The 102,046-nt window shown below is 59.6% G+C and overlaps 2 protein-coding genes across 2 annotated transcripts; one reads left to right on the top strand and one right to left on the bottom strand.

The window, feature by feature from the left end:
* Nucleotides 1-16,703: 16,703 nt before the first annotated feature.
* MAP1S (microtubule associated protein 1S) lies at nucleotides 16,704-38,922 on the bottom strand (the record flags this gene model as incomplete). Its single annotated transcript, XM_080715428.1, has 14 exons — nucleotides 16,704-16,859; nucleotides 17,197-17,432; nucleotides 20,162-22,427; nucleotides 22,811-22,951; nucleotides 23,948-24,030; nucleotides 24,909-25,010; nucleotides 26,692-26,939; nucleotides 29,554-29,653; nucleotides 29,747-29,804; nucleotides 33,402-33,800; nucleotides 34,070-34,209; nucleotides 35,341-35,410; nucleotides 38,564-38,642; nucleotides 38,777-38,922. The coding sequence occupies 14 exons, from the start codon at nucleotides 38,920-38,922 to the stop codon at nucleotides 16,704-16,706; spliced, it is 4,224 nt and encodes a 1,407-aa protein (XP_080571554.1).
* UNC13A (unc-13 homolog A) lies at nucleotides 38,921-97,934 on the top strand (the record flags this gene model as incomplete). Its single annotated transcript, XM_080715427.1, has 42 exons — nucleotides 38,921-38,942; nucleotides 46,852-46,881; nucleotides 47,328-47,427; nucleotides 48,289-48,406; nucleotides 49,481-49,604; nucleotides 50,052-50,125; nucleotides 50,526-50,580; nucleotides 51,740-51,772; nucleotides 53,842-54,049; nucleotides 57,291-57,815; nucleotides 58,260-58,368; nucleotides 60,274-60,320; nucleotides 61,271-61,349; nucleotides 61,793-61,864; nucleotides 62,034-62,253; nucleotides 64,005-64,232; nucleotides 64,819-64,960; nucleotides 65,079-65,248; nucleotides 66,852-66,967; nucleotides 68,323-68,486; nucleotides 68,745-68,895; nucleotides 69,836-69,904; nucleotides 70,106-70,195; nucleotides 71,588-71,722; nucleotides 73,568-73,701; nucleotides 75,413-75,498; nucleotides 75,628-75,754; nucleotides 78,073-78,169; nucleotides 78,497-78,640; nucleotides 79,853-79,936; nucleotides 80,826-80,903; nucleotides 81,050-81,138; nucleotides 81,503-81,655; nucleotides 84,732-84,855; nucleotides 87,849-87,887; nucleotides 89,203-89,232; nucleotides 90,360-90,416; nucleotides 90,740-90,820; nucleotides 91,328-91,475; nucleotides 95,885-95,977; nucleotides 96,869-97,028; nucleotides 97,634-97,934. 42 exons carry the CDS (start codon nucleotides 38,921-38,923, stop codon nucleotides 97,932-97,934), a joined length of 5,106 nt encoding a protein of 1,701 aa, XP_080571553.1.
* Between the last annotated feature and the right edge of the window lie 4,112 nt (nucleotides 97,935-102,046).

Raw genomic sequence — 102,046 nt, 5'->3', positions numbered from 1 at the left:
AAAAAAAAAAAAGAAGTTTACCAGGCAAATAACTATGGTATTGTTTTAGCAAACGCACCCATCGCTGTGTGGGGAGCACTGCTGGAGGGACCAGCTCAGGGCAGGTGGGCTGCTAGAGCGTGGCGTGGTATGGGAGCACCCCCGGGAGGAGAGCCCCCAAATTTCAGTTCTTAGTTTCTGGTCTCTTAAAGCTGGTCGTTACTGAGGATAGGAGACCCGCTAGCCTCCCATTAGCCTCCCATGGTGGCTTACGTATAAAGTACAATTCTTTTTTTTTTTTTTCTTCTTTTTTGATAAGGATTGAATCCAAGGGCATTCCGCCTCCAAGCTACACCCTCAGCTTTATTGTCTATTTTTTTGTGGCACTTGAAACTGAACCCAGGCGTATTCTACCTCTGCGTTACCACCCCAGCCCTATTTTTGTTTTTATTTTGAAATAGGGTCTCACTGGGTTGATGAGAGTCTCACTACTTGCTGCAGTTGTCCTCAAATCTGCGATCCTCCTGTCTCAGCCTCCCAAGCACTGGGATTAAAAGTACACGCCACCACGCCTGGCTTGAAACAGGGCCTCACCAAGTTGTTGAGGCTGGCCTTGAACCCCTGATCCTCTGGTCTCAGCCTCCTAAGATGGAGGAGGGTCCTGTGCATGGGCACTTCCCGAGGATGACGGGAGCCCCCGGCCCGGCCCCTTGCAGCCCCTCAGCTCCCTCTTGTCCCGTGGCTCAACCACTGGGGTCCCTTCCTGCCCCACATGGCCACACGCCCAGCGGGCCCCCGTGCGGCCCGAGCCCGGCCATACCCACAGGCCCAGGCTTCAAGGCCCATGGCGGGTCACACCACACCACCCATCCTAGCCGAGGAAAAGGAGGCACCAAGTCTGCTCTGCCCCAGCCCTCGGTGGCTCCAGAACCTCCAGGTGGGCTCCCTCCAGGCCTCCATCCCCAACCTGCGCGCTGAGCCGTCCTGGGGGCCAGGCCGGGTCAGCTGCAGGCCCGGGGAGCGACACCTGCAGCCGGGCCCCCAAGCCCAGCCCAAGCAGGTCCCGTTTCTGTTCCCCACGGCCCCCGAGGGCCGAGGGCCGGCCAGGGCCCACACTCACCGGCGGGGCGGCTGAGGGCAGGCGCGGGGAGCTGGGGCCCTCCACTTCCGCCAGCCCCAGGGCAGGAGGTGTGTGGGGACAGGAAGCTCCCCGCCCGCCCTCACCCAACCGCCACCTCCCTGCCCTCACAGGCACCCCTGGGACCTCGCTAACCACAGGGAGGCCCCTGGGTGGGTAAACTGAGGCACCCGCGCCTGCAGCCCCCGCCTGGGGCTACGATCACTGAACACATAATAATCGTGACCACAACCGGCAAATATTAGCACCGCCGGGCCCCCACCCTTGCCCAAATTCCACTTCCCGCAGCCCAGAGGGAGGCCGAAAATGGCCGCTTCAAAGAGGGGAAATCAAGGCTCGAAAGGAGACAGGCACTTTTGCCGCCCGAGGGCACCTCCTCCATGGAAAAGAAACTTAAAATTATGTATGTAGCCGGGGTGGTGGCGCGCGCTTGTAATCCCAGCACTCGGGAGGCTGAGATAGGAGGATCGCGGTTCACAGACAGCCTCAGCTACTTAGTGAGGCCCTCTGCAACTCAGTGAGACCCTGTTTCAAAATAAAGAATAAAACACAGGGCTGAGGGTGTAGCTTGGAGGTAGAGTGCCCCTGAGTTCCATCCCCAGTACTGCAAAAAAAAAAATTATGTCTGTGGCCAGGTATGGTGGCACACACTTGTAATCCAGGACTTCGGAGGCTGAGACAGGAAGATGGCAGTGTCAAAGCCAGTCTTTGCAATTTAGAGAGGCCCTGAGTAATTTAATAAGACCCTGTTTCTATGCCGGGCGTGGTGGCGCACGCTTGTCATCCCCGCGCTTGGGAGGCGGAGACAGGAGGATCGCGCAGGTTCGAAGCCAGCCGCGCGCGCTGGCTTAGGAGACCCCGTTTCCAAATAAAAATGTAAAAATAGGTCTGGGAGTGTAGCCCGGAGGGAGAAGGGCGTCCAGGAACCCCAGTACCACCAAAAAAAAGAGAAGTGAATAGCCATACATGGGGTACAAACTTGGAATCTCAGTACTTAAGAGGGTGAGACAGGATTACAGGTTGACAGCAGCCTCAGCAGTTAAGAAAGACTCTTAGTAATTTAGTTACATCCTGTTTCAAAATAAAAAATAAAATAAGTCAGGCGTGGTGGCACACACTTGTAATCCCAGTACTTGGGAGGCTGAGGCAGGAGAATCACAGTTTTTGGGTTTTTTTCTTTCATTACTGGGGATGGAACCCAGGGCCATTCTACCGCTGAGCTACACCCCCAGCCCTTTGTTTTATTCTTTACTTTGAAACAGAGTTTCGTTGATTTGCAGAGGGCCTCACTAAGTAGCTGAGGCTGTCCTCGAACCTCGATCCTCCTGTCTTGGCCTCCCAGATGCTGGGATTACAAGCGTGCGCCACCATGACGGGCCAGGATCACAGGCTTGGAAGCCAGACTCTGCAGCTTAGTGATAACCTCAGGAATTTAGTGAGACCCTGTTTCAAAAGATAAAGAATAAAAAAAAAAAAAATCGGGCTGGGGGTGTATAGCTCAGAGGTAGTATGCCCCTGGGTTCAATCCCCAGCACCACAAAAAATAGAAATAAATAAATAAATAATAAATTGAAAAATAAAAAAGTTGGGGATATATAGGTTGGAAGTAGAATACTCCTCTGGGTTCAATCCCTGATACCAAAACCAAAAACCAACCAACCAGGCAACCCCTCTCCACTAGCCCCCCCCCAAAATATTGTGCGCCCGCACCTTTTCTGCACCTCCTCCAGACGAGAAGCTGGCGTTGCTGGCACCCAAGGCTCCTGGCCTCCGCGGTGCCAGAGCAAAGCCCAGGCGTGCACAGACACTCGCCCAGAGAAACAGCATTTGCCAGCAGACACCACCTGCCCCCAGCCCCCCTCCCTAGCACCGATCCCCCCAAACCTGGAGCTCAGATGTGTCAGCCACCCAGGAGCACGAAAAAGAGAGTCACGGCGGAGAGGTTAGGACCGGCCTGGGCACCGGCGGGCGGTGCCAGGTCCCCAGCCTCTGACCTTGTGCTGGGTGACCTTGGGCTGCCCGACCTCTCAGAGCCCGCGGGGCTCTGAGACAGGACCCAACCCTGTGTGTCCCCCCCGGACCCAGGCTCGTGCACCGTAGGGCCGCCTTGGGCTTTTCCCTTCTGCTTGGCCCCCTTCTGCTTTCCCTTCTTCAACGGCCACCTCTCCTCCGTCCCCTCCTGGCCCCGCCACCAGGACCGCGGCCACGTCTGCCTCGAGTCCTACAATGGTGCCCACGTGCGATGTCTCACCTCAGCCAGAGCCCCGACGGGGAAACTGAGGAACGCATCCCAGGTTCCTAGCACACACAGGGACTCAGTCCCCTTGCGGGCATCGGAGCCGGCCCCAGGGAATTGTCCAGCCTTCTCCACTGCGGGCCCCTCCCCCTGTGTCTTCGTCGGGTGTGCACCTATTGAGCGCCAACTGTGAGCCTGGCTTTGCCAGGCCGCAGGAGCCTCCGTAGCCCGTGGCCCGGGCCAGCTCCCCTCTCTCCCTCCCCTGCCCGGTTAGTCGTGACCCCATTTAAGAAGCAGCAATATAATAATTAACATCCTAATAATCACATCTGTGTTTACGGCTCTCCTCCTCCTCCCACAGGATCCTCTGATCTGGGGGGGGGGGGCAGCAGCCCATTTTGCAGAACAAGGCCAGACACAGGAAGCAGAGCCTCCCATGGCTGGGGGAGAGGGTCGGGGGGCTCTCAGCCCTGTACTGGCCCCTACCCCGGGCCGGGACAGAGGACAGATAGGCCTGTCACCTTGCTCCTGCTCCCACCCCACCCAGAAACTGGCTTGCCCCTGGCGTGGGTGATGGTATTTGGGTCAGGGTGTGCCCAGGGAGCATCTCTGGTGAGCTGGGTGGCCGGGCCCCTGCTCTGACCACAGTGTTTTACTGTCTCTGGGACAGTCCCGGCCCGGGGCCTCATCCCTTCCGGCAATCCTAGACATCAACCCATTTGACAGTGTAGTAAATTGAGGCTCAGAGCCAGGCACACTGAGGGGGCTGCAAACCCCGTCGCCCTCTTGCCCCCAAACCACTGGCGTTTGCAGCAGAACAGAGTGGTATATTGGCGAAAGGAAGGGGTGGCGGGCTCAGAATAGGCAGGAGGTGGGGCCCGGGGCCCCCAGCCTCAGTTTTCAAGAGGAAACCGAGCCTAGGTGAGGTGCCGTCCCCGCCCAAGGTCACCGTGAGGCAGGTGGACTGCAGGCTGCCTCCTGGTCCCCAGTGCATCTGGGCCAGGGGACTCCAGGGATCCCGGCAGATGGAGGGGCTGCCCACCCCCAGCCTCCTCCACACCGCTCCCAGCCAGCCTCTGGCAAGATCCGAATTTACCTCGATTTATTTTCATCCCTAGGAACAGATGCTGGGTGCCCCCCCACACACACCAAGAGAGGGACCCCCAAGTCCAGGCCCCAGGCCTTCCCAGGCCCAGCCAGCCAGTCCCTGCCAGGGGACCCCACCTGACGTCCTCCAGGGAATTCCAACCTTGAGATCCCAACAGAGGGTGCCATGGAAAGACCCCCGCCCACCTTTGAGTCGGGGTGCTGAGGCAGGCCATTCTGGAGGAAGGGACCGGGACCCCATCTCCCGGCTGCCAGGCCTGAGTGGGGGCTCACAGAGGAGAGAAGGGGGAGCGGCTGCTGGCCCAGCCCCCGGGGGTCTGTAGGACAGAGCTGTGAAGACGGCGCAGGGAGGCGTTCTCCACCGTGCCTGCCCAGGCTTGCGGGCGGGAAGGAAAGCACCTTTGCAGACCCCCAACCCAGACCGGGATCCGGGCTTAGAATAAAGGGATTTGGGGAGGGGTCTCGCGACGGAGCCACCCCTCCCCGCACGCTCTAGATGAAGGCTCGGAGACAGGGATGCTGGGGAGGGGTCCTCATCTCCACCAGGGCACCCCATCGCCACCGCGGGGAGGCCCGGGGCGCCCACCGCGCAGCCCCCACCCCCACTGGCTGCCCCCCCCCGCTCCCTGGCCCACCGAGGCCGCCAGGGCCGGGGCTGCAGGGAGCGTGGGGCGGCCGAGGCGATCCCAGAGAGCCCACTCACCTCCCGAGCCCGCCGAGCCCCGCGCCCGCCGCCACCTGCGGCTCGCTGGTCGCTGACACCCGAGCCCGCCCCGCCCTCCCTCCGCGGCTGCGGCGCGGCGGATGGCCCCGCCCCGGGGCGTGGCCTGGGGGGAGCCCCGCCCCCGGCAGCGCCCGCAGGCAAGGGCGGGCTCCAAGTCTGCGAGGCCCACGATTGGACCATTTTGGCGGCCGGCTCCGCCAGCGCGGTGCGCTGATTGGCCGAGCAGCGAACAGGCCCTTTTTTCTCTCCCTTCTACACACTACCACCCGCAGTTCATTTGCATAATTTAAAGAGACAGACACACGCAGCTCTGTCCACTGGAGACCCATGGAAGGTTATTCTAATGTTTATTTTATTTTTTGTGGTGCTGGGGACTGAACCCAGTGACAATCAACGTCTGGCCTACACCATCTGCCCTATATCTTAAAATTTTGACATATATACACTACATATAGAGTATATAATAGCATATAGATATATATTTTTAATTTTGCAATAGGTTTCACCAAGTATCTGAAGGCCTCACTGAGTAGCTGAGGAGGGCCTCGAACCTGTGATATTACTGTCTGGGTCTGCCCAGTACTGGGAATACAGGCATCTACTACCACCCCTGGCTATTTTATTTTACGTATTTTGTATATATTATTTATTTGATTGAACCCAGGGACATTCTAACTCTGAACTCTGATCTACATCCCCAGCCCTAGTTGTGTGTGTGTGTGTGTGTGTGTGTGTTACTGGGGATTGAACCCAGGGGCATTCTATCTCTGAGTTGCACTCAGCCCTTTTTTTTTTGTTGTTTGTTTGTTTGAAACAGGGTCTCAGCCGGGCGTGGTGGCGCACACATGTAATCCCAGCATTCGGGAGTCTGAGACCGGAGGATCGTGGTTCGAGGACAGCCTCAGCTATTTAGTGAGGCCCTCTGCAACTCAGTGAGACCCAGTTTCAAAATAATGAATAAAAAAATAGGGCAGGGGTATAGCTCGGAGGTTGAATGCCCCTGGGTTTCATCCCCAGACCGGCAAAAAAAAAAAAAAAAAAAAAAAAGAAATAAAAAGAAAGAAAGAAAGAAAGGAAGGAAGAAAGAAAGAAAGAAAGAAAGAAGGTCTCTTGGTGGTGCGCACTTGTCATCCCAGCATGTGGGAGGCTGAGACAGGAGAATCGCAGGTTGGCCGGTTGGAGGACGGACACAGCAAGTAGTGAGACTCTCATCAACCTAGCAAGACCCTACTTCCAAATAAATAAAATCAGGCTGGAAGTATAGATCACAGGTAGAATGCCTCTGGGTTCAATACCCAGTGTCACCAAAAAAAAAAAAAAAAAAAAAAAAAAAAAAAAGAAAGAAAAAGAAAAAAGAAACAGGGTCTCAGCAGGTTCTGACAGCCCCCTGTGTTGTGAGGCTGTCTGTCCTCCAGCCTGCCAAGTGCTGGGATCACCCAGCTGGGACTACCTCTGAGCTACACCCCAGCACTATTTTATTTTTTATTTGGAACATTTGTGTGTATGTGTGGGGGGGTGGGTCTAGGGATGGAACCCAGAGGCATTCGACCTCCGAGCTACAGCCCCTGCCCTATTTTTTTATTCTTTATTTTGAAACAGGGTCTCACTGAGTTGCAGAGGGCCTCACTAAGTAGCTGAGGCTGTCTCCGCACCATAATCCTCTGGTCTCAGCCTCCCGAATGCTGGGATTATAGGTTCTCACTAAGTTGCTGAGGCTGGCCGTGAGTCTGTGACCTGCCTGTCTCAGCCTCCCAGGTATTGGGATGATAAGCGTGCGCCACCCCGCCCAGATCACCCTGGCATTTATTAAGAGCCCACCTGTGCCAGGTGCGGAGATGGCCCATGGGGTGCCCTCTGCAGGGCAAGGAGTGGAGCAGAATTACCATTTTACAGATGGGGGAAAAGGCTCAGAAAGGGGAGGACGTGCTAGGAGGCCACACAGCGGCTTTGTGGCCTCCAGCCCTCCTGACATAGGCCGCCTGCCTTGGGACCACCCCGAGAGGCGCCTCATAAAAGGAGACACACACGACCTGCTGATCGCCCACTGGGGTTCGTGCTCAAGGCCCAAAGCCTGGCTGAGCTCCTGCCCTGAGGCCTGTTGATCCGACCCGCAGCTCAGTGAGGGGCCAGGAGCCTGGCGCAGAGGCCGGAGTCCCCGGCACCCACCTCCCCGTCCTCAGCGACGCCTGGTCCTGCAGACTCTGTGTCTTTGAAACACCCCCAGTGCCCACTTTTCATTTCCCAGCACCCAGATCGAAGGCAAGTCACCTCCAGCCGATTCCTCCACCTCCGTCCCAGACAGTCCCAGACCCAGAGACTAGAGTGGCAGGATCCTCGAGTGGGTGGAGTAGGGAGCCCCCTACCGCACCCCAGCTCCCGTCCCTGGCGTCTCCACGGGGGCGCGCGTGTCAAGACCCGTGAGCCAGTGTCGAGGCATCCTGTTCACCAAAGCTCACGCAGTAGTCACTTTTCCTCCGTTTCCCCCCACGTCCATATGGGCCCAGGGCCCCTCTGGCGTGAGTCTCCGTGGCTGCGCGGCTCCCAGCTCATCCCCGCTCCTGATCTTGGCAGCTTCGGGCGTCGGGCAGGTGTTCTCTTCCTGTTCCTCCACTGGGACTGGTCCAGTTTTTATTTCATGTATCTTTGTGGCATTGAGGATGGAACCCAGGGGCATCCTACCCTTAAACTACACCCCTGTCCCTTTTTAGTTTATTTTTTAATTTTTAATTTTTGCGGTACTGGGGGTGGAACCCAGGGGCTTTCTACCTCCGGGCTATACTCCCAGACCCATTTTATATCTTATTTGGAAACAGGGTCTCACTAAGTTGCTGAGAGCCTCACTCAGTAGCCGAGGCTGGCTTTGAACCTGTGCGATCCTCCTGTCTCAGCCTCCCAAGCGCGGGGATTACAAGCGTGCGCCACCACGCCCGGCCCCCAGCCCTTCTTATTTTGAAAGAGGATCTCACTATGTTGCTGAGGCTGGCTCATTCTCCTGTCTCATCTTCTCAAGTACTGGGATTAAAGGCATGTGCCACCATGCTGGGCCTCAGTGAGAATTAATAGAGAATTGTTAAGTTTTGTTTTCTGTCGCTATAACAGAACACCGGGGACGGAGTGCTTCATAAAGAACAGAGGTCTAGCCGGGCGTGGGGTCTAGCCGGGGATGACACGCTTGTCATCCCAGGATTCGGGAGGCTGAGACAGGAGGATCGCTGTTCACCGACAGCCTCAGCTACTTAGCGAGGTCCTTTGCAACTCAGTGAGACCCTGCTTCGAAATTAAAAAGACTGAAAAATGGGGCTGGGGGTGTAGCTCGGAGGTACAATGCCCTTGGGTTCTATCCTCAGTACCGCAAAAAGAAAAAAAAAAAGAGGTTTGCAGGTTCGAGGCCAGGCTTGGTGACTTACTGAGGCTCTCAACAAACTAAAGAGGTAGGCCCCAGGTTCCCTCCCCGATAACACAGACACATGCACGCACACGCACACGCGCACGCACGCGCGGCTTCTGGAGCTGACTCCTCCCACTGAGGCGCGGCCCCGCCCACCGGGCCCGGGCCCGCCCACTCTGGTCCCCGGAGTTCAGGTCCTCCCAGCAGCTGCGCGGCCGCACGCCGCCGCCTCCCGAGCTCCGAGGTCCCCGGGCCCGGCGCCGCTTCTGCCTCCTCCCACCGCAGCGGGAGAACCGGGGTGCTGCGGTTTGGGGGAGGGCTGGGGCCGCGGAGGAGCAGAGGGCGGGTGCTGGCCGGGGCTCCGTGGGCAGCGGCCTTCTGCTCCGGGGTCTCGGTGCTGCGCCAGCAGTCAGGGTATTTTTAGCGCACTGCGTGCTAGCAGGGGAGGGAGGCCGCGCAGGGGGGGGAGAGGGGGAGAGAAGGCCGGGCGGGGTGGGGGGGAGGGGAGGAGGGACCAGGAGGAGGAGGAGGAGGAGGAGGAGGAGGAGGAGGAGGAGGAGGAGGAGGAACCAGGAGGAGGAGGAGGAGGAGGAGGAGGAGGAGGAGGAGGAGGAGGAGGGACCAGGAGGAGGAGGGACCAGGAGGAGGAGGAGGAGGAGGAGGAGGAGGAGGAGGAGGAGGAGGGACCAGGAGGAGGAGGAGGAGGAGGAGGAGGAGGAGGAACCAGGAGGAGGAGGAGGAGGAGGAGGAGGAGGAGGAGGAGGAGGAACCAGGAGGAGGAGGAGGAGGAGGAGGAGGAGGGACCAGGAGGAGGAGGAGGAGGAGGAGGAACGAGACCAGAGCTGGTGGTAAACAGTGGCGGCCAAATCCAGCTCCGGGGCTTTTTTATGGGACTGGAGATTAAACCAAGGGGTCATCTACCTTCAAGCCACACTCCGGAACCTAATATTATTTTTTGCAGTACTGTGGATGGAACCCAGGGGCATTCTACCTCCGAGCCACACCCCCAGCTCTATGTTTCATTCTTTATTTGGAAACAGGGTCTCACTTAATTGCAGAGGGCCTCACTAAGTAGCTGAGGCTGGATATGAACCCTGATCCTTTTGTCTCAGCCTCCCAAGTACTCGGATTTCGGGTGTCTGCCACCATACCCGGATTTATTTTTTTATTTTGAAACAGGGTCTTGCTAAGTTGCTGAGGCTAGCCTCAAACCTACAATTCTCCTGTGTCAGCCTCTCAAGGACTGGGATTTCAGGCTTGTGCCACCATGCCCGGCTCACTGTCTCTTTTTTGTAAATAAAGTTTTATTAGAATGCAGCCTGGACCATCCGTCAGCTCCAACAGTGGGGTTCAGTGATCTCAGCAGACTCTCAATAGAGCGGGTGTGGTGGGCACGCTTGTAATCCCAGCATTCGGGAGGCTGAGACTGGAGGATCGCGGTTCGCGGACAGCCTCAACTACTTAGTGAGGCCCTCTGCAACTCAGTGAGACCCAGTTTCAAAATGAAGAAAAAACAACAGGGCAGGGGGTGTAGCTCAGAGGTCAAATGCACCTGGGTTCCATCCCCAGACCCGTTAAAAACAAAAACAAAAACAAAAAAAACAAAAAAAACCCCCGACTCATTATCAAAAAGGGCTGCCATTAGCCGGGCGTGGTGGCACACGCTTGTAATCCCTGCGCTTGGGAGGCTGAGACAGGAGGATCACACGGGTTCGAAGCCAGCCTCAGCTACTTAGTGAGGCTCTCAGCAACTTAGCGAGACCCTGTTTCCAAATAATATATATATTTTAAAAGAAAGGTCTGGGAGTACAGCCCGGAGGTAGAAAGCCTCTGGGTTCCACCCCTAGTACCCCCCCCCAAAAAAAAAGGGCTGCCATCTGGCTCTTAGGAAAAGGTTACCAACTATGTCTGGGTGAAAGGTCTCTTCAGAGCAAGTTACTAGCAGTTCCCAGAGGTTTCCCTTCTAGTTCTACACAGCAGAGGAAATGCTCCTGGTCGGAGGCTCGGAAGGGTCAGGTGACCTGCTATGCTCCTTGAAGTAAGAGGGGAAGGTGAGTGGGAGCTCCCAGAAGCCCTTGGGAGCTGGAGCAGGCCACCTGACCCCTCCCCGCCCTTCAAGACCTGTCATGCGGTCAGTCCTGAGTGGGTGACAGGGACAGGGAATGTCAGGGCCCTGAGGGCAGGGTCATCGCGGCCAAACATGGAGCGCAAGAGCCCGGCCGGCCGTACAGCCGGAGTTAAGATGCAGCCAAGTATGCGCAGCTGCTTCTAGCAACGCAAAGTCCATCGGTAAGGAAAACCTAGTGACGGGCTTGGTGGCACACGCCACTGAAAGAAAGAAAGAAGGACTACCAGGACTTGAGAGGCTGAGACAGGAGGACGGTAGGTGGAGGCCAGCCTCGGAACTTAGCAAGACCCTGTTTCAAAATAATAAGTAGGAGCCGGGCGTGGTGGCGCACGCTTGTCATCCCCGCGCTTGGGAGGCGGAGACAGGAGGATCGCGCAGGTTCGAAGCCAGCGCGCTGGCTTAGGAGACCCTGTTTCCAAATAAAAATATAAAATAGGTCGGGGAGTGTAGCCCGGAGGTAGAAGGGCTTCCAGGAACCCCAGTACCACTAAAGAAAGAAAGAAAGAAAGAAAGAAAGAAAGAAAGAAAGAAAGAAAGAAAGAAAGAAAGAAAGAAAGAAAGAAGTAAGCAAGCATTCGGGAGGCTGAAACTGGAGGATCATGGTTCGCGGACAGCCTCAGCTACTTAGTGAGGCTCTCTGCGACTTAGTGAGACTCTGTTTCAAAATAAAGAATAAAAAATAGGGCAGGAGGTATAGCTCGGAGGTGGAATACCCCAGGGTTCCATCCTTAGTACTGCAAACAAAAAGTAAAAAATAGGCCAGGCTTCATGGCACAGGAGGTTTGAGACAGCCTCAGCAAGTAGCCAGGCTCTTCAATCTAGTGAGACCCTGTTTCAAATAAAAAAAAAAAAGACAAGGCTGGTGTATGGCCCCGAGGTAGAACGCCCCTGGGTTTAATCTCCAGTACCACAAAACAAAACAAAAAACCCATCAAAGCGTTAAAAAAAAAAAGGTAAACGTCAGATCCCCTTTCCCTGGGCTTATTCTAACTTATTCGGTTGATTCCCCCCCTTTTCTCTGACGTGTGTGTATGTTTTACCGGGGATGGGACCCTGGGGCATTCTACCTCCAGGCAACACCCCAGCCCTATTTTTATTCTTTATTTTGAAACATGGTCTAAGTTGGGAAGGCCTAAGTAGCTGAGGCTGGCGGCAAACCTGGGATCCTCCTGTCTCAGCCTCCCAAGTTCTGGGGATTACAAGCGTGTGCCACCACGCCTGGCTGGTCTTTTTTGTTGTTGTTGTGCAGAACTGGGGAGGGAACCCAGGGGCATTCGACCCCCAAGCTATACCCCCAGCCCTACTTTTTCTTTATTTTGAAACAGGGTCTCACTGAGTTGTAAAGGGCCTCACTAAATAGCCAAGGCTGTGCGCGAACTAGACCTCTAACCCTATTTTATTCTTTATTTTGAAACAGAGCCACTAAGTTATGGAGGGCCTCACAAACTGCTGAGGCCCTTCTCAAACCCGCAACCCTCCTGTCTCAGCCTCCCCAAGTACTGAGATTACAGATGTGTGGTATGCGGCAAGTTACACCAATTTAAACAATAAAAACACAGCTAAAGCTGGGTGTCGTGGTGTGTGACTGTAATCCCTGTACTTGAGAGGCAAAGACAGGAGGATTGCAGGTTCAAGGTCAGCCTCACGAGTAGTGGGTAAGACTCTAATCAACCTAGCGAAACCCTGTTTCCAAGTAAGAAATAAAATAGGAGTCAGACTTGGTGGCGCACGCTTGTAATCCCAGCATTCGGGAGGCTGAGACTGAGCCGGGCGTGGTGCGCACGCTTGTCATTCCCGCGCTTGGGAGGCGGAGACAGGAGGATTGCGCAGGTTCCAAGCCAGCTGCGCGTGCTGGCTTAGGAGACCCTGTTTCCAAATAAAATGTAAAAATAGGTCTGGGAGTGTAGCCCGGAGGTAGAAGGGCTTCCAGGAACCCCAGTACCACCACCACCAAAAAAAAGAGGCTGAGACTGGAGGATCGCGGTTCGAGGACAGCCTCGGCTACTTAGTGAGGCCCTTTGCAACTCAGTGAGACCCTGTTTCAAAATAAAGAATAAAAAATAGGGCAGAGGGTATAGCTCGAAGGTAGAATGTCTCTGGGCTCCATCCCCAGTACCGGAAAAAGACCAGCCAGGTGTGGTAGCCCACGTTTGGAATCCCAGAACTTGGGAGGCTGACACAGGAGGATCCCAGGTTTGTGGCCAGCCTCAGCTACTTAGGCCTTCCCCAACTTAGACCGTGTTTCAAAATAAAGAATAAAAATAGGGCTGGGGTGTTGCTTGGAGGTAGAATGCCCCAGGGTTCCATCCCAGTAAAATACACACACACACACACACACACACACATACACGCACACGCCGCAGTCAGGAGGTGTGCACGGGTCGGAGGCACAGGGCGGAGGCTGGCGGGGAGAGGCTGCCCGGCAGGAGGGGCGTTTCCCTTTACACAGCGCAGGTGGGGGCCTCGAGGAGACACCCCACTCCTTTCTTCATGCCCAAATAAGCCCTAGAAGGATGCGAGTAAACACTAGAGTTATAAACAGAACAATAAAAAGCAAACGTGGGAATCGATGCCATGCGAGGCAGGTGCGGAGCCCGGCCGCGTGCCAGGCCGCGCCCCGGCCCCACGAGGAGAACCGTGGGGCTGAATGCGGTGTGCGAACCATAAATACAGAATACAGCAAAACCCTCTATAAAGGAAATTGAAAGGTACATTTGGAAAACATTTGCCACATAAAAGTTTATTATTTGTCATTGAGAAGGAGAATTATGTATGAGTGAGGGAGAGGCAAACCCAGGAGGCAAGATGGAGCCAGCCAAGCAGGCGCAGAACGGCAGCGCCTGTGACCCCAGCCGTTTAGGAGGCTGAGGAAGGAGGATCACAGGATTGAGGCCAGCCCGGGCAATTTAGCAAGACCCTGTCTCGAGATAAAAAATAAAGAGGGCCAGGGTAATGTGAAACGCAGAGGTAGGACGCCTCTGGACCAGAAAGAAAAGCGAGCCAGGCATGGCGGCGCACATCTGTGATCCCAGTATGTGAGAGGCTGAAGCGGAAGGATTGCAGGTTTGAGGCCAGCCTCGGCAGCTTAACAGGACCCTCTGCTTAGTGAGACCCTGTTTCAAAATAAAAAATAAAAAGGGTTTGGTGTCAGGTGTGGTGGTGCATGCCTGTAATCCCAGTACTTAGGAGGCAGAGGCAGGACGATCATAGGTTCAAGGCCATCCTTGGCCGTGTAGTGAGACCCTCTGCAACTTAGTGAGACCCTGTTTCAAAATAAAAAAGGTTGGGAGCCAGGCATGGTGAGGCACGATTGTAATCCCAGCATTCGGGAGGCTGAGACAGGAGGATCGCAGCTGTGGATAGCCTCAGCTACTTACTGAGGCCCTCTGCAACTTAGTGAGACCCTGTTTCAAAATAAGGAATAAGAAATCCGGCTGGGGGTGTAGCTCGGATGTAGAACGCCCCTGTGTTCCAACCCCAGTACCACCAAGGGGAAAAAAAAAAAAAAAAGAATGAAAGAAATAAGGCTGGGCCGGGCGTGGTGGCGCACGCTTGTAATCCTAGCTTTCGGGAGGCTGAGACTGGAGAATCGTGGTTTGCGGGCGGCCAGCCTCGGTACTTAGTGAGGCCCTCCACAACTCCGTGAGGCCCTGTTTCCAAATAAAAAATAAAGAAAAAGGGCTGAGGGTGTAGCTCAGAGGTAGAATGCCCCTGGGTTCCATCCCCAGCACCACAAAAATTAAATAAATAAATAAAAATTAAAAAAAGTTAGACAGCCTGGCATGGTGGTACACGCCTGTGATCCCAGTACCTGGGAGGCTAAGACGGGGGAACTGCAGGTTCGAAGCAGCTTAGTGAGGCTCTCTGCGACTTAATAAGACCCTGTTTCCAAATAAAATGTAGGTCTGGGGGTGTAGCCCAGAGGTAGAAGGCCACTGGGTTCCATCCCCAGCAACACACATACCCACACGGGCCGGAGGGGTAGCTCAGAGGTAGAATATCCCTGGGTTCAATCCTAGCACAAGAGATACCACCTGACTGACCAGTTCACATAAGCAAGCTCTGCGTGATGGGGCAGCCTTGGTTACCTGCCGGCCCGGCCAGGGCTCCAGCCCATGGCTGCCTGGCCGCAGTCCCCGTCCAGCGGGGGCTGGTGTGCCGCAGCCTTTCCCCCGGGTCCTTTCTCCCAGGACCTCTGTCCCGAAGCTCCTGCTGGGGGGCGTGGAGTGGCCTTGGGTGGCAGCGACAGGGCGCCTGTGGCTCTGCACCCCCCAGGTGGCTGCGCTGGTGTCCCCGGCAGCCTCCCGTCTGCTGGGACCGCCCCGTCTGCTCGTCCCCACTGGAGGCCCCGCCCTGGCACAGAGAGCCCTGCCAGGAAGGGTCTTATTAAATTGCCCAAGGAGGCAGCGCATGGAGAAGGGGCCAGAGGCCCGAGCGAGGGCGCGGGGCCTCCCCCTGCCGCGGGTGGACACACAGGGCGGCTGTCTGCAGCGTGGACGGAGCCCGCACGGACCAAGTGTGTCGATGGGTCAGCTTGGACTCTCCGCCTCTGGAACCACCCAGCCTGCTGGACACCCACTGATCCCGTCAGACCACCTGTACCCACATGGTCCCAGGGACTGAATCTAAGTGAACCCTCGGCACTAGGTTTTAACTATTTTTGAAACAATCTCACTAGGGTGATGAGTCTCACCATTTGCTGAGGTTGTCCTTGAACCGACAACCCTGCTGTCTCAGCCCCCCCCCCAGTACTGGGATTACAGGCCTGCCCAGCTCGCCTGGCATGTGCTTAAGCTTTCTACAGCCCCAAAAGGCCCCGGCACCTCCCGCTGCCCGCGCTGGGAGCTCGGCTAGCATCCTGGTGGAAACGAGGGGGGGCTTGGGGGAGGGGCTCCGCCCTCAGGAGGGACCGAGGACAGACCTGGAACACGTGGGACTGGCTCCACAAACGTGGGCGCTGGCGCAGGCCCCCCCCCCATCCCTGGGCCCCGCCCCCACCTGGTGATGCGACCTGTCGTCACAAAGCACACAGCTGCGTGGTTGGGGGTTTTGCTGTCTGTCGCTCTGGGGCTGGAACCCTGGGCCTCCGCCATCTTCTCTGGGGCTAGAACCCTGGGCCTCCACCATCTTCTCCCGTGCCCCTTCTGTCTCTTCCAAGTCTGCTTGTCCCTGGACTCTGAGCCGACTGGGACAGTCATGAGATCCTCTCGGTTGCAGGTGCCGAGACTTCTCCGCAAGCTGTGCTCACGCTCACAGGGATGGGCCAGGGCCTGGGGTGTTGTGGGGTCAGTGGCTGGTCCAGCACTGACCACATCTTACCTAACATCAAAATCCACGCTCCTGTGTGTGAGGGGCCAGCGAGCCTCTCCTGAGCCCTGCGGCTTCAAGGGAGGGCGGGTGGAGGAGTGTGTATATGCGGGGCCCAGCCAGCCTCTCCTGAGCCCTGCGGCTTCAGGGCTGAGGTGTATGTGGGGACTGAACCCAGGAGTGTTTTACCTCTAAGCCACACCCCAACTCTATTTGTGTGTATGTGTGTGTGGGGGGGTACTAGGGGTAGAACGCAGGGGCCTTCTACCTCTGTGATATACATCTCAGCCCTATTTTTTTTTTTTTTAATTTGAAAACAGGGTCTCACTCAGTTGCTGAGGCTGGGACCTACAGTCCCCCTCATCTCAGCCTCCTAGGTGGTGGGCTCAGGCCCCTCTCTAAAGCTCTGTTGATGGGACTTTCTGGACATGCACCAGTCACAAAGCTCGGAGCAGAGGCTGGCCTCCCATCTCACCCGGCCGTCGCCTCCGGGCTGGCCGCTGGGAGGGACGCGAGCCATGGTCACTAACCGAGTGCGCCTGCTCTGGGGCTGGGCCGCGTGTGCCCGGGGCCGCTGCAGGGGCAGGGGCTCCTGGGCAGCCCGAGGGCAGGCTGCTGCGGTGGGCGGGCAGAGGCAGGCGGGCATGGGGCTTCTCTGTGCAGGTGGCCGGGCAAAGGTGAGTGTGAGCCGAGGGGCTAGAACTCCACTTTGCAGGCCGGGAAGGCCTCGTCCTGCATGGACACCATGCTGTCACTGCCCAACACGGTGATGCCCAGCGCCGGGTGCCGCGCGTGCGTCTCCTCATACCACTTGTGCATGGCTGCCGAGTCGAAGGTGGGGATCAGGGTCACCTGTGGAGGGGCGATGGCTGTGGTGAGGGGCGCCGCTGCCCTGCAGGCTCACCAGGAGCTCCTGTTTCTTTGTGTGTGTGTGTGTGTTTTTTTTTTTTTTCCCCCACTCCACCCGGGGGTCTTCACCTCCGGGAGCTGCCTGCAGCAGGGTGTTGGGAGACGGCACGGCCTCGCCGGCACCATCACTCCGGTTTCCTGGGCCCAAGCCTGGGGACCTTGCAGGCCGACCCTGCGGTTAGCCCCCTTGGGGAGCAAACGGCAGTGCCGCTGGCCTGAGCCCCGCTGCGCCCGGGGCTGGCCACATCACTGTCCCCAGGCCGGCTCTGGCAGCACGCACCTGGAGGTCACGGTCCCACTGCTGCTTGCCAGCCAGCAGCGCGTCCAGCACGGCCCGCATGCCCTCCTCCTTGCGCTGGTCCTGGCCGCTGATGACGTAGCAGAGGGCGCGCACGCGCCGGAAGAACTCCTCGTCCACCAAGCAGGCGCTGCTCCCGCTGGGCAGGTAGGCCAGGTCCAGGTAGACCGGGGCGCTGGGCGGTGCGGCTGCGGCCCCGGGCCGGCTGTTGGCTGGGCCTGTGGGCAGGGGCGCAGGTTGGTGCAGAGCTCGCCAGCAGCCGGGGAGGAAGCCCGCCCGTTCCCCACGACCTCCGCCTGGAGAGCGGCACACCAGGCCCGGTGCTGCAGAACCAAACCACAGCACCTCTGCCCTGAGCCTGGTGCCCCCAACTTTGATGCTGGGAGTCCCGCCCGTTTCCTGGGCAGAGAGAGCCACGGAGGCAGAGACCAGGCGGGGTGCAGCTGGGGGGCAGAGGCAGGAGAGCGCGCAGGGTTGCCGAGCTACGGCCGAGGCGAAACCCACACAACTCTGGTTTTATTTTGGTGGTACTAGGGTTGAACCCTGGAGCATTCTATCTCCAAGCTACACCCCCAGCCTCAGTTTTTATTCTTTATTTTGAAACAGGGCCTCACGAAGTTGCTGAGGAAACTCCCTCCAACCTGCGATCCTCCTGTCCCAGCCTCCCAGGCACGGCAATTACAGGTGGCCCATGCCTGACTGCCGCCAGGCACCATTTGAGTAATGTCTAGGTGACTTGGGACACTTGATACGAGGCAGGTGCCTGTGGAGTTGCTGCACTGCCCTGCCGAGACTGACACGTCTAGGCCTCTAGCCCCCGCTGTCCAGGAGGCCGACCAGACTCGCCTGAGCCCAGTTTGGAGCCAGCTTGGGGAGCATAAGACTCTGCCTCTAAAACGTCTGTAGGGCCGGGCGTGGTGGTGCACGCTTGTCATCCCCGCGCTTGGGAGGCGGAGACAGGAGGATCGGGCAGGTTCGAAGCCAGCCCCGTGCGCTGGCTTAGGAGACCCTGTTTCCAAATAAAAATGTAAAAATAGGTCTGGGAGTGTAGCCCGGAGGTTGAAAGGCTTCCAGGAACCCCAGTACCACACACACAAAAAAAATAAATAAAATAAATAAAACGTCTGTAGGGCGCCAGGTGTGGTGACACAGGTTTAAAATCCCAGCGTTTGAGAGGCAGAAACTGGAGGATCAGAATTTGCAGACAGCCTCAGCTACTTAGGGAGGCCCTTCACAACTCAGTGGGACCCTGTTTTAAAAAAATAGAGACTTGCCGGGCATGGTGGCGCACGCTTGTAATCCCCGCGCTTGGGAGGCTGAGACAGGAGGATGGCGCAGGTTCAAAGCCAGCCTCAGCTACTTAGTGAGGCTCTCAGCAACTTAGTGAGACCCTGTTTTCAAATAAAATATAAAAAAAGGTCTGGGAGTATAGCCCGGAGGTAGAAAGCCTCTGGGTTCCACCCCTAGTACCACAAAAAATATAAATAAATAAATAAGTAAACAAATAAATAAATAAATAAATAGAGACTAGCCGGGCGTGGTGGCGCACGCTTGTAATCCCATCACTTGGGAGGCGGAGACAGGAGGATTGCGCAGGTTCGAAGCCAGCTTTGCTGGCTTCTAAGAGACCCTGTTTCCAAATAAAAATATAAAAAATAGGTCTGGGAGTGTAGCCTGGAGGTAGTAGGGTTTCCAGGAACCCCAGTACCACACACACACACACACACACACACACACACACACACACACACACACACACACAACCGGTCTGTATAGCTGGGCATGACACGCTTGTAATCCCAGCATTTGGGAGGCTGAGTCAGGAGAATCTCGGGTTTATGGCCAGCCTCAGCTACTTAGTGAAGCCTTTTGCAACTTAATGAGACCCTGTTTCATAATAAAAAAAATAGGGCTGGAGGTGCAGCTTGGGGGTAGAATGTCCCCGAGTTCAACCACCAGTACTGCAAAGTAAAGATGATTTACCCAAGCGGCTGGCGCAGTGGCAGAGAACCTGCCTGTCATGGGGAAGCCCAGAGTTCCACTGCATGGCCAGCACCGCACAAACAGAATTAAAAAAAAGAGCTGAGGGCGGTGGCGCGCGCTCGTCATCCCAGCGTTCAGGAGGCTGAGACCGGAGGATCGCGGTTCACAGACAGCCTCAGCCGCTTAGTGAGGCCCTCTGCAACTCAGTGAGACCCTGCTTCAAAAAAAAAGAAAAAGAAAAAGACTAAAAAGCAGGGCTGGAGGTGTAGCTGGGAGATAGAATGCCCCTGGGTTCCATCCCTAGTACCTCAAAAAAAAAAAAAGTTCTGCCCCGGCATTTCTGAGTTAAGCACAAGGCCGGCCAGCCGAGGCCGTCCTTCTCAAGCACTGCCTACGGAGCCATGGGCGCCACCCTGCGTACACTCCAGACGCCTTTTGTACTTTTAATCTTAAGACATAGGGTCTCCCCAAGTTACCCCAGGCTGGCCTCAAACTTGGGATCCTCCTGCCTCAGTCTCCCAAACTGCTGTTGTTGCTGGCCTGTGGGACCCGCGCTTCCTGCGCCCGCAGGACTTGGCGGGTGATGGGCGTGAGCACTGCAAAACGCTTCAACAAGGAGACCAGGGTAGAAACCGAGCCCAGAGGGCGGCGGGCATGGTGGAGCCACGCAGCAAGTAGGACCAGGCCTTTTACTTTTTGGTGCTGGAGACGGAAACCTGGGGCATTCATTTTACCTCTGAGGTACACCTTACCCGTTCTCTTTTTATTTCTAAACAGGGTCTCGTTAGATTGCTGAGAGTCTTAATACTTGCCGAGGCTGTCCTCAGACCTGCGATCCTCCTGTCCCAGCCTCCCAAATCCTTGGATTACAAGCGTGGGCCTGCACCACTGGCTAGGACAAGTTCTAGCCCTGCTAGCAGCCTGGGCCCCGTAACCTAGCACAGGGTCCCGGCTGGGCACTCACCTGCTAGGCTTCGTGTGGCCGCCTTGGGGACGGAGGGCTTCCGGGCCAGGGGCGCTCGGCCTCCCTTGTCGCTGGGCTGGCTGCGGGCACTGAGTGGCCGGCTGGTCCGGTCAGCACTGGCCGGGGCCTTGGTTTTGGCAGTAGCCGCTGCTGCAGGGGCCTTGGGAGCCACCGAGCCGGAGCTGGGGCGGGCCAGGGGCTTCCGGCCACGGCCTGGGTTGTCCGTCTGCCGGGCTGACTTGGGGGGCAGCGTGTCGGGGTCCACCATGCAGATGCTGGGGGGGTCGGGCCGAGGCGGAGGGATTCTCAGGGGCTCGGGCAGTGGGTCCCGGTGAGGGAGCCCAAAGCCCACGGTGTCGTCGTCTGAGTCCGCGACGCCCGGGATGGCGGGCAGCGGGTCGGAGTCGGACAGCGTGGGCAGGGACTCGCTGACCGACGTGGGCGGCGTCTCCTCGGCCCCCGGCGCCCCCGCGCGCTCCTGCGACCGGGCGCTGCTGTCGTTGGAGCTGCCGGGGGAGGCGGGGGCCAGCGCGGCCGCCGGCGCCTTGCGGTGCTCGAACTCGCAGGGCGACACCAGGCACAGGTCCACGTCGTGCGGGGAGGCGGAGCGGCGCGCGCGGGGCCCGCGCAGGGGCAGGCTCAGCCCGGCGTCGCCGGCCGGCGGCGGCAGCACCTGCTCGAAGGACACGGACAGCGACTCGTCCACTTCGGTGGAGTGCGGGGAGCCCACCTCGGCGGGCAGCGAGGGCGTGGTCAGCGTGGGCGTGGTGGCCGTGGGCGACGCGTCGGGGCCCGTCTCGCCCCGCAGCGGGCTCAGGGACAGCCGCCCGCTGCCGTCGGGGCTGCGGCGCCCGGCGGGCGAGGGCGTGCGGGGCCGCGGCAGCTCCAGCGCCAGCGCCGCCTCGGTGACCGGGCTCAGCCCCAGCTCCACGCTGCTCCCGGGGCTGGCCAGGGCGGCCGGCGGGGGGGCCCCGGGCTCCGCACCCCCGACGGCGGGGGCGCCGCGGGGCCCGTTCTGCGCCGGCTGCGGGGCGCCGGCCGCTCTGCGGGGCTTGGGCGCCGTCGGGGCCCCGGCTTTCTTGAGACCCGGGGCCGCGGGGGCCGCTCGGCGCGCTTCCCGGGGCTGGGCGCGGGGGGCGCTCGCCCTGGCCTCCTTCTCGTCTTTCTCTGGCCTGCGCGGGGCCTCGGCCCGGGCCAGCTCCCTCCGCGGCCCCGCGCGCTCCGGGCCGGGCCTCGCGGGCGCCGCCGGCCGGCCCTCCCCCTTCCAGCTGTCCCGGGAGCCCAGGCTCTCTCTGCTTTCGGCGCGGCGGGGCCCGTCCAGGTCCTGGGGGGTCACCACGGGCTCCCGCAGGAAGCCCAGGTGCTGCAGGCGGAGCAGGCCGTCCAGGAGGCGCGCGGGCGGCGTGCAGCCCGGGAAGAGCACGCGCACCACCTTGTCGCTGGGGCCGGCGGGGTGCCACACCAGCAGCACGCACAGGGAGGCGGCGGCAGCGGCGGGGGCGGCGGCCGGCGGGTGCAGCACGTACATGTCCAGGCGGCCCACGCCCATCTTCTCCAGGAGCACGGTGGGCTTGGCGGGCAGCGCCCCGCGGCTCAGGGGCAGCGGCGCGATGCCCAGCTGCGCCAGGAGGCGCTGCGCCAGCTCCGCCTCGTCCTGGCCGCGCACCAGCCGGGACGCGGCCTGGCGGGCGTTGAGGAACACGACCCCCAGGCTGGGGGAGATGAGGCGCCGCAGCCGGTCGCCCCAGGACCCGCCGCCCGCCGCCACCTCCTCGCGCTCCGCCACCTTGCGCCGCAGCAGGCTGTTGAGGCCCGGGAGGCTGTCGGCGCCCGCGTGGGTCACCAGCACGGCGTCCACGCGGTCCAGGTGGCGCACCAGCTTCCAGAAGGTGGACTTGGGGTTGGAGCCGCCATTGACCAGCACGGTGAAGCCGCTGACCGCAAAGAAGGCGGCGTCCCCGAGGCCCCCGGGGAACACGTAGCAGCAGGGCCGCGGCAGCCTGAGGAAGCCCCCGGAGGACGGCGGCTCCAGCAGCTCGAAGGGGGACGGCGGCTCCAGGGACTCGGCCACATACTCCAGGAACTCCCGCAGGCCCTCGGAGGCCGGCACCTGGGCCGGCGGGTTCAGCCGCAGCCGCAGCCGCAGTGGCCCCTGTAGGCCAGACACCGCTGGCGCCAGCTGGGCCCAGTCTCCAAAGGCTGGGCAGGTGACCGTGAGCGTGGGGGGCTCTGCAGCCGGAGGTGCAGAGGCCAGAGCCTCATGGATCTGCAGGTGGGGTTGGAAGGGCCGCCTGGAGCCGGGCCACCGCCAGCCCTGGGGAAAGGGGGCGACCTGCCCCTTACCTGCCCCGGCTCCCCCAGGCCACCCAGACCTCCCCAAGGCTGGGGCCAGGCCTCACCTCCAGCCTCCCTTCCTCCCTGTCCCTGTGCGCTGGCAGGCCGGCCCTCTAGGCCAGTCCACCACACCTTTCTGACCGTCTTGCTAGAAGTTGGTGCCCAGGGTTTCTGCCCACTGGCCCCACCCACACTCAGCTCCAGAAAGGACCCTGTCTGTCTCCATCTAACGGGCCCCTGGTCAGGCTCCGGGAGGACTGAGCTCCAGGCCACCAGGTGGGCTCCTGAGGAGGGTGCCGGGCAGGGGCAGCTTACCTCCTTGTCTCCCAGGACCTGGAGGAAGTGGTGGGGCGAGAAGCCCCCCGTCTGCAGCAGCAGCTCCCCGGTCTCCTCCAGGCAGGGTCCCGCCAGCACCAGCAGCTTGTGAGGCGCGGGGTCCAGGAGGAGATTCCGGAGCTGTGGACAGTAAAGATCTTTTTTCTGCACCTCGGGGTGGCGCCCAGCCCTGAATCGGAGAGCAGACTCCTGCTCAAACTACAAAGCTGGGCTTCAATGCCCCTCCTCCTGGAAGCCCTCCGGCCTTTCCTGGGCTGTCTCCCAAGCCTCCTTTTCCTCCAGCCCAACCATGAGATGACACATGAGAGCTCTCAGTGCCCGCCCTGTCTCCTGGGTAGGACAGTCCCTTGAGGGACCCAAGGGGCACATCTGTATGTGTGTGGGGTGGTGCAGTGGAACCCAGGGGCGTTCTACCTCCGAGCTACACCAGCCCAGCTTTTTATTCTTTATTTTGAAACAGGGTCTCACTGAGTTGCAAAGCTACTAAGTAGCTGAGGCTGGCCACAAACTGTGATCCTCCATCTCAGCTTCCCAAATGCCGGGATTACGAGCTTGCCCACCACGGCGGCAGAAGGGCGCACCTTTGGTTGAAGGAATGGACGCGTAAGGGGATCCTAGTGTGTGCACCGGGTCCCGTCCCGTTTGCTCTGCTGGCATACGCATAACTGGCATATGGATAACTTGGGAGTATTACTAGGTCAATTCAGACAGTGCCAGGACACAGCCGGGGAACCCGGAGGGCGAGAACATCCCGGCTGCGCACTCGTGTGCGGCCCGGCCTCCTGAGCGCCGGCCTCCTCACCCACCCTGTAGAGCAGTGCGTGGAGTGGGAACCATGGAAAAGAGGGGGGGGTCTCTGGAGAAGAGGGCTCCTGTTTTCTTTTCTGGTACTGAGCTTTGAACCCAGGGAAGTTCTATGTCTGAGTCACACCCTCAGCCCTGTTTTTAAGTTTGAAACGGGGTCTCTAGGTTGCTGAGAGACCTGCTACATTGTCCAGGCTCTTCTCCAACCTGCGACCCTCCCGTCTCGGCCTCCCAAGTACTGGGGTTACAGGTGTGCGCTACGGGCTCCCTCGGAGACAGGCCCGGGGCGAGGACGGGATGGCGCAGCCCTACCTCATCACACAGGGACTTGTCGGATGGGTTCAGGAGGACCAGCGTCTCCAGGGTGTCTCCACGGTGGTGCAGGCTCCGCTGGCCTGTGGGGACAGGCCAGGCCAGGACTCAGGGTCCGCTGTCCTGGACTCAAGTCTCAGCTCCCTGTGTGACCCTTGGGACTCCCCGGGGCCCACCCAGGGGTCACTAGGGTGAATAGGAAGGTGGTACAACCACACAGGCACCCTAACTCGCCCTGGGACCCTGCAGTGAAAACAGGCTTGGTGGCTGTGCCTGCTGCAGGCGCCCTGGGGGCGGGGGCCATCAGACAAGGAGGCGGAGCCCAGAGGAGAGAGCCAGGGCCAGGGCATGGCGTTACTTCTGGGATCCCATCGCTAGAGCACCCAGCTGAGCTCTGAACACAGAGGCTGGCCTGGAGAGGGGAAGTGGCCTCCACATACTGCCAGCCCCTCCCCGCCCTAGAGGCTAGGAAGTCACCACCAGCCCGGACAATGAGACAGGAGACAAGGACACTTCCTTCCTCTCAGGCAGCAGCCAGAAGGTGACTCAACAGGCCGGCAGGGGCAGGAGGGACACACGAGCGCCCCCCCCCCCAGCAGCCCAGCAGGCCCCCAAGGCTCCCTGGGAGCTTCTGGCTGGACACGCCCTCCCCCATCGAGGTCCTTAGTTCCCCGCCAGAGCGCCCACTGTACGCAGGGCTCTGCAGGCCTCACAGACCTGCTCAGCGACCCGGCCCCACCTCCTTCCAGACAACCCCAGCACACCAGCCCCTGGGACTAACACACCGGCTCCCACCCGCAGGCGGCTGAGGACTGAGGGCGCATCCCTGGACCAGGCTCTCCGCTCTGCTCGTGGCCGGCCTGGACGTTGCCGGCCCCTCACGGCTGCGCCACCCCCACGCCCTGCGCACAGCAGGCGGCTGCCCCGTGGACATGCGGGGGGGGGGGGACCCCAGCCTCACCTTTCACAATGCTGGAGAAGGTGGCTGAGTGGCGAGACACAAACACCTTGAGCTGCTCATCCAGGCTGCAGACTCCAGGATCCACATCCCAGGACCGGATGCCTGAGTGAGGAGGGCGGCCAGGGCTTCAATCCTTTCAGCAACTAGCACCCGGCAGGCGGGGCCCCTGGCACCTTCCCCGCCTGGGGCGTCAGGACCACCTCCCACCTGCAGATCTCAGGGCAGCAGACAGCACCGTACAGACTCGGTATCTGTGCAAGGGCCCCTCCTGGAGAGTCTTCTCCCTTCTCCCCAACCGCCCCTCCCCCCCTGCTCCTCCGCCCTACCAGGCACAGTCAGTCCACTCTGGCCTCTTGGCCAGCTGTTCCCTGCCTGGAATCCCATCCCCCTGGCCCGCCACCTGTTTCTACAGTCCGGGGCCCTTTCCCAAGTCCACCCTTCGGGTGCCAAGACCGGCTGTCCCCTCTGCATCCTCTGCGCACTCCTGGTACCAAAGGGACTTAAAACGTGGCCACCTCCTTCTGCACTCGGGGAGGCCCCGCTGCACAGAGAGCCCCGTGAGCCACTTGCCAAACCCACTCAGGGTTCCTGTGGCACCCAGCAGGTGCTCAGGGTACATTCTCTTAAAGCACACCAAGCGAGGTGTTTGCTGAGGTCCCCTCGGGCAGAGGGGCGGGGTCTGCATCGCCCCATGCTCTCCAGACCCACAGGCGGGCCACACCCATCGGCCCCGCCAGTGCCAAGCGGCTGCAGGTGAACCTCGCAGGTGCACGGGTGAGTCACCTTCCCCGATGCCAAATCCCCCGGAGCAGGCCGCACCCGCCCACACCCCAATTAGCTTCTCCTTTTGCAGAGAAAGTGGGCCCTGGGGGGTCCGCGGCAGGGCTTCCCCAGGTCCACCCCGCCCCTCCAGGACGACCAGCCAGGCTGCTAAGAAACAGATCCCGGGGTGCACGGTCAGCCAGGCTGCTAAGAACTAGATCCCGGGGTGCACGGCAGCCAGGCTGCTAAGAAGCAGATCCCGGGGTGCACGGCCAGCCAGGCTGCTAAGAAGCAGATCCCGGGGTGCACGGCCAGCCAGGCTGCTAAGAAGCAGATCCCGGGGTGCACGGCCAGCCAGGCTGCTAAGAAGCAGATCCCGGGGTGCACGGCCAGCCAGGCTGCTAAGAAGCAGATCCCGGGGTGCACGGCCAGCCAGGCTGCTAAGAACTAGATCCCGGGGTGCACGGCAGCCAGGCTGCTAAGAAGCAGATCCCGGGGTGCACGGCCAGCCAGGCTGCTAAGAAGCAGATCCCGGGGTGCACGGCCAGCCAGGCTGCTAAGAAGCAGATCCCGGGGTGCACGGCCAGCCAGGCTGCTAAGAAGCAGATCCCGGGGTGCACGGCCAGCCAGGCTGCTAAGAAGCAGATCCCGGGGTGCACGGCCAGCCAGGCTGCTAAGAACTAGATCCCGGGGTGCACGGCCAGCCAGGCTGCTGAGAACCAGATCCCGGGGTGCACGGCCAGCCAGGCTGCTAAGAACTAGATCCCGGGGTGCACGGCAGCCAGGCTGCTAAGAACTAGATCCCGGGGTGCACGGCAGCCAGGCTGCTAAGAAGCAGATCCCGGGGTGCACGGAACTCGGGCCGGGGCTGCGGGCTGGAGGCGCTCGCAGCCCAAGCCCGGGGCGCAGGCCGAGGCCCCGCGGGTCCGCACCAGGGCGGGGCGGCCGGCGCGCTCCCCCGCGGAGGGGCGAGGAGGACCCCGGCCGCCGCCCCCGCCCCCGGCCGCCCCCGGCCGCCGACCTCGCTCCAGCTCCTCCAGGACGTAGGCCAGCAGCCCCGGGCAGCCACACTCGCCGCCCACCACCAGCAGCAGCGAGCTCGGGGCCAAGGCCGCCATCTTCGCGCCGCCCCGACGCCCCGCGCGCGCCCGCAGGCCCCGCCCCTTAAAGGGGCCGCACCGGAAGGGCGGGAGACCCCGGCCGGAAGCCCCCTCCCCTCCTCGTCCGCCTTCCCCCGGCTCGGGGAAATGGCGGTGAGCCGGGGTGGAGCTGTAGGGGGGGTTGGAGGCTTCGGGGACGCTCCTCCCAAGTGATCATTCATTCATTCATTCATTCATTCGGCAAGGTTTCAGGGAGACTGAGGCCGGAGGATGGCGAGTGGGAGGGCAGCCTGGGCGCGCAGCCAGACCTGCACTGAAAATAACTGAGCTGAGACCGGAGGATCGCAGGGTGAGGCCAGCCTCAGCCGCTGAGCCGGGCCCGGTGTCAGATTTTAAAAAGGGGCCGCGGGGTAGCTAAGAGGCAGCCTCGGGGTCGGGTCCCGCGCACCCCTCACTGCCGCGCTCTGGGTGCCCGCCCATCACCAAAGACGGCAGCTTGTCTTCCCCGCGCCCGGGAGGCCGAGACAGGAGGATCGCACGGGTTCGAAGCCAGCCTCAGCTACTCGGTGAGGCTCTCAGCAGCTTAGTGAGACCCTGTTTCCAAGTAAAGTATAAAATAGGTCTGGGAGTATAGCCCGGAGGTAGAAAAGCCCCTGGGTTCCACCCCCAGCACTGCACATTTTATATTTTATTTTATTTTATTTTATTTTATTTTGCGGGTCTGGGGATGGAACCCAGAGCCATTTGACCTCCAAGCTACACCCCCTGCCCGTTTTTTATTCTTTTATTTTGAAACAGGGTCTCACTGAGTTGCAGAGGGCCTCACTAAGTAGCTGAGGCTGTCCGTGAACCGCGCTCCTCCGGCCTCAGCCTCCCAAATGCTGGGATAACAAGTGCGTGCCACCCCACGCCCAGCTACTGCAAAAATAAAGTAAAAAGGGACAGGGGTGTAGCTTAAAGGTAGGATGCTTCCGGCCCTCCTGACATAGGCCGCCTGCCTTGGGACCACCCCGAGAGGCGCCCCATTAAAGGAGACGCACACACGACCTGCTGATCACCCACTGGGGTTCGTGCTCAAGGCCCAAAGCCTGGCTGAGCTCCTGCCCTGAGGCCTGTTGATCCGACCCGCAGCTCAGTGAGGGGCCAGGAGCCTGGCGCAGAGGCCGGAGTCCCCGGCACCCACCTCCCCGTCCTCAGCGACGCCTGGTCCTGCAGACTCTGTGTCTTTGAAACACCCCCAGTGCCCACTTTTCATTTCCCAGCACCCAGATCGAAGGCAGGTCACCTCCAGCCGATTCCTCCACCTCCGTCCCAGACAGTCCCAGACCCAGAGACTAGAGTGGCAGGATCCTCGAGTGGGTGGAGTAGGGGAGCCCCCTGCCGCACCCCAGCTCCCGTCCCTGGCGTCTCCACGGGGGCGCGCGTGTCAAGACCCGTGAGCCAGTGTCCAGGCGTCCCGTTCACCAAAGCTCACGCAGTAGTCACATTTCCTCCGTTTCCCCCCACGTCCATTTGGGCCCAGGGCCCCTCTGGCGCGGGTCTCCGTGGCTGCGCGGCTCCCAGCTCATCCCCGCTCCTGATCTTGGCAGCTTCGGCGTCGGGCAGGTGTTCTCTTCCTGTTCCTCCACTGGGACTGGTCCAGTTTTTATTTCATGTATTTTTGTGGCATTGAGGATAGAACCCAGGTGCCAAGAGCCTCACTAAGTAGCTGAGGCTGGCTTCGAACCCGTGTGATCCTCCTGTCTCTGCCTCCCAAGCGTGGGGATTATAAGCGTGCGCCACCACGCCCGGCTCTGTTCTTTGTGTTTTTAATGATTGCCATTCTAGTTGGAGTTAGGTGAAATCTCAGGGTGGTTTTGTTGGGGTGCCAAAGATGTTGGGGTGAGTTCTCGGCTCAGGAACTCGGGGTCTGCAGGGTCCTTGGCTAGCGTGACGGAAAAGAATTTCTGCACACACCAGTTAGAGACATGGACAGAGGTTTATTGGGGAAAAGGGGAGGAAATACACATTCAGGAGAGAATGCGGGCCCCTCAAGATGAGGAAGGCATTTTGGGGAGTTCAGGGTTCTCTTCTTATAGGGGACTTTCGTGAGGGGTGGGCTGGAGAAGGTATGTGAGGATGAGCTCGGTCCGGTGGTCCCAAGGCAGTTTATGGTGGGCAGGTGTCTGGCAGCCCCAGGGTGGATGAGCTCAGTCCAGGAGTCCCAGGCGCTCCCTGATGGCCTGTGGTCTGGTCAGCCTGAGGGTGGATGATCTTGGGTTGATTGGGGTCCTCATTAGTTGATTGACAGATAAGCTGGGATATCCTAAATTATAGGTTTTCTCGGAAATATTGTTAACTCGAGGATCTACAGGTTTCCCAGGAATTTATGGTAGAGTCAGGCCTGGAAAAGAGAACTGGTCTGTGGACTAGAGGCAGAAGCACTTCAGCTCCAGGTTCTTCTATCAAAGTTATATTTTTACTTTTCCTTCCTGTCTGTCTCCTTTCCACCTACTTATCCCTTCTATCCTAATCAGTCTGGATTTGCACGCTGGTTCTAGATGCAGGCAAGTGTTTGAGACGTAGGAGCGGTGCGGTGGAGCCATCCTGCGCCTGCTGTGTTCAAGCCTCGTACCTGCTGAGCTCACCGGGCGCCCAAAGCTCTGAGGTGGGCGCGCTTACCTCAGAGGAAACTGAGGCCTGGGGAGAAGTCACCAGGCCACGCGCACAGAAGGCTTGAGCGTGCCAGGGACGGGCGGGAGGGTGTGTGGCTCCTCCCGTCACCCCCCTCCGGAGACTCTCACTCGGGCCCCTGTATCTCGGGGCCACTATCTGAAAAGTCATTTTGCCTGCGACTTCGGAGAGCTGTCCAGACCCAGCGAAGCCTGGGCGTGAGCGCCCCGTCTGTGGGCCACACAGCAAATCAGGACAGAAACAGGAAAGGGCCGGGAGCAGAATCAGGGAGCCGACTCAGGCCGCTGCTGTCTTGTCCCGCACCTCTCTGCTCTGGCTGCCCGCCCTCGGGGGGGCCTCCGGGACTGGGACTTCCTCTTCGCTGAGCCCCGCAGCAGGAGGAGGGCTGGGAGTGGCCTGCAGGCCTGGCCGGCCCAAGGCAGGGTCCTCCAGTGCGTCCTGGCCCCCTGGCACTGGGGATTGCTCACGCCCAGAAGCTTCTGACTGGACTCCGGGCTCTTCCGTCTGCCCAGGGTGTGTGTGGTGATTATTGATATTTTATTATTATTATTATTATTATTATTATTATTATTATTATTATTTTGCCATACTGGGGATTGAACCCAGGGGCATCCTACCTCTGAACTACACCCCTAGTCCTGTTTTTTTTATTTTTTACTTAGAAACAGGGTCTCACTAAGTTGCAGAGGGCCTCACTGAGTAGCTGAGGCCGTCCATGAACTGCAATCCTCTGGTCTCAGCCTCCCAAGTACTGGGATGACAAGCGTGCATTTCAAAATAACCTGAGAACTGGTTTCAAAATAAAGAATAAAAAAATAGGGCAGGGGGTGGAGGTCAGATTTAGGATGACCCCTGGGTTCCATCCCCAGTACTGCAAAAATCAAGGCTGGGGGCTGAGGTGGAGCTGAAGGTAGGGTTCCTCTGGGTTCAATCCCAGGTACAAAAAGAAAGGAAGCAGGCAAACACATCTTCAGTACAGACTCATTTTTTTCCCAAATATTCTTTCATCTGGCTTTGTTGAACGTGCAGATGTGAATAACCGCGGCCAGCTGTTTGTAGACCGCCCTCCGTTACGTCTTTCAGGTTCACCCGCATTGTAGCTGACAGTGCCCCATTCTTTTTCACGGCCAAGTAATATTTCACTTTTTGGATAGACCACGCTCCATTCATCCGTTCATCCAACATGCGTGTCCTAGAAACACATACACCCCCTCCATGACTGGGCCAAGCCGCCCTCCTGAGTCTCCAGGTCTCGCTCCGGCGCCTGGCGCAGCTCGGGGCTGGCTCCCACTTAGGCTTTTGCACCCGAGACAGGCCGTAGATCTCACGGACTCGCAGGGCGCCGGGAGGGGGCCCGGGCCAGGGGCTGGGGTTGAGGACTTCTGCCGGCCTTCCTGGGTCCAAAGCTCAGCTCGGCCCTCGCCAACCCTGTGCCCTCGGGCAAGCGGCACGGCGTTTCTGCCCTCAGTTTCCCTTTCTGTAAAACCTAGGACAGGGATTAAACACGTGGACTTTTGCAGCGGGGCTGGGCGGCAGCCCGGTGCTGCCGCCTGCTGGCCACTCTGGGAACTGGGGCCGAGCTTCCTCCCGCGCGCCCAGAGCCCCGCCGCCGCCTTTGGTCTGGACCCATTCTGCCCTTCCACTTCTGAAGTTCCCTCCTCCGACCCAGTCTCCTTTCTTTATTTTAATTTAAAAAAATTTTTTTGAGGGTCTGATGATGGAACCCAGGGGCATTCAACCTCAGAGCTGTACTCTCTGCCCTATTTTTTATTCTTTATTTTGAAACTGAGTCTCACTAAGTTGCAGAGGGCCTCACCAAGTAGCTGAGGCTGTCCGCGAACCGCGAGCCTCCGGTCTCAGCCTCCCGAATGTTGGGATTACAAGCGTGCGCCACCACGCCCGGCTTATTTTTTCTTTCTTATTTTCGCAGTGGGTGCTGGAGATTGAATCCAGGGCCGTTCTATCTCCCAGCTACATCTCCAGCCCTACTATTAAATTTTTTATTTGCAAAAACGGGTTCTTGCTGGGTTGCCGAGGCTAACCTCCAGCCTGTGATCCTCCTGTCTCCGCCTCCCAAGCGCGGGGATTACAAGCGTGCGCCTTTACATCGGGCCTTTTGATTCTTTATTTTGAAACAGGGTCTCGCTGAGTTGCAGAGGGCCCCACTAAGTAGCTGAGGCTGGCCGCGAACCGCGATCCTCCTGCCTCGGCCTCCCGAATGCTGGGATGGCGTGCAGCTGACCTTCTTAATTATCGACCCTCACCAGGTCGATTCCATCCCTTCCTTACCCCACATCTCTCTCTCTCTGACTCCAGGAAGAACCTCAGACCTTGGGCACAGCCTGGGCATGGGTACAGACCCAAGCTGTGTTTGTTGATGGATGACAGATTACACAGATGTCCGGATCACAGAAATGGTATTAGAAGACCCTGCCCAGGCTCATATCGCATCCCGGCCCTGCCCTCCGCCCCTTAGTCAGTTCCAGCCGGGCGTGGTGGGGCACGCTAGACATTGCACAACTTGGGGGGACTGAGGCAGAAAGATCACAGGTTCAAAGCCAGCTAAGAGCCGGGTGTGGGGCGCACGCTCGTCATCCCCGCGCTTGGGAGGCGGAGACAGGAGGATCGCGCGGGTTCGAAGCCAGCCGCGCGCGCTGGCTTAGGAGACCCTGTTTCCAATAAAAATGTAAAAATAGGTCTGGGAGTGTAGCCCGGAGGTAGAAGGGCTTCCAGGAATCCCAGTACTACCAAAATAATAATAATAATGATAATAAAAAATAGGGCTGGGGTTTACCTTGGAGGTAGAATGCCCCTGGGTTCCATCCCCAGACCTGCAAAAAGGAAAATAAATAAAAAGTAAAAATAACCGGGCATGGTGGCGCACGCTTGTTATCCCCGCGCTTGGGAGGCTGAGACAGGAGGATCACGCAGGTTCGAAGCCAGCCTCGGCTACTTGGTGAGGCTCTCAGCAACTTAGTGAGACCCTGTTTCCAAATAAAATATAAGTCTGGGAGTATAGCCCAGAGGTAGAAAGCCTCTGGATTCCACCCCCAGTACTGTAAATAAATAAATTAATTAATTAATTAAATAGGGCCTTATTATTATTATTATTATTATTATTATTATTATTTTGTGGGTCTTGGGATGGAACCCAGGAGCATTTGACCTCCGAGCTACACCCCCTACCCTATTTTTTATTCTTTATTTTGAAACCAGGTCTCGCTGAGTTGCAGTGGTCTCACTAAGTAGCTGAGGCTGGCCGCGAACCGCCGTCCTCCGGGCTCAGCCTCCGCGCGCGGGGATCCCAAGCGCGCCCTCCCCTGGCTGGCTTCCTCAACGCCGAGGCCCTGCGGGCTCAGTGCGACCTCGGGAGCACCGGGTCGGCGGAGAGCAGGGCCCGCAAGGCGCTGGGTTTGGGCTGGGGCGCAGGGCCCGCAGGACTCATGCCCTGCCCTGCGGTGCTGAGCCCCCCTGTCCCCCCTCTCTATCTCCTCCATCGCGCTCCTCGTTACTCCATCTCAGTGACGCTTAGAGCCTTCCCTGGCCCCCCAGAGCCCCTCCCCATTTCCCTAACAGCTAGCTAGCTAGCTATACTGAGGGTTTTTTTTGTTTTTTTTTTTGTTTTTTTTTGGTGGTACTGGGGGTGGAACCCAGAGGCTTTCTACCTCCGGGCTATACTCCCAGACCTATTTATATTGTATTTGGAAACAGGGTCTCACTAAGTTGCCGAGGGCCTCACTAAGTAGCCGAGGCTGGCTTTGAACCCGTGCGATCCTCCTGTCTCCGCCTCCCAAGCGCGGGATGACAAGCGTGCGCCACCACGCCCGGCTGCAGCCCTATTTTTTAGTCTTTATTTTGAAACAGGGTCTCGCTAGATTGCAGAGGACCTTGCTAAGTTGCCGAGGCTGGCCTCGAACCTGAGATCCTCCTGTCTCAGCCTCCGGAGTCCTGGGCTGACAGGCGTCCCGTCTTTCCCGCCCGTGGGCCGAGCGGAGCCCACTGAGCTCCCGCCGCCTGGGCCTCCGCAGGCTCTGCCGCCCTGCTCCTCGGCGCCCGCCATGGGACCCTCCTCCTCCTCGTCCTCTGCCGCTTCTGTCTCGCCTCCCACGCCGGGACCAGGCTGCTCCGTGGAATCTGGTGAGGGCTGGCTTCCCGACATCCAGATGGCGCCAACAGATGTTTGCAGAACTCGCTGATGGACGGCGCCTCGTCCTCCCCCCGCGGGGCTGGGCAGCGCGGGACTGGGGAGGGCCGGGCTGGCCGGGTCGGGGTCGGGGTCGGGGTCGGGGTCGGGGTCGGGCAGCCTCCCGCCCTTGGCCCGCAGGCCGCCGAGCTCCCGAGGGAGAGAGAGTCTTTTCTGCGAATGTAAGCGGGAGTGCACTTTTTCTGTGCGTGTGTCGTATGGTCCTAGGGACGGAACTCAGGAGAATTCTAACTCTGAACTACATCCTCAGCCCTATTTCAAGTTTTATTTTGAAACGGGGTCTTGCTAAGTTGCTGAAGGCCTCACGATGTTGTCGAGGGTCTCGCCAAGTGGCTGAGGCTGGCCTCAAACCTGCGATCCTCCTCTCACAGCCTCGCAGGTGCCGGGATCTACGGGCCTGGGCCTCGTGACCCAGCACTGACACTTCTCTCTTGATGGCTTCTCTTGGTGGACTTCCCAGGACAGCGGAGAGAGGAGAGCGGCAGGCAGGGGACAGCGAAGGCCCAGGCTGGAAGGTTGGGCGGGGAGAGGGCCGGGAGGAGGGAGGCCGAGGAAGAGTCGCCTGCGGGGACAGACGGCTCGCGACAGACAGACTGCGGCAGAGGACGCACCAGGGTCTAAACATTAATTGGGTCCAAGGGTTTAGCGGAGAATGTTGATACATTCTTTTTAAGACTAAGAACAGGGTAAGGATGCTTGTGGACATGGAGACTGGCTCTGTGTGTGTGTGTGTGTGTGTGTGTGTGTGTGTGTGTGTGTGTGTGGTACTGGGCATGGAACCCAGGGGCATTCTACCTCCGAGCTGCACCCCCAGCCCTATTTTTTATTTATTTTTATTTTTTATTTTTTATTTATTTTTTGGTGGTACTGGGGTTCCTGGAAGCCCTTCTTCCTCCGGGCTACACTTCCAGACCTATTTTATATTTTATTTGGAAACAGGGTCTCCTAAACCAGCGCGCGCGGCTGGCTTCGAACCTGCGCGATCCTCCTGTCTCCGCCTCCCAAGCGCGGGGATTACAAGTGTGCGCCACCACGCCCGGCTTCATTCTTTATTTTGAAACAGGGTCTCACTGAGTTGCAGAGGGCCTTACTAAGTAGCTGAGGCTGGCCTCAAACCGCAGTCCTCCTGTCTCAGCCTCCCGAATGCTGGGATTGCAAGTGTGCGCCACCACGCCCGGCTCCCACTTTTTATTTTGAAACAAGTTCTCACTAAGCTACTGAGGGTATTGCTAAGTTGCGGGGGCTGGCCTCAAACCTGCAATCCTCCCATCTCAGTCTTTTGAGTAGCTGGGAATACAGGCATGCCACATTATGCTGGGCTCCACTGGGGAACCTTCTACAAAATACCTGACCAAGAGCCGGGCGTGGCGGCGCGCGCTTGTAATCCCAGCATTCGGGAGGCTGAGACAGGAGGACCGCGGTTCGAGGCCAGCCTCAGCTACTTAGTGAGGCCCTCCGCAACTCAGTGAGACCCTGTTTCAAAATAAAAATAGGGCTGGGGTATAAGATTGTTCCTGGCTTCAACCTCCCAGTAAAGAACCAAATTAAACCAAACCTGACCCAGAATTCTGAGAAACATCAAAGTCATAGAAAATATAGAAAGACAAAGAAATTGTCACACATCAGAGGAGACCAAGGTGAAACCCCAGGGGACCTTTGTGGAAAATTCAGTGGGGGGCGAGTGAGGCCACACCGCGTTTCCTCGTGGGCGCCGCCGCCATGTGGGCGCCGTTGGCAGGAGCAGACGCCAGGGCCGGCTGGATCTTTGGCGAATCTGCGCCACCAGGACTGTTCCGTACATCTAAAACTCTTCACAGAAACCTCCTTTAGAAAACGTAGGCCTGCCGGGCGTGGTGGCGCACGCTTGTCATCCCTGCGCTTGGGAGGCAGAGACAGGAGGATCGCGCAGGTTCGAAGCCAGCTGCACACGCTGGCTTAGGAGACCCTGTTTCCGAATAAAAATGTAAAAATAGGTCTGGGAGTGTAGCCCGGAGGTAGAAGGGCTTCCAGGAACCCCAGTACCACCAAAAAAAAAAAAAAAAAAAAAAAAACCAGCCGGGCGTGGTGGCGCACGCTTGTCATCCCCGCGCTTGGGAGACTGAGACAGGAGGATCGCGCAGGTTCGAAGCCAGCCTCAGCTGGCTTAAGAGACCCTGTTTCCAAATAAAATATAAACTAGGTCTGGGAGTGTAGCCCGGAGGTAGAAGGGCTTCCAGGAACCCCAGTACCACCAAAAAAAGAAAAAGAAAAAGAAAAAAAAAGAAAACTAAGGGATTCTTTTCAGCAAAGGATGCAAAACATAGCAAAGGCCAACCACAAAATCAGAGCGTTTTGCACACAGGGAATCACCAAAGGGCCCGTAACTCTCACGGATAAGAACGCGACAGACAGACGGGAAAGGGGACAGTCCGACTTCAGAAACGGGCGGAGCCCTCAACGTGCTTCTCATCCGAAGGAGAAACCAACAAACGCGGAAAAAGCTCAAGCGTAGCCGGGCGCGGTGGCGCACGCTTGTCATCCCGCGCTTGGGGGGCTGAGACTGGAGGATCGCGCGGGTTCGAAGCCAGCCTCAGCTACTGAGTGAGGCTCTCGGCAACTTAGTGAGACCTTCCAAATAAAATATAAAATGGGTTTGGGAGTATAGCCCGGAGGTAGAAAGCCACTGGGTTCACCCCAGTACCAAAAATAAAATAAACAAAAAGTATTAGGGCTGGGGGGGGGTGTAGATTGGAGGTGGGATGCCCCTCAGTTCAATCCCCAGTACTGTAAAAAAATAAAAATAAAAATAAAAATCAGAGCCTTTTATCATATACAAAACCAACAAGAGATTCATAACTCTCACGGATAAGAAGACGCACAGGCAGGAAAAGGGGACAGTCCAACTTGAGAATTGGACGAAGGACCCCAACATGCGTTTCACCTGAAGAAGAAACCAATAACCACATAAAAAGTTAAAGCACAGTCAGACACGGTGGCGCACGCTTGTAATCGCCTATTACTACTCTACATCACACGTAATCAACTTATCTGAACTTATCCTATCCTCTATCTTAGCTACTAAATATTAGACTTACTGTGTCTACTTCTAAAATTAACTGCTTGGGAGGCGGAGACGGGAGGCTCGCAGTTCGAGGACAGCCTCAGCTACTTAGTGAGGCCCTCTGCAACTCAGTGAGACCCTGTTTCAAAATAAAGAATGAAAAGTAGGGCTGGGGGTGCAGCTCAGAGGTAGAATGCCACTGGGTTCCATCCCCAGCACTGCAAAAAAAAAAAAATTATTTTGTTTGTGTGGACATGGTGGGGTGCCGGGGCCCAGCCTCGGCCAGTCCAGGGGTCTTGAGGGAGGCGTAGTGTCAGCGAAATCGAAGAATGACAGACGCCGTGCTTAGTAGCAGGGGGAGGAATCTCTGCCTGAGCCCTAGAATAGACTTTGTTTATACAAGGATCTGACAAGTTACAGCAAGCCACAGCATACGTATTTTGCCTTTCATTTAGTTTTTCAGAACCACATTACACGTACATTGTTTTTCATTTCATTTTTCATTAACCTGAATTCCGCGTAGCAGGCGCCCCTCGAAGCCACCTGTTTTTCCTGTTTTTTGTTTTTCATTAATTTGTAGTGAATTGACCCATAAGACCCATTACTACTCTATATCACAATAATCAACTTATCTGAACTTATCCTATCCTCTATCTTAGCTACTAAATATTAGACCTACTGTATCTACTTCTAAAATTAACTGCTAATTTTATCTGCTATTTTAGCCACTGGGTATTCTATTAGCTAATTTTGACCCGAACACCAAACCCCCACTAAACTTATTCTATTTTTCTAGCATACAATACCTACACCTAATTTTCTATAATACCTATTAAGTTGTTCATCAATAGAATTATTTTGTCTTTATTTATTTATTTTTTTGGTGGTACTGGGGTTCCTGGAAGCCCTTCTACCTCTGGGCTACACTACCAGACCTATTTTTACATTTTTATTTGGAAACAGGGTCTCCTAAGCCAGTGTGTGCGGCTGGCTTCGAACCTGCGCGATCCTCCTGTCTCTGCCTCCCAAGCGCGGGGATGACAAGCGTGCGCCACCACGCCCGGCCTTAATTGCCATTTTTAAAGCAGGGGGAGATGCACCGAGAGTGTAAAACATCAGGCCTCAAGATCCCTAGGTTCCCGGCGTGGAACCATACAATAGCTCCCGTTACGTCATCCAGAGGGTCCTTATCATCCCCTCTCTACAGGAAGCCTGAGGCACCGAAGGGCCAGTGACCCGCACCAGCCAACTCTGTGGATTCAAATGGAGTGAGGTTTCTGTTTAATTTTGTTTTCTTGCGCTGGGGGTTGAACCCAGGGGCATTCCACCTCGGAGCTACACCACCAGCCCTATTTTATTTTTATTTTGAAACAGTCTCTCTAGGTTGATGAGAGCCTCTCTTTGCTGAGGCTGGCCTCCAACCTGTGATCTTCCTGTCTCAGCCTCCCAAGTACTGGGATGGCTCAGAGCTGGGTTTTTTACCCTCACAGCTCTCACTCACAACCAACTCTTGGCACACCTGCATCCATGAAGCACTTTTTTTTTTTTGCGGGTCTGGCGATGGAACCCAGGGACATGCGACCTCTGAGCTACACCCCCTGCCATAGTTTTTATTCTTTATCTTGAAACCAGGTCTCACTGAGTTGCAGAGGGCCTCACTAAGTAGCCGAGGCTGTCTGCCAACAGCGATCCTCCGGTCTCAGCCTCCCGAATCCTGGGATGGCGAGCGTGCGCCCCCACGCCCGGCTGCACTTTTTATGCGTGCAGGGCCTGGAGCCCCGGGGGCTCAGCCTCTGGTGCGGATCCAGGCATGGGAGGTGCGTGTGGAGAGGGTTTCTGGACGGTGTAGATGTGTGCAGAGCGGCCAGGACCCCACTAGAAGCAGGGATGGGCTGAGGACGTCCGCGGAGGTGGGGCAGAGGCTCAGATCCAGGGCATCGGCGGCGGTCTCCGTCCTGGAGGAGGAGTCGTGGGGACCGGGCGCTGCTGCACGGGTAGGAGTTCGGGCGGCGCGGGCTCTTTAACGCCCCCCCGGCGCGCGCCCCCGCCCCATCAGGCGCCCCGGGCTCCGCCCGCGCGGCCGCGTCACGCCGCGTCGGGAGCTGTCCGCGCCCCCGGTGCTGAACCAAGATGGCAGGCGGCGGCCGGGGCCGGCGTGAGCGGCGCTGAGCCCCGGGATGCCCCGAGCCCGCGGCCGCTGAGCCCGACCCGGCGGCCCGGCCGCGCCGGAGCCATGTCTCTGCTGTGCGTTGGAGGTAGGGGCGCGGCGGCGGGGGTCGCGGCCCCCCACAGGGCGGGCGCCTGCGCGGCGTGGGGCGCCGGCTCCGGGGGTCGCGTGGCCGCGGCGGGGGCCTGGGGCTGCGCTCGGAGCGGTCCAGCCCGGGGCGTCTGTGGGCCGGGCTGCTGGGGTCCGTCCGCGGCCGGGTGGGGTACCCGGGGCGTCCTGCGGGTCCCGGAGGGCCGGGGGCTCTGCAGGGTCTCTGGTCCCGCAGCCCGGGCGGGACGCGGACCTGCGGGCGCTGGAGGGGCGTGCGCGGCGGCCCCCTCCCCGGCGCCGAGGCTGGGCGGGGGGCTCGGCCATCTGCCCTGGGCGAGCTCGGGGAACACCCCAGCCCTGGAAGCCGGGGGGGGGGGGGGGCCCGGGGGCCCTTCCGAGGTCCGCAGAGGGCCAGGGCCGGGGTCCGCGGACCTGCTGCAGCTGACCCGCTGGCCTCCCAAGTGGGGGCTGGTGGACAGCCCGGGGCCTGCCCCCCCCCCGCCCCCTCGGGGCTCCCCCTCCGGCCTCCGTCCCGCCGGCGCCCCGCACGCCCACCCGCCTGCCCCGCGGTCCCCCCGCCTCACCCACTCTGGGCTGGGAGGGGAAGGAGACGTAGGGGGGGGAGCTATTTTGGGGCTCGAACGCCATCTGCGCCGAGGCCCACGCCCAGGCCCCCGCTCTGCGTTGGGGGCGGAGGGAGAGGAGCGCGGGAGGGCGTGACCCCCACACCTTTGGGGGGGGCGCGGACCCGCCCGGGCCTCCCAGCACCCCTGCGGAGAACGCAGGCTTCGGGAGACCCCGGGCGGCGGGGCTGGAGCAGGACTGGGGCTCGAGGCCCCCGGAGGCTCCACAGACCCAGGGGCCGCCCCCTGCCCCCGCCCGCCGGCAGAGGCCGGGCCGGGGGAGCGGGCGTGTCCGCCGCCCGAGAAGCCCGGAGACCGCGGGCGGCCAGGCGGGCCGCGTGTGCGCGCGCGTCCGAGGCGCGGGACTCCGGCGCGGGCGGCCCCGGGGGGCAGCCCCGCCCGCCGCCCCTCCCCCGCGCCCCTCCCCCGCTCCATTCACAAACCCGGCCCCGCCCGCGCTCCCGCCGTGCGCAAATCGGGGCGGGCGGGCGGCGCGGACGCGGGCGTTCTTAAAGGGACAGCGGCCTGCGCTTTCCGCGCTCGCTCGGTTCGGGGGGGGGACGGGGGCGGATGGGGGAGGGTTTCTAAGGTCGAAGGTGGGGTTCTCCGAGCCCAGGGAGTTGGCGGAGAAGCCTGCGACCTCACCGGCCCGGCCCGGGCAGGCGGGGGCGAAGGTCCAGGCGGCCCCACCCCCGGCCCGGCCCCTTCCTCCGGTGAGGACCTCGCCCCGGCCTCCCCCACCTCACGCCCCCCACCCGGCCGCCTCCGGACGGTCTGCTCGCGTGTGGGAATCTCACCCTGACTCTGACGCAAGCAGGAGGCTCGGCCGCGGGGGCGGTGTGCAGGGGGCGGAGGGAGGAGAGGCTTCCAGAAGGGAGCTGGGGTTCTGTGGGCTTCCTAGGGAGGGGCGCCAGCAGAGTGGGGGGGTCAGTCGCTGGGGGCGAGAGAGGAGGGCATGGGGGGGCGTAAGGAGAGAGGCTCGCGCCGGAGGTGGGGTGGGGCCAGGAGGAGGGGGCTTAGAGGGAAGGGAAGCCAGGCTGGGGGTGCCCCGGGGTCGAGAAAACACCTGCACCCCCACCCAGGGCCACCTGCACTCACGCCCCGCCGCCTCCCGCGCGAAAAGTCAGGCTGCGATCCACTAAGACTCCATTAGGACCGGGGGTGGGGCGTGAGCCCGCGTGAGCGCACACACGTGTACACGGCGTTTCCGGTCTGCTGCCCTGAGCGGGGCGCCCAAAATACAGGGTGTGTACAGATTCCTCCCCACGTGCCCCCAGGAAGTTGACATGCCTAAGGCTCGGAGAAAACACTCGGACATCCATAAGCAATATATATATACCCCACAAATAATGCCTGCCTGGACACCCCAAGCAGTCATTTTGAACAGGCCAACGCCAGTCCACACAGAGGTACATTTATGTGTATAGGTGCACAGGAGAGAGACAGACAGACAGACAGACACTAGGGGTGGAACCCAGGGGCATTCTACCTCTGAGCTACACCCCCAGCCCCATTTTTATTCTTTATTTTTTATTTTTTTGGTGGTACTGGGGTTCCTGGAAGCCCTTCTACCTCCGGGCTACACTCCCAGACCTATTTTATATTTTATTTGGAAACAGGGTCTCCTAAGCCAGTCGAACCAGCGTGATCCTCCTGTCTCTGCCTCCCAAGCGGGGGAAGGGGGATTACAAGCGTAGTTGTGGAGGGCCTCACTAAGTTCCCGAGGCTGGCCATGAACCTGCGATCTTCCTATTTCAGCCTCCCAAGTACTGGGATGACACACATGTGCCACCAGGCCTGGCTGTTGTTTGTTTGTTTGTTTTTGAAGCAGGTTCTTAACTCTATCGCTGGGGGTCTCACTAAGTTGCTGAGGCTGGCCTCAAACCTGTGATCCTCCTGTCTCAGCCTCCCAGGTACTGGCATTCCAGGTGTGTGCCACCATACCTGGCAGGTACCTAATTCTTTCCCCACAAGCTCAAACATGCCAGCATGACCCACTCCTGGCACACACATGAAGACCATCACCCGCACAAAAACAGAGGCAGGGATGGATCTTCTGTGTATGCATGCATGCACGCGTGTGCACGTGTGCGTGCGCGCACACACACACACACACACACACACACACACACACAATCTCCCTGCACATGCCCAGGAAAGCACAGGCCACTGTGAGCCCCCGGCCGACAGATGGAAGGGCACCCTGGACGGACCTTGACTCTGCCCGCTCCGTGTTCTGCTGCGTGTGCAGCCTCCCTCCCCCCTTAATCTACTCGCGAGGTCCTGGCAGGGGGGCTGGGCCTGTGAGGGGCAAACCACCTGGTCCCTTCGTGCAGTCACTCATGCATTGACTCCCTACGCCATACGCATTAATTGAGCTCCTACTGTATGACAGGTGCTGTTTGCTCCTGGCTCTGGGCCCTGGCCACACTCCCAATGGTGGAAGGGTGAGAGGGCAGGGAGGGGCTGTCCGGGGCCTTTCCCCTGGGGGCCCGCCTGGACCCCTCCCACTTCGCCTGGGGGTCAGAAGATGTGGGCTAGGATGGGCAGAAGAAGGCGGTGCTCCAGGTGGAGGACGGAGCACACGCGGCATCGGCGCCAGACCTCCCTGGGTGCCTTGTGGCGTTTGCACGGGACACTGGGTGTTTTCAAGGCCCCGTGGGCACCGGGTGAGCGAGGAGGCTCAGCTCGCCGACTCAGTGGTGCAAGGGTGGACCTGCCCCATGGTGAATCACGCGCCAGCAGCGCGCTCCGTTCACATAGCCTCTGGCAGCCAACGCCGTGCTGAGGAATTGGCCCAGTGTTCTCGTGAATCCTCGGAGGAAAACGGGGCCCAGAGAGGTCCATCAGCGTGCCTGGGGTCCCAAAGCCAGGGGCAGGGCCAACGGGCCCCGTGGCCTACGCGGGGAGGGAAGAGGGTCAAGCCTCTGCCCAGGCCCCGGGGCCTGGGGGAGAGCCACGGTCCTTCCAGAGGGTGAGGCCGCCCTGCCGCTTTCTGTTTTCCTTTTTGTAGTGCTGGGGATGGAACCCAGGGCTACACCCCTGGGCCGATTTTTTTATTCTTTATTTGGAAACAGGGTCTCACTAAGTTGCGGAGGGCCTCACTAAGTAGCCGAGGCCTGACGCGAACCCGGATCCTCCTGTCTCAGCCTCCCAAGCGCTGCCACTTTCTTCCTACCGCAGCCCCACAGCAAGGCTGCTTGGCCCCCTCTTGGTACTCACCCTGGCTGCTCCCCACCTCCTTTCCCGGGAAGCCTTCGCACATCTCTCTCCCGCCAGCCGAGCCCGTCGAGGTCATGCCGAGCCCAGCACTCGATCCCTGAGTCCACCGCCACCTGATAGTTCCACACCCCCTCCACTCCGTGGCCTGCACATCTGTAAAATGGGCGTGCTCACGGCTCCAGCACCGCCCGGGTGTGTCAAAGCCCAGTGAGAGGAGGCACGCGTTGCTCTTTGGTGTGAGGCCTGGCCCGCGGGATGGCTCAAAGTATGAGCCAGAGATGAACAAATCAATGATGGTGTTTTTATTAATGGAGACTAAACGCTTTCCGGGAGGAGGCCTGGGAGTGTGGGAGGTTTCCCAAGAGCTCGCTGCTTGCTCAGGCCCGAGGGGGGCTGCCTGGGGGGGGGGTCTTTGGGGCCAGGAGCGGGAGGGAGGGCGCAAGTCCAAGTCCGTGGACGGGGTCCGTGGTTCAGCACCACGGACAGCGCCCCAGCCCTTGTCCTCTGGAGAAAATGCCGGCCACAGAGCCACGGTTTAATGAGCAGCTACTGCTGTGTGCACCGGGCCTAATCCTAAGTGGTCCTTGGCGAAGGACACAAACAGGAACCCTTGATCCTTGTTCTTGGAGTGTTTGTTTCTTACACAATCTTATTTCCTCCAAAAGAGAAAGAAAGAGTCCTGGCCCATTTTCTCCCGAGTGTAAAAGCGGCGGGGTCAACGTCCTTTTCCATAAAGCTCATCCGTCTCCCGCTGGAACGTCTGCCAGCAGCATCACACATGAAACTCTCAGATATCCTAGGTCTATTTTTGGCTTCCCGAGCTTCCCCTCCCCCCGCCAGGCGGCGGGGTTTGACTGTGGCCCTGCGGTCTGTGTTCGGACACCCAGTGAGCACGCGGGGTGGGGCTTCGGACTCGGCCGATGCGCGGCCTCTCCCCGTCCTTGGTCCTCGCAGACCTCGGCCCTTGCCCCCGCGGGTCCTGGGCCCAGCTCCGACCTTCCCCTGCATTAGGACTCAGCGTCTCAGAGCCCTGCACCTGAGCTGGGGCAGTCCCGGAACCCAGCCAAGGAATAAAAATAGTCATGGTGCTAGTAACGATAATCGTGTTCCTGGTACCTGATAGAGAGCGCAGACAGGTGAGGGGGGCAGGGGACGGAGCGGGGGGCGGGCAGAGCCGAAGACAAGCAGAACTAGCCGCCCTGCCCTCCCCATTTTCCCGGGGCAGCGCCGGTGGGGGTCCGCGGATGGACCCCACTCCGGCCTCCCCAGGTCTGGGCCCCCACCGGGACGGACCTCAGCATCCGTATCCGTCAGTCCCCGCGGGTGGGGCTCAGAGCCCCCGAGGCCGAGCAGCCCCTGGCCGCGACTCGCCGTCCCCACGGCCCGCGGCGCCGCTCCCGCCCCCCCGCCCGGCGCCCGCGTTATAAATAGCGCGGCGGTGACTCGGCCGCGGGAGGCTGCGCTCCGCCCGCTGACCCTCCGCTGCCGGGCGGGCGCGGGCAGGTGCGGGGCGCCACGACGCGGGCGGGGCCCCGAGGAGCCCCGAGGGACTGTCTGAGCCCCCCCCTCCCCGCCTGCGAGACACCGCGCCTTCCTTCCTCCAAGCCCCGCCCCGACCACCACCCTCGGAGCTCCCACCCCACCACCCATCAGAGCCCCGCCCCCACCCCCGAGTCCCGCCCCGACCACCACCCTCGGAGCTCCCACCTCGACCACTACCCCTCAGGCCCCGCCCCCGACCACCCCTGGCCCCACCAGCACCTTTAGAGCCCCATCCTGACCACCACCCCGGAGAGCCCCGCCCCGACCACCACCCTCGGAGCTCCCACCCTGACCACCTCTCAGAGCCCGGACCCCCGACCACTTTTCCCTTCGAGACCCGCCCCCCCACCCCTCAGAGCCCCGCCCCCACACCACCCCTCAGAGTCCCATCTCGCCCCACCCCTCAAAGCCCCGCCCACACCCAGAGCCACGCCCACACCAATCCTCAAAGCCCCACCCCTCAGAGCCCCGCCCACACACCACCCCTCAGAGCCCCGCCCCACACCAATCGTCAAAGCCCCACCCCGCCCCACCCCTCAAAGCCCCGCCCACACCCCTCAGAGACCCGCCCACACACCACCCCTCAGAGCCCCCCCTCGACGACCCTCCCCTCTAGGCCCTGCCCCCTCCCCAATCTCTGCTAAGGGGCGCTCGGGACACGCCTCGCCCTGGGCCCTTCCCCTCTCCTTTTCCCTCAGACCGCCTCCCACCCGAGTCTCCCCTTTTCTCCCTGAACCCCCGATGGTGAACAGACATCGGCGTCCGGGTAGGGACACTGCAGCGGCCGAAGGTTGGGCCCCCCAGGACCCGCCCGAGCCCCCCGACCCTGGCCCTCCAGTGCAGGAGGCAGCTGCGCCAGGGGCTGGGGCCTGGGGAGCAGGACGCAGAGGCAGCCTAAAAGAGGGGCGAGAGAGGGCGCCGTGGCGCAGGCTTGTAACCCCAGCACTGGGGAGGCTGAGGCCGGGATCGCGGTTCGCGGACAGCCTCAGCTCCTTAGTGAGCCCCTCCGCAACTCAGTGAGACCCGGTTTCAAAAGAAGGAATAAAAAATTGTGCAGGGGGTGTAGATCGGAGGTAAAATGCCTCTGGGTTCCATCCCAGACCCGCAAAAAATAAAATAAAATAAAATAAAATAAAAATAAAAATAAAAGAGGTGAGGAAGATGGAGAGGAGGGGAGGGGAGAAGGAACGAGACAGACAGACAGACAGACAGACCGACCCAGGGCCAGAGCTAGGAAAACAGAGGAAGAGAAAGATGGGGTGGGGATGTCTCTAGTCCAGAGTCACAGCGCCCAACTGTGAGCCCCGCTCTGCCCGGCTGGGCCGGAGCCGGAGCCCAGCGGAGGGGCACGGTGCCCGGTGCCCAGGACTTTGCCTTTGAAGTCGGGTTCCTGGGGCAGGAAGTTGGCGTCGAGGGGGAAAGGCGCCCACGTGCTCCTGTGTGCCGAGGGCGCACGGTGTCTGCGGACCCGGTAGAGCCGGCCACGTACACTGCATGCTTCGTTCAGGTGTTTGGGGTACAGAAATCCTGGATGGGAACAAAGATTCGGACCCGGGCGAGCCACAGGCTGCAGCCTCGGCTAGACGCAGTTCTGCGGCGGGGGATTCGCCCTGCTCTGGCTGTGGCCGCCCTTCCCGGATGCTGCGACCCGAGGGTCCAGGAGGGCGGCCGGGCTGCGGTCTGCACGGGGAGCTGTGCAGCACCGCGCTGAGACTGTGCGGCCATCGCCAGGGCCACGCTGGAGGCCGGGGCGGGGGAGGCCGACTGCACACACTGCTTCTTGGTGGCTTTGGTTTCTGTCTAGGGTGAGGGAGTTTCCTGCGTCTAGAAATGGTTTGAGGAGAGAAGAGAAGCCGTAGTGGAGAAGCAGGGAGGAGGGTGTGGGTCGCCTGCAGCTGGTCCAGGCTGGGCCGAGGCCGGCGCTGTGGGTCCGGCGCCCGACGCTGGTGGGCCCTGGCCTGTGGCGGGGCGGTGCCGCGCACCAGCCAGTTGGTCGGGCCTGTCTGTGTCACCAGAATGAGACGCATCCGGGGGCCCAGCTGCCGTCTGGCCTGTTCTGTTCCGTCACCCAGCACCCCGCCTTGAGTCTTGGACCCCAAACCCTAGAATCGTTGAGTAGGACAGACGGAGCGGGGCATCTGGGGAGAGGTCTGGCTGGCCCGAGAGGACGGTGGGCTCCCTGGAGGTCTCCCCAGCCTCCCTCTGGGCGATCCTGGAGGGCTTCCTGCGGGAGGCGCTGCCGCTACCTTCCTTTACATTCTATCACTGCAAAAAGTACAGTTTGTGGGGATGGAGAGATGGATGGGACTGAGGGCTCCTGGGGCCACGCTTCCTCCCGCCCTGGGTCGGCCTGCGCTCAGCCGCCTGGTGACACCTCTCTCTCTCTCTCTCTCTCTCTCTCTCTCTCTCTCTCTCTCTCTCCTTCTCTCTCTCCTCTCTCTCTGTCTTGGGCTCCTCTTGACCTGTCTCTCCTCTCCTCGTCTCTCCCTGTCTCCCCTTCCTATCCGTCTCTCTCCGCAGTCAAAAAAGCCCAGTTTGACGGTGCGCAGGGTAAGTGCCCTCTCTTCCTGTCCTGTCCTGTGTCCTCCCTGTCCCTTGGGGGAAACCGAGGCCCACACGGGCGCTGGGGACGGACTCCCCTCGCCCCCCGCCATCGCTGACCTGGCCCCGACCGTGCTCCCAGGACCCCGCGGGCAGACGGGGCTCAGCTGCGGAGGGGAAACTGAGGTGCAGGGAGCGGAGCGAGCTCCTCGCAGCCCCTCTGGCCCCCTTTCTGGGCGTCTGGGCCTTCCCTGTTTTGGCTTCTCTGCTTTGCTGGGGGCAGCAGCAGGAGGTGGGGCATCCCAGCGTCCACGCCTACTGCCCCAGCCTCCCTCCCGGTCACCTCCCTTGCACGCCGGGGTCCTGGGGCCAGGCAGCAGGGTGGACTGGCCACGTGGAGCTGGGCAAGGGGACAGCCCTGGAGCCCAGCCCTGACCCTGCCGTCGCTGCCACAGAGAAATTCAACACGTACGTGACGCTGAAGGTTCAGAATGTGAAGAGCACCACGGTGGCCGTGCGGGGCAACCAGCCGAGCTGGGAGCAAGACTTCATGTTGTGAGTCCCCTCGCCAGCCCCCGCCGTGGCGGCCCCACCTCCTAAGATCTGTTCACCAGCCAGCCAGGCGGGTATTTTAAAACTGCCTATCACATAGTGTCACCCACAGGTCCCAAACTAGTCTACAGCGTGGTGAACTGGGAATAAAGGCCACGCTCCCCGCCAGGGTCCCTGGGCAGCCCCTCCCTCTGCCCTCCCCTCCCCCGCCCGCCCCAGGACCCTTGCACACGCTCTTCTCTCTCCCAAGCAGCGGCCTGTCTTTCCATCTCAGTTCCTGTCACTTCCCCGGGAGGCTGTTCCTAAGCTCTGGCCCCTGGCTGCAATCTTCGGGGCCTTGCGCCTCTGTCCCGGGCCTCCCCAACAATGGATATTTTAGCCATTGCTATGATTGTGCACACCTCTGGGCACAGCTGAACCCATGAGGACTCAGCACCTGCTTTCCTGAAGTCGGCCGTGCCCCCGCCCCGGGAGGGGGCGCTATTGTAACCCCTACTTTACGGATGATGGGATGGAGCCCCCAGAGGGAAGGTCGTGGCGTCCCAGCTGGGTGCTGGCCCCAGGCGGAGCCCGGGCAGAGCCGGTGGGACCTCAGAGGAGCAGAGGCTCCGGAGCCGAGGTGGGGCGGGGAGGGAGGCGGAGCCTGCGAACTCCAGTATGCAGGTCGGTCTCCGCTCTTCCTCCACCTTGGGCCTCAGTTTCCCCTCTGTAAATGAGAACCACTGTGTTGCCGCCGCAGCTAGGAGCTGCCCAGCCTGGCTGTGGGTCACAGTACGCTGTGCGTCCTCAGGACAGTGAGCTGACCTCTCTGAGCCCCGAGTCCGCCCCTTCTGCCCCCTCGACGCCCCATCTCCTCTTCCACAGTGAGATTAACCGCCTGGACTTGGGGCTGACCGTGGAGGTGTGGAACAAGGGCCTCATCTGGGACACGATGGTGGGTACCGTGTGGATCCCGCTGCGGACCATCCGGCAATGCAATGAGGTGAGTGTCGGGCGGGCTGAGGTGGGGCCGGAGGCCTGCCTGGGGAGCCCAGGTTGACTCTCCATCCCTGTGCCGACATGGACATCTGCGCTCTCTGACAGTCTCAAAGCCCCCGGGGCCTAAGCTCCTTTCACCTTGCTGCTCTGCCTTTCTCCCCATGTGGGGTTCACCTCACGGCCCAGCATGGCAGCTTGAGGCTCACCATTGCATCTGCACTCCAGCCAGGGGGGAGGCAGTAAAGGAGAGGGCCTAACCTGGAAGTTGTCCTAATACCTTACTCACATCCCGTTGGCCAAAACTAAGCCAGGTGGCTCCGCCTTGCTGCAAGGGGCTCTGGGAAGTGTAGTCTTAAAGCTAGGCACCCTGAGACCAGCTAAAAAAATAGATTGCTAGGAGCTGGGAGCGGTGGCACACGCTTGTATTCCCACTGAGAGGCTGAGACAGAAGGATCGCAGGTTCGCGGCCAGCCTCAGCTACTTAGTGAGGCCCTCTGCAACTTAGTGAGATCCTGTTTGCAAATAAAGAATAAAAAATAGGGCTGGGGTATAGCTCAGAGGTAGAACGCCCCTGGGTTCCATCCCCAGTATTGCAAAAAATAAAAATAGTCCAAAACCTTCCTTGGTACCTCCTGAGTGTGAGGAGACGGCTCCCCGGGGCAGCAGACAGGGAGAGGGAGGCACTGGGGTTCAGAGTGGACCACACCTATGCGGGCTCACCCCCCAGTGGGGTGCAGGCGCAGCCCTGGGGACACTTCCCCCTTGCCTGGCGAAGGATCCGGGCTTCTGTCTGATGTCAAAGCCCCCAGGCGCCTCGTGGGTGGGAGGAACACAGGCCTGAGCCCAGGCCCCCAGGCCCTTCTCTCTGGGCCTTTTGCCCCGGCCTCCGCCTCGTGACCCACGGTGTGGCCGTTTCTGAGCCTCAGCTTCCCCCTGTGGAGCGGGGACATGGCTCTCGCTCCCCAGGTCAGGGTCACATGGGGCCAGGGGGCCTCTCCAGGCCTGCAGAGGGTCCCGCTGGCCAGCGCGGGGCAGGCACAGGGCACCCGCTAAGCCGAGCCTCCTGCCTCAACCCCAGGAGGGCCCCGGGGAGTGGCTGACGCTGGACTCCCAGGTGATCCTGGCGGACAGTGAGATCTGCGGCACCAAGGACCCCACCTTCCACCGCATCCTGCTGGACACGCGCTTTGAGCTGCCCCTGGGTGAGTGGCCGGCCGCCCCTGGACTGACCACGGCAACCGGAGAATGGCCGGGGCCAGCGGCCTTTGCCCTTGGTGCCGCGGCTGGGGTCCCTTCTCTGGAGGCGGGACAGGGTTCGCTGAGGTGCACCCCTTCTGCACACCCAGCGCGACTCCATCCCTGCGGTCAGCCCCAGCTCAGGCCCGGGGTCACAGCGCTCTCTGGGTGTGGGTTCAGGCTGTGGGGCAGAGCTGAGGCTGCCAGGAGATGGGCGGAGACGGGGAGACCTGATGGAGCCGGCCGAGCTTCCTGGAGGCTCCCCGGGGCGCTTCCAGGGTCCCCAGCCTCAGGCCGCTCCAGACCTTTCCAAAGACCCCCAGAATCCAGGGCCAGCCCGGGGCTCAGCAGACCCCAGGGGAGGCCGAGGGGCCCCAGGGGCTCCGGGGCCACAGCCGGGTCTCTGCTTGCAGACATTCCTGAGGAAGAGGCACGCTACTGGGCCAAGAAGCTGGAGCAGCTGAACGCCATGCGGGACCAGGACGAGGTAGCCCCCGCGGCCTCCGCGCCCCCCCCCCCCGCAGGCTCTGTCCCCCCAGCGGGTTCGTCCTACTGTGTAACCTGCCACTCCCGGGGGCCCTGGGGGTCAGCTGGAAGCAGCCTCAGGGTCCAGGACACAGCAGGGCAAGGACAGGGTCACCTCGGGGACCCCAGCGGCCCTGGCCCTGGCGGCTCGAACCCCCTCCCCACCAGCACCCATCTCAGCCCTCTGCGGAGGCTCCCCGCCTCCTCTTCGGCCTCCTCCCTCGGCCTCCCTTCCTCCCTCTGATCTGTCTGCGGGGGATTGTTGCGTCCTGTCTTTCTGGGGGAGAGGGCAGGAGGCAGGGGGCTCGGGGCCCAGGACCGAGGGTCGTCCGGCCCCCAACACGCCGTCTCCTCCCCCTCAGTATTCATTCCACGAGGAGCAGGACAAGCCGCTGCCCGTGCCCAGCAGCCAGTGCTGTAAGTGACCCGCCTTTCTCCTGGCCTCAGCCTCGATCCCACCCCGGCCGCCCAGACCCCCGGCCTGGGACCCCCAGCCCCTCAGAGCAGCAAGTCCTAACAGAGCCGAGTCCCCACAGGGTGGCCAGCGACAGGACCAAGGCCCGAGTCCTGCCTCGCCCCGTGGCCGCGCGTCTCCAGGGCCGGGGTTTCAGTCTCTGTAGCTCTTCAGCGCCCCTCTCTGCGGCGGGGCATCTGAGGCCTCCCACTCTCAGGCTCTGGGGAGGATCCATACAAAACCAACCCCAAGCCCAACAAACAGACAAAACGAACCCACTGTCCCTGGACCAGGACCTCCGATGCGCTCAGCAGACTCTGCGGGGGCCACGCTGCCCGGCAGCCCGGGGCCAGATGGCGCGGTGGGCATCTCTACTCCAGCTGGCCTCCCTGGTCTCCGATGCTCAGATGTGCCCCAACCGGGTCCCCATGGGCCTCTCCCTGCAGGGACCTCGGGCGGGTCACACGCGCCCCCTGCACTCCTCAACCCTCTGCTCCTCCCCCGGCTCCCCACCCCCTCTTACCCCCTTCCAGTCGCCCCCATAACCTCGTCTCCCCAGCCCCCCGTGTGCGCAGGACAGAGGGGACGCGCCTGGAGGGCGAGGTTGGCAGGACAGTTTCATCAGCAGCGTGGGGCAGAGGAGCGAGGGCCCAGGCCAGGGGTTTGTCCGGGATGCCGAGTGCCAGCGAGAGGGCGAAGGCAGCCCTCCCCTGGCGCTGCCGCTCGGACGGAGGCTGTGAGGCCCTGGGTTGCTCACTCACCCTCTCTGAGGCCGCTTCTTCTTTGTTTCACTTCTTAATAAAAACAAGCAAAATGATGGAAGCCCCTCGACAGGGCCTCTTCAAAGCCCCGGACCCGGGGTTGCCATCTCCTTATCTATGCGCTGGGGGAAGGGGAGGAGAGGGGGACCGTGGCCCCAGACTTCAGAGTCTGAAAGCCCTGATCCCCGAATGTCCCTTCTTTTCTAAGCCAGGGTGGTGAGTCAGAAGCACGGTCCCCGGCGCCTGAAGGGGTCCCAGGCCCAGGGCGGGGGCAGGCGAGGGCGTTCAGGAGGCCGGGGTCCCCTGTCCGTGCCCGCCCTCTGTCTGCTTCCTCGGTCATCTCTGCCCCTTCTCTTTGTAGGCAACTGGAATTATTTTGGCTGGGGTGAACAGCGTAAGTAACCCTCTTGACCTCCTGGAAGACCCCCAGGTGACCCCAAGCCCCCCACCACCACCCAGGAGCCGCAGCTGGCACGTTGGGAGCAGAGGAGCAGACAGACCCTCTTGGGGGCCCTCCATCAGCGGCCGCCTTGGGTCCCGCTCTGCCTGGCGGGGAGCCCGCGAGCTGTTGGGGGGCCTTGGGCAGGAGGCCAGACCCTTAGCGGACCCTATTCCTGCTTCCTGTGTGTAATTTCCTGTCTCCCTTCCTCCTCTATCCCCTCGTCTTCTTCCTCCTCCTGGAACCCTGGGGCACATCTCTCCAGGGATTTCAGTTCCAAAGTGGCCCCCACTTTCTCCCACGGCCCCCCAAGGAAGGAGGTGACCACCTGCCAACCCCACATTGGACACCCACCTCTCCTACGAAGCCACCTTCTCCCTGCCAACCTCCCTAGAGACCTCAGACCCTCTGGTCTGCACAAAGGTCTCCCCACCCTGCCCCGCTCCTGGGGACTAGTGCACACTTGCCAACACTTAGATCTAGGGCACTTTCTCATGAGCCCCTCGGTGAGACCCCACCCTGGCCCCGGGGGGCGCTCAGGACAGCCTGAGAAGTCGTGAGACTCAGCCAACTACCAAGACCTTGGCGAAAACTGGGGAGCTTGGAGACAGAATGCCCCTGAGGCCATTCTCCAGTACCACAAAAAACAAACAAAGCTGTCTGGACCAAGTGTGGAGGGTCCACCCGTGATCCTAGTACCTGGGAGGCTGAGACAGGAGGATCCCAGGTTCAAGGGCTCAGTGAGACCTTGTTTCAAAATAAAAAGTAAAAGCCAGTCATGATACTGCACGCTTGTAAGTCCAGTACCTGGGAGGCTGAGATAGAAGGATCGCAGGTTTGGAGCCAGCCTCAGCTACTTAGCGAGGCCCTCTGCAACTCAGTGAGACCCTGTTTCAAAATAAAGAATAAAAAAACAGGGCTGGGGGTATATCTCGGAGGGAGAATGCCCCTGGGTTCAATCCCCAATGCAGTCAATTAAGCAACCAATCAATGAATAAATGTCAAATAAGCAAAAATACTTAGTTATAAACAAAAATATAAATCAAGCCAGGCGTGGTGGCGCACGTTTATAATCTCAGCATTCCGGAGGCTTAGACAGGAGGATCGTGATTTGCAGACAGCCTCAGTTACTTAGTGAGGCCCTCTGCAACTCAGTGAGCCGCTGTTCCAAAATAAAGAATAAGCCGGGCGTGGTGGCGCACGCTTGTAATTCCCGTGCTTGGGAGGCGGAGACAGGAGGGTTGCATAGTTTCGAAGCCAGCCGTTCTGGCCTAAGAGACCCTGTTTCCAAATAAAAATATAAAAAAGAATAGGTCTGGGAGTGTAGCCCAGAAGGGCTTCCAGGAACCCCAGTACCATCAAAAAAAAAAAAAAAAAAAAAAAAAAGAATAAACCGGGTGTGATTTCGCATGCTTGTAATCCCTGTGCTTGGGAGGCGGAGTTCAAAGCCAGCCGCGCTGGCCTAAGAGACCCTATTTCCATAAAAAGTATAAAATAGGTCTGGGAGTGTAGCCCAGAGGTAGAAGGGTTTCCAGGATCCCCAGTACCACCAAAATAAAAATAAAATAAAATAAAGAATAAAAAAAATAGGGCTGGGGGTGTCGCTCAGAGGTAGAATGTCCCTGGGTTCAATTCCCAGCACCACACACACACACACACGCACATGCACACGCATGCACGCACTCTTGGGTTAGCAGCCAATGAAGACTCCCTGAAAGCCGGGCGTGGCAGTGCACACTTGTAATCCCAGCATTTGGGAGGCTGAGACAGGAGGATCACGGTTAGAGGACAGCCTCAGCTATTTATTGAGGCCCTTTGCAATTTAGTGAGACCCCGTTTCAAAATAAAGACTAAAAAATAGGGCTTGTGGTGTAGCTCGGAGACAGAATGCCCCTGGGTTCCATCTCTAGTGACACACACACACACACACACACACACACACACACACACACACACGTTCCCCTGATTGTGGGAAGGGGCACTGACCTTTCTGTGTGCCTTCTCTCCTCCCCCTCCCCCTTCAGATGACGACCCGGACAGCGCCGTGGACGACCGGGACAGTGACTACCGCAGTGAGACCAGTAACAGCATCCCGCCGCCCTACTACACCACGTCGCAGCCCAACGCCTCCGTGCACCAGTACTCCGTCCGCCCGCCGCCTCTGGGCTCCCGGGAGTCCTACAGCGACTCCATGCACAGTTACGAGGAATTCTCGGAGACCCGGGTGATCAGGTAGCTTGCGAGGGCGTCCTGCTCCGGCCTTGGGTGTGGAGAGAGAGGGGCAGGGCTGGAGGGAGCCAGGGTGCAGCCGAACAGGTCTGCAGAGCAGAGCAGACACTGGTGGGCAGCCAAGCCCTCCATTTACCCCAAAGAGTGTCTGTCAGAGAATCCCATGAACAGCCGGGCGTGGTGGTGCACGCCTGTAATTGCAGTACTAGGGAGGTGAGACGGAGGATCGCAGGGTCACAGTCGTCCTCAGCAACTTAGAAGCAGAAGCCGGGCGTGGTGGCGCACGCTTGTCATCCCCGCGCTTGGGAGGCGGAGACAGGAGGATCACGCAGGTTCAAAGCCAGCCCCGCTGGCTTAAGAGACCCTGTTTCCAAATAAAAATATAAAATAGGTCTGGGAGTGTAGCCTGGAGTTAGAAGGGCTTCCAGGAACCCCAGTACCACCAAAACAAAATAAAGAATAAAAAATAATAGGGCTGGGGGTGTAGCTCGGAGGTAGAATGCCCCTGGGTTCCATCCCCAGTACCGAAAAAAAAAAGCCCCCCCAAAATCCTGTAACCTTCCTGTCTCAGCCTCCGAACTGCCGGAATCACAGGCGTGGCCACCATGCCCGGCTCTGGTATCTTTTAATTAGTTAATTAATTTATTTATTTTTGTGGGTCTGAGGATGGAACCCAGGGGCACTCTACCTCCAAGCTACATCCCCAGCCCTATTTTTTATCCTTTATTTTGAAACAGGGTCTCACTGAGTTGCGGAGGGCCTCACTAGGTAGCCGAGGCTGTCCGCGAACCGCGATCCTCCCGTCTCAGCCTCCCCAGTGCTGGGATGAGGAGCTGCGCCGCCAGGCCCGGCTCTGGTAAGATCTTTGAAGTTTCGTTCATTGTGCACTAACACTGCCTAGACTTATGCAATTATTTGAATAAAGTTTTGGTGCCTCAGAAGCAGCCAGAGGGAAAGTGAGACGTTAAACATTAATAAGAGTTCAGGGAAGAAGGAGCCTTGTCTTAGAGGAAACAGCCAGATAGTGCCGGGTGATCTTCTCATTTTCCCGGCAGAGGGCCCAGAAGTCTTTGCCTGGAAATAGTTTTCTTAGAGAGAAAACGGATCCTCTGTGCCTAACCCCCCCCCCCCCAAGGGGTGAGACTGGGAGGCGCAGGGCAGATGGTCCCCATCCTACGGGTGGGGAGACTGAGGCTGGGGCAGGAGTGAGTTGCTCAGGCCGAGCTGGGGTGGGGCGGCCTGCGGGCCTCCCCCCCAGCCGGGGCTCAGAGCTGGGCTGTGCCTTATGGCGCCGGGGGCTTTCTGGAGGAAAGGGACCCGGCAAGCAGCGTGGCTGACGGCCGCTGTGCGTGTGCAAAAAGGCCTGTGCGTGGCGGGTTAAGGGCAGTGGGAGGAGATGTCTGCGGGACATCTGCCCCCAGTGTCAGAGCCTGGGACGGGGAAGTCATGGCCACCACCGGGTCGCACCCTCCGTGTGCAAAGAGGAAGCCACGCCTGTAAAAATCAGTTCGTGCTGGACTCCAAACCCTGGGCTGTCCGCCTCTGCGGAACCACAGAATGTGCTGGGGTGGACTTTGGAGTGTCCACCGGCAGAGGGCGCCCTCGCCCTTCACCTTGGGCTAATCCTCGGAGCGCTTCTCCCACCCGCCCGGAAAAGTAACTAGCCAGGCGTGGAGGTGCGCGCCTGTCGTCCTTGGGAGCCCGAGACAGGAGGATCACAGGTTTGAGGCCAGCCTCCGCAATTTAGAGAGGTCCTCAGCAACTCAGCAAGACCCTGTTTCAAAATAAACAAGAAAATAGGGATAGGGGTGGGGGGCTGAGACAGGAGGATTGCTGGTTTGAAGCTAGCCTGGGCAACTTAGGGAAGCACCGTCCGAAAGTTAGTGAGACCCTGTTTCCAAATAATAAAACTGGGCTGGGGAATTAGCTCAAAGGTAGAATGCCCCGGGTTCAATCCCCAGTGCCGCGCACGCGCACACACACACACACACACACACACACACACACACGCGCGCGCGCGCGCGCGGATGGGCTGTAGCTCAGGGACACAAATGCCTCTAGGTTCAATCCCAAGAAAGGGAGGAGGGAGGAGGGAGGGGGAGGAGGAGGAGGGAGGGGGGAGGAAGAGGAGGGAGGGGGGAGGAGGGAGGGGAGGAGGGAGGTCACTATCATCAGAGGCTGAAGGTGCAGTGGTTAGCGCTTGCCTAGTGCGTGCGAGACCCGGGTTCCATCCCCAGTGCCCCTCTCTCCGAATGTAACGGTGCTATCGCTTTAACGTATCGTCTGCCCCTCTGCCCCGACCATAAGAGCAGTAAGGTGGGTCTTAGTCAAGTTCAATACCACACCCGCACGGAAGCGGCCCGCGTGGCCCCGCCCACACCAGCGTGGCCCCGCCCACTGCCCACACCGTCATTTTTATTTCTCTTTCTTCCTTCCTTCCTTTCTCTTAAGGAACAGGGAATTGAATACAAGAGCATTCTCCCTCCGAGCTGCACCCCCAGCCCTATTCTTTATTTTGAAACAGGGTCTCACTAAGTTGCTGAGGCGTCAGTAAACTGCGACCCTCCTGTCTCAGCCTCCCAAATGCTGGGACTGCGAGCGTGCGCCACCACGCCCGGCTGCCCACACCCTCTTGACCGACCCCCAACCCACACCAGCTCGGGCATGCCCACCCCTCAGCCCTCTTGGCCACGCCCAACCCCCTACCTACACCTGCTTGTTCCTACGCAGCGTCTTGCCCTCACTGGTTTGGCCACGCCCACCACGCCCAGCCCACCATGCCCACGCCCACCATACCCGGCTTGGCCACACCCGACGCTCCATCCACACCAGCTCGGTCGTGCTCAACGTCCCACCCACTCTGGTTTGACCCTTCCCACTCTAGCGTGGCCACGCCCAACACAGCTCACAAGACCTGGCCCCGCCCGTGCCCCGCCCACGTCGGCTTGGCTACTCCCAACGCCCCGCCCCAGACACTTGGCCACGCCCAACGAACCCCCATAGCTGCTGAGCCCTGCCCAAGGCTCTGCCCGCATCAACCTGGCCACGCCCAACGCCCCGCCCGCAACTCTTTAGCCCCGCCCACATCGACCTGCCACGCCCTCTCCCTGCCTGCTGGGTTCCCTGTGTCCGCACAGTCAGGGCTCAGTCCACGCTGAGAAGGGCCGGGGCGATGCTCCCGCGTGACCGGCTGGGTCCAGCGGCCATGGCCCTGCCGCTCCAGCCGGCCCCTCTGTCCCCGCAGCCCCACCGGCAGCTACGCGTCTTCGGGGGAGCTGAGCCAGGGCAGCTCGCAGCTGAGCGAGGACTTGGACCGCGACGAGCAGAGCCTGCGGGGCTCGGAGCTGGAGGACGAGCGCGACCGGGACTCCTACCACTCCTGCCACAGCTCCGTGAGCTACCACAAAGACTCCCCGCGCTGGGACCAGGACGAGGAGGAGCTGGACGAGGACCTGGACGAGGACCTGGAGGACCTGGAGGACGAGGAGCTGCCCGAGGAGGACGAGGAGGAGGAGGACGAGGAGCTGGAGGAGGAGGAGGACGTGCCGGACGACCTGGCCAGCTACGCCCAGCGAGAGGAGGTGGCCGTGACCGAGTCCAGGGACTTCAAGCGCATCAGCCACCCGCCCGCCGCCCCCGAGGAGGACAAGGCCCCGGCCCTGCCCGCCGAGGCCCCCGACGTGGCCAAGGCGGCCCCCAAGCCCGCAGCTGAGGAGGGGCCTGAAGCCGAGCGGGCGCCTGAACCCGAGCCCCCCCAGGCTGAAGAAAGGTAGCAGGGCGCGCTGAGGGTCAGCGGGGCTGGCGCGGGGCCTCGGTCAGTGGGAGCTTTAAGGCGTCACTGGGGACTGGACCCGAGTTGTCGCGGGGCTGTGGCTTATTGAGGAGTTGGAGGCGACAGGGAATTGAGGAGTTCGGGGGAGGGGGGTCATGGGGTCATGAAGGACCTTGAGTGTTTGTTGGGGTGGACAGGCCACACAAGGGGCAAATGGGGTGACCAAGGCTCAGCAAGTGGGGACAGTGGGCAGGTCTCCAGTGCTGCCCGAGGTCAGTGAGGTGTGTGGGAGGGGCGAGGGCACCGAGGCTGATCTGCGGGCACTGTGTGCCATGGCGTCTCTAAGGGCCAGCGAGGCCGCCAGGACATGGCATCACTTGGAGGGCAGTCTGCGGGTCACGGGGCCCTGGCCCTGGTGGCTCATGACTTTCCCTGCCTCAGTTTCAGGACAGGAGAGGATGAGGAAGGCCAGGAGGGGCAGGACTCCATGTCCAGGGCCAAGGCCAACTGGCTGCGAGCCTTCAACAAGGTGCGGATACAGCTGCAGGAGGTGAGTGAGGGGGGCCCCGCCCGCCCACAGCTGCTGGGCTAGGAGGGGCGCCCATACCAGGGTAGACACGCCCAGCGCCCCGCCCACGCCAGCATAGACACGCCCAGCGCCCCGCCCATACCAGTGTAGACACGCCCATCGCCCCGCCCACACCAGCATAGACACGCCCATCGCCCCGCCCATACCAGTGTAGACACGCCCAGCGCCCCCGCCCACACCATCGTAGACACGCCCAGCGCCCCGCCCATGCCAGCATAGACACGCCCAGCGCCCCGCCCATACCAGTGTAGACACGCCCAGCGCCCCGCCCACACCAGCATAGACACGCCCATCGCCCCGCCCATACCAGTGTAGACACGCCCAGCGCCCCCGCCCACACCATCGTAGACACGCCCAGCGCCCCGCCCATGCCAGCATAGACACGCCCAGCGCCCCGCCCATACCAGTGTAGACACGCCCAGCGCCCCGCCCACACCATCGTAGACACGCCCAGCGCCCCGCCCACACCAGCATAGACACGCCCGACGCCCCGCCCACACCAGCGCAGACACGCCCAGCGCCCCGCCCACACAAGCTTAGACTCGCCCAGAGCCCCACCCACAGCAGAGCAGACACGCCTAGCCTAATGCACCACTCACAGCGCTTAGACAACCCGACGCCCCGCCCACACCAGCTTAGACACACCCAAACCCCACCCACCCACGCTTAGACACGCCCAACGCCCCGCCCACACCAGCGCGGACACGCCCAAACGCCCCGCCCACACCAGCTTGGACACACCCCAAGCCCCACCCATACCCACTTAGACACATCCAGTGCCCACCCACATTCAGTTGGCCACGCCCAGCACCTCCCACCCGAGGCTTGGCCACTCCCTACACCCCCGCCCGTGCCATCTGGACACCCCCGGGGACCCGCCCGCGCCATCGGCCTTACCCAGCACCACACCAGCCTGGCTCTGCCCAAGAACTCACCAAGCCTGCTGCCACGTCCACACACGCGTTCACACTGGCATGAGGCCCCCCCCTGCCCGCGCCTCACCCCCCGGCTCCCCCCCCAGGCCCACACCCAGGCCGCCCAGCTCGTGCCCCGCCCACTGAACTGATGGTGCGACCAGTAAATACGCAGCGCGCCTCTGGGCTCACAGGAGGCCGCGAAGCCCCCCAGAGGTGACCTGGGGGCCTCCCCGGGGAGGCCACACAGCGCCATTAGTGAGCTGGAGCCGGGCCTGGTGGCGCACGCCTGCGATCCAGTACTTGGGGGCCTGACACGGGAGGGAGGATCGCAGGTTCAAGGACAGCCTCAGCAAGTAGTGAGCCTTGTCGACCCAGGGAGACCCTGTTTCAAAATAAGAATAAAATGGGGCTAGGGTGTAGCTCGGAGGTAGAACGCCCCTGGGTTCCAAACCCAGTGCCAACAGCAACAAAAAGATGAGTGATATTCCAGCTGGGGGTGCCGCTCCGTGGTTAGCACTTGCCTAGGATGTGCGAGGCCCTTGGCTCTATCCCCAGCATGGCAAAAAGAACAAAAACAAAAAAATCGGTGATATTCAAAATACTCCAACAGCTTTTCGGGTGAGCCCTTCTCCTCTGAGACCCCAGAGCCCCGGGATTACAAAGGACAAACTCTTGTTAGAAAGGATGCTAGCACACCTCCAGGTTCGATGGAGGAGATCTGATTGAGGCAGGTGACAGAGAGAAGCTCCTATCCCCCCTGACCCATTTTACAGATGGGCACACTGAGGCCCAGAGAAATTCAGGGAACTCTAAAGTCTCATACCTGGGAGCGGGACCTGGGTTTCCTGACTCCCAGACCAAAGGAGAGGAAGGAGTGTACGTGCAGCCTGCCCTGGGGAGGGGAGAGACAGCCACACCGACAATGTCTGTCTGTCTGTCTGTCCTGCAGGCCCGGGGAGAAGGGGAGATGTCCAAATCCCTGTGGTTCAAAGGCGGGTGAGTAATGGCTCCGCGGGCTGTGGTTGGAGGTTCTGGAGCCAGAGCTGAAGGCCGGTGTGTCCCTGAGGCTCGGCCTAGCCAGGGGAGTAATAGTTCAATTCAGAGGTGACACAGACAGCACGTGGGCAAATACCGTGGCCAATCCCAGTGACGCTGGAGGCTGAGACAGGAGGATGGCAGATTAAGAGGCCAGCCTCGGCGACAGTCAGACGCTGGGCGACTTAGCAAACCCTGTTTCAAAAAGAAAAAGAAAAGAAAAAGCGAAAGGGCTAAGAGTGTGACTTGGAAGTTGAATACCTCTGGTTTCGATCCTAGGTGCCAAAGACACAAAATAAATTAAAAAACCTATAGGCTTTTAGCCGGGCGTGGTGGCGCGCGCTTGTCATCCCCGCGCTTGGGAGGCTGAGACAGGAGGATCGTGCAGGTTCGAAGCCAGCCTCCGCTGGCTTAAGAGACCCTGTTTTTAAATAAAAGTATAAAAACTAGGTCTGGGAGTGTCGCCCGGAGGTAGAAGGCCCCTGAGTTCTACCCCCAGTACTACCAAAACCAAAAACAAACAGAAACAAAACAAAACAAAAACACCTGTAGGCGTTTATTCTCCCGGGCTCTGGAGGCTGCAGTCTGAATTCCACAGGGGACCATCCTCTTTTGCCTCTTCTGGTTTCTGGTGTTGCTGCTGCCCCTTGGCTGCTGGGTTCGTAAACGCTCCAGCCCCTGGACTCTCCCCCTGCGTGGAGTGTCTCATAAGGACCCCAGGAGCCTGGGGTGGGCCCGCCTAGCCCACCAGCACCTCCTTACATCTGTAACACCCTGGATCCAGTAGATCCCGGCCGCCGCACTGGGGTCGGGGCCTCAGCAGACCCTTTTGCAGGACACAGTTGAACCCTCGGCCCGAGGGAGGTGGAGGGCCCCGCCCCGGCCCCAGGTGACACCCGCGTGTCTTACAGCCCTGGGGGCGGCCTCATCATCATCGACAGCATGCCTGACATCCGCAAGAGGAAGCCTATCCCCCTCGTGAGCGACCTGGTAAGCGTCACCAGCGCTCCTGCAGCCTGACGGCCTGGGCTGGGCTGCCGGGCGGGGGGCTCCAGGACTAACAGAGTCTGGTTTCTATCCCACGTGCTTCGTGGATACTCCAGGCGATGGTGAGTGACGGAGACCTGGGCCCCCTCCCCTCACTCCAATGGGAAGGCTTCCCACTGCCCCCCCACCGCGGGCTCTGGGGGCCGGGCCATGCCCCGTGGCTCACAGGTGGGGACCACCTCCCACCTACCTGGGTTCCCGGTGTGGCGGAAGGTCTTGCTCTGGGCTAGGACCCTGTCCATCCCATGGGGTCACCTTGCAGGGGCCCTGCTAACCCAGAGCTCTGGTCACTTCTAATTCCCTGCTGCTGCTGCTGCGACCTGCTTCCTGGTGGCCCCCGATCTGCGGTTGACCTTTGGACTCCGTGTGTGACCTTCCTGTTCCAGTCTCTGGTCCAGTCCAGAAAAGCAGGCATCACCTCGGCCTTGGCCTCCAGCACGTTGAACAACGAGGAGCTGGTGTGTGGGGGGCACCCCCCACTTGAGTTAGGTGGACCGGCCGGGGAGGGGGCTTCCCAGGCCCCCCAGGGTGCGGGCTTGGCCCCATAGGGCAGGAAGGGCCGGGGACTGAACGCAGACGGGACAGTGCCCCAGGTGAGGACCGCGTGCCCCTTGCCGCTTCCTGCAGAAAAACCACGTTTACAAGAAGACCCTGCAAGCCTTAATCTACCCCATCTCGTGCACGACGCCGCACAACTTCGAGGTGTGGACAGCCACCACGCCCACCTACTGCTACGAGTGCGAGGGGCTGCTGTGGGGCATCGCGCGGCAGGGCATGCGCTGCACCGAGTGCGGCGTCAAGTGCCACGAGAAGTGCCAGGACCTGCTCAACGCCGACTGCCTGCAGAGTGAGTGCGCGCCCCGCGGCGCCGTGGGCGGGGCTCCACGAGGGAGGGAGCTGAGGCCGGACGCCATTGGGCTGGGCTGCCCGAGGGGCGGGGCGGGGGCGGGGCTCCACAAGCCGGGTGGGTGTGAGGGGACTGAGGTGGGACGCCATTGGGCTGGGCTGCCCGAGGGCGGGGCGGGGGCGGGGCTCCACAAGCCAGGTGGGTGTGAGGGGACTGGATGGGACGCCATTGGGCTGGGCTGCCCGAGGGGCGGGGCGGGGCGGGGCTCCACCTGACGGGTGGGTGTGAGGGGACTGAGGCGGGACGCCATTGGGCTGGGCTGCCCGAGGGGCGGGGCGGGGCGGGGCTCCACCTGACGGGTGGGTGTGAGGGGACTGAGGAGGAGCATCATTGGGCTGGGCTGCCCGAGGGGCGGGGCGGTGGGCGGGGCTCCGTGAGGTGGACAAGGCTGAGGAGGGAGGCGGCGGGATTGGGCAGATCCAGAGGGTGGAGGGTGGGGCTCAGCAGGTGAAGGTGGAGATGGCTGAAGAGAATCGCCATTAGGCTGGTTGTCCAAAGGGGCGGAGCGGTGGGCAGGGCTTTGTTGGGGACAGTTGAAGCAGGGAGGGCTGTGGAGGGACGCCGTTGAGCTGGGTTGACCCAGGGGGCGGGGTCTCTGTGAGGCGGGAACGATTGCCATTGGGCCGCAGAGGTGTTGGGCGGTGGGCGGGGCTTCTCGTGGGGCAAAGTTGAGGCAGGGCTGGAGGAGCAGCCTGGAGGACTGTGGAAGGCCGGCCAGGAGGGGAGGGTTAGGGCTGATGGAACTTGGATTTTAGGGGTTGAGATAGGGATTAAGAGTTGAGCGCCGGGCGTGGTGGGCACGCTTGTAACCCCAGCATTCGGGAGGCTGAGACAGAGGACTGCGGTTCGCGGCCAGCCTCAGCTACTTAGTGAGACCCTGTTTCAAGTTAAAGGCTACAAAATGGGCAGGGGGTGTAGCTTGGAGATCGAATGCCCCTGGGTTCCAGCCCCAGACCCGCAACAACAACAACAAAAACGTTGAGAGAGGGCTAGGTGGGATAGATCGCGCACGGGCGACTTAATGAGAAGAGGCGTTTTTCCCTGGAGAAAAAGAGGGTTCGCGTTAGGGTCCCTGACAGAAGGGAGGGGTGCTCAGACTGGGAAGTTCAGAGTGCGAGAGGACCGTGGGGGAGGCAGCTTGGAAGGAGGCAGGGACCAGAGTGGGTGTGGCTTGGCGGGGGCGTGGCTCCGAGAAGGGCGGGGACTCCAGCGAGCTAAAGAAGGGGAGGGGACTCCAAGTGGGCGGGCACTATAAGGGGCGTGGTTAAATTGTGGGGACTCAGAGGCGTGGCCCAGGCTGAGAGGGGCCTCATGAGTGGGCGGGGCCAAGGGGAGCGCTCGGGTTTTGGTCTGGCGTGGGCGGGGCTCCGGCGGGCGGGGCTTAGGTGGGCGGGGCTTAGGTGGGCGGGGCTCCGATGCGAGGGCTGCATGGTTCATAGAAGGGGAGGACTCAGTGGGCATGGTTGGTTAATCGGTGGTGACTCAGGGTGCGGCCTGGAGGGGCGGGCTCAGAGGGGGCGCTCAGGGAAAGGTGGGAGCTGAGGGGTGGAGCCCCGGGTGCGGGATTCGGAGGGCGTATCGAGAGCGGGTTTCTGGGGTCCCTCGCCGGTGCCCGGGGGCGGCCGCACCCTGGGAGCTCCGGGGCAGGGCCGGTGACCGCCGCGTGTGCGCATGCGCGCCTGCGTCCGCAGGGGCTGCGGAGAAGAGCTCCAAGCACGGGGCGGAGGACCGCACGCAGAACATCATCATGGTGCTCAAGGACCGCATGAAGATCCGGGAGCGCAACAAGCCCGAGATCTTCGAGCTCATCCAGGAGATCTTCGCCGTCACCAAGACGGCGCACACGCAGCAGATGAAGGCGGTCAAGCAGAGCGTGCTGGACGGCACGTCCAAGTGGTCGGCCAAGATCAGCATCACCGGTGAGTGCGGCGTGCGGGGCAGCACGCGCCGCCTCCCCTCGGTTGCACCTGTGAGGCTGTGCCTGGCACAGCGCGCTCGGCGAACGAGGACCCCTCCCCACGGCGAGGGGTCCAGAGCACTGGGTTCACAGCCCCGGTGGGGCCGGGTGTGGTGGGGCGCCTCTCATCTGGGGACTCGGGAGACTGAAACAGGAGGATCACAAGTTTGAGGACAGCCTTAGCAACTTTGCAAGACCTTGCTTCAAAATAAAACGATAAAACAGAACTGGGGGTGTCGCTCAGAGGTCGCATGCCCCTTGGTTCAGTCCTCTGTGCCCCCGTGAGGGGGGGCGGGGAAGTGAGCCTTCAGGGAAGGCCTCTGCGGAGGCTCCAGGAAGCACAGCAGAGTACCTTGAGCAGCTGGGACTCAGTCCCCCTGAGGGCCTCAGGAGGTGGCCCCACCCATGGGTGAGGGGGCTGGACACTTTCCCGCCCTTCATACCCCCGTGACTGTGCCGTGCTCAGGTGCCCCGTGAGCTCCCCGGGGGTCGCAGACATGGTCTCTTTTCTTGAAAGCACAGTGGGGTTCGCCTTGTCTGTCTCCCAGTGGTCTGTGCCCAGGGCTTGCAGGCAAAGGATAAAACTGGTTCCAGCGACCCTTACGTCACCGTCCAGGTGGGGAAGACCAAGAAGCGGACAAAAACCATCTACGGGAACCTGAACCCTGTGTGGGAAGAGAACTTCCACTTGTAAGTGCTGGCGGGGCTCCTAGCCTTGTCAGGAGCTCGCTGTGGGGCGTGGAGACCCAGAGGCCTAGCGCAGAGCGGCTGCCTGACACCTGCCTTCGCCGCCTCCTCCCCCGTGCAGTGAGTGCCACAACTCCTCAGACCGCATCAAGGTGCGTGTGTGGGATGAGGACGATGACATCAAGTCGCGCGTGAAGCAGAGGTTCAAGAGGGAGTCCGACGACTTCCTGGGGCAGACGATCATCGAGGTGCGGACGCTCAGCGGCGAGATGGATGTGTGGTACAATCTGGGTGAGTGAGAGTGGGGCTCTGGGCTCGCAGCCTGCGAAGGGGACGGATGGGGACCCAGGAAGCCAGACGGCCGGAGCCCAGCCTCAGCAGAGCAGCCCGGGGCTCCGGAGGAGGAACCTTAGTGAAAGCTCTTTGAACCCAATTTGGTGGGGGCTGGGAGTGCCCAGGCCAGGGGGGAGCAGAGCCCAGAACTTCTTAGTCTGGGTTCAGAGGGGACGAGAGGACGGAATCTTCATACCCCAGAGCGATGGGGGGGGGGGGCGTAGAGTGAGCCAGAGGCCACGCTGAGCCACAAGCTGCCCGTCTCAGAAGAGAGAGACTCAAGAACCCAGTGAGGGTGGGGCGCGGCGGCTCACAAGCCTGGGACCCCAGGACTGGGAGGGAGGCCGGGACAAGAGGACCGCAGGTTCACAGCCAGCCTCAAGAACTCAGCAAGACTCTGTTTCAAAATAAGAAAATAAAAAGGGCAGGGGATTTAGCTCTGAGGTAGAATATCCCTGGGTTTGATCACTAGTACCAAAAGAAAAAGAAAAAGAAAAAAAAAAAACTCAGTGAAGACTCGAGCGCGGTGGCGCACCCTTGTAATCCCAGCATTTGGGAGGCTGAGACGGGAGGATCACGGTTCACAGGCAGCCTCAGCTACTACTTAGTGAGGCCCTTTGCGATTCAGTGAGACCCTGTTTCAAAATAAAGAATAAAAAATAGGCCGGGCGTGGTGGCGCACACTTGTAATCCCCGCGCTTGGGAGGCAGAGACAGGAGGATCACGCAGGTTCGAAGCCAGCCGCGCTGGCTTAAGAGACCCTGTTTCCAAATATTTAAAAAAAAAAAAGTATAAAATAGGTCTGAGAGTGTAGCCCAGAGGTAGAAGAGTTTCCATGAACCCCAGTGCCAAAAAAAAAAAAAAAAAAAAGAATACAAAATAGGGCTGGAGCCGGGCGTGGTGGCGCACGCTTGTAATCCCCGCGCTTGGGAGGCGGAGACAGGAGGATCGCGCAGGTTCGAAGCCAGCCAGGCGCGCTGGCTTAAGAGACCCTGTTTCCAAATAAAAAATATAAAATAGGTCTGGGAGTGTAGCCCGGAGGTAGAAGGGCTTCCAGGAACCCCAGAACCACCAAAAAAAAAAAAAATAGGGCTTGAGATGTAGCTCAGAGGTAGAATGTCCCTGAGTTTCACCCCTAGTACTGGGGGAAAAAAAAGAATTAAGGGGCCTGGGGGAGCAAAATCTTTGGGAGCCAATGTTTAGAAACACCCAGGTCTAGCTGGGCGTGGTGACACAAGCTTGTAATCCTAGTACTTGGGAGGCTGAGACAGGAGGATCGCAGTTCCTGACCAGCCTCAGCTAGTGAGGCCCTTTGCAACTCAGTAAGACCCTGCTCAAAATAAATATATTAAAAAAAATAGGGCTGTGGGTGTAGTTCGGACGTAGAATGCTCCTGGTTTCCATCCCCAGTACCAGTGGGATGGTACCAGTACCACAAAGAAAAGGGCTGTGGGTATAGCTTGGAGGCAGAATGCCCCTGGGTTTCCCCTCCAGCCCCCCGAAGCCCAAGGCTGTCCCTGGATGACCTGCCACAACCATCCCCACCCCTTCCTCCCTGCAGACAAGAGAACTGACAAGTCAGCTGTGTCCGGCGCCATCCGGCTGCACATCAGTGTGGAGATCAAGGGCGAGGAGAAGGTGGCCCCCTACCACGTCCAGTACACCTGCCTGCACGAGGTGAGGCCGCTGCCAGGATGCCTCCAAGCCGTTACCCCCAGGACCCCTCCACTGCTCCTCCTGCCCACCCCTGCTCCCCTCCTCTCTCCAGCCATCCGTCCACACTCTCCTGAGCCTCTGAAACTGTCCCCCATGCCGCTCCCCTGCCTGCAAAACTCTCATTCAGCAAGACCCAGCTCCGGGACTCAGAGCCCCCTGGGGTCTGTAGGCCAGCGCTCACCCCTCGGCTCCACGTCCCTCTGTCCCAGGGCAGAACACTCAGGGTCAGGCTGCTTGTATCAGTCTGTCTCTTCCAGCTGCCTGGGGGTTCCTGGAGAGAACTGTATACTCAGGACTTAATTTGTCGAATGAAGGATGATAATTCATTCACTTGTTGACAATCCATCCATCCATCCATCCATCCATCCATCCATCCATCCATCCATTTATCCACCTACCCACCCAGGCAGTGGATCTCTCCAGGAGTCCCCAGGCAACTGGAAGTGATACTGATCAACAGCCCAACTCTGGATGGATGGATGGATGGATGGATATGTGGATAGGTGGATGGATGGATGGATGGATGGATGGATGGATGGATGGATAGGTAGATGAGTGGATGGATGGATGGATATGTGAATAGGTGGATGAGTGGATGGATGGATGGATGGGTAGATGAGTGGATGGATAGATGGATATGTGGATAGGTGGATGAGTGGATGGATGGATGGATGGATGGATAGGTAGATGAGTGGATGGATGGATGGATATGTGGATAGATGGATGGATGGATGGATGGATGGATGGATGGATGGATGGATGGATGGATGGTTGAGTGGATGGATAGATGGATATGTGGATAGGTGGATGAGTGGATGGATGGATGGATGGATGGATAGGTAGATGAGTGGATGGATGGATGGATATGTGGATAGATGGATGGATGGATGGATGGATGGATGGATGGATGGATGGATGGATGGTTGAGTGGATGGATAGATGGATATGTGGATAGGTGGATGAGTGGATGGATGGATGGATGGATGGATGGATGGATGGATAGATGGATATGTGGATAGGTGGATGAGTGGATGGATGGATGGATGGATAGGTGAATGAATGGATGGATGGATGGATGGATGGATGGATAGGTGGATATGTGGATAGGTGGATGAGTGGATGGATGGATGGATGGATGGATGGATAGATATGTGGATAGGTGGATGGATGGATGGATGGATGGATGGATGGATGGATGGATATGTGGATAGGTGGGTGGGTGGGTGGATGGATGGATGGATGGATGGATGGAGCTGTCCCGATCCTGGGAGCCGGGGTCTGGTCCCCTCCGTGACGGCAGCTTCTTCCGGGGGCAGAATCTGTTCCACTTCGTGACGGACGTGCAGAACAATGGGGTGGTGAAGATCCCCGACGCCAAGGGGGACGACGCGTGGAAGGTGTACTACGATGAGACGGCCCAGGAGATCGTGGACGAGTTCGCCATGCGCTACGGCGTGGAGTCCATCTACCAAGCCATGACGTGAGCTGGAGACGGACAGGGTGGGCTGAGGATGGGGCGGGGTCCAGGCTGCCGGGAGAGGTCCTTAGGGGGAGGTGCAGGAGAGGCAGCCGGTGGGTGGGAGCCGTCGGGGGCTGTCTTGGTGGCTGGGGGGAAGCGGAGGCAGCAAAGCTCAGAGGGAAGACCAATGGCTCGGAGGGATGGTGGGGAGGAGCCCCTCTGGACACTGTCTTGGGCGTCCTGGACCCCGAGCCCAGCGCCTCTGCTCCCTCCCGCCAGCCACTTTGCCTGCCTCTCCTCCAAGTATATGTGCCCTGGGGTCCCCGCCGTCATGAGCACCCTGCTGGCCAACATCAACGCCTACTATGCGCACACCACCGCCTCCACCAACGTGTCTGCCTCTGACCGCTTCGCTGCCTCCAACTTCGGGGTGAGTGTAGGGGCTGCAACTGGAAGCCCAGGGAGATCACCCAGGTGTGAGACCTGGCCTCCCAATCTGGCCCCGACATGCTGCGTGAGCTCCCGCTGGTCACACCCTTTCCCTGAGCCTCAGTGTGCCCTTCTGTCGACTGCTGTGGAACACACATGTCGTGACTGTGTTTTAAACTGGGCGTGTTGGCGCACACTTGTGATCCCAGCATTGGGGAGACTGAGACCTGGAGGATCGCGGTTCGCAGACAGCCTCAGCTACCTAGTGAGGCCCTCCGCAACTCAGTGAGACCCTGTTTCAAAAAAAGAATAAGAGCTGAGTGTGGTGGCGCACACTTGTAATCCCAGCACTTGGGAGGCTGAGACAGGAGGATCGCGCAGGTTCGAAGCCAGCCTCAGCTACTTAGTGAGGCTCTCAGAAACTTAGTGAGATCTTGTTTCCAAATAAAGTATAAAAGTAGGTCTGGGAGCATAGCTGGAGGTAGAAAATCTCTGAGTTCCACCCCCAGTACCATAAAATAAAATAAAATAAAACCGGTCTGGGAGAGTAGCCTGGAAGGTAGCCCCTGTGTTTCACCCCCAGTACCACTAAAATAAATAAGTAATAAGTTAATAAATTAATAAAATAAAGATTTAAAAATAGGGCTGGGGTGTAGCTTGGAGGTAGAATGCCCCTGGGTTCCATCCTCAGTACAGAAAGAAAGAAAGAAAGAAAGAAAGAAAGAAAGGGGAGGGAGGGGCGGAGGGAGGGCAGGAAAGCAGGCCCACCTTTTCATGGGCAGAAGATTAATAAGGTATAGACTTGGGTTGGCTAGCGGAGGCTGGCTGATGGGGGTACGCAGACGTAGCGGACAGTCCACGTTTGGCCCGTGCGGCCGTCCTGCGGCTGCCTCTCCACTGAGGCCGGCCTTCCTCATCCTCCATCCTCCTCTGCCCCTCAGAAAGAGCGCTTCGTGAAACTCCTGGACCAGCTGCACAACTCCCTGAGGATCGACCTCTCCATGTACCGGGTGAGCAGGGGTGCGTGAGGCTGGGCTGCCCGGGGCGGGCTCGGGCCTGGACACCTGTGTGTTTCTGTGGCACACCTGCCCCGGGGGCTCACCTCGACCCTCTCTTGCCACTTGGGGCCTCTGGGCCCCCTCCTGAGCCGCTGTCCCCCATTCTCCCCGGCCTTCTCCCATGGGCTCACCGCTCTCCCCCACTCCCAACAGAACAACTTCCCGGCCAGCAGCCCAGAGCGGCTCCAGGACCTCAAGTCCACCGTGGACCTGCTTACGAGCATCACCTTCTTCCGGATGAAGGTGGGACAGCGCGGCTCTGCCTGGAGGCCACTCCCCGCTGGCCACAGACTCATGCTGCCCCCGCCTTTCTTTTTCTTTTCTTTCCTTTTCTCTTTCTTTCTTTCTTTCTTTCTTTCTTTCTTTCTTTTTCTTTCTTTTTTTTTTTTTTGTAATGGACCCAGGAGCATTCTACCTCTGAGCTACATCCCTAGCCTGATTTATTATTTTGAAACAGGTTCTCCCTAAGGTGCAGAGGGCCTCATTAAGTAGCTGAGGCTGGCCACGAACCTGAGATCCTCCTGTCTCACTCCCAATCTTTTCTTTCTTTTCTTTTCTTTTCTTTTCTTTCTTTCTTTCTTTCTTTCTTTCTTTCTTTTCTTTCTTTCTGTACTGTGGGTGGAACCCAGAGGCTTTCTATCTCCAGACTATACTCCCAGACCTATTTTATACTTTATTTGGAAACAGGGTCTCACTAAGTTGCTGAGAGCCTCACTAAGTAGCTGAGGCTGGCTTCGAACCTACGCGATCCTCCTGTCTCCGCCTCCCAAGTGCGGGGATTACAAGCGTGCGCCACACGCCCGGCTACCCCCAACCTTTTAAATATTTTTTTTGCGCCAGGCGTGGTTTGAAGCCAGCCTCGCTGGCTTAAGAGACCCTGTTTCCAAATAAAAAATATAAAAATAGGTCTGGGAGTGTAGCCTGGAGGTAGAAGGGCTTCCAGGAACCCCAATACCACCCCCGCAAAAAAATTTTTTTTTGTTTGAGATCACAGTTTCAAAAACAGCCTCAGCAAGTAGTGAGACTCTCATTAACCTAGTAAGACCTTGTTTCAAAAAAAAAAAAAAAAACAGTCTGGGGATATAGCTTGGAGGTAGAATGCCCCTGGACTCAGTCCCCAGTGCCAACAACAACAAAAATTTTTTTTGATTGGAAACAGGGTCTCTGTAGGTTGCTGAGAGCCTAAGTTGCAGAGGCTGGCTTCGAACCTGCATGATCCTCCTGTCTCAGCCTCCCAGGCACTGAGATGAGAGCTGTGAGCCCCATGCCTGGCTTAGCCTTTCTGGTAGCAGCCATCCTCAGGGGCGAAGTGACATCTCCTGGGTTTTTTTTTTTTTTTGGTAGTACTGGGGTTCCTGGAAGCCCTTCTACCTCCGGGCTACACTCCCAGACCTATTTTTACATTTTTATTTGGAAACAGGGTCTCCTAAGCCAGGGTGCGCGTGGCTGTCTCTGCCTCCCAAGCGCGGGGATGACAAGCGTGTGCTGCCACGCCCGGCTCTCCTGGGGTTTTGACCTCCACCCCACTGGAACATTTCCTCAGCCCCAGCATGGCCCCAGTCACTTCCTGGCGCCTCCGGTCCCAGCCAAGCCCCGTGCCGCCAGCCGAGCCCCATGCCGCCTTGCTTCTTTCAGGTACAAGAGCTCCAGAGCCCGCCGCGGGCCAGCCAGGTGGTGAAGGACTGCGTGAAGGCCTGCCTCAACTCTACCTATGAGTACATCTTCAACAACTGCCACGAGCTCTACAGCAGGGAATACCAGACAGACCCGGTGAGCCCGCCGCCCGCACCTGCTCCTCCAGGGACTTGGCCTTGTGTGTGTGTGTGGTCCTGGGATGGAACCCAGGGAGGGGCCTCTACCTCTGGGCTAGACCCCCAACTTTTTTTTTTTTTTTTTTTTGGTGGTACTGAGTATGGAACTCTTCTGACTCCGGGCTATACTCCCAGACCTATTTTTTATATTTTATTTGAAAACAGGGTCTCTTAAGCCAGCGCGGCTGGCTTCAAACCTGCGTCATCCACCTGTCTCCGCCTCCCAAGGGCGGGGATTACAAGCGTGCACCACCACGGCCAGCACCCCCAACTATTATATATATATATATATATATATATATATATTTTTTTTTTTTTTTTTTTTTTTTTTAAATTTTGGAACAGGGTCTCACTAAGTTGCTGAGAGCCTCACTAAGTAGCTGAGGCTGGCTTCAAGCCTGTGTGATCCTCCTGTCTCAGCCTCCCCAATACTACTGGGATTACAAGTGTGCGCCATCATGCCTGGCTTTTTTTTTTTTGTGTGTGGTACTGGGGATGGAACCCAGGGGCATTCTACCTCCAAGCTACATCTCCAGCCCTATTTTTATTCTTTATTTTTTGAAATGGGGTCTCACTGAGTTGTAAAGGTAGCTGAAGCTGTCCGCGAACCGTGATCCTCCTGTCTCAGCCTCCCAAATGCAGGGATTACGAGTGCGAGCCACCATGCCTGGCTTGGAACTTTGCCCTTCTGGACCTCAGTGTCTATGCCTGGGAATAGGGGTTATGATCCCACAACTCAGGACTGGAAAAAAGATTTAGTAAGACATAAACGTTAAGCTAGGCATGGAGATTCATGCCCATAATCCCTGTACTTGGGAGGCTGAGATAGGAGGCTGTAGGTTTGAGGCTGGCTTCAGCGATTCACCGAGGCCCTCAGCAACTTAGCAAGACCTCTTTCCAAATAAAAAATAAAATAGAACTAGGGGTGTAGCTCAGAGGTAGAATGCCCCTGGGTTCAATTCCTAATAGTACACACACACACACACACACACACACAGTACACATATAATGTCCCAGATCATGACTAAGGGTTCAAAGAGTTTGTAATCTAATGGGAGGGAAAGATGGACACCTTGCAATTCACAAGAAAGTAAGTGCCCTGAGTTGGGGCGGGGGTCAAGGAGCCCACAGTAGAGCCGGGCGTGGTGGCACATGCTCGTAATCCCAGCATTCGGGAGGCTGAGTCCGGAGGATCGCGGTTCGCGGCCAGCCTCAGCTACTTAGTGAGGCCCTCTGCAACTCAGTGAGACCCTGTTTCAAAGTAAAGAATAAAAAATAGGGCAGGAGGTGTAGCTTGGAGGTCAAATGCCCCTGGGTTCCACCCCCAGTATCACAAAAAAATAAAAATAAAAATAAATAAAGAAATAAGTCTTCTGTTTTCCGGCATGTTGACGCCGGCTCCACGAAGGTTGATTCGGTTTAATCCTGGGAGTTTCCTTCCACCCTTTCGGCTGGGTGTGGTCGGCCCAGGTTCAGGCCACGGCTGGCCCGGGAGACTGGCTTCTGTCGCGCTCCGTGGCTCACTAGGCCATCCTCCTGGCTCAGTTTCATCCAGCGAGGTTGGGTTCGCTCCCCCAGATCCAGCCCCGCGCATTTTCCTCTGGTTTTCTGAGCTGAATCTGCCCCCCGAGCTCCGTGGGCCCGCGGGGAGGCGAGCTGTGCGCGGCGGGTCTTACGGGCTCAGTCCCTTCCCGTGCACACCCGTCCCTGAGCCACACACCTGGCACCAGGGCCCACGCCTCGCCTGCCCTTAATGGGCGACTGAGCCGGCCCTTGCAACCCGAGTGTCCTCTGCCCCTGTCAGGCCAAGAAGGGGGAGGTTCCCCCCGAAGAACAGGGCCCCAGCATCAAGAACCTCGACTTCTGGTCCAAGCTGATCACCCTCATCGTATCCATCATCGAGGAAGACAAGAATTCCTACACCCCCTGCCTCAACCAGTGAGTTTGTCTGTGCCGCTAATTGCTTGGGGCCGACATGCGTGCGTGCATGCGTGTGTGTTTGTGCACACGTGTGTGCACGCATGCCTTGTGTGTGATGGCGAGCGTTCTAATTACACACAAAATGTGTATCTGGGTTTTGTTGTAGGTCTGGTGGTACCTTGTGTGGAATTCAGATATGGGTATAACCCGCAGATATAAGCAGAAACTGGTGTAGAAGCACATATTCTTGGGCATAATTAGACATGTATTTTGTACATCTTGATTTGTGTGAATGTGCATACGCATATAATTTCGTAAGTGTGTGTAGATTCATAAATAATGGTGCATATCTTACTAGGGGCTACAGGCTCTGTCAAAAGTTATACACTTAAAGTGTTTTATAAGCCAGGTGTGGTGGTGCACACTTGTCATCCAATACTTGGGAGACTGAGATAGAAGGACAGCAGGTTCAAAGCCAGCCTTGCTAACTTCTTTTTTTTTTTTTTTTTTGCAGGTCTGGGGATGGAACCCGGGGGCATTCAACCTCCGAGCTACACCCCCTGCCCTAGTTTTTATTCTTTATTTTGAAACCAGGTCTCACTGAGTTGCAGAGGGCCTCACTAAGTAGCTGAGGCTGTCCGCGAACCGCCGTTCTCCTGTCTCAGCCTCCCGAATGCTGGGATGACAAGCGTGCGCCACCACGCCCGGCTTAGCCTTGGTAATTTATCAAGGCTCTCAGCAACCCAGTGAAGACCCTGTTTCTAAATAAGAAATAAAAGCTGGGCATGGTGCGCATGCTTGTCATCCCAGCATTCGGGAGGGTGAGACAGGAGAACTGCGGTTGGTGGACAGCCTCAGCTACTTAGGCCCGCTGCAGCTTTGTGAGATCCTTTTTCAAAATAAAAAATAAAAAATATGGCTGCGGGTGTAGCTTCGAGGTAGAATGCCCCTGGGTTCCATCCCCAAACCTGCACCCCCCCCCCAAAAAAAAAAGATTAGAGATTTGGTTTATGGAGCAAAAGGTGGATGAATGGACAGAGGGAGGGATGGATGGATGGATGGGTGGATAGATGGGTGGGTGGATGGATGGATAGATAGATGGATGCATGGGTGCATAGATGGGTGGATTGATGGGTGGATGGATGGATGGATGGATGGGTGAATGGATGGATGGATGGGTGGATAGATGGGTAGGTGGATGGATGGATAGGTAGATGGATGGATGAGTGGATGGGTGGATGGGTGGATAGATGGATGGATGGGTGGATGAATGGATGGGTGGGTGGATGGATAGATAGATGGATGGGTGGATGGATAGATAGATGGATGGGTGGATAGATGGATGGATAGGTGAATAGATGGGTGGGTGGATGGATGGGTGGGTGGATGGATGGGTGGGTGGGTGGATGGATGGATGGATGGATGGATGGATGGATGGATGGATGGGTGGGTAGATGGGTGGGTGAGTGGATGGATGGATGGGTGGGCAATATTTGGACCACTGGGTGAATGAATAGACAGATGATGGATGATCCATAGATATGTGTGTGTGTGTGTGTGTGTACAGGTGGTTTCTGGACCACTGAATGGAGGTGGTCAGGCAAGGCTGGTCAGCGGGTAACTGAGGTGTAGCAGGTCCCTTGTCCTGCCCCTGCCATTCAGAGCAGGAAGGACACGCTTGTCCCCTGACCTCTCTCCGCCGAGGTCACACTGCCCTGACGTTCGCCAGGTTTCCCCAGGAGCTGAATGTGGGCAAAATCAGCGCCGAGGTGATGTGGAATCTGTTTGCCCAGGACATGAAGTACGCCATGGAGGGTGAGTCCTGGCTCGCTGTGCCCACGGCCCCTGGGGTGGCACAGGACCGGCGCGCTCCAGCCGATCCGGACACGGTGCCGGCCGGGGCGAGCGTGGCAGCCCCTGGCTGAGGGCTGTCCCTCCCCACAGAGCACGACAGGCACCGGCTGTGTAAGAGCGCAGACTACATGAACCTGCACTTCAAGGTCAAGTGGCTTTACAACGAGTATGTGGCCGAGCTGCCCTCCTTCAAGGACCGTGTGCCTGAGTACCCCGCGTAAGTGCGCAGCGCCCCGCCCGCGCTGGCGGGCTGGGCAGGAGGGCCCTGCTAGGGTGCAGTGGGCCGGGGTGCAGTGGGCGGTCCAGAAAACTCCTGGCCGCCTCTGCCGTTCACCCTTCCAGCAACTCTGTGGATCCTGTGTCACGGATTGAGAGCATTGTCATTCCTACTTTCCGGATGAGGAAATGGAGGGTTAGAAAGATGCCTAGATCCGGTGTGGTGGCGCACGCTTATAATCCCAGGACTTGGGAGGTTGAGACAGGAGGATCGTAGGTTCGAGGCCACCCTCGGCTACTTAGTGAGGCCCTCTGCAACTTAGTGAGACCTTGTTTTTCAAAATAAAGAATACTAAGTAGGGCTGGGGATATGGCTTGGAGGTAGAATGCCCCTGCGTTCCATCCCCAGTATCACCTTATACATGCACACACACAAACGCCCAATGGATCTGGGTGCGGTGGTGCATTTCTGTAATCCCAGTACTTGGAGGCTGAGACAGGAGGACCACAAGTTTGAGGCCAGCTTCAAGCAACTCAGTGAGACCCTTAGCAACTTAGTGAGACCCTGTTTCAAAATAAGAAATAAATTAAGGCCGGGCGTGTTGGCGCATGGTTGTAATCCCAGCATTTGGGAGGCTGAGCCAGGAGGATTGCGGTTTGCAGACAGCCTCAGCTACTTAGTGAAGCCCTCTGCAACTCAGTGAGACCCTGTTTCAAAATAAAGAATAAAATATAGGGCTGGGGCCGGGCGTGGCGGCGCACTCTTGTAATCCCCGCGCTCGGGAGGCAGAGACAGGAGGATCGCGCAGGTTCGAAGCCAGCCGCACGCGCTGGCTTAGGAGACCCTGTTTCCAAATAAAAAAATGTAAAAATAGGTCTGGGAGTGGAGCCCGGAGGTAGAAGGGCTTCCAGGAACCCCAGTACCACAAAAAAAAAAAAAAATAGGGCTGGGTTTGGGGGTGTAGCTGAGGTAGAATGGCCCTGGGTTCCATCTCCAGTACCGCAAAGAAAAAAAAAGGCATGGTATTTGCATAGAATCCACACATCCTCTTGTAGACGTTAAAGCATCTCCAGAGTGATGCAACATCTACAGAAAATTATAATCCAGAGCCGGGCGTGGTGGCGCACGCTCGTCATCCCAGCATCCGGGAGGCTGAGCCCGGAGGATCGCGGTTCGCGGACAGCCTCGGCTACTTAGCGAGGCCCTCCGCAACTCAGTGAGACCCGGTTTCAAAATAAAGAATAAAAAATAGGGCAGGGGGAGTAGCTCGGAGGTAGAATGCCCCTGGGTTCCATCCTCAGTTAAAAAAAAAAAAAAATTGAGCTGGATGTAGTGGCGCACGCTTGTAATCCCAGCATTCGGGAGGCTGAGCCCGGAGGACCGGGGTTCGCGGACAGCCTCGGCTACTTAGCGAGGCCCTCCGCAACTCAGTGAGACCCGGTTTCAAAATAAAGAATAAAAAATAGGGCTGGGGGTGTAGCTCGGAGGTCAAATGTCCCTGGGTTTCATCCATATTTTTCCATAAAAGTTATTACAATTTGGTGTAAATACTATATTGCTTGGGGACTAACAAGGAAAAGTCCGTACATGTTCAAACAGGTAATTTTTAAAAATTTTGTCACAAACCCAGGAGCATTTCTTCTCTGAACTACCCTCAACCTTTGTTTTTTTTCTTTTTCTTGCGGGTCTGGGGATGGAACCCAGGGCCACTTGACCTCTGAGCTACACCACAGCCCTGTTTTTTATTCTGGAGATGGCCCCAGTACCACCAACACCACCAAAATAAATAAATAGATAAATAAATAAATAAATAAATAAATAAATAAATAAATAAATAAAATAAGCCTAAGTAGCTGAGGTTGTCTGCAAACCGTGATCCTCCTGTCTCAGCCTCCCAAAAGCTGGGGTTACAAGCATCCACCACCACGCCTGGCTTCCTTTTAAAATTTTGATACAAGGGTCTTGTTGAATTGCTGAGACCAGCCTCGAACCTGAGATCCTCCTGTCTCAGCCTCCCAAGTACTGGGATTACAGGCCTGAGCCACCACATCCGGATCCCCAAACAGCAAACCCACTTGCCGGGGGCCGCTTTCCTGAGCCAGAATTCCCGAAAGCCTGGGCTGGCCCCTGGCCGCTGCTGCTCTATTTCACCGGCAAAGAAACTGAGGCCCGGTGGGGGCGGGGAGCAGGGCAGAGCCACGGCCGCCCAGGCGGAGCTCCGGGGGCCTGGGACCAGCCCCACCGCCCAGGGCTGGGGGGCCAGGCGGGCCGAGCTGAGGGCGACGCAAGGCAGGCGGCCAGCCCCGTGTCCCTTCCAGGTGGTTCGAACCGTTTGTGGTCCAGTGGCTGGATGAGAACGAGGAAGTGTCCCGGGATTTCCTGCACGGGGCCCTGGAGCGCGACAAGAAGGATGGGGTGAGAGGCCGACCACGACCGTGCCCCCGTGTGCCCAGAGCCACCTCCGCCCTCTGGCATCCATCGGGGCTCAGTGAGGCCAGGCGCCAGTGGGTGTCCGCCATCTTGGCTTGCTCACACTTGACACTCTTTCGTTCACAACTATGAATGTGCTTTGTCACAGCCCTCACCGCCCCGTGGCCTCAGTGTCCACCTCTAGAGCTGGCGGCACTGTGCTGGACACCAGGGCAGTTGGCGTCCGGCTCTCCAGGCGGAGTGCAGGAAGGGCGTGCTCCAGCGCCCGCCCAGCGCTGACGCGTGCTCCCCTCTGTCGCCTCCCTCCTTCAGTTCCAGCAGACCTCGGAGCACGCCCTCTTCTCCTGCTCGGTGGTCGACGTCTTCTCCCAGCTCAACCAGAGTTTTGAGATCATCAAGAAGCTCGAGTGCCCCGACCCCCAGATCGTGGGGCACTACATGAGGCGCTTTGCCAAGGTGGGGGCCGGGAAGGGTCCGGGCGGGGCCAGCTCGGGCCGGGCTCGCTCAGGGTTAGGTTGGATGTGGGGTTGAGGTTGGGGTCAAGTTGAGTGATAACGAGTTTGGGGCTAGATGAAGGTTGGACGTGGGGCTAGAATTTTCGATTGGAGCCAGGCGTGGTGGCGCACGCTTGTAATCCCAGCATTGGGAGGCTGAGACAGGAGGATCGCGGTTCGCGGACAGCCTCAGCTACTTAGTGAGGCCCTCTGCAACTCAGTGACCCTGTTTCAAAATAAAGAAGAGCCGGGCGTGGTGGCGCATGCCTGTAATCCCCGTGCTTGGGAGGCAGAGACAGGAGGATCGTGCAGGTTCGAAGCCAGCCGCGCGCACTGGCTTAGGAGACCCTGTTTCCAAATAAAAATGTAAAAATAGGTCTGGGAGTGTACCCCGGAGGTAGAAGGGCTTCCGGGAACCCCAGTACCACCAAAAAATAAAATAAAATAAAGAAAGAACAAAAAAAAAAGGGCTGGGGGTGTAGCTTCGAGGTAGAATGCCTGAGTTCAACCTCCAGTACCATAAGAAAAAAAAAAAAAATAGGGAAGTTGGGCATGGTGGCACGTGCCTATAATCCCAGTCTTTGGGGGGGCTGAGACAAGGAGGATTTGTAGGTTCGAGAACAGCTTCAGCAAGTAGCGAGACTCCCATCGACCCAGCAAGATCCTGTGTTCAAACAAAAAATAAAATAGGGCTGGGATGTGGCCCAGAGGTAGAATGCTTCAGTACTACACACGCAAGATGGACAAATAGGCATGGTGGTGCGCGCTTGGAATCCAGCACTTGGGAGGCTGAGATAGGAGGATCTCAGGTTCGCGGCCAGCCTCCGCTACTTAGGCCCTCCGCAACTCAGTGAGACCCTGTTTCGAAGCAAGGAATAAAAATAGGGCTGGGGGTGTGGCTCCGAGGTAGGATGTCCTTAGGTTCAACCCCCAACACTGCAAAAAAAAAAAAAATAATAATAATAATAAATAGATAAGTCCAAAAGAACCATTCTAAAGAGAACTGTCTTCATCCAGGTGAGTCTCCGTATCTTGACAGTCATCCGGGTGACTGCACCCAGCCCAGTGGCCCATCATGGCTGCTGTAGAATTCAGGTTCATCCGTGAGCCCCTCGGGGGTGCTGCTGGGCTCCTGTGACCAGGACCCCCTCACCGGCCCCTGTGTTCTTCCCAGACCATCAGCAACGTGCTGCTGCAGTACGCGGACATCATCTCCAAGGACTTCGCCTCCTACTGCTCCAAGGAGAAGGAGAAAGTGGTGACCTGCGGGCCCCCCGCCCCAGCCCCAGCCCCAGCCCCGCCCCTCCCCGGGCGCCCACAGCTGCGGCCGCGCGTCCAGCGCCTGAGACCTAGCCAGGGACCTGCGGGCACACGTCCTCCCCCCCCAGCCCCCAGCACCGCCCCCCCCCCGTGCCCCCAAGCCCCGCCCACAGCCCCGCCCCTCCCCGACTCCCACAGCTGGGGCCCCGTGTGTCCAGCCTCCTGAGAGTAAACTGTACTGATGGCGTGTGTGGTCTTGTGTGTGTGTTTGCTTGTGCCAACTTGAATGTGTGTAACTGGGATCTGAGTGGCTGTGTATTATCTAATTAGGAGTGTGTGTGTGTGTGTGTGTGTGTGTGTGTGTGTGTGGACACTGTGGGTGGGTGGATCTAGCTGTCTTTCTGGCTTGTTGAGTGGGTATAGTGTGTGTGTGTGTTTGTGGCTTCTTGACTGTGTGTATCGTGTGTATCTGTGGTTCTGCGCATGTCTGAGTGTGAGTGTGCGTGCGTGTGTGTATCTGGGGGTGAGGGCACACACCTTCAGCATCTCAGTGGTTGGGCGTAGAGTCTTCGAGGTGTACCTAGTGTGTGAAGCTTTGGGCCCGTGAAGGAGAATGGGGGTCAAGAGAGGCCCCCTGCCCCCCTTGGATTCCTCAGACCCTCTTCTGCACCCACCAAGCCCGCCCAAGTCCCAGGAGAACAATGACTTCAGCCCCCCCCCCCCCCCCCCCCCCCCCCCCCCCCCCCCCCCGCCTTCGCCCAGGCGCGGTCCCAGGTGACCCCGACCGGGTCTCTCGGCCCTGGCCCACTCCAACCCGCGGCCCTGGTGGTGGGTGGGGAGGCCGTGGGCGGCGGGCTGAGGCTGACCTCCCTCTGTCCCGTCCCCAGCCCTGCATCCTCATGAACAACACCCAGCAGCTCCGGGTCCAGCTGGAGAAGATGTTCGAAGCCATGGGAGGGAAGGAGGTGAGGCGGGCGGGCCGTGCTGCCGGCCGGGAGCCGGGACCCTCTCGGGCCTGCGAGGCCCTTGAGATCCCTTCCCCGCGCCGGATGAGAACATGCACGGGCGCCGTGGACGCCCAGCTGGCCTGACCTCTGTCCCTCTCCTTCAGCTGGACGCCGAGGCCAGCGACATCCTGAAGGAGCTCCAGGTGAAACTCAACAACGTCCTGGACGAGCTCAGCCGGGTGTTTGCCACCAGGTAGGGGCCTCCAGGAGCGGGCTGGGAGGGCCAGGGCCAGACGTCCAGCGTGGCGCATCTGGAGCCTTGGCGGGCGCAGAGGCAAAGGCTTCAGGCTCAGAGTCCCTACGCCATGGCGTACTTACTGTGTGGCCTTGGCCGAGCCCCTTAACCTTTCTGAGCCTCAGTCTTAAGTAGAGACGGCTGAGGTACCTGAGTAGGACTGTGGGAGGGAGATGGGCCAGCGGGGACGCCTTGGCCCTGCTGCTCCTCCGGGTGCTCTCCGCCTCCGCCCAGTTACTTGGCCGGACTCCCTCCCGCGGGGACGGAAGCTCTGAAGCACAGGTCAGCGGCTCTGGTCTCAGGCCCGCCTCTCTGCCCCCAGCTTCCAGCCGCACATCGAGGACTGTGTCAAACAGATGGGCGACATCCTCAGCCAGGTCAAGGGCACAGGCAACGTGCCCGCCAGCGCCTGCAGCAGCGTAGCCCAGGACGCGGACAACGTGCTGCAGCCCATCATGGACCTGCTGGACAGCAAGTGAGCGGGCGGGGCTTCGGGCTGGGGGAGGACAAGTGAGCGGGCGGGGCTTCGGGCTGGGGGGGACAGTGAGTGGGTGGGGCTTCGGGCTGGGGGGGACAGTGAATGGGCGGGGCTTCGGGCTGGGGGGGCAGCAAGTGAGCGGGCGGGGCTTTGGGCTGGGGGGGACAGCAAGTGAGCGGGCGGGGCTTCGGGCTGGGGTGGGACAAAGTGAGCGGGCGGGGCTTCGGGCTGGGGGGGACAGCAAGTGAGTGGGCGGGGCTTTGGGCTGGGGGGACAGCAAGTGAGTGGGCGGGGCTTCGGGTTGGGGGGTACCAAATGAGCGGGCGGGGCTTCGGGCTGGGGGGCACAGCAAGTGAGTGGGCGGGGCTTCGGGCTGGGGGGACAGCAAGTGAGCGGGCGGGGCTTCGGGCTGGGGTGGGACAAAGTGAGCGGGCGGGGCTTCGATCTGGGGGGGACAGTGAATGGGCGGGGCTTTGGGCTGGGGGGACAGCAAGTGAGTGGGCGGGGCTTCGGGTTGGGGGGTACCAAATGAGCGGGCGGGGCTTCGGGCTGGGGGGCACAGCAAGTGAGTGGGCGGGGCTTCGGGCTGGGGGGACAGCAAGTGAGCGGGCGGGGCTTCGGGCTGGGGTGGGACAAAGTGAGCGGGCAGGGCTTCGGGCTGGGGGGGGACAGCAAGTGAGTGGGCGGGGCTTTGGGCTGGGGGGACAGCAAGTGAGTGGGCGGGGCTTCGGGCTGGGGGACAGCAAGTGAGCGGGCAGGGCTTCGGGCTGGGGGGCACAGCAAGTGAGTGGGCGGGGCTTCGGGCTGGGGGCAGCAAGTGAGTAGGCGGGGCTTCGGGCTGGGGGGGAGACAGCAAGTGAGTGGGTGGGGATTTGGGCTGGGGGGACATCAAGTGAGTGGGTGAGGCTTCGGGCTGGGGGGGACAGCAAGTGAGTGGGCGGGGCTTCGGGCTGGGGGAGGACAGCTAGTGAGCAGGCGGGGCTTCGGGCTGGGGGGGACAGTGAGTGGGCGGGGCTTCGGGCTGGGAGGGACAGCAAGTGAGTGGGCGGGGCTTCGGGCTGGGGAGGACAGCAAGTGAGCGGGCGGGGCTTCGGGCTGGGAGGGACAGTGAGTGGGCGGGGCTTCGGGCTTGGGGGACAGCAAGTGAGTGGGCGGGGCTTCGGGCTGGGGGAGGACAGCAAGTGAGTGGGCGGGGCTTCGGGCTGGGGGAGGACAGCAAGTGAGTGGGCGGGGCTTCGGGCTGGGGGAGGACAGCAAGTGAGTGGGCGGGGCTTCGGGCTGGGGGAGGACAGCAAGTGAGTGGGCGGGGCTTCGGGCTGGGGAAGGACAAGTGAGCGGGCGGGGCTTCGGGCTGGGGGGGCAGCAAGTGAGTGGGCGGGGCTTCGGGCTGGGGGGCAGGCGTCCCCTCCCCCCCCCCCGCCCCTCGCAGCAGGGGTCCAGAGGGAGGGAGGGTGAGCCGTCAGGCCCGAGGGCGGGGAGGAGGCGTTGGTGGTGGGCATGGGTATGGGTGAGGGGTGGTGCGTGCATGGACACCAGGCATGGGCGGGTAGACGGCTGGAGGAAAAATGCCAAAAGGCTGGCTGGGGCCCGTGTTAGAAGGCTGGGGACGGCTGAAGATGTGGGTGACGCCTAAGTGTTTGGATGGAAGGACAGTGGATGAAAGACGGGCAAGTGGATTTATGAGGGAAGGGATGGTGGGTGGATGGATGGATGGATGGATAGGTGGATGGATGGATGGATAGGTGGATGGATGGATAGGTGGATGGATGGATGGATAGGTGGATGGATGGATAGGTGGGGAAATACTTGGATAGATGAATAAATGTCTTGATAAATGGATGGATGGGTGGATGATGAATGGATGGGAAGATGGATGGGGGATGGATGGGTGGATAGATAGGTGGGTAGATAGATGCATAGATAGGTGGGTGGATGGATAGGTGGATGGATGGATGGGTGGATGATGGATGGATCGGTGGGGAAATACTTGGATAGATGAATAAATGTCTTGATAAATGGATGGATGGGTGGATTATGGATGGGAAGATGGATGGATGGATGGATGGGTGGATGGATGGGTGGGTGGATAGGTGGATGGGTGAATGGATGGATGGATGGGTAGATGGATGGATGGATGGATGGATAGGTGGATGGATGGATAGGTGGATGGATGGATGGATAGGTGGATGGATGGATAGGTGGATGGATGGATGGATGGGTGGATGGATGGATGGATAGGTGGATGGATATGTGGTATGTGAAGGGATTGATGGGTGGATAGTTAGATGGATGGATTGACAGGTAGATGGGCAGGTGGATGGATGGAAGGATGAGAGGATGGATGTATAGTTGAGTGGTGGGAGGCTAGGTGAGTGAGTGGACGGATATGTGGGTGAGTGGAGGGATTGATGGTGGATAGATGAATAAATGTCTTGATAAATGGATGGGTGGGTGGATGGATTGGCAGATGGGTGGGTGGACTGGAGGGGACGCATGCCTGGATGGGTTTATGGTGGCTGAGTGAAGATGAGTGGACGTAGGTGGCAATGTAGAGGGAAGTGGGCTAGTTGGGGAGGTGTCTCGGCAGAGGCTGAGTCGTGAAGGAGGGCTGGCCATCGGCCGTCCTCCCCTTTCCCTGTGTGTCCCCTGAGCTTGCCGTGCTCCCCTCTCCTGGCTCCCCCTCTGCCCTCCTCTCTCTTGCTCCCGGGCGCAGCAGGCCCCTGCGCGGTCTGCGCTGCCAGCCCTCCCTCCACATTGGTCTGTCAGTCATGAAAGTCTCTCTTGAGCACTCCATGGCTCCCTGCTACCCCGTCTTTATTACAAGGCTCCAGCCTTTCCCCTAAGCACTGAAGCCTCCTCCAGTCTGGCTCCTGCCGATCTGGGCAAGCGTCATCTGCTCTTGTCCATGTGCCCCGTGTGTGTTAACCCCGTGCGCCACCCAGGGACCCTGGACTGACCAGTGCCCTCTTGCATGTCCATGGAATCCCTTCACCTTGCCATGTGTCCAGGAGAAGGGGCTCTGCTGAGGGGCTGGGGCCAGGTGGCCCCCCTCAGGCCTGTCCCTTGCCCCCAGCCTGACCCTCTTTGCCAAAATCTGCGAGAAGACGGTGCTGAAGCGGGTGCTAAAGGAGCTGTGGAAGCTGGTCATGAACACCATGGAGAGGACCATTGTCCTGCCGCCCCTCACGGACCAGACGGTGAGCCCCGGGGGCGCAGGGCCGCTCCGCAGGGACCCCAGAGCACGGGGCTCGGGGCCAAGCCAAACCTGAGACCCAGAGAGGCCGTCCCAGGCAAGAGCCGCCCACAGGGACAGAAGGCACCAGAGGCCAGAGGGGCCTTCAAAGACCAGAGAGGTGCTGGGGCCAGGGGTCATCAAAGGGTCAAGGAGGTCATTCAGGAGTCCGTGGGATCATTCCAAGATCATAGCGGTGAAACAGACCAGACACTTGTAAGGGATGTAGAGATGTGGCCATCTCTGTGGCCACAGAGAGGTCAGCCCAAGGACCAAGGGCATCTATGGGTTGTGGGGTCAGAGTGTTCAGTAGATTCCCAAAAGGGTTTGGGCATCAGTCAAGAAACCAGGAAGGGCCAGCGTGGCGGCACAGGCCTGCGACCCCAGGGCTGAGACAGGAGGGTCACAGGTTCGAGGCCGGCTTCAGCAACCCAGTGAGGCCCTCTGCAACTTAAGTGAGACATTGTTTAAAAAAAAAGATAGGGCTGAGGGTGGGCCATGGAGGTAGAATTCCCCTGAGTTCAATGAGAGAGAGAGAGAGAGAGAGAGAGAGAGAGAGAGAGAGAGAGAGAGAGAGAGAGAGAGAGAGAAGCAACCTGGGGCTTCAAGAGTCAGAGATTCATAGATGGGACACCCCAGGTTAGAGACCCAGCCAAGGCAGGTGGCTATCCAGAGACCGGAGACCAGCACCTGGGACCCTGAAGAGAACAGACCAGAGACCAAACCCCCCAGGACCAGGCTGCCCAGTGGGCGGAGGCCGCGAGGCGCCCAGACCCCTTTGGAGGAGGAGGCTGGGCTTGTGTCCCTAGGGGAGGCTCCGAGACTTGCAGACAGGTGGGCCGCCGTTCAGGCCCAGGCCTTAAGGACCAGGCCGAGAGGGAGGACTTTTCTGGGTGCCTACGGAGGGCTGGGAGGGTCTGGGACTCTAGGGTCCCCTCCCCCGGGCAGGGTCGGGCAGGGTCGGGCAGGGTCCGCTCCTCGGCGCCGTCACAGCCCCCTCCCAACCTCCCCGGGAGACTCATGCTGCCTTATTCCCCTCCCTCCTGCCCCGCCCCCAATGCGGCTGACAGATGATCGTAAGTAGAGGCCCGGCTGTCCGTCTGTCTGTCCGTCCGCTCTGTGTCTGGACTCGGCCCACCGTGTGGCTGCACCCCTCCCCCGGCGCCCCCTCCCTCCCCACCGGCCCTCCCGCCAAGATGTGCCTGTGTCTGTCTGGGGCGGGGCATGGGGAGGGCGGGGCCTGCGGGAGGGAGACCACGCCCCGCCCCGCCCCGCGGCGTGGAGGGGTCGCGCCCTCCTTCCCTTTCACTTGGAATCCACCCGCGCTCCCAGGCTCAGGGGCCAACAGTGTACCTGGGTCTCCCCCCAAAACTATAAAGAGGTGCAAAGCCAAGGGTCCCTCTGTGCCTCCTTTCGGGCCCCCTCCCCAGAATGAAAGCTTTCTCCACCTGGACCCCGGCTCTGCTGCGGGGATGGGCGGGGGGAGCCGGCCTCCCCGACGTCTCGAAGTCCAGACACCCGGAGATGTTCCTCCGCCCCCTGCACCCGTCCGCCCACGACCACCCTCACAGGCCCTGCTGAGCCCCAGACACACGGCTGGCCGGCGGGAGGCGGGGTGTGGCTTTCCTGCCTGGTAGACACGGGGTCAGATCTCAGCCGGTCGCTCTCTTCGTGGTCTTGGAAAATCACTTCACCTCTGACCTCCATTTCCTGCTGGGGTTCCCTGCCAGCCAGCTCTCCAAGGGCCGAGCAAGGTCCAGGGCGGAGGTCAGAGTCTGCCCGTCCCTGGGGCGCGGGGAGCGGTGGTGCTTCGGGATGTAATGAGCTCAGCGCGGCTGCGCATGCCCGTATCCCCAGTACTCGGGAGGCTGAGACAGCAGAACCCCAAGTTCAAGGCCAGCCTCAGCAACTTAACAGCACCCTATTTTAAAATAAAACTAAATAGGGCCGGGGGCATAGCACCGAGGTAAACGCTCCTGGGTTCAGGCCCCCATAGCGCGCACACAGAAACATTTCTAAGCGCTCACCTCCTCAATGGGACCAGCTGGGGGTCTTTGACTGGAGCTACTGGGTGGCAGCGCAGCCAGGCGTGGGTGATCCACGTGTAGGCAGAAAGATGAAGGAAGCCACGGTTATCAATGAGTCCGGATACACCCGGCCTTCATGACAGCCCCTGAGCCAGGCGGATGTCATACCCATACTGTCGCGGGCTCAAGGTCACAGAGTACAGCAAAGTCCAGATTCCAGCTCAGGTCTGTGTGAGTCTGGAGCCTGTTCACTGTCCTGGCGACCCAAGAACCGAGAGCCAGACGGGGTGAGGCCGAGACGGGAGGATCACAGGTTTAGGTCAGCCTCGGCAACTCAGCAAGACCCTCTTTCAAAATAAAAGATAAAAGCCAGGCGCGGTGGCGCACGCTTGTCATCCCAGTCCTTGGGAGGCTGAGACAGAAGGATCGCGGTTTGAGGCCGGCCTCAGTTACTTAGTGAGGCTCTCTGCAACTTAATGAGACCCTGGTTTAAAATAAAGAATTTTTAAAAATAAAGGCTGGGGGTGTAGCTCGGAGGTAGAATGCCCCTGGGTTCCATCCTCAGACTCGCAAAAATAATAAGTAAATAAATAAATAAATAAATAATAAATAAATAAAAGATTTAAAAAGGGTCGGGGGTATAGCTGGGAGGTGGAATGGCCCTGGGTTCAATCCCCGGCACCACTAAAATAATCAGCCAGCCAGCCAGGGGCCTCCTGCGGACCTGACTGTCCTCCTTGCGGACTTTCCTCCCGGCTCTCGGGCTCCGTCTCTCTCTCTGTGTCTCTGCCTCTGTCTCCCCCTCCGTCTCCTGTCTCTCTGGCCCCCTCAACCTCCATGCAAACCGGCACGCCCCCCTGCAGTGTAGACCCCCGCGAGCGCCCCGCGCTGCGGCCCTTCGGGCGGATCACCTGTGACGTTGTCTCTGCAGGGCACCCTCTTGAGAAAGCATGGCAAGGGACTAGAAAAGGTAACGGAGCCTCGTGTCGCGCCGCGCCGTGCCGTCCGCGCGTGAGTGTGTGGTGTGTCCGTGCGGCCAGCAGGGGGCGCAGGGGGCGGCGCGAGCCCGCGCAGCCCGAGGCAGAGCTAGGGTGGGCCGGGCAGGCGGCCCGGGAGACAGACACTTTCCACGGGGGGGTGGTCGCAGCCGGGCGTGCAGCGGAGCCGCAGCTTTGGGGACGAGGGTCGTGGGCCCCTCAGCCAGCCAGTTCTTTTTGGGGGGGCACGTTCGATGTGCTAGGCACCGTGTACATGTGTGTTCATCCATGTGGGTGCACGTGTGTGTGTGGGTGGACTGTGTGGTGGTGCACACCTATGTAAGTCTTTAGGAAACGCACTCGCGTGTGTCAGCGAGTGAGTTCCACTCCTGTTTCCGTGTCGGTCTAAGTATACGCGTGCACTTTCTGCACGCCCGTGACGGTCTGGGTGTGTGTCTGTGTGTCGGGTGAACTTGCAGATTAAACGTCTTTGTAGGAGTCGGGTGTGATGGCACACGCCTGTAATCCCTTGTGCTCGAGAAGCTGAGACAGGAAGGTCGCAGGTTCAAGGCCAGCCTCAGCAACTTAGAGACCCTTGTTTCAAAATAGGAAAAAAAGAAGCCGGGCATAGTGGCACACGTGTGTAACCCCAGTACTTGGGAGGCTGAGACCGGAGGATCACAGGCCTGCGGTCAGCCTCAGTTACTAAGTGAGGCCCTCCGCAACTTAGCGAGACTCTATTTCTAAATAAAGAATAAAATATAGGGCTGGGGGTGTAGCTCAGAGGTAGATGCCCCTGGGTTCAATCCCCAGTACTGCAAAAAATAAAAAATAAAAATAAATAAATAAAAATAAAAATAAAAACAGGGCAAAGGTGTATCTCAGAGATAGAATGCCCCTGGGTTTGACTCTCATTACACACACACACACAAAAAAGTCTTTGTAGGGTCAAGCCTCCGGAGCAAGGCTCGGGGGCTGAGGCCGAGAGACCGGAGCCCTCTCTCTCCTCCCCTCTCCGCCAGGGCCCGTGCGGGGCAGGCTGGCTGGGGGGCCAGGCACCTGTCCGCAGGGGACGGGGTAGTTGCAGCTTTTCGGGGTGCTTCCAGAATGTGCCAACGGTAGAATCTGCCTCCAAGCCCCCACCTGGGGACCAGGAGACGGTGTCTGGCTGGGGAGGGGCGGCCTTAGATCCAGGCACCGGGAAGGAGCTCGGGGTGGGTGCTGGGACCGTGCTTGAGGGGCGGGGGGTCCTGCTCCGTGCCCCCAGCAGACGCCAGCGCGCTGACCTCCGCCTGATTCTCTCCACAGGGCAGGGTGAAATTGCCAAGCCACTCAGATGTAAGCCTCTCGCCGTCTGTGTGGCTTCCCCGCCCCGCGCCCCCCTCCGGGTGGGGCGCTCCGTGACCCTGTCTGTGGTTCTTCCTTTGTCTGTCTGGCGTGTTCGTGGGGTGGGGGTGGCGGTGGGCAGGGCGTAGGGTGCCCTGGGACCCCTGCCCCCCGGCGGGCACAGCAAGGCCGGCGGGGCTCCTGGCGCCCCCGCAGTCGGGCTCCTGGCGAGCTGGGGACCCGCCTCAGCGACCACAGCCAGACGCAGAAAGGGCGCTGATCACTGGTTAATGTCTGCCTAGTGTGTTCGAGGCCCTGGGTCCCACCCCCAGCACCCAAACCCAAAAAATCCCCCTGGAAGTGGGCCCCACCGCACCTCGCCCCACGCGGGACCCCCAGACCAAGCGAAGATGCGGACCCCAGGTAGCCAGGGAGGACACAAGGCCAGAGGTGGTGGGGAGGCCGAGGTCGCCGGCACAGGGACGAGGAGGCCACGCGTGGCCTCCAGAGGGCTCCTCCCGCCCTAGCGCGCCCTTGTTCTCGAGGGGAATTGAGGAGCACAGGGCCAGCCGCAGGGAGGACCCGATTCCCCCATCCAGAGGGGCAGACGGAGGCTCAGAGGGGCTCAGGAACTTGCCAGGGCCACACAGCAGAGCCGGGACTTGAACCCACGCCCACCTGGCTTGCAGAGCCGCGACCACGTGGCCATCTTGGGGGTGTCTGTCTGAGGGACAGCGGGGGAGGGGTGGGGAGGCTCTTCCTGTTAGAGGTCAGGCTAACCACCCCCTGCCAGGTTATAGGGCGTGACCCCGGGGGATGGGCCTGGGGGGGGAATTCACCACTGTCATTTCCCAAGACCCAGCCCCCTCCCCCCGCCATCTGGGGCCCCCACCCACTGTCCCCCCAGCTCAGCCACCCTGCCTCTCCTCTGTCCAGAAGTTGGGGGTCCCCAGGGGCAGGCCCCCTCCTCCTCAGCTCTTCCTGGGTCTCCAGAACTCTCTCTGGGACACAGCCGCCACCCTGCCAGAACCTTTGGACAAATACCCAGCTGGCATCCAGGGCTGGGGCATCACCCGGGTGGCTGGGCACCGCGTGGCAGGACCCACCCTCACCCCAGCCACGTCTGTTGCTACCCGCAGGGTACCCAGATGATCTTCAATGCAGCCAAGGAGCTGGGCCAGCTGTCCAAGCTCAAGGTAAGGAGAGAGGGGCGGGCGGGTCCTGCGTAGAGGTCCGAGGCAGTGACTACCCTGTGGACTCAAGGGACAGGAAGCCCACTCACTGACTTAAGCACAGTTAATTTATCTGCTTCAGTGTGTCGGGAAGGTGTGCATGATCAGCTTCGGGTATGGCTTGATCAAGGGTACAAATCCCTTCATCCAAAAATATGTCTGGGGCGCTGGCACATGCCGGGCGCAGGGCAGGGAGAGACAGACCGAGAGGCCAAGGCCTCAAGGGTTAACAAGGATGAGACCCACGGACAGAGCCCGCTCGCTCCCCCCTTTCTCCCTCCATCCAGGACCACATGGTGCGAGAGGAAGCCAAGAGCTTGACCCCGAAGCAGTGTGCAGTGGTGGAGCTAGCCCTGGACACCATCAAGGTGAGCGGCCGCTGCCCAGGGAGTGGTGCGGACACGCCGGCCAGCCACTCGGTGTGAACCCTCTGCTTTCCGTCCAGCTGGCCTTAAGGGGGGCACAGCTGGTACAAAGTCCTCAGCCTTAAGGTCAGGCCTGCGGTGGGGAAGGGTGGGGCCTGGGGCAGCCCTAGGAGGGCGCAGTGCTCTCCGCAGGAGGGTGGGGAAGAGGCTGGAAGAGAGCAGTGGGCTTGGGAGGCTGAGGCAGGAGGATTGCAGGTTCAAGGCCAGCCCCAGCAACTTAGCAAGAGCCTGTTTCAAAATTAAAAAAACAAAACAAAACATGAAAGAGCTGAGGATATAGTTTAGAGATAGAATGAGTGCCCTGGGTTTAATCCCCAGCACCAAAAAATAAATAAAATAATATAGGGCGGGGGGGCTGCCCACGAGTGGGCTCAGCTGGTACAAAGGCCCTGAGGCCGGGAGCCGGCGCTGGCCTAGGCTGGCCTCACCTCCCGATGGCGTTCCCCACAGCAATACTTCCACGCGGGGGGTGTGGGCCTCAAGAAGACCTTCCTGGAGAAGAGCCCCGACCTGCAGTCCCTGCGCTACGCCCTGTCCCTCTACACGCAGGCCACCGACCTGCTTATTAAGACTTTCGTGCAGACGCAGGCTGCCCAAGGTGAGAGGCACGCCCAGAGCTGTCGGATCGACCTGGGGGCGGGGCTTCTCATCTGGGGGGCGGGGAGTGATTGACAGTTCCTAGAGGTAGGACCCTGGACGGCAGAGGGCCACAAGGTGGCTGTCATCCCCTGCGGAATCCGTGCCGTCCTGGGACGAGGAGTGGTTGACAGCTGGGGAGGAACCCGGACGCCGGGGTCCCGCGGGGAGTGATTGACAGCTCTGGGGGAGGGCAGCTGGGGTGATTGACAGCTCGGAATGGGCGGGATCTTGGGGGTTGGAGATAAGGAGAGATTGACAGCTCCTGGGGCCAGACCCTACCCCATGGGGTGTCCGTGGGGGTGGGGTGATGACGTCAAGGCCGTGGAGGTCTCCAGGGGCGGGGCCTCTGGGGTGCCGGGGCTGGGAATGATTGACAGCTCCGGGCGGGGCCGAGGCCGCGGGAGGGCGTTCCTGTGTCTCCAGTTCTCTCTCCCTCTGTCCTTCGCTTCTGTCCCTGTCCCTCCTGCGCTCACAGCAGCTGGGGCTGGGGGGCAGGACTCCGGAGACTCGGGGCCCCTCCCTGGGGACCCACTGCTCAACGGCGCAGAGAAGCCCCCGCCGGGCTGCGACCCCGGGGAGAGTTGCCGGCCCCCAGCCCTGCTGCTGTCGGCGTCCCTGGAGTTCCCGAGCGGGAGGCTGTCCGTCCGTCCGTCCGTCCGTCCGTCCGTCGTGTGCAGCTGACGTTTTTCTCTCTCTCTCTCTCTTGTTCCCCTCTGGCTCGCTGCCCCTCCGCGCCTCCCCTGCCCGCCGCACCCCTCCCTGTCCTGTCCTCTCCTCTCGCTCGCTGCCCCCCCCCAATTAGTCCATGGTGGAAAGGGGACTAGGTTTACTCTTAGTGAAGACATTTATCCTGAGAAGGGTACGTGCTCTGCCGCCGCCCGCCCGGTGCCCGGTGCCTGCGCCCCTCCCGGCCCGGCTAGTAAAGGCCCGTCCTTCCCTCCGAGCCGGGCCGGCCGAGGGCGAGGGGAAGGACGGCTCGCTGGCTCCACAAGGGGAAGGAGGACCAACCCAGGGGGATCGAGTCTCCGGGGACCCTCCGAGCCGGACCCGGGTCCCCAGACCTTGCTGCCTTGGGGTCGCAGCCGCTCAGACCCCGAGGCAGGCTTTCGCGCTGGGCAGGAGCCCGGCCCGGCCTGGGCGGCTCACCTGTAAAGTGCGGCCACCCCACCCCACTTCACAGCCTTGCTTGGGGCATTAGAAGAAATTATGTTGAGCGCAATTCTGGGCGCCAGTACGCTTGGAGAGATAGGCACTACTGTTACCTTCCACACCACAAGCCAGACCCTTGCCACGTGTTTCTTGGGAGCCTCAAGAAGGCCTGGCGGCCCCTGAGGGTGGCCGTCATTCCACACGTGACCAGGCTGACCGCCAAGTGTCTTCTCGCCCACGGGGGGCCCGGGACTCGGGCAGCGGGTGTGGGGCTGGGGGACGCGCAGGTCCATGAAAGTCCCTTCCCTGTGGAGCCAGCACGGTGGGACGGGGCCTCGCGCTGCCCCTCCCCCTTCTTACTAGCCTTGGCCTTGGTCTGACCTCTGACCTGACCCCCCACTCTAACGCCCGGCATCCCAGTTTGGCCCGGATTGAGCTTGCTATTGAGGCATCAGCCATGGGGAGGGGAGGCTGAGCATGTGTCTGGTGGGGAGGGTGCCTGAGGCAGAGGAAGGCAGCCTGGGCAGGGGCGGGCAGCCAGAGGGGCACCTGCCCCGGTGCGGGGGGTGCTGGGCTTCTCAGGCCCCTCCACGCCACTTCCTGTCCAGTGCCAGGTAACCTGGATCAACCTGTAACCGACCCCGCTCTCCCCCACCCTGTCCCTGTGCATGGGTGCTCCAGGAGGAGGGAGCTGCCTGGGGGGCCGGGGAGGGGCTCAGTGGGTGCTGGCGGCCACAGGTCCACAGGCCCAGCAGGATGTCCTCCCGAGACACCGTAGGATGGGCACCGGGACTGGCACAGGAACACTGCAGACAGCTATAGTGGCTAGGAAAAGCAGCGCCCATCACCCAACCCAAGCAGACGATGAAATTTGTGGGCTCAGAAACCAAAGGATGAGGGGGTGGGCAGCACGACCACGGGGTCCAGAGTCTCCGGTGGGCAGCCGCCTCACCGGGCAGGGGCGGCCTCGCCAGCTCCACCAGCGGCGCGGGCTCCTTTGTGTGTGTGTGGGGGGAGGAGCCTAGGGATTGAGCCCAGGGCCGTCCTACCTCCAAACTACACTCCTAGTTCTATTTTATTTTTTAAGTACTGGGGATGGAACCCAGGGGCAGTCTACCTCCGAGCTACACCCCCAGCCCTATTTTTTAATCTTTTCATTTTTTGAAACCGGGTCTCACTGAGTTGCAGAGGGCCTCCCTAAGTAGCTGAGGCTGTCCGCGAACCGCGATCCTCTGGTTTCCGCCTCCCGAATGCTGGGATGACCAGCGTGCCCACCACGCCCTGCCTATATTTTTATTGTTTTGAAACAGGGTCTTGCTAGGTGGATGAGAATCTCCTGCTTTCTAAGGCTGACCTTGAACCTGTGATTCTCCTGTTCAGCTTCCCAAATACTAGGATTAGAGGTGTGGGCCATCATGCCTGGCTTACTTTTTATTTTGTTTTATTTACTTATTTATTTTTGGTACTGGGGATTGAATCCAAGCACATTCTACCTCTGAGCTTTTTTGTTTTTGTTTTTTACAAGTATTGGGGATGGAACCCAGGAGCAGTCTACCTCCGAGATACACCCCCAGCCCTATATTTTATTCTTTATTTTGAATTTTGAAAGAGGGTCTCACTAAATTGCGGAGGGCCTCACTAAGTAGCTGAAGCTGACTGAACCCAGATCCTCCTGTCTCGGCCTCCCAAATGCTGGGATTACAAGTGTGCACCACCATGCCCAGTCTTATTTTTATTTTGTTTGTTTATTTATTTATTTATTTATTTTTGCGGGTCTGGGGGTGGAAGCCAGGGGTATTTGACCTCCGAGCTACACCCCCTGCCCTGATTTTTATTCTTTATTTTGAAACAGGGTCTCACTAAATTGCAGAGGGCCTCACTAAGTAGCTGAGGCTGTCTGTGAACCGTGATCCTCCCATCTCAGCCTCCTGAATGCTGGGATTACAAGCGTGCGCCACCGCGCCCGGCTTCTTATTTTTATTTTGAAATGCTGTCACCTCCAGTCCTTTATTTTTATTTTGAAAGTGTCTCATTAAGTTGCTGAGGCTGGCCTTGAATTTACCATCCTCCTGTCTCAGCCTCCCAAGTCCTGGGATTATAGGCCTGTACCACTGCCAGGCTGCAAAAAGTTACAGCCAGGGTCCCATGCCCAACTTCTATTGGCCCATCGTAGGCCACATGACTATGAGGAGCCAATCACTGCAACTGTAGGCATGGAACGCACTGATTGGACAGCTGCGGGTCCTTTAGCTCCCTATGTGAGCTGGAAGGTCAGAAGCCAAGGTGGGAAAGTTTCTCAATAGAAATTTGAAAATCTTTATTAGGAGGGGTCTGGGGCACCAGGTGTGGTGGCGCACCCTTGTAATCCTAGTACTTGGGAGGCTGAGACAGGAGGATTGCAGGCTCGAAGCCAGCCTCCGTAACCTTGTGAGGCTTTCGGCAACCTAGTGAGACCCTGTTTCCAATTAGAAAATAAAAGAGGGCTGGGGGTATAGCCTGGAGGTATAAGGCCCCTGGGTTCCATCTCCAGTAACACACACACACACACACACACACACACACACACACACACACACACACACGGTAATACAGCAGGGAAAATAAGATGCCCTACCAAACCATCACTGCGGAAGGGATGAGGGTTCCGGGTCGGAGATCCCAGGGTTGAAGGAACAGGGAGGCGCCCTGGAGGCGGAGGCGCCTGGCCTGAGGCGGGAGAGGGACACTGCAGATCACACAAAGGACGCCGATTATCTTGGAGTGGGGCGGGGACCACGGGAGGGTTTTGAGCAGAGGCTGGTGCCCTGAGAGCAGCCGAGAGTGGAAACAGGGAGACCAGAGACAGTCTCTGCCACGGCCCAGGAGTGGCTAGCACGGAGGATGGGCACCCGGGGAGCGTGGCCTGGTGTTAGCCAAGAGGGGAGACGGGCACAGAGGCCAGGGCACAAGACGTGAGAGAAGTCTGAGTCGTGACAGCAGGGCAGTCAGGGGAAGGAGAGACGGGAAGGCGGCCACCCGAGGTTCCCACGGCACTGACGCAGCGGGCCCAGAACCCGGGCTCGGGCTCGCAGGACACCTGCCTCCCGGCCCCCTCCGGGGCCTCCCTGCAGGGCTGAAGACCTGGGGCCGCCAGCACTGGGGTGGGCGGGGTGGGGTGACCCGGGTCCCCCCCGTGGGTGAGAGCAGGGCTGGCAGCAAGCTCCTGCCCTGTCCACTCAGGCTCCGGCGTAGAAGACCCCGTGGGTGAAGTGTCCGTTCACGTCGAGCTGTTCACTCATCCGGGAACCGCCGAGCAGAAGGTCACAGTGAAGGGTGAGTCGGGACTGTCCATGAAGATGGGACGCACTCGGACGGCTCAGGAAAGCTGTTCAGCGGATCTTAGCACTTAAAAGTGCAACCGCGGGGTCACGGCTGTGCCTAGCAGTGCATTCATACCACCCGGTCCCTATTTTCCTTTGATTAACCTTTTTATTTTGGGGTGCTGAGGATTGAACCCGGGGGCATGCTACCTCCAAGCTGCCTCCGTAGCCCCATTTTTAATTTTGAAGCAAGGTTTCACTAGGTTGATGAAAGACTCACTATTTGCTGAGGCTGTCCTCAAACTTGCAATCCTCTTATCTTAGCCTCCCAAGTCCTGGGGTTACAAGCTTGTGCCACCACGCCTGGCTCCTTTTATTAACTTTTTTTTTTTTTTTTTTTTTTGGTGGTACTGGGGTTCCTCGAAGCCCTTCTATCTCCGGGCTACACTCCCAGACCTATTTTTTATTTTTTATTTGGAAACAGGGTCTCTTAAGCCAGCGAGGCTGGCTCGAACCAGTGTGATCCTCCTGTCTCTGCCTCCCAAACGTGGGGATTACAAGCGTGCACCACGCCCGGCTTTTATTAACTTTAAAAAAAGCTTTTAGGCCGGGCGTGGTGGCGCATTTGTAATCCCAGCACTTGGGAGGCTGAGACAGGAGGATCGCATAGGTTCGAAGCCAGCCTCAGCTACTTAGTGAGACCCTGCTTCCAAATAAAGTATAAAATAGGTCTGAGAGTATAGCCCGGAGGTAGAAAAAAAGCCCCTGGGTTCCACCCCCAGTACCACACACACACACACACACACACACACACACACACACACACACACACACACACAAACAACAAATTAAAATAAAAAAGCTTTTAACGAGAACAAAACTCGGGCTGTTGCAACTCCGACAGTGGTGGCCGCCAACGACCTCAAGTGGCAGACCTCGGGCATCTTCCGGCCGTTCATCGAGGTCAACATCATCGGGCCCCAGCTCAGCGACAAGAAGCGCAAGTTCGCCACCAAGTCCAAGAACAACAGCTGGGCCCCCAAGTACAACGAGAGCTTCCAGTTGTGAGTGGGGCTGGTGGGGGCGTGGGGAGAGCGAGGGGCATGCTGGGAGCCTCAGCCGGGAGAGAAGGCCGCATCCCAGGGCGGGTCACTGGAAGAGTGCCTGGGGACAGGGTGGGAGGGTGCCAGGGTGGCCCCCTCCGCGCCTCCGGGGGCGTGGCTGGAGGGAGGGGCGGGCCCACCTGGGGCGGGGCTGGGGTCGCTTGGAGGCGGGGCTACAGAAGCTGCAGGGGCCCCGGCTGAGGGGTGGGCAGCGGGAGTGGAGCCTGGCTGGGGGGCCAGCTGGAGGCTGGGGCTGACCCATCTGGGGCCCGGCTGGAGGATGGGCCAGGTGGCTGAGGACGGGGTGGACCCCGTGGGGGCGTGGCTTTCGGCCGCCTGGGCGTGGCTGAGAGCCACGGGCGTGACCACAGGGTGGGTGGGGCTGCCTGGGCGTGGCTAAGGAGAGTCAGGGCGTGGCTGAGTCGGGGCGTGGCCTCCGGGTGGGCGTGACTACCTGGGCGTGGCTAAGGAGAGTCGGGGCGTGGCCTCCGGTGGGCGTGGCTGCCTGGGCGTGGCCACGGGGCTTCCACCCGGGCCTGCGCGTCCTCACGCGCTCTCCCCCGCAGCACGCTGAGCGCGGACGCGGGCCCCGAGTGCTACGAGCTGCAGGTGTGCGTCAAGGACTACTGCTTCGCGCGCGAGGACCGCACGGTGGGGCTGGCCGTGCTGCAGCTGCGCGAGCTGGCCCAGCGCGGGAGCGCCGCCTGCTGGCTGCCGCTCGGCCGCCGCATCCACATGGACGACACGGGCCTCACGGTGCTGCGCATCCTCTCGCAGCGCAGCAACGACGAGGTGGCCAAGGAGTTCGTCAAGCTCAAGTCGGACACGCGCTCCGCCGAGGAGGGCGGCGCGGCGCCTGCGCAGTAGCGCGGGGCGGGAGGCGCAGTGCGCCTGCGCCGAGCGCGGGCGGGCGGGGCTGGCGCTGGCTCCGCCCCCGAGGGCCTCCGGGTTCCGAGATGCGGTGGGCGGCGCCTGCGCGCCAATTTCACTTCTCCCTCCGGGGAATCGAGCGGACGAGGCCCCGCCCCCTCGGGAGGTCACGTGCTGGGCGCGAGGAAGGAAGAAGCCACATCCCCTACTTGAGGCCACGCCCCGCCATCTAAGGGGCCTTTTGAGCTGGGAGGAAGGGAGGCCCGTCCCCGTGGAGGGGGCCACGTCCCGGGGCTCTGGACCGGGAGGCTCTGCCTCTTGTCCCCTGGAAAAGCCATAGCGGGTCCCAAGTCCCTGGGGCCCGAGACCAATTGCCAAGCGTGAAACTCAGCTCCCCGGAGGGGCAGGCCCTGGGCAGGAGGTGGGCTCCCGGAGCGCCCCTCGGGTGGGTAAGGGGCTGGGGCCGGCGGACCGGCGGCCCTTTTGATGTTCGTGCAAAAAAATAAGTCGGGGAGGGGGCGGGGATTTCAAAAGCACATGCGCCCTCGGGCGCCCAAACCCTGGGGTTGAGGGCTGGTTGTGGGGCACCTGCGCTGCCCGCACCCCTTTGCTCTGGGTGTGCCAACCCTTCTCACCCCACGCATCAGTCCTCATAACGTTCAACGCACCCATTTGACAGATGGCAGGCCCAGAGAAGGGCGTGAGGCCAGGTGGACGTGCTGCGCCCGCCCCAGGCCCAGGTCTTAGGCCTCCCCCCCGAGGCGCCATGTGCCCCCCGCCTGCTGCCCCCGCAACGTCCTGGTCCTCAGCCCTTTCTCCTGCGACCCCAGGGGGGTGCCCTGGGAACTCCTGACCTCCCACCAAAAAAGAGTGAGGATTTGGGGTGACCCAGGCTCCCTCAGCCCCTTCTTCCTTTCCCCAAATTCTCCAGGCAGGAAAGAATAGAAAGAGACCAGAAACTAGGGTGTGTGTGTGTGTGTGTGTGCGCGCGCAGACAGCTCAGAGCCTAGTCTCCACCTCCTCCCTCCGTCCATCCATTTATTCAAACAGGCCACAGGGCGCTGGTGCCCAGGTGGGGCTCGTGCCCGCGGGAAGCTCTTCCCTCAGGCAGCAGATTGGGCTAAATTGGCGGGACATTTAGCTCGGCCAGATGAGATCTTTGAGCCCCTGGGTTCAGTCCTCATCTACTGCAAAAATAAAAAAGATAAATTTTGTCCTTAGACGACACCAGGGCCTCTGGGTACAGTTGTTCCGCTTGTGCACCGCCTGGGGCTTCAGCATCATCTCAGGCCCAGTGCAGATCATAGACGCCGAGTGTTAATGTTTAAGGGCGCCGGGCGTGGTGGCGCACACTTGTCATCCCCGCGCTTGGGAGGCTGAGACAGGAGGATCGCGCAGGTTTGAAGCCAGCCTCGGCTACTGAGGGAGGCTCTCAGCAACTTAGTGAGACCCTGTTTCCAAATAGAATATAAAATAGGGCTGGGAGCATAGCCCGGAGGTAGAAAGCGCCTGGGTTCCACCCCCAGCACCCCACACACAAAAGGTGATGGCCTTTCTGACATGCTTCAGAGTGCTGTATCCCCTAAAGTTAGGCAGGTTCAGGGGACTGGACCCTGGACCTGCGGCTGGATGCAGTTCACATACAGATCTGGGGGGCTTCTGAGGGGCAAGGGGAGCCTCCAGTACATGGATTGAGGGGTACATTTGAAATTTTCAGATTTAGGATGCCAGGCGGTGTGGAACACACCTATCATCCCACTACTTGGGAGGCTGAGACAGGAGGAGCGCAGGTTTGAGGCCAGCCTCAGCAGCTTAGAACCAGTTTCAAAATAAAAAGGGCTAAGGGTGCAGCTGAGGAGTAGAATGCTCCGGAGCTCAATCTACAGTCCAGAGAGAGAGAGAAAGAAGAACTGCGTGTGGGTGGCGGTGGCGGATGTTGGTAACACAGATGCCCAGGGCGCGCGCCCTGTAAGCTGGTGTAGACCGCGAAAGAGTTTTGGATGGTGGAAGGAAGAACAGCGGCTGAGTTGCCTGAAAGAGCCAAGATATTCCCCAAAGATACATTAGGAGTGCGTGTGAGTGCGTGTGTGTGAGTGTGTACAGAGTTCCTCCAAGACCAGCCCAGGCCACGTGGTGGGAGCTGAGAATGTTTGTTGAATGAATCCTCTGACTCCCAGGCCAGACTTCTTTTCGAAAGTTCCTCTTTTCTTTACCCAGAGACGACTCCACACCCTGCAAAACTCACGAAAGGCCCTCAGCAGGGCCTCGGGCCCCCCTGGAGCCTGCCCTTCTCGGGAGCTGGAGGAGGCTGGGCCGGGCTCCCTGTGCGTGTCTGGCCCATTCCCCCCTTGCACAAACCCGGGCACCCAGGAGGGGCTCGAGCCCCAGGACACAGAGTCGGAGGAGCCTCGGGGGCCCGGCCTCGAGGGACAGCTCTGGGCGTGGCCACGGGCGGGATGGCGGGGTGCTAGGCCCTGTGGGGTCTGGGCTGCCCCACACCAGGAGTGGCCCCGAGGGCCGCAGGAGGATGGAGGATGAGGGCTCGGCCCCAGGGATGCCTGGGCACAGCCAGCCCGGCCCGAGGGCGGGAGGCCCAGGGGCCGGAGGACGGGCCTCCACGCGGCCCCTGGCCTCGCACCCACTCCCGGCCCTCCCCATCAGAGATGCAAAAAATCTTCACACCCAAATAGAAATCCTTGGAGCCCCCCGCGGGGACCTCAGAGACCCCTCCGAGCCCGCGGGGGGCGCTCGGCCTCTCCCTGACACCCTCTCCTAAGAATCGTTAAGGACCAAAGTCGTTACGCGGACACCTGTTGCTTTTTTCTCTTTGCCTTTTATTCTTTTAAAGAGAGAAATCAAGTGGATGCTGTCCAGTAAGACCCCCAGCCCTGCCCAGGCCCCACACCCGGCCCTGGGGGCTCCCCGAGCCTGGAGGTGGCGGCCCCCCAGCCCCAGGCCCAGGGCTCCCCGACCCTCTCAGCATGTGACTGCAAATGTGAAATCGTCCTTCCTTCCTTTCTTTTTTAACTCCACCCCATTGGTCCGGCGTCTCCACGGATGCCGCTTCGCCCTGTAAATATGTTACTTGGAACACGTTTAAAACGAGTGAGAAGCGGTCATGAATGCATGGCGTTGAGATGTTTTGCACTAATCTGACTTTTTGGTCTCTGTAAAAATATTTTATTAAGAGCAGACATTAAAAAAAAAAGCACAGAGCCTTGGATTTATGGTGGGTATCCCATCTCACGCTACGCTGGGGTCGAAAGCCTCAGCGTCTGGGAGGCTGAGTCAGGAGGATCGCGGTTCGCTACCTAGGCCCCGCGCCACTCAGTGAGACCCTGCTTCCAAATAGAGAATAAAAATTAGGGCTGGGGGCGTAGCTCAGAGGTAATGCCCCTGGGTTCCATCCCCAGACCCGCAAAAAAACAAAAACAAAAAAAAAAAACAGCTCAGCCTCTAGTTGGCACAGTGATGTAAGCCCATAATTTCAGTAGGAGAGGCTGAGACAGGAGGATCACCAGTTCAAGGCCAGGTTCAAGCAATTTAGACACTGCCTCAAAAAAAAAAAAAAAAAAAGAAAAGGAATGGGGGTTTAGCTTGAGAGAACACCCCCTAGTGCAAAAATAAATAAACAAACAGCAAGCCGGCTATGGTGGTGTATTGTGATAATTCCAGCTCTTGGGAGGCTGAGATAGGAGGATTGCAGGTTCGAGGTTAGTCTCAGCAATTTAGGGAGACCCTGTTTGAAAGTAAGAAATAAATAGGGCTGGGGTGGAGTTCAGAGGTAGAAAGTCCTAGGTCCAATCCCCAATACAATAAATAACAAAAGGAGCTGTGTAGCTATTAAGTTAAAGATCTTTATACAGCAGCTGTATTAGCCAGATCTTCCAGTAGCTGTGTGGGTGCCAGTTATCCCAGTGTCTCAGAGACAGACCGGAGACCATGGGCTCGGGGCCACCTTGGGCAATATCGATTCTATATTTACTGTTTACGGTGCTGGGGATGGAACCCAAGGGCATCTACCTCTGAGCTGCACCCCAGCCCGATTTATTTTGAAACAGGGTCTCATCCCTCATGAGGTCGCTGATTTTCCTGCCTCGGTCTTCCAA

The sequence above is a fragment of the Muscardinus avellanarius genome (assembly GCF_963383645.1).
Source record: "Muscardinus avellanarius genome assembly, chromosome: 18".
Lineage (NCBI taxonomy): Eukaryota > Metazoa > Chordata > Mammalia > Rodentia > Gliridae > Muscardinus > Muscardinus avellanarius.
The sequence above is the reverse complement of the archived record's forward strand: the minus strand, read 5'-3'. Positions and strand labels throughout refer to the sequence as shown.